This window comes from Schistocerca piceifrons, chromosome X (assembly GCF_021461385.2).
Source record: "Schistocerca piceifrons isolate TAMUIC-IGC-003096 chromosome X, iqSchPice1.1, whole genome shotgun sequence".
NCBI lineage: Eukaryota > Metazoa > Arthropoda > Insecta > Orthoptera > Acrididae > Schistocerca > Schistocerca piceifrons.
Genome location: NC_060149.1, coordinates 87,258,108 through 87,402,286, shown reverse-complemented (window position 1 = coordinate 87,402,286; position 144,179 = coordinate 87,258,108). Strand labels below are relative to the sequence as shown.

At 40.3% G+C, this 144,179-nt stretch overlaps 2 protein-coding genes across 4 annotated transcripts; one reads left to right on the top strand and one right to left on the bottom strand.

Moving 5' to 3' along the window:
- Positions 1-42,284: 42,284 nt before the first annotated feature.
- On the bottom strand, positions 42,285-142,748 carry LOC124722992 (malonyl-CoA decarboxylase, mitochondrial-like). 3 transcript variants are annotated; one of them, XM_047248162.1, is made up of 11 exons: positions 142,602-142,748; positions 142,089-142,356; positions 121,979-122,119; positions 121,749-121,892; positions 115,451-115,606; positions 95,937-96,132; positions 95,179-95,288; positions 92,341-92,485; positions 87,408-87,626; positions 69,426-69,531; positions 42,285-42,590 (listed from the first exon to the last, which is right to left on the bottom strand). In XM_047248162.1, the coding sequence occupies exons 2-11, from the start codon at positions 142,335-142,337 to the stop codon at positions 42,461-42,463; spliced, it is 1,596 nt and encodes a 531-aa protein (XP_047104118.1). In that variant the 5' UTR covers positions 142,338-142,356; positions 142,602-142,748; the 3' UTR covers positions 42,285-42,460. The 3 variants fall into 3 exon arrangements, with proteins under 3 accessions (XP_047104118.1, XP_047104119.1, XP_047104117.1); XM_047248163.1 differs by lacking the exon at positions 142,602-142,748 and adding an exon at positions 142,446-142,591; XM_047248161.1 differs by lacking the exon at positions 142,602-142,748 and having other exon boundaries at positions 142,089-142,588.
- Positions 142,749-142,819: 71 nt separating this feature from the next.
- Positions 142,820-143,314, top strand: LOC124722187 (ankyrin repeat domain-containing protein 7-like). Its single transcript, XM_047247386.1, has one exon. It carries the CDS (start codon positions 142,820-142,822, stop codon positions 143,312-143,314), a length of 495 nt encoding a protein of 164 aa, XP_047103342.1.
- The last annotated feature ends 865 nt before the right edge of the window (positions 143,315-144,179 follow it).

The window sequence follows — 144,179 nt, the reverse complement described above, 5'->3', positions numbered from 1 at the left end:
AGACATACTTCTTCACTTAAAAATTGTCAGTACTATGTAACTGTTCATTATTGAGTTCAATTTTTACTGATTTCAGTTTGCTGTTGGTACAAGGTAGCAATTTGCAAACAATGGTGGAATTATTCCTTTATAAAGAAAAAATTTTATGAAGAGGAATAGTTTTACATACCACAACCATTTCCATGAGCGTCAATACCCCCTTCTAATTTTCATTTTCCATACAACATTCCTCCAAATGTAGTTGCAGCCAACTTTTCTCATAATGAAGCATCATATGCATGCATTTGCTCATTGGCAGCCAGGTGAAGTTGTTTATCTGCTTCATGCCTATTCTCTAAATCTTTATGACTGGTACTGTCATGTGGTTTGCATGCTTCATCTACTGGATTAATTCCTTGAGCTGCTCTAGCTAATCTTTCATCTAGTTTGGTTTACAGGCCACAAAATCTATAGCCTGGGAGAGGCTTTTGGAATGGAAATTTCTTGATTAATGTGTTTACTGAGCCTCTTCCATATTTTTTATTTTTTCTCAAGTTATTCAAAAATGTTATCAGATATGGCATTCCTTTTGCATTATTGATAATGAAATCACTGAATTTATTCATTAACTTTTTGTTATTCCTACATTTTTCATATGATAATTTTTATTTCTGGCTAATTCTTCACCATGAATTACTGCTAAGTTCAGAAAGAGATTGACAGCTACAGTAATGTTGCAGTATCAGGTTTCATTTTTAACTCCAAATTTTACATCGAAAAATAATAAAGTGTATTGTTATGGAGAGAGAATAGAAATACCTGTTGGTCAATATACTTTGAAACGCCAAGAAAAATTTATTCATTCAAAAGAGGCAAATATTCACATTAAGGTAGATGAAGTTTTAAACAGAGTTATCTTGAAAGTGGTCTTCAATTGCATATGGATATAAATGATGGTATTGCAAGTGTGCTTGGATTTAGTGGCCAAACCATTGTCACTAGTAAAAAAAGTGTTGTTAACAATGGTCCTAAAATTATTCCATTCAAATTAATCAGCATAAATTTTAATGAAGTTGATGGAATATTTGTGAACCATCACTTTCATTGACAAAATAATATTATTCCATCATTCAAGCCTAATGCTAATTTTAGTGAATCATTAATTCACAAACCACATTATCCTATATATATTCCAGTTTTTGATACCATTCAGGATTTAGCAATAGCTATAACTGATAAAATGATAACTTAATTAACTTCAGTGATGCTTCTGTGACAGTTGTTTTAGAAATGGCTTAATAAAATTTTGATATGGCAACATTGGGTACTGAGTATACTGTGCAATTCACGACACCACATCTGTGAATGACAGCTTAACAGAAAGAGCGCTATTTTAGTGAGGTACAAGTCATATAATGCTGCATCATCATATCAATGGGTATCTGAAAACTTATATTTGTGTTCTGAGGAATTATGAGTTTAAAGCAGTAATACTGGGATGAAGAACAGTAATTTTGCTGATCAACTGACAACTGTGGTGATAGACTGATGTGAATATTTTGTGATTTTTTGAGAGTTTCATTTTCAGGTTGAATGAGAGTGGTTCTCAGAGTTGAGTGAAGTGGGGCAACGATTTGCTACAACTTACATGCCCTTAATCTTGATTTGAACAGTAATTAATTTATGTGATGGTGACTCTATTTTTTTATAATATAATGATTGGTAAATCTATGCTACTGCACATCTTGAGATTTTGCTATTTTGCAAGTGGGAAAGAAACAAGAATCTTTCACGTTTTTCTAGTCCACACCTTTTGTACTATAGTCCATTTTAGTTTCATATCAGCGCACACTCCGCTGCAGGGTGAAAATATCATTCTGGAAACATCCCTCAGGCTGTGGCTATGCCATGTCTCCTCAATATCCTCTGTTTCAGGAGTGCTGGTTCTGCAAGGTTCGCAGGAGAGCTTCCATAAATTTTGGAAGGTAGGAAACGAGATACTGGCAGAAGTAAAGCTGTGAGGACGGGGCGTGAGCCATGTTTGGGTAGCTCAGTTGGTAGAGCATTTGCCTGCGAAAGGCAAAGGTCCAGAACTCGAGTCTCGGGCTGGCACACAGTTTTAATCTGCCAGGAAGTTTCAATTATTGCAATGTTATGAGAACTATGTAATGTATTTATTTGTGAGGTAGTTACCATTATGTGCCATTAGTGTTAAACATTTTTATTACACTTAAGTTAGAAGTAAAAGTAAGGGTACTAAAGTAGGATATTATGTCTCGTTTTTTCATGTACTGTGGTGGAGGAGAACTACATCCAAGGGAACTGACAGCAGTGCATTTCCTTACTAACTGCCACTTGGGTTCGCTGAAGGCATGGACAACTTGCTGAGAAAATCTGTAAAAGCTCATTACAAGTGTGAAAGCGCTTGTGAAAAATACTAAACATTGAGCAAGTGAAATTTTCTGTCAAAAAAAAGGGAGAGAGAGAGAGAGAGAGAGAGAGAGAGAGAGAGAGAGAGAGAGAGAGAAAATTGCAATTGTAGTGTAACTTAACTTTTTGCAACCCATGACGATTTATTCTTGTGAGCAAGACAGGGCTTGTACAAAGTGACACGGATCTTACAGTGTTTACCCAAAAATGACATCACTTACAATGAAGATGCATAATTTTTATAACATACAACTTGTAGATATTTTGTGCAAATGTACAGTACACTGTATATAGATATTTTGTATGGGGATTTTCATGTGGCCAGTTCATATAAGTATAAATTTGAAAAAACACATGTATTGTAGTTTTAATAAGATTTCTTATGTAATATTTTTTTGTGTGTAGATTGTTAAACCCAATGTCTAGGCTCACTTGTGGTCACTGAATTGCCCAGTTAGCTATTTGCAATATCTGTCTGGTCAATCCAATGAGGAGGTAACGTGACGAAGCAAGCTGGGATATTTTTACTCCTCCTCTTGTTTTGCCAGCTGCCTCCTTAAAATTCATTTTTTCATTTCTAATTAATTCCCATCGACGAACGTGAGTAAAATTGGCATTTTCATAAAAGACAAAGGTTGGCCCTCAGTTTTAAAGAATAAAATAAAAGATATAATTTTGTGCTTAGTTTTATGTATGTAATCGATTTTCTAATTTACTTCAAATATGCCTAGTTAGTATCTTTTGTTATAGGGTGAAATCATTAATTGTTTCGTAACTATTGTTGACCTATAAACAAATATAAATTCTGTACTAATTATAAACATTTGGAAGAACCACTAATAGTATTCTTAATAGATCTATTTGGCTCTGTTTGAAAACATGTTAGCACAACCAACCCTTCATTAATTCCAATGTAATTAACAGTTTCGTCAAAGGTATTGTTTGCAAAAGGATATTTGCTAATTTCATGATTTAAACAAATAATTTTGCCTAACTCTCATAGCAGAAAAAACTGTAAAAGGAATGAATTTTTCGATGTATTCAGTTAATGTATTGAGTTAAGTTTTAATTGTAATTTCTGTACATTTAACTTCGAACAATGTGTAGTTTCAGTACCTATTATTGTGAGGATATATAAGGGCCCAATGTTTGGTCCTGAGACAGTCAGTCCATGGCCGAGTTTCAGACAAGAAACCTGTGTTGGTTAGAACAACAATAATGCTTCAACTTAACTGTGAAATAAGTGTTACACAGTTAGGCCACGTGGTAAAACAATGACAGTGTCTGCTCCATGTGTACCATTCTATTCGTCAAGAATTATGAAAGTTAAAACAATAGTGCACTGGCCATATATAATATATAACTGTGTATTATTGGGAGGGAGGGAGGGGTGAAAAACGCAACTATGCACCTGTCGGCTACATTATTTAAAGTAGTCAGTGTTGTACTTCCACACCCCATTTTTCAGCCAGTGTCACAACGCAGCACGTTGACACCGAGGACAGCAAATGAAGAAATAAAGAAGGCAAACCTTCACAAACTCACCATCACCACACACACCAGTGACACTATGATCGGGGCTTTACTGCAACAAATCTTGGGAGGCAAGACTCAACCCCTGTGCTTCTTTCAAAACACCTCATGGTTTCATAATTGAAGTGGTTTGCCTTTGACTGTGAACTACTGTGCATCTCTGAGATGGTCAAGTACTTCAGAGAACACATTGAGGGTGACACATAATCGTGTTTACAGATCACAAGCTGCTTGTTGATACAGTTCACCACATGTCAGAACCTGTCGATACTGACATCTTGATCTCATTGCACAGTGCATTACAGATGTTCACCACCTACAAAGGACCAAAAGTATAACAGCTGTCACATATCAATATCATTTCTCTCGACATTGGCTACAATGAGTTAGCAGTCAAATAGGGACAAAATGGAAGCATTGCAGACCTATTAAACAATAACTCTAGAGGACTGCACACTGAGTACTCATATCAGAAGTGCTGATATTTTGCAGTGTATCCTGCAACAGAATCTGATGCCTGGTGTCAAAGACAATGTATCACACACACTTATAACAACTTCACAACTTGTCTCATCTGGGCACCAGGTCAGCAGTTCACCTCACTGCAGAGTAGTTCATGTGGCTAAATGTAAAATGAGACTGCCACAGCTCGGCACAAGCATGTGTAGTATGGCAATGCAGCAAAGTCAGCAGGCATGCTTAACTACAGCTAGGACAATTCAAGACTGCATGGGCACACTTCCGCCATCTACACCTCGATGTTGGCAGTCCCCTCCTGGAATCAGAGGAATTGTCAGTAATTGACAGAACATCCCAATGGGTCAAAGTCATACCACTGAAGGACATAACAGTAGCATCAACAGTTTGCACATTCACAGATAATTGTACAGCCTGACTTGGCTCACCCAACACAATAACAACCGATCGAGGTCGACAGTTTGAATTGGTGCTATTCAAAGCTCTATGCAACTTATGCCAAATTAAGCACAACCACTAGACAGCATACCGACCCCAAAGCAACAGGTTGGTTGAGTGGTTGCACAGAACACTTAAAACTGCTCTTATGTACCAAGGGGGTTGTGGACAGAGGTTTTATAGTGGGTACTGTTAGGGGTATTAACCACATTTGAGGAGGATCTGCATGCATTGATAGGCGAAATTCTATGTGGTGCGTCACTAATACTACCCACATATTTTGTCTTACGGGCACAGCCTCCTGAACAGACAGACCCTCCACTCTAGTTCAAAGTGTGAGAGAATCCATTAGACATATGCATGTGCAGCTACTCCCACCCACACACTAAATCCCAATGGTTTTTGTGCACAAAGTGCTGCATTCCTGTGATTATGTCATGTTGCATGATAAAACGTTTATACCGACTCTACAACAGCCCCACACAGGACCATTCGGAGTCCTCAAAAGCGATACTCACAAATTTGACATCCTGCTTGATGGCAAAGCGATGCCTGTCTCAATGATCAACAACTTAGAGCCCACATAGGTCCTACAGAACAATGATCCAGTGAATGTTGATGACATTCCAATGACAGACAATGACAGTGATGACCAACTACTACAAAGTATGCAGTTGGAGACAGAAGAATCTGCCATTATCGATATAAACCTTAAAGAGGTCTACACAGAGAACATAAGTGTCACAATCAGTGATAGTACCCTGCTGGTGGATGTCTGTAGGGACACTGCACCTTCCTCAAATGTAGCCCACACACAGCGAGTTGAATGTGTTTATGAACTACCACACTACACGGACTATGGTTCCATTTCATCTCATTTGTCAACAGATGGTGCCATCATAATCATTTGCCTAAGGATTCTGACACAACTGATGCCACTCAGCACTCCACACACCAATGCAGATGCACCTGCTTATGCACCACCTCCTCTGCCACAGCATCCAGCCCCACATACCCAGTCCAAATCTCAGTACAGCTGAACCAGATACCTCTCATATAGCAACTTCCCTTACATCCAGCAGGGAAATCTTCCATAGTCTTTTCACCTTACACGGGTAGTATTTCCAACAGGACTGGTCATATGCTGTGGAAAAATGGTGTGAAATGTGTTTTCTGACGACTATCTAAGGATGATCTTGGTTTGTCTAAGATAGCTGTCTACCATACCCCATGCAGTTGTGGCAAGTCATACACTGACCACACCAGCACAATCTTGGAGGACCAGTCTGCAGAGCATAAGTGTCACACACACTTATAACAGCAGAGCAAATGTACTGTAATAGGATGACTGGAGCAGGTGACGTGGTCGGGGCTGTAGGGCATGGCTTGGTAGAAGATGGTGGCTGTTTTTAGCAATCTTCCTCATTATTGTTGGTTCTTCCAATACATTTTCTGGTAGCTCAGTCCCACTGCTTGTGTCGTGGTGGGGACGTGCTGATACGTGCAGCCCAGGGAATGCGATGCCGTGCACGGTCAGCAGGTGGTAGAGGGTTAGCAGCACGAGGCCCGGCCTAGCTCGCCTCCTGCAGACGCTGCAACTCGTGATGACGCTGAGAGTCGCCGATGCAGCAGCGGGCAACGCCCTCTTCCCGCCGGTGCTCGGGGACAGCATCACTGATGACGACGACGCAACAGCGACCGAACGCCCAATCGGTCGAACCGATGCCGGCGCCCACCTCTGATGCCCTTAAATAGTGCAGACCGCTGCTGAATCCGCCGGTTACGCGGCGCCGTGTTTATTAGAATGTTCTCGATGAGCTGGCTAACGCAACCGCGCCTGCGTAATTCTGCTAATGCTGCATTCTGGCTGTTGATGGCTGCCGCGCACGTACACACATACTGACGCTCGTTGCAAAACTGTGTCACCTGCATAACGCTCCGGCCAGCCTTCGTCCGCCGTCTGCCGTGAGGCTGGCGTATCGGGCACTGAAACACACTAAATCACAATTTCGCACCATATTTCCTAAAAATAACCCCTTGTCTTCTACAATTCCTCGCTCGTACGAAAAGAATTCGTCCTCGAATTCAACCAAAAAGCCAAATTAACTACAGTTCACTTCACAAACACCACAAAATGCGATTGATTCACTGTGTTCATTCACTTCTATCCCCAGTCTAATCTTTGTTCATAAACATTACTAAGTGTTCTTCTGCAGTGCCTCACAACTGTGCAGTGATTTTGTCTGGACCCATAGGTTAAAGGTTAGAAGGGGTGGGATTTGGGCTACCTTCCTCTTGAGCCGATAGTATGACAAAGATAAAAATACAGGTGGCGGTGGTTGATGATCTAATAACTAGTAAGCATTGCTTATGCTCATTACGGTACTCATGCACTCACTGAAAAAGATGTTGCATAGTTATACATCCATCTTGAGCTGCTAGCATCCGGTCCAAAGAGGCGAGCAAAATCGGATCTAATGTGCTATTCAAAAGAGTGAGATTTTCTTTCATGACGAATTGCACCAGTTGGTCGGCTACATAGATCAATGTGCGTGTTATGTTCATGATTGTAGCTCCAGTAATCACGGCTGGTAAACGGAAAGTTGGCCCTGAAATGTCACACTGTGTGCCGTTAATTAACAGTCCCTGCCCCTGCAATTCTATTCTTTGTGTACTCCCTTGTTTACCCCACTCGAAACAAACGCAAATAACGACTGTGTTTTCCATTACTGAAAATCCCGAATGTGGACCCACTTGCTGAAAGAACTGCACTGTGCCTGCTATAATTTCCTTAGGGCACTCTGCGACTGGTTCTTGAGACCGGTATAGAGAATACTCACAAGATTTGGGAACAGTGTGTAAAAATTTTGCGGGGCAGATGGTAACTGGACCTGTTCAACAACGCAGCAAGTCTTGTGCAATGAGGAACGCATGAGCTTGTCTGTTACATGCCACTTAACAGTATTTCCCGTATGGTTAATTGTACGAATTTCTGCAAAATTTCCCACTTCACTGGATACGTATGCAAGGCGCAACATTCAAATTCACAATCCATACATGTTATTGGTATTATGATATGAATTCTCAGCAGGGTACCCGTCCACATACTGGTAACAGTGGCCACTTTGTAGTACAGAGATAAGTGTTCCTCTGTTAATGTCGTCAGTAGCTCCAGGGATGCAGGCAATTCCAATTGAACTTTCTGTAATCCTTCCCGAAGTTGTTCCGAAGGTAACAGTACCGGGGTTAGGTGCCCGTGCATTGCGTGCAAAAAAGCCTCCTGTAGTTCCGTGGCTTCTATGCGTGCTTCTGTAGTACTATCAGCAAGAAAACGGAGCAGCTTAGCGATTATTAGATGTGAATCGGTGTTATCCAACCGGTACTTGATTATACCCAAGTCGTGATTGGTTGTGTTGGCTGTGACCTTAATGTGGGACATCAACATAAATTGCGCGTATTATTAACTACATCTTTCTGCAAACTCTCTAATTGGGTTGTGTGAAGATCTAGGATTCCCTGGTTGCTATTCACATTATCCTGTACCTGCCATAGCGTTTCATTAATACTTTTAATATCTTCCACGTCAGTGGTCCCAAAAACAGTTTTTAGGATATGGCCACCTGTATCTAAACATCCTCTTTTCCTATGGTCATGCTGGATTAACCCTGCAGTTTGCCGCAAGTGAGCTTGTAAGCATGCAAAACCTGATTGCAGTAGCCGATATTCCCCGTCTGTCATTAAACCTTGATTGATTAGCCACCATGGAATGAAATTAATTAAATGTATCCTCTAATTTACAGATTCCGTCTTCAACCACCCAAATATTACAGTCCCCCCTTAAGGTCCATCGATGTCTGGACATAATTACGTCCGCTTGTCGCGAGAACAAAACACCACTTGATATAGGACATACCTTCAAGGCTTCAGCTAAATTACAACAGCAAAACAGAAAAACTATTCTGAGAGACAGTGCACACCTTCCTTCTTCCCTCTTCAGCGCAACCCATGACGCTGGAACTGCTGGTCTTACCAGAACGTCATGCCTCCTGAGAAACAAAAGAAAAACAACTCACATTAGCTCTTCCTTTTTACACATGGCCTAAGAGCATAATAGCATGTCTGATCGCTTACACAATTAACTTGGTTCTCTTGTTTATCTACTCATTTCTGATTCTTTTTCTTAGATTCATCTTTTTCAGCACTAGACGTTACTGCAGACAATGAAGGAAGTTCCTCAAAATTCCCCTTGAAAGGCCTGATTCGGGTCACATGCACATTAGTAGGGCGAGTTGGAAGCTGTAATTTTACATTCACCAGCGATGTCATCTCGATCACCTGGAAAAGACCTTGATAACGGGATACAATTTTTTTCATTTAGCCTTTTGGCACATACGGATTAGTCATCATCACCCATTGTCCTACATGATATTTAGGTAAAGCCGCCTTTCTATTGTGAACTTTGTCCTGTCTCTCTAGTGCTTTAGTGTTCATTTCTTTCACCTGCTGCCAGATTGTTTTCAACTTTGTGGATAAATCCTTAACAGCCGAAATATCGGTTCCTGGTGGGGTCTTGAGCTATTCAAATGGAGATGGAATCTTCCGACTGAACAGTACTTTATACGGAGACAATCCTGTACTTTCATGCACTTTTGAGTTACATGCTGTGGTTACAAATGCAAATAGGGTATCCCAATTGTTGTGTTGTGAATTTACATAACAACTTAACATCTTAGCTATTGTATGATGAACTCTCTAGGTCTCACCATTAGCCTACGGGTGTAACATGCTCATTCTCAATTTCTTTATATGCAACAACTTGCATAAATGTTTCGTCAAATCGGACATAAAGTTTGTCCCTTGCTCTGTAATTATAGTTTCAGGTGATTCCAATTTCAATATCCATTGATCTACCATGGCGAGAGCCACTGTTTTGGCTTGCTGGTCCGAAATAGCTGTCATAGACACATAGCACGAAAAATGATGTAATATTGTTAAAACATAGGGATTACCCATTAGTTTTTGCACAAACGGTCCCAAGACGTCTAAGCCAATAGATTGAAAAGGTCTATGTGCTTCCGGTAGTCATTGCAACACAATTTTCTGATGACTCAGTTCCACCCATTGAGCACACGGAATGCAATTCTTTGCATACTGATCGACATCTTGCCTATGCGTTGACCACCAATAACTCTGTTCTACCCTCCTTTCTGTTACTCTTCGACCTGAATGACCAGAAAACATTGAATCATGTGCTTGCCTTAAAATTTTGCTTCGCAATTTTTCTGGTACGACTATGCGTGGACCATTCCCAGTTTTACGGTACAATATCCCTTGTTCCATGACGAACTGTCACTGCGAGGTAAATCGTTGACAATCTGTGTCAGCAGTTAGTGCCTCGTCCCATTCGTTCTCATTTATTCCTGTGCATTCCATGGCGCATACTTTACGACTCAGACCATCCGCGTTTCCATGCGATTTACCCGGTCAATGAATCACTTCAAAATCGTACTAACTAAGATGCAAAGCCCACTTAGTTAAACTACTCGTTGGGTCTTTAAGCCCTAACAACCACTTAAGTGCTGCATGGTCAGTAATCACCTTGAAACGTCGTTCAAACAGATAACACTGGAAATATGTTATTCCAAAAATTAATGCCAATTTCTCCTTCTCAGTTGTTGAGTAGTTTTTTTCGGCGTTGTTTAGCTGTCTGGAAGCACATGCTATTGGGTGTTCAAGCCCATCTATTTCCTGAGATAATACAATACCCAAAGCAAAATTGCTAGAGTCACAAGATAATATAAACTGTTTACTAAAATCTGGAAAAGCCAAAACAGGACTAGATGTTAACAAATTTTTTTTAACTTTTGAAAAGCCTCTTCGCATTCTGTTGACCAGTGAAAATTTGCTCCCTTCTTCAACAACTGTGTGAGGGGCCTTGCAAATTCCCACAAATTTTGGTATATACCTCCTGTAGAAATTGGCAAGACCTAAATAAGATTGCAACTCTTTTACTTTTGTAGGTGTCGGAAAATTCATTACCGCCTCTACAAGTTTTGGATCCTGTCCTATAATATGACCTAAATAACGGACTTCATGCAACAAAAAATGACATTTTTCCATATGAAGAGTTAACCGCGCTGCTCTCAGACGATCCAAAACTTCGCCAAACGGCGCACATGTTCTTGCACATTCTTTGAGAAAACAATTATGTCGTAGAAATATACCATACACTGATCAGGTTTCAGCCCTCGTAACACACTATCTAGTAACCATTGGAAGGTTGCTGGAGCATTTTTGAGTCTGAAAGGCATTCGCCAATACTGAAAATGACCTGTAGGTGTTGAAAAAGCTGTTGTCTTTGGTCAGTCTTCCGGGGCAACTTCCAACTGGTGGTATCCGCTTTGAAGATCCAAGGTCGTGAGGTACCGACACTGACCCCTATTATCCAGAGTTTCAGTGATATTAAGCATTGGGTATGCATCCGATACATTTTTTTGATTCAGGAAACGATAATAACAACAAAAACTATATGCCTTGCCCCCATCAGGTAATTTTTTATCCACTATTACGACAGGAGCGGACCAGGGATTACTACTGGTTTCTATTATCCCATCCCTAAGCAGTCGATTAATAAATTCTTCCATGACAGGCTGTAAACTTTTTGGAAAACGATATGGACGTTTATACACCGATGCTTCATTCCCAGTGGGGATTTAATGCTGAACTAATGGTGTGGCGGGCAGTGGACCATGAGAATTAAATAACTCTTTATATTCTGTCAAAACGTTCTCCATGACTTCTCTGTCTGGCCCTTCTAAATGTGCTACTTTACCCCACAGTGCAGACCAGCTGACAGACTCTCCCGGCATTGTGTACTCTGCTGCGAAATCCTTATCCAGTTCCTCTTCCCCTATTATCTCCAGATTCGCTATTACAGTACCCGTGCTAACTGCACCTCTTCAAGGCCAAAATTATCAATACTGACAGGCACTACCCTTTTTCCTTCTATCTCCCGCACATAGGACACGCTACGCCATGTAAAACACTTCATTTTATCCAGCGGCTCATTCTCAGATAAAGGTTCAACGACACACAACGAATTTACCGGCACGCTAGCTCCAACATCTGCCCAGATTATTTTCCCTGTATCCTTCGGTATAGTATCTAGCGAGTTAACCCTAAGGAACCTTGTACGCAGTTTAGGTGGCCCACCTGACGTCTGGGCGGTTCCTTGCGACAGTAATGGCTTTTTGGCCGCAGAACCTAGGCGAAATTGTATTCCATCCAGTTCTACTGTATGCCGTTCCAGGTTAACTTTGGCGTGATGCGCACCCAGGAAATCCAATCTGAGTATGACGTCATAGCTGCTGCCAACAACTGGAAGAACTTCTACCTTCACCTGGAAGTTCCTCATTTCCACTCGAAAGTGGAACGCCACTGATCCGAGTGACTTCACTTGTCCCTCACCCACGCCACTTAACGCCCAGCGTGGTGGTTTTAATTCTACTTGACCCAGTACATTTCTACTCGCCACGGATACCTGAGACTCGATCTCCAATAAAAATTTGCACGATCTGCCCCTCACCAAGCCAGTCAGAAAAAAGTCTGCCACTGATTCTGCACTAGCACTTATCCTTACCACGGGTGTTGCACAGTGGACACACCGCCCCATGCCCCATTTAACTGAGGGGGATGAGGCCCACCTTGCGGTTTCCTATCACGTTTCTGCCAGGACCCATTGCCATTACGCTACTTATGACCCCAAAGTCTGCATTTCCTGCACTGCACTTCCTTGCAATCGCGTCTTATGTGTACCATCCGACCACATCTTAAACATTTTATTTCTGCATTAAACACTGCTTTCCTTTCCCGCGTCTTTGTTACTGCTTAAACTTCCTCTAACGCCATAGCGATTCCGACTGCCTCATTGAGAGTCTTAGGGAATTCCATCCTAATCTTACGGGAGGTTTCGGGTTGTATTCCCCGCAAAAATGCGTCTAGTGCCCTCTGCTCAGCTTCCTGCAGAATGGCTTCATTAACCCTATCGGAATCCGTCAGCTCATAGGTATTAACATTAATTTTTCGAATTCGATCTACAAAAGTTGCTATTGATTCCCCATTCCTTTGATACATTCTATTCAATTGTTCCCGATAATATCTAGACGTATTTTCCCTCCTATACCTTTTCAGCAACCCTTTTCTGAATACTTCAAATGTCTGAGCATCCCTTAATACTTCATGGCATGTGACGTACGCTCTGGCATCCCCAGTTACTTTCAACTTAGCAACATGCAAAAGTGTTTCTGCACCCCAATTTCCCAATTTAGCGGCCGTGCTAAGGTTCTCAAAAAAATCATAACATCCTCCCCAGCTTTTCCCGAGAAAGGGGTGACCAAAGACGCAGCGTTAGTGTCAAGAATTACTGCATTAACAGGAAACCGTTCCTTGCTCGCTTCTTTAGACCAAGTAAGCTCTATCTCTAATTCCGACACTCGTTCAAGTAGCTGCTGAATAGCCACCTAGGCTGACACAGACTGCTCCATCACTACCAGCTATCGAATCAAGACTGCAGTAAGCCCAAAAAGATGAACAGGAAGGGAAGATGGACTATGCTACAGGTTCAGACAAACCACCAAACGAAAAATTGGCACTTACTTGTCATGTTGCAGGAGTTGCTGATCCATTGTTCCTTTTCTCAGGTTCCACATATCCTCGTTGATTACCAGCCACAATTTCCTCCAAATCCAGAAAGACCACTGCTCTCACCAATTGTAACAGGAGTGTGTGATGCGCAGGTTGCTTGACAGACACCACTTGTAATAGGATGACCGGAGCGGGAGACGTGGTCGGGGTTGTAGGGCGTGGCTGGGTAAAAGAAGGTGGCTGTTTTTAGCAATCTTCCTCTTTATTGTTAGGTCTTCCAATACATTTTCCGGTAGCTCAGCCTCACCACTCGTGTCGTGGCGGAGACGTGCTGATGCGCGCAGCCCGGGGAATGCGACGCTGTGCTCGGTCAGTGGCTGCGCAGGTGGTAGGAGGTTAGCAGCACCAGGCCCAGCCTAGCTCGCCTCCTGCAGACGCTGCGGCACGTGACGACACCAGGAATCAGCAGCAGCGGCAGCGGGCAATGTCCTCCGCCCGCCAATCCTTGGGGACAGCGTCACAGATGACGACGACGTAACAGCGACCGAACGCCCAATCGGTCGAACCAATGCTGACACTCACCTCTGATGCCCTTAAATAGTGCAGACCGCTGCTGAATCCGCTGGTTACGCGGCGCCATGTTTATTAGAATGTTCTCGATGAGTTGGCTAACACAACCGCGCCACACATGGCCCATGCCTGCATAATTCTGCTAATGCTGCACTCTGGCTGTTGACGGCTGCAGCGCACATACACACGTACCGACGCTTGTTGCAAAACTGCGTCACCTGCATAATGCGCCAGCCAGCCTTCGTCCGCCATCTGCCATGACGCTGGAGCATCACGCACTGAAATACACTAAATAACAATTTCGCACCATATTTCCTAAAAATAACCCCTTGTCTTCTGCAGTACTATTGCATAACTCTGCCTTGGTATCAGTGATACTACTGAAAATGACAATACAGAGATTCTGGCATCCACGTCCAGTTACTGGAATAATGTCATTAAAGAAGTAGTTGTCACTAAATTAGCAAGTGGCCTTATAAATGGAGAGAGAAGTTTCAGCTTAAATTCTACTTGGAATCCTTCAGTCTACTTCGTCAAATAAAAGACATTGTTAATGTTAGTTGCTCATCCATTGTGTGATTAATATTGACTTTTGATAATTTCTGAAGTTAGTCATCTTTGGTTGTGTTGTAGCACTTGTTGTTTAAGGTGTGTGGGGGGGGGAGGGGATGTGCAGAACTGAATTTGAATTTATTCACCTTTGAACATTTTACATGTTACTGGTGTCATTATTTACAGATAAAGCTAAAGGGACATAAAGTACAGTACATAAAAATTTTATGATATTACATAACTGACACATTGTTACATATAATGTAAGAATGATGTATTTAGGAATCTTCTTACCAGTGATTTATTACAACTTAGCATGACAGTAGTCAAAATTTAAAGTCACAAAATTTAAAGTCACTTAAATCTGATTCCTCATACTCTTTTATGGAGTAGTATGCTTCCTTCTTAAACCACTCTGCTACAACTTTCCTAAATGAATTATTGGGAACATAATGGGCAGTTTTTGGAACCTATTGAAAAATCTGTGGCCTAGATATTTGTGGCTGCCATGAACCTTAGCTAGCCTTCAAGCCAGTAGCTGCCACCACCCGGCACAGAAGAATGGAGTCTTGAAACCATTAGTTCATCTCAGGGCTCGAGCTCTGTCGGATACGGAAAGACTGGCCACAGAGATGGAACATCTACAGCTGGTGTTCAGCAGAAATCGATACTCCTCCACAGATATCCAAAGGGCACTTCGTACTACCAGCCAACCTCAGGGTACACAAGAGGAGCCAGAGGAGGCGAAGAAGGTGGCATACCTGCCATATGCTGGACCTATTACTGCAAAGATCAGCAAAATTCTTCCAAAAAATGGTATAAAGAGTATCTTCTGTCCACCCTCCAAAATTGGGACAATGCTAGGGAGTGTGAAGGACGACCTGGGGCTACGTAAACCAGGCATTTACAACATCCCGTGCCAGTGTGGAAAGTCATACATTGCCCAGGCAACCAGGACGGTGGATGTCAGGTGCAAAGAACACCAGAGGCACACCAGACTCAGACAGGCAACAAAATCTGCCATAGCGGAGCACTGTCTGGAGCTCGGGCACTCAATGGACTTCAACAACATCAAAATTGTGACACAGACGCCAAGATTTTGGGACAGTGTCATTAAGGAGGCCATCGAGATCAAGGTCACAGACAACCTGATAAACCAGGACAGCGGTTACCAGCTCATCTCGGCGTGGAGTCCGGCTCTGGAGCTTATCAGGGCCCAACGAAATGAACCGAGAAACTCCTCAAGAAGTAGTAACACAGCAGGAGCAGCACCAGGTGGGCACGGACCGCAGACGCAACTTTCGACGCAGGACGGGCCTCTGACAGCCGCCACGACTGCAGATGATGGACGAGCCGAGCACGGACGACCGTTGGAGCACCAGGGAAGTGCCAACACCTCAGGAGCAGCGCCAGGCGGGCGCGGACCGCGAATGGAGCACCCAACTAAGGACAGGCCTCAGAGAGCATCCACAGATGGAGACCAAGTCGGGCGCACCGGGGAAGAAACAACACCTTACAAGCAGCGCCAGGCGGGCGCGGACGACGAACAGAGCCCTCGACGCGAGACAGGCCTCGGACAGCTGCCACAACTGCAGATGGTGGACTAGGCAGGCGCGGTCGTCCGTCGGAGCACCAGGGAAGTGCCAACACCTCAGGAGCAGCGCCAAGCGGGCGTGGACCATGAACGGAACACCAAACGTGGGTCTGGCCCCAGACAGCTGCCACGACCACAGATGGTGGACGAGCCGGGCACGGACGTCCGTGGGAGCACCAGGGAGGGGTAAAAACCTCAGGAGCAGCACCTGGCGGGCGCGGACCGCGAACGGAACGCCCGACACAAGACAGGACTCAGAGAGCTGCCACAGATGGCGCAGAAGTCGGGCGCGGACGTCCGAGGGAGCACCGGGGAAGACACAACACATTACAAGCAGCGCCAGGCGGGCGCGGACGGCAAAGAGAGCACCCAGCGCCCTCTGGGCAAAATACTAGACAAGAGCCTCCAACACGGCAGTCTCAGGTAGCACCTGAAGAAGGCAACGAGTTACGTGGCAAAAATATTGTGCCAGAGCGACACAAACATCCAGCAGTAGACCCTATTATTCCGCATGTTATTTAAATTCTCTTTGACACTGAGAAGGCAACTATACTTATAGAGGCTTGGTACTGTTATAATATTATGCTCTTAGATGTGATCTTTACAAGATTCTCTTGGAGTCAGAGCTGCTATATATCTGTTGGCCTTTTTTGGCTCTTTGAGTTCACCGCCATAGCTGAGTGGACAGCAAGCCAGCTTGTCCTGACCTAGGGGACCCGGATTTGATTCCTGGCTGGGATGGAGATTTTCTCCACTCAGGGATTGGATGTCTGTGTCGTCTTCATCATCATCACTTCATCCTCATCGATGTGCAAGTCGCCAAAGTGGCATCACCTCAAAAGACTTGCACCAGGAGATCAGGTCTGCTTGCCGGAAGACCCTCACTACACAACTTTTTTTTTCTATTTGAATACAGTTTTTGAGCTGGGGCAATTATCCCATAGAAGAATTCCATAGGTAAGGTGGGAGTGGAAAAATGCAAAATATTCTTATACTAGTAGGGTTTTACTTACATTATTCCTCAGTTTTTTTACAGCAGATAAATCACTTGAGAAGGCTTTGAGAACAATTTTTCTGTATGGTTCACTCAACTGAGTTTCTGATCTATGTGGAAACCTAATAGTTTGATAATTTTTTGACATTCATTGGAGACACTTAAATTGAAAACAGTTTCTTCAGTTTCATTGTTATTAATTTGGATATAGTTTGCCTGGAACCAAATGGTGCATTGATCCTTTGTACATTGACATGTCGTAGCTCCTCTGGATCATCAACTTGTGTGATCAGAATTGTATCATCTGCATATAGTACTGCCTGACATGGCAAAAATGATGGGAAATCATTTATACATACAATGAACAAGAATGGACTGGTACTGAGCCCTGTGGAACACCTTTTGTAACAGGTAATGAGTCTGGCCAGTGGTTGTTTATAGTTACCATCTGCTTTTTGTTGTTTAGGTATAACTCAACAAGGTGAAGAGCTTTCCCTCCAACTCCAGAGTGGTGGAGCTTTTTGAGAAGTATACTATGTGAGACAGTGTCAAAAGCTTCCCTCAAATCTAGAAGAGTTGCACAGGTTGTTTTCTTAGTCAAAAGAATCATATATTTTCATGATGATAGTCTCAACTGCTTTGACTGTGGAAAGATAAGGTCTGAAACCATACCGAGAAGAGCTAAGTCGATTAATTTGCTTGAAGTGCTGGTTCATCTGTTTGTGCATACAATATTCTATATTTTTTTATATTATTGGTATGAGTGAGATGGGACAGTAGTTATCAGGAGATGCTTTAACATCTTTCTTATGGCTAGATGTTACAATAGTAACTTTTGGGCATTCTGAGAAGATTCCCTCGTGTGGCATTTGGTTGATGATCTTGGTTAGCAGTAGTAGAATTTCTTTCTTTATATTTTCTATTAGATGATTCAAAAGTCCATAGAACTCTTCTGCTTTTAAGTCGCTAAGTTTGGCAATTGCTTCAGTAACCTGCCAGTAGGATACACGAGTCCAGCAGAAGTTGTTCTGTTGCTTATTATCTAGAGCTGGAAGCAAAGCTACACCTTAAGACTGTTTTAGGAATTACTGATTTCTGACATTTTGAGAATGTTCTTTGATTTTTTAATAACTGTCCTTTCTGATTAGCTTTTACAGAAAGCTATTTTCAAATAATTATATGAATTTATCATGGAATAGATTAAAGTTTCACTATAAATTTCATCCAAAGTCATTTCTTGAAAACAGTTCTTAAAACATTTGTCCTTTAATGTTTAATTATTCTGCTTTCCATTTAGGAGTAGCCATGTTGTAAGGCACTATCTTCTATCCTAGCTTACTGTGCATCATGATCAGAGAGCGTTTTTGTTACTGGGTAAACAGTTATTTTCTTGCTTTGAGCTTCACCAAGGAAAACATTACTGATTAGGATCCTACTGTCTTTATCCACCAGTACTGGAAAATTAATTACTGCAATCAAATTGTAGGATCCAAATAAGGTTTCCAAGTCATTTCTCCTATCGGAATCTTTTAAAAAAATGTACATTAAAATCACCATAGACTATTGACTGCTTGCTGTTGACTGACAGACAGCATAGGCAGAAATTCAAATTCCTCATAAACAGTTCAAAATTTTTCAGTTAGGGCCTCTTCATAGTTACAATTAAAAGTGAACCATTTTTCAGTATTACACACTTCTACGTGGTGATCGCTACAAAATCTACTTATATGTAACTTACCTAACTGGGAGTGGTTATGTGGCACTCAGATAGACACAGGACATCTATCATTTAAGAGCTCTCTGAATTTTTCAGACATGAAACGCTGCTACCTTATTACTCAATCCTCTAAGCATTTTGTGGGACTCTTCTGTTATTTTGACATGATGCTGACTCCTGAGTCTAACTAAAAAGGTACCTCTCTCTGCCACCAGCAGGCCTAACCACAGGGTAGGACGAGATCAGCAATGAGCAAGTGAACAATAATTAGTTAAAGATGTTAATGGATTAATAAAAATTGTGCAAGGATTACAGGCTTATTGGAAGAAACAAGGTAAAATGAAAGAAGAAAAGAGTGAACTGGAGGACTTAAGTAAAGAAATAAAAGAATCATAAAATAATAGTAGTAGTTCAAAAGATGAAAGTGAAGAGGAAAATAGCATTGTCATGATATTATTGGAGTAAAGCAAGACACTAAAGACTTCATGCAATATCTCCTTATCCCAGATCAAGAGGCTGAAAAACAGTGGATAATTTGTTTCCATTTCAATACGTTTGTGTTCTGTATGATTACATCAAACAGGTCAACACAGGAACTGAAGAAGGAAGGCATCTGGTGGCATGTGTAAGGTCTTTGCCCAAGATAAAAACTGTAAATTTTATAATGCAAGAACAGACTTTAAAACTACAGATCATATGACCTAGTGTGAATTTTTACTCCTGTGCAATTCAGCTATCGGAAAAAATATTTGTATGCACGGGCTCTTCCTCCCACAGTGGCACATTGGAGTGTGAGTGTATAATGCGAAAGGACACACTGTCCTCCCCTTATTTCCACTCACAGTAACTGGATGGAACAAGTTGCCTGGTATGAGTGTTTATTAGAATAAACCTTACAGCTTGCACAGGCAGCGCACCAACTGCAGCTCCTGGCTTAGCTGGGAGACATACACGCCGCCCATCCACTACGGGGTCTCGAAACTACCTGCTTGGCCGTTACAACCGATAATCTTACCCACACGTGGGAACTCCACTTCTGCACATAGGTTGCAAGGTCTCTCGACAGACAGCAGACTATACTGGAAAGTCTGACCTGCCCAGTTCGAAGCTGCCACTAGATGGCAGTTGGAGTGAGTAGCAGAGTCCAAACAGTATTAAAGCTCTGTTTTTAACCATATCAATTCCTACAACACTTGCCAGATGTTACCATTACCTATGATGTCAAGGAAGATGATCCTGCATTAAGGAGACTGAAACACAGAGATTTCATCCAGGTCTTTCATATTATGCCCTATTATAATCCTGAGATGGAGATCAATGATAAGTGCTTCCGATAATGGAACATGAAAGCCTGACTGATGCCCTTAATGCTGTGACTGGAGGAATTCATTTTAAATGTCATTGTGACAATGAGGACACAACATCACAAGCATAATAGCAGAATGCATCAGTTGCAGCATAAGAGGGACCACACACTAGATCCAAATCTGGCAGCTACATTCTACTCTGAAACAGTGTGTTGCTGTTTTGTGGGAAGGGGGAGCAGTGATGCACGCTGTTACAATGGAACAGCAGCTACAGTCACTGTCTGGCGATGTGCACATTACCAATTTGATTCCACCACTTGCAACTATTTAACATTTGTGATTTCGGAAAGGTTCTGGGATTTACTAATTTAAAGAATATACATGTCTCTCTACAAATCATACTTAAGTACAGGGCAGAAGGTTCTTCGAATCACCTTCAGACTATTTCTCTTATACTCCCCTCTCTAACAGCACTTGAGAAAATTGACCACTTACATCTCTCCATACAAACTCTGATTTCTATTATTTCATTACAATAATCATTTCTCCCTATGTAGGTTGGTGACAATAAAATATTTTCACACTCAGTGGAGAAATTTGGTGATTGAAATTTTGTGAAACAGTCTTATTGTAAAGAAAAAGCCTTTGTTTTAATTATTGCCATCCCAACTTGCTTATCATACAAATGAAACTCTCCCCCCCCCCCCTCTCTCCATTTCATAATAATACAAAACAAACTGCCCTTCTTGTGACTTTTTCAGTGAGCTCTGTCAATCATGTCTGGTAAGGATACCATAACACACAGTAACACTGTAGTAGAAGATTGCCAAGTGGAGTGTAGGCAGTCTTGAGTAGACCTCTTGCGTCTTCTAAGTGTTCTACAAATAAAATGCAGTCATTCATTTGCATTCCCCACAACATTAGCTATGTGATCATTCCAATTTAAGTTGCTCATAAATGTAATTTCTTGGTATTTAGTTGACTTCAGATTTGTATTATTTGTCATGTAACTAAAATATGACAGATTTGTTTTAGTACTCACTTGGATGACCTCACACTTTTCTTTATTCAGAGTCAATTTCCACTTTTCACACCATAAAGGTATCGTGTCCAAGTCAGTTTTCAATTGGTTTGGTCTTCTGATGCCTTTAATACATGGTAAACGACAGAATCATCTGCACACACTCTAGGAGTGTTGCTCAGATTGCCTCTTAAATTGTTTATTTACTCTGGTGTCCAAAATTAAAGCAACAAGTGGACATTTTGCGAGATTGTGTTTAGTTTGTCACAAAACAGTATAAACAGGCAATAGTAAAGTAGAAACAATGTAAAGAACACAGAACATAATCAACTGCAACATGCATAATGATAGACAAAAGTTTTTTTTTTTTGCCCCCACCCCTCCACCGCCTCCAATGGATTTTCACCCACATTCTGACAACTGGTTAATGTGCTCAGTATGGGGTGTGACAACCTCTGGCACCAATACCAGGGTTGAAAATGATAGGACGTGCTGTTAATGACGTCATCAATCTCATGTTGAGGCAATAACATCAATTCTTCCTGAAGAACTGCTTGCAGGCGTTGGAGAGTGACTGATGGATGCTGATGTGATACAACCCATCTCCATAGTGGATCCAAGACATACTCAATGGGATTCAAATTGGGAGAGCAAGCAGACCATGCCATGTCAGCAATACCTTCCATTTCCGAAACAACATCTACCACCAGTGATCTATGAGTTCGAGCAATATCATCCATCAGTATGAAGTTTGGGCCCATAGCACCTCACAACCACCATGCCTGAGATCCCAAGATCTCCTCATGGTACCTTACAACAGTTAAATCTTGCTGATTCACCTGTATAATACCATGAAGAGGTATTCGAGTGGTCAACATAATCCCTGCCCACACCATTAGGGATCCTCCCCGATATTGGTCTCTTTCCACAATGTTTGGGTCCCAAAATCAAGTTTCATGGGCCCTAGATATGTGACTCCATCAAGAATCACTCTCCACACTAAACTGGGACTCATCTGTGAAAAGAACATCGGCCCAACATTCGACCATCTACATGGCATGTTGATAGCTCCATTCTAGACATTCCCCTCTGTGAAGACATGACAGAAGTAAACAGACAGCAGGTCTCCTACAATAAAGGCCACTCTACTGAAGCCTTCTGTTCATCATTTGCCTAGATACAACATGTTCAGGGGATGCTGCGAGGTCAGATGCCAGTTGCAGTGCAGTACTAAGGAGGTACTATCGTGACCTTAGAGCCAAATAATGGTCCACTTTTTCTGCTGTCACACATGGGTGGCCCTGTCCTGGTCTCTGGGATACAGTTTTGGTCTCTATAAACTGTCGCCTCATCCAAGAAACGACAGAACAATTCACATTTAGCCATCAGGTCACATCAGTTTGCGACTCTCCTGCTTCCATTCTTTCTCCACAGCAGTGTGTCTGTACGCATTTCTCCGTGCCATACTGCACCATCTGTGACTCTGTACACAGCAGATGTGGATGTGAGACTACCATGCAAACACTACCCTGCTTGATAGGTGCCCTGACATCATCGCTGGCATTGTCGTCTGTTAATCAGAATGCCATCTTCCATGCAGAACATGATCATAGCAACATGTGTTGACAGTTTGTATGATTATATCGTGAATTAGACAGAGGACAGGAAAATAGCAGTAATTTGGATTCTAGTGTAGATTAGAAACATCAGAGTGTCTATAACACTTCCTTGGGGAAAGCCAGATATCACTTCCATTTCACTTGATGACTTTATGTCTGTTACTACATACTCTGACCTTTCTGACAAAAATCACAAATCCAGTCACACATCTGAAACAATACTGCACAGGCATGCAATTTGATTAGAAGTATCTTATGAGGAACTGTGTACAAAGTCTTCTGGAAACTTAGAAATATAGAAGCAATTTACGATCCTCTATTGATAGCACTCATTAATTCATTAGAATAATGAGCTAGTTGTGCGTCACAAGAACCATATTTTCTGAATCCGTGCTGTGTGTCAGTAGACCATTTCCTTTGAGGTAGTTCATAATGTTCAAACACAGTAAATGCTCCAAACTCCTACTGCAAATTGATGCCAGTGATATGGGTCAGTAATTCATCTGATTAATCCTGTTTCCTTTCTTGAGTATTGATGTGATCTGTGCAATTTTCCTGACTTTAGGTACAGATCTTCTGTTGAGCAAGCAGCTATATATGATTACTAAGTATGGGGCTATTGTATCAGCATAATCTGAAAGGAACCTAACTGGCATACTATCTGGACTGGAAGACTTTCCTTATTAAGTGATATAAGCTGATTTGTTGTGCCACGGATATCTACCTGTAAATTACTCAGGCTTGCAGCTGTTCTTGATTCGAATTCTGGACTATTACTTTGTCTTCTTTTGTCAATAAATTTTGGAAGACTGTGTTTAGTAAGTCTACATTAGCAGTGTTGTCATTGGTAATATTACCATTGGTATCACACAATGAAGGTATTGATTAGGATTTGCTGCTGGTGTACTTTACATATGACCAGAATCTATTCAGATTTTCTGCCGGATTTGGAGACACAGTTTCTTTGTGGAAACTATTAAAAGCATCTCACACTGAAGTCCAGTCTATGTTTCAAGCTTCATCTCTCATTACTTTATTTGGTATAAATCTCTCATTTACCACTGATACTATTTCTTTGGATTTAAGCCACATGTGGTCTACACTCGCACAATTAGTTGGGAAAGAGTACACACTGTCTCTCAGGGAGGCATCAAATATATTTTTATCTGATTTTTATATATATACACACACTCCTGGAAATTGAAATAAGAACACCGTGAATTCATTGGCCCAGGAAGGGGAAACTTTATTGACACATTCCTGGGGTCAGATACATCACATGATCACACTGACAGAACCACAGGCACATAGACACAGGCAACAGAGCATGCACAATGTCGGCACTAGTACAGTGTATATCCACCTTCCGCAGCAATGCAGGCTGCTATTCTCCCATGGAGACGATCGTAGAGATGCTGGATGTAGTCCTGTGGAACGGCTTGCCATGCCATTTCCACCTGGCGCCTCAGTTGGACCAGCGTTCGTGCTGGACGTGCAGACCGCATGAGACGACGCTTCATCCAGTCCCAAACATGCTCAATGGGGGACGGATCCGGAGATCTTGCTGGCCAGGGTAGTTGACTTACACCTTCTAGAGCATGTTGGGTGGCATGGGATACATGCGGACGTGCATTGTCCTGTTGGAACAGCAAGTTCCCTTGCCGGTCTAGGAATGGTAGAACGATGGGTTCGCTGACGGTTTGGATGTACCGTGCACTATTCAGTGTCCCCTCGACGATCACCAGTGGTGTACGGCCAGTGTAGGAGATCGCTCCCCACACCATGATGCCGGGTGTTGGCCCTGTGTGCCTCGGTCGTATGCAGTCCTGATTGTGGCGCTCACCTGCACGGCGCCAAACACGCATACGACCATCATTGGCACCAAGGCAGAAGCGACTCTCATCGCTGAAGACGACACGTCTCCATTCGTCCCTCCATTCACGCCTGTCGCGACACCACTGGAGGCGGGCTGCACGATGTTGGGGCGTGAGCGGAAGACGGCCTAACGGTGTGCGGGACCGTAGCCCAGCTTCATGGAGACGGTTGCGAATGGTCCACGCCGATACCCCAGGAGCAACAGTGTCCCTAATTTGCTGGGAAGTGGCGGTGCGGTCCCCTACGGCACTGCGTAGGATCCTACGGTCTTGGCGTGCATCCGTGCGGTCTGGTCCCAGGTCGACGGGCACGTGCACCTTCCGCCGACCACTGGCGACAACATCGATGTACTGTGGAGACCTCACGCCCCACGTGTTGAGCAATTCGGCGGTACGTCCACCCGGCCTCCCGCATGCCCACTATACGCCCTCGCTCAAAGTCCGTCAACTGCACATACGGTTCACGTCCACGCTGTCGCGGCATGCTACCAGTGTTAAAGACTGCGATGGAGCTCCGTATGCCACGGCAAACTGGCTGACACTGACGGCGGCGGTGCACAAATGCTGCGCAGCTAGCGCCATTCGACGGCCAACACCGCGGTTCCTGGTGTGTCTGCTGTGCCGTGCGTGTGATCATTGCTTGTACAGCCCTCTCGCAGTGTCCGGAGCAAGTATGGTGGGTCTGACACACCGGTGTCAATGTGTTCTTTTTTCCATTTCCAGGAGTGTGTGTATATATATTGTGTTTATTTTTGCTGGATTTGAATGTTGCAGTGGTCAGTCAAGCTATAGGCACCTTGTGGTTACTAATCCCTGTATCCATCATGATACTCCCTATATGCTCAGGCTTATTTGTTGTTAACAGGTCAACTATGTTTTTACAACCATTTACACTTTGAGAGGATTCCCAAACTAATTGCTCAAAATGATTTTCAGAGAAAGCATTTAGCACAATTTCTTATGATGTTTCATACCTACCATCAGCTCTGAAAATGTGTTTTTGGCAACATGTCATCGGCAGACTGAAGTCACCACCATCTATAATCGTACGGGAAAAAGGGGTTGGGGGTTGCTACCTATTTAATATGATTCTCAAGTTGTTTTTTATGTCAGCAACTGAATCATCTAAGTCAGGGGATCAATAAATGAAATCAATTATTAATGAGACTTACCAAACAAAAGTGCTGGCAGGTCGAAAGACACACAAACAAACACAAACATACACACAAAATTCAAGCTTTCACAACAAACTGGTGCCTCATCAGGAAAGAGGGAAGGAGAGGGAAATCCGAAAGGATGTGGGTTTTAAGGGAGAGGGTAAGGAGTCATTGCAATCCCGGGAGCGGGAAGACTTACCTTAGGGGGGAAAAAGGACAGGTATACACTCGCACACACACATATCCATCCGCACATACACAGACACAAGCAGACATTTGTAAAGGCAAAGAGTTTGGGCAGAGATGTCAGTCGAGGCAGAAGTAAAGAGGCAAAGATGTTGTTGAAAGACAGGTGAGGTATGAGCAGCGGATTCATCAGATTCACCTGGTCCTACTCCAAATCCCATGCCACTTTCCTTCACGTTGACCTCCATCTGTCCAATGGCCAGCTTCACACGTCCGTCCACATCAAACCCACCAACAAGCAACAGTACCTCCATTATGACAGCTGCTACCCATTCCACATCAAACGGTCCCTTCCCTACAGCCTAGGTCTTCGTGGCAAACGAAACTGCTCCAGTCTGGAACCCCTGAACCATTACACCAACAACCTGAAAACAGCTTTCGCATCCTGCAACTACCCTCCCGACCTGGTACAGAAGCAAATAACCAGAGCCACTTCCTCATCCCCTCAAACCCAGAACCTCCCACAAAAGAACCACAAAAGTGCCCCACTTGTGACAGGATACTTTCCGGGACTGGATCAGACTCTGAATGTGGCTCTCCAGCAGGGATACGACTTCCTCAAATCCTGCCCTGAAATGAGATCCATCCTTCATGAAATCCTCCCCACTCCACCAAGAGTGTCTTTCCGCCATCCACCTAACCTTCGTAACCTCTTAGTTCACCCCTATGAAATCCCCAAACCACCTTCCCTACCCTCTGGCTCCTACCCTTGTAACCGCCCCCGGTGTGAAACCTGTCCCATGCACCCTCCCACCACCACCTACTCCAGTCCTGTAACCCGGAAGGTGTACACGATCAAAGGCAGAGCCACGTGTGAAAGCACCCACATGATTTACCAACTAACCTGCCTACACTGTGAAGCTTTCTATGTGGGAATGACCAGCAACAAACTGTCCATTCGCATGAATGGACACAGGCAGACAGTGTTTGTTGGTAATGAGGATCACCCTGTGGCTAAACATGCCTTGGTGCATGGCCAGCAAATCTTGGTACAGTGTTACATCGTCCAGGTTATCTGGATACTTCCCACTAACACCAACCTGTCAGAACTCCAGAGATGGGAACTTGCCCTTTAGTATATCCTCTCTTCTCGTTACCCACCAGGCCTCAACCTCCGCTAATTCAAGTTGCCGCCGCTCATACCTCACCTGTCTTTCAACAACATCTTTGCCTCTTTACTTCCGCCTCAACTGACATCTCTGCCCAAACTCTTTGCCTTTACAAATGTCTGCTTGTGTCTATGTATGTGCGGATGGATATGTGTGTGTGTGCGAGTGTATACCTGTCCTTTTTTCCCCCTAAGGTAAGTCTTTCCGCTCCCGGGATTGGAATGACTCCTTACCCTCTCCCTTAAAACCCACATCCTTTCGTCTTTCCCTCTCCTTCCCTCTTTCCTGATGAGGCAACAGTTTGTTGCGAAAGCTTGAATTTTGTGTGTATGTTTGTGTGTCTATCGACCTGCCAGCAGCGTTTTTGTTTGGTAAGTCTCATCATCTTTGTTTTTAGATATATTTTTCCCACATGGAATGTTTCCCTCTATTATATTCAAACCAATTATTAATTTATTCTGGTTGTCAAGTATAACTTCCACCCGTATTAACTCACATGAACTATGTACCTCAGTTTCACTACACAATAAATTACTTCTACCATTAACAAATGTGCTGCCACCAACTGTATTTAATTTATCCTTTCTAGCCATCATTAGGTGCTTTGTAAAAATGTCAGCTGATCTTATCTCCAGCTTTAGGCAGCTTTTAGCCCCTATAATGATTTGTGCTTCAGAGCTTCCTATTAGCACTTGCGGCTCTGTTTTTTGTCCAACACATCTATGACAATTTACAACTACAATACTGATTGCTGGTTTGTCTATACTCTCATCACATGTTTGCCCTGTTGTCCTGTACCCTTTGAGACTGAAGCCCTTTCTGTACTTTCCCCAAGACCTTTTATGTACTTTCCCCGAGACACATTAACCTCAAAAACTGCCCAGTCTATTCTGGTCTATTCTGCACAGTCCCCACTACTTGTGTAGATGCCTCCTGAATAAAGTGGACCATTTGACCTATTAAGTGAAACCCCTAACTCACCAACCTATGGTGCAAGTCAAGGAATCTGCATCCTACACAGTCACAGAAACATCTGAGATTCTGGTTCAGATGCTCCATTTGGCTCTGTACCAAAGGTCCACAATCAGTCCTGTTGAAGATGCTACAGATTGTGAATTTTACTTTCACCTCACAAGCAAGGCTGGCAGTCTTTACCACCTCAGCTAGGAACCCAAAAATAGAAAGAATATCTTCCAATCCAAAGTGGCGTACATTTGTAGTACCAGTATGAGCTACCAACTGCAATTGGTTTCACTCTGTGCTCTTGATGGCCTCTGGAAGCACTTGTTCCACATCTGATATGACTTCTCCCAGTAAGCACACTGAACACACTGGATTTCTTTCCCTCCATGGTAAGCATATCCTTAATGAGCCCCATTATACACCTAACATTGGAGCAGCCTGTAGTTGGTCCTGTTGACAATGCTACAGATGGTGACCTCTGCCTTCATCTGACAACAAGACTGGCAATCTTTAGAACTGCAGATAGCCACCAGAAAACAGAGAGAATCTCTCCTTATCCAAAGTGACACACACCATTAGTACTGACATAAGCCACCTTTACTCTTCATGGCATCTGGACGGACCCGTTCCACATCTGGGATGACTCCTATTGCACACTGCAATTTTTCCCATCCTCAGCAGCTATGTCCCTAATGGTCCCTGTTACATGCCTAATATTGGAGCTCCCAGTGGACCGAGAGGATACTTCTGAAACAGGGCAAGTCGACGCATATGGCTCAGGATCTTTATCAGCCACAGACAGCACCTAACACCTGTTTATCAGACGAATGGGGCAGGCATTTTGATTGGTCTCCTGGAAAGTCTTTTGCTGTCTGTCAGACCTTGAAACAGCCCCACACTTGACTAAGAGTGAGTGGGTCTCTCTCAACACTAGCAGTAACTAGGGCAGAATACTGGACCGATGAGGAGATACATGGGTCCTTTTATTTATTTATTTACACATCAAGTTCCATAGGACCAATTGAGGAGCAAATTGAGGGCAAATCTTTGAAGTCATGGAACATGTCAGTACATGAAATTACAAAATAAAGTTTGAGTAAACGCAATCAAGAATACAACAAGAATCAGCTTAATTTTTCAAGGAACTGCTCGACATAATAGGAGTGACCCATGAGGAAACTCTCCAGTTTTAATATGAAAGTTCGTGGATTACTGCTAAGATTTTTGAATTTGAGCGTTAGCTTATTGAAAAGGGATGCAGCAGTATGCTGCACACTTTTCTGCACAAGAGTTAAGGAAGTTCAATTCAAATGCAAGTTGGATTTTTGCCAAGTATTAACTGAGTGAAAGCTGCTTAATGGGAATAAGCTGACACTGTTAACAAGAAATAACACTAAAGAAAATCTATATTCCGATGTCAATGTCAAAATACTCAGACTCGTGAACAGGGGTCGACAAGAGGTTCATGAATTTTCACTACTTATTGCCCGAACTGCATGTTTCTGAGCCAATAATATCGTTTTAGAATGGGAAGAGTTGCCCCAAAATATAATACCATATGACATAAGTGAATGAAAATAAGCAAAGAGACTAATTTTCAGGTTGAAGGATCACTCACTTCAGATACCATTCGAATAGTAAAAATGACAGCATTAAGTCTTTGAACAAGATCCTGAACGTAGGCTTTCCACAACAGTTAGCTATCTACCTGAATACCTAGGAATTTGAACTGTTCAGTTTCACTAATCATACGCCAATTATGTGAAATTAAAATGTCAGCTTTGTTCAATTCTGTGTTAGAAACTGTAAAAACTGAGTCTTACTGTGATTTTGCTTTAGTTTATTTTTTACAAGCCATGAACTTAGGTCATGAACTGCACTATTCGAAACTGAGCCAATGTTGCACACAACACCCTTTACTACCAAGCTAGTGTCATCGACAAACAGAAATATTTTAGAGCTACCCGTAATACTAGAGGGCATATCATTTACATAGATAATCAACAGGAGTGGCCCCAGCACTGATCCCTGGGTCATCCCCCATTTGACCACACCCCACTCAGACTTCACATCATAGCCATTCTTAACACTGTGAATAACGACCTTTTGCTGTCTGTTACTAAAGTAAGAGGTGAATCAATTGTAAGCTACTCCCCATATTCCATAACGGTCCAAATTCTGGAGCAATCTTTTGTGATCAACACAATCAAATGCCTTAGTTAAATCAAAAAATATGCCTAGCATTTGAAACCTGTTGTTTAACCCATCCAGTACCTCACAGAGAATATAGCATTATCAGTTGTTACATGACTTCTAAAGCCGAACTGTACATTTGAAAGAAAATCGTGTGATATAAAATGATCAATTATCCTTACATACACAGCCTTATCAATAACTTTAGCAAACACTGATGGTATATAAAACGGTCTAAAAGTGTCTAAATTATCCCTTTCTCCCTATTTATAAAGCGGTTTCACTACTGAGTACTTTAATCATTCAGGAGATTGACCATTACTAAAGGAAAAACTACAAATATGGCTAAATACAGGACTAAATTTAACATTCTGCTAGTCACACTCCATCATATCAACGAGAGCCCTTAGTCTTCAGAGATTTAATTATTGACTCAATCTCCCCCTTGTCTGCATCACGGATGTGTATTTCAGACACCAATCTCAAAAAGGCATTTGTCAAGAAAGTTGTATGATTCCCTGTAGAAACTAAATTTGTATTTAATTCACCAGCAATGCTCAGAAAATAATTGTTAAATACTGTACATATACCTGATTTATCAGTAACAGAAATATTTTTACTATGAACTGACTTTACATCGCCGACCTTGTGCTGCTGCTAACCACACACCTCCTTCACAACTCACCACATGGTTTTAATTTTATCCTGTGAATTTGCTATCCTACTTGCATACCACATACTCTTAGCCTTCCTAATAACATTTTTGAGCACCTTACCGCTTTGTTCTACACAATATCCTTATCCCACTACTCAGCCACCTGGGCTGCCTATTACTCCTAGTACACCGTTTACAATATTCTAATGGAAAGCAACTCTCAAAGAGCATGAGAAATGTGATAAGGAAAGCATTATATTTATCATCTATGTTATCGGCACTATAAAAATCCTGTCATTCTTGTTCCTTGACAAGGCTTAAAAAACCTCTCTATTGTTGTTGGATTAACTTTCCTACATACTTTGTAATTATATGTGACCATTGTTTGCGTACAAAAGACTTTTAGTGTTAAAATGTGTGCATCATGGTCTGAGAGGCCATTCATCCTTTTGGTTGGATGTACCTTGGATCCCTTCATCCAGCCCTGCATGGAGCTGTGAGTGAAGGGTCACCAACACAGCTCGCATCTGAACACAGAAATCTCAGTCCCTACTCATATTAAAGGCAGTGGAACTATAGATTAGCCATTTACAGAGACAGGAGCTGCCACCTAACTAACCAGTTCTACAACTGTAATGGGCTGTTCACACAAACGCAGGTGCCTGTTGTGATACATATGGCAGAAATATACACTACACAATTATTAAAATGCGGAACTCTGGCTAACAGACTCACAAACATGGAAGAAATTTAAGAATTTAAACCAAAATGCACATATACACCGAAGAGCCAAACAAACTGATACACCTGCCTAATATTGCGTAGGGCCCCCGCGAGCACACAGAAGTGCTGCAACCACGATGTGGCAAGGAATCGACTAATGCCTGAAGTAGTGCTGGAGGGAATTGACATAAGGAATCCTGCAGGGCTGTCCATAAATTCTTAAGAGTACGAGGGGGTGGAAATCTCTTCTGAGCAGCACATTGCAAGGCATCCCAGATATGCTCAGTAATGTTCACGTTGGGCAAGTTTGGTGGCCAGTGGAAATGTTTAAAACCAGGAGAGTGTTCCTGGAGCCACTCTGCAGCAACTCTGGAAGTGTAGGGTGTCGCATTGTCCTGCTGGAACTCCCCAAGTCCGTCGGAATGCACAATGAACATGAATGGATGCAGGTGATCAGACAGGACGCTTATGTACATGCCACCTGTCAGAGTCATATCTAGATGTATCAGGGGCCCCATAACACTCCAACTGCACATGCCCCACACCATTACAGAGTCTCCACCAGCTTGACCATTTGATGCAATTTGAAATTATACTTGTCCAACCAGGCAAAATGTTTCCAGTCATCAACAGTCCAATGCCAGTGCTGATGGGCCCAGGTGAGACATAAAGCTTTGTGTCGTGCAGTCATCAAGGGTAGATGAGTGGCCTTAGGCTCCGAAAGCCCTTATTGATGATGTTTCATTGACACTTTTTGATGACCCAGCATTGAAGTCTGCAGTAATTTGTGGAAGAGCTCCGCTTCTGTCACATTGAACAATTCTCTTCAGTCATCATTGGTCCTGTTCTCGCAGGATCTTTTTCCAGCTGCAGCGATGTTGGAGATTTGATGTTTCATTTGATTCCTGATATTCATGGTACTCTCGTGAAATGGTCGTACCGGAAAATCCCCACTTCATCGCTAACTCGGAGGTGCTATGGCCCATTGCTCATGCACTGACTATAACACCATGTTCAACCTCACTTAAATCTCAATAACCTGCCCCTGTAGCAGCAGTAGTCGATCTAACAACTGCACCACATACTTGTTGCCTTATATAGGCATTGCCAACTGCTGCGCCATATTCTGCCTGTTTACATCTCTCTGTATTTGAATACGCACGCCTCTACCAGTTTCTTTGGCACTTCAGTGTAGAAACGAGTGCACACTGCTGATACAAGCTGCCAACCTCTGTAAGTACTTACATTTGTCCCCAACAAATGTGCTTCCAGTGAAAAGTGTTAGTTCTTATTGATGACAATGTTCTTTTAACCGGTATTTGATACTGAATTTTATGTGAGAATACATCATATACTTGATTTAAAATAAGATAATTTTCATTCATTGTAAAGTATTGACTTTATATATTCCTGAATTTTTCAAAACATTATTCACTGTGTTTCATGACACTTATTCATTTCTATGAACGTTTAGCCTATGATAACATGTTTATTTAAGACTATGTGAAGTAAATAAGTCATACTTGGTTGTCCATTTTGCTTCCATCTGCAGTCAGTTTCCTCCATTTGCTGTGATCATCAGAGAGTTGCTCCCACATCTCACTGTCAATATTAAATGCACACACATCACACTTGACACAATTCCTAAAGCGTAGTGAAGGTCTTCCATGAGGTCTCTTTGTTCCTGATATTTCACTGAGTAACGTGCACCAGGGTAGACGGGGGTGGTCCACACGATGCAGATGTCCTAACCACCGCAGGTGACATTGCTTGAGCGTGGCAGTGAAACTCTGTTGTTTTGCCATTTTCAGAACAATATCACTTGCACATGATCCTTCCATGATATTCCCAAAATGCTCCATGAGCACTGCAGGTGAAAGGCGTTGAGCTTTCATTCCTGTTTGGCACATACGTCCAAGTCTCAGCTCCATACAGGAGAATACTCAGCACACACGATTGATACACAAGTATTTTTGTTGACAATGTAAGATGTTTGTTGTCCCATGCTTGTGTGTGGAACTTTCAAAAAGTGCTGGCAGCCTCTCCTAATCGTGCATTTATCTCATCAATCAGGGAGAGATCTTCTGTCATTATTGAACCAAGACAGCAGAATTTATTGACTACCTTCAACAAGGATCTGTCCAGTTTGATGACAGGCGGATCTATGTATCCTTGTGCCATGACAACCATCTTCTTAACATTTATAGACATGGAGAAGAGCTTGTATGCAGTAGAGAATTCATTCTTGCATATCACCTTGAGTATGCACTACAGATGCAGCATTGTCAGCAAATAAAAAGCTATTTATAAGCGAGTCTTCTTGGAAGCACTTGGATCTGAGTAGAGAAATGTTGTAGAGCTTCACATCAGCTCTGGTATACAGATGAATGCCCAGGTTAGTTTCACCAAAAGCAACTTTGAGGAGTGCTGAGAAAAAAAAATTGAACAGAGTGGAAGCCAGTGCGCAGCCTTGATGAATCCTCCTCCTTTTCACAGCAAACGGATAAGATGTGATTCTGTCGAAGACCACAGCACCTTCCATATCTTCGTGAAAAGCCATGTTCATCTTTAAGAGCTTTGGAGGACACCCTATCTTAAAAAGTACTGCATGAAGTCCTTCTCTGCTGACTGCGTCAAAAGCCTTGTTTAGGTCGATAAAGGCAATGAACAGAGGGGTTTTCTGCTCATGGCACTTTTCCTGAACTTGCCGAAATGTGAAGATCATATCAACTGTGGATTATTGGGGGTGAAACCCACATTGTTCCTCAGGGCATATGCGCTCAACGAGCTCGTGAAGTCTGCCCAACACAACAGGGGCAAATGTTTTTCCAGGTATACTCAGAAGTGAGATTCGACGGTGACAGTTGCAATTGCTGTGATCACCTTTACTTTTGTATAAAGTAAAGATATTGGCATTGTGCATGTCTTGCGACACAGTACCCTCAGCCCAACATTTCAGTAAGAGGTTGAAAAGCAGTGGAAAACCTAGCTTAAGTTTTACAATTTCTGTGGAGATGTTGTCTTTGCCAGGGCACTTCCCACATTTAAGCTGTACAATTGCTCTTTGAAGCTGATCCATAGTAAGCATGACATCCAAGTCATGGTAAGGTGTCATCTGAGGAATTTCATCCACTGCATTTGGACTAATGTTGATGGGATGTGAGTAAAGGCTGGAGTAATGTTCTTCCAAATAGTGCAATTGACGATTTCGATCTGTGATGACTTTTCCATCTATTCCCTCGAATGGTACGCTCTTCTTTGGAATGGGTCCAATGGCCCATTTGATGCCCAAGTATACACCACCAATGTCACCAGCATTGAAACACTCCTGTATGCCAGTGCACAGTTGCTCCCAATAGGAATTGATGCAGTTGCGAACAGTGCGTTGAACAGCTGCCTTTGCTTTGCTTAGCTCCCTGCATGTAGAATTGCATGGGTTTTTACATCAGCTGACAGTGGCCTGATGCTTAGCCTCAAGGAGAGGTTTCAGGACATCTACATTCTTGATGAACCAATTCTGGGATTTTGCTTCCAGATTACCAAACACATTTCCAGCCGTAATAGTATGAAGCAATTTTATGTTCTGCCAGTCTTTAAAAATAGGAGTACTGGGTCCCCAGGGATCCACGTCTTTTCGTATCTCATCACTAATTACTTCTATTGCAGCAGTGTTTCTTGTTTGGCAAAGATTAATTTTTGTTTTGCAAGGTGTTCTGGCAGAGTGAAACTTTTTAGTCACACAACACACTTTTGTCACTACTAGTGCATGATCCGTGTCACAGTCCGCACTAATTAAAAAACGTGTAGAAAGTAATGCAGATCTTTCCTTTTAGTTAGAATAAGATCTAATTGGTGCCAATGTTTTGAGCATCCAGGAAACCTTGCGGTTCAGTTTGCCTTTAAAGTATGGATTGGTGACGCACAACTGATACTTTTTACAGAATTCAAGCAACCATAGACCATTTTCATTCATCTTGCCCACTCCATGTTTGCCTAGACAGTCAGGCCAAGTGGCAAAATCACTAACAATATGATCATTGAAATCACCAAGGATGCATAGACGGTCCCCAGAGTGCACTCCTTGTACCACATTGCTGAGTTGTTCATAAAAGTGATCCTTGGCATCTGCAGCTGAAGTAAGTGTTGATGCATATACAGATATCAGCGTCACTGGCCTTTATTTGTTGTGAAATGCAGAGTCATAATGTGTTCCGAGATCCCTATCAGATTTTCGGTACAACACAGCAAATCATTGCGAACAGCAAAACCGATTCCGTGCTGTCTGGGGCTACCAACCTCTTTGCCCTTCCAGAAAAAAAGTGTAGTTTTCCCCTTCTTCTGGTAGCCTGGTTTCCTGCAGTACTGTTATAGCGATATTAAGTCTAACTAGCTCTAAGATGATAGCAGCCATTACGCGTAGCTCTTGTGAGCTTCCAAAAGTGTCCAGGAAGCCTTTCAGCATAGAGCGGAAGTTCCACGTACTGATGCATAATGAAATGTCTTTACTTTTCATTTTATTTTTATTTTTTATTTTTCTAGCAGCGAGTGTCAATATTATGGTGACGACTTCTAGCAATGCTAGTGTTCCATACACCCAATGGAACAATTGGCACCAGGGTGGGCCAGTAACCAACTGACTGGGGGCTGCCCAGCTTGAAGCAGAAGGTGACTGGCCAGAGGACCTACAATGGGCCCTCCCACTGTCAATAGCAACCCCTGGTGCCCACTCTTACGCCAATTAGAGTGAGTTTATGACTGGTAACTGCCATTATCCGTGTTGTTTTCACATGGATGGAGTGTCCTCTCCATGGGTGCTACTGCGCCTGGGATGCAGGTTACGGTGATCTTGCCCACTACTAATGCCACCCTCTCGGCCTAGCTGACTAGTTCCACAGGAGCAAAAATACATGACATGTGAAGTCAGGTTGGCTGCAGACAATTGCTGTTCATTTCCAGTTGGACCATGCTTGCGCCTAACGGAAGTGCCGATTCCGGGTTTCAATTTGGAATTGTCTGTCTCCTATACGGATGGCATGCCATTGCTAACAAAGTCTATATCTCTGAAGACAAGAGATGGGAAACAGGATGTGATAAGAGGAAAGAAAGGGTGTTGTGAGAGACAATTTGTCTGGCTCCTCTGCAGAGGCTCGTCCAGCTTGGGAGGCCCTGCTGGTAGCTACGCTATGGCTGGCATGGCCCTCTGCTTCCCTGGAGCACGCAAAACCTGTCACCCACATGGACAGTGCTACTCTAAGGTGGTGTCTCCTGAGAGGAATTGTGGAAAAAAAGTAGAACAATAACTGAAACAAAAGCAGTCTGTTTGAAAGTGCACATCTTTGAAATTAATATCTGCATCCAGGTAACATTCAGTATTGTTTCTCCACCCCCTGCATTGTAACAGGCTTGGATCTTCCACATGTTTGTCCAGATGTTTCTGCTCAAGCCTTCCCCACTCTGAGAGTAGCCCTCCTGAGAAAATGTAGGGCTCGAGAAGAGTTCCTGCAATGATGGACTATGAGTTTTAACTCATTCAAAGCATGGTCAACTGGGTTTATATGAACAGATACCACATACAGTTACATCTGGTTCACTCCTGTCTCCTGGAGGAAGGTGTTCGGAAGATTGGGTTAGTGTGTTCACAAAATTATCATCTTCTGCAAGTGTGAAGCAATTCCTGAAATGTTGACTGTAGAGCTGCACAATAGTTTGGAGGATCCTGTATTCATACTGCATAGCCTTCAACTAACCTTCAATAGCAATGAGAGGTATTTGACATATGTACGTGATACCAGGCCAAAATATAACTTTACCACCCCCCTGCTAAACTCATGGAACGGCATGCCTGAGACATGTACTGGTACCTGGCCATTTACACACTATTCTACAACAACCATAAGGCATTAGATAAATCTTGCAATCATCAGTGAAGAGAATCTGATGACAATGAATGAGGTTCCATTCCAAATACTCTCTTGCCCACTACCCTTGTGCAACACAATAGAAACAGATCCCTATAAGTTAAATTCTATAGCTATGAGGGTTGCCCAGAAAGTAATGTACCACATTTTATTTCTCCACTGAAAACAATGAGTGTAACTTTACATACGTATTATCTAAAGTCACCTGAGTGAGCGCGATAAGTTTCCACCACTTCCAGCAGATAGCATAGCTGCAGGACAGTTTCAAAATGGTGTCTGTAGGTGATGTATGTTACAAGCAATGTGCCGTCATTTAATTTCTCACTGCAAAGAAAGAAACTGTGGGGAATATTCATACATGCTTGTGCAAAGTCTATGGAGCATCTACTGTCGACAGAGTACAGTTAGTTGCTGGGCACGGAGGGTGAGGTCATCAGGTGGTTCACCAGAGCTCCAAGTTTTGAAGCGATCAGAGAGACCATCCACGGCTGTCACACCAGACATGTTGTAGTGAGCTGATGTTGTCATTCACAAGGACAGACACATTACGACTCGGCAGTTGGCACTATACCTGTCAATCAGCAATGGAAGGTCACACAGTGAAGCACTGACTCTGCCACCAGGACAGGGACTGGTACAGACAGGGCATACACACCCTTGTTTCGCACTGGAGGACGGCCACAGAATGGGATGGAGATTACATGGAAAATAGAATGTGTAGATAAAACACCATTCTTTCGTGTGTGTAATTCTCATTATGTTCAATAAGAATTTTTGAAGAAAAAACATGCAGCGCATTACTTTCTGGGCAACCCTCATACCTCTACATCTATACTCCATAACTGGACAATACTCTTTGTGAACCACTGTCACTGCCCGTCTTTACTGTGTAATTCACAAATATTATGAAGACTGACTTTTGGTAAGTGTCAGTGTTTGTGTTACTTTATACCTCATGAATTTTAACTTTGTGGTCTTCTCAAGAGATATATGTAGGAAGAACCAATATATTGGTTGACTCTTCTACAAATGTACACTCTGAGGATTTTAACAGTAAACTACTCCATCATGCACATCTCTCTTGTAGCATTTACCTATGGAGTTAAAAGAGTTTACTAAATGAACCTCTTAACTACTGTGCTGCTCTACTTTGAAACTTCTCTATTTCCTCTATCAGTCTTACCTGGCAGTGGTCCCAGGCTGTAACAATACTCATTTATCAGTCAAATGAGGATTTTTTTAAGCTATTATGTGTGGGCTATGCTTCTTACAGATTCTTCCATTGTTTCTCAATGTGGCATCTGCCATTCCAACAATTAGTTTTATGTGCAAAATATAAGTTCATTCTTGCAGAAAAGGAAACAGCAACCAGCCACTGCTAAAACGCTATTTATTTACACAAGTAACATTGTTTTCAGTTTCAAACTGACAGGTTCATCCACAGACAGCTGTTGTTCACATTTATATTACATTTGTCGTTTAAATTAGTTGTCAGCTGTCCCTCCCCCCCCCCCCCTTCCCCCACACCTACCCCCATGAGGAGGAGAAAAAAAAGAACACAGCTGACAACCAATGTTAAACAACAAATGTAATCTAAATCTGAACAGCCATCTGAAGATGGACCTGTCACTTTGAAACCAGTAATGGAAATATTTGTGTAAATAAACAGCATTATTAACAGTGACTGGTAGCTGTTTCTGATTTGCAAGAATCAGCTTGTACTTCGTACACATTTGCAGGCTAAAAATATCAGTTTTGAACAAAATACCGTCAGTTTTTTGTGGTTGTTCCACTCTGAATCTCTTCGTATGCTGACTTGCAGGTATTTAACAGACACAGCTGTTGCCAACAATTGATTGGCAATTACATAATCAAATAATATAGGGTCCATCCGCTCATCTATGCAGAACTGATCCTGTGGAAATGGTCGAATACTATTTGGATTGACACACACTTCCCAGGTTCTCCTAAAAAATTTTCTTTTTCTTTTTGGGGTGCCTATTACCCATACTTTGTAGGTAGTGGCCATCAGCTTGTGTTGTTCACTACACATAATCAGTATGAGGCAGATGTTCCACATTATATGTCTCACATTAGCAGATAAATATTCTATTGAATACTGTAGACAACTTCTCTTGCTGACAACACCAGTTGCCATAATACAACTATGTGTGCAAAGTCCAAGCTCAAAATGGCCCTTCATGGCAGGCTGAACAGTGTACGTGGGCTCCATTGTCCCATTCACATCTGGAGACACAGCGTACAGAACTGTATTGAGAATGCAGGTTTACTTTTACCTCCACTAAACAAGTGGCTGCATTTTGCTATTTCCTGCGGTCAAAAGAGTATTGGAAAAACAGGTTTCTGATCAAAGAACACAATCTATGTAATTTATGAGCACTGAGGGTACTAAAGTATGGAATACATGAGAAATATTGTGATAACCTACAATATGTCTAAAAAAAACAGGTAATGTATACAAAAATATAAAACTGGTCCTGACTGACAGATGTCCTCTAACAGTAACGCTGTGCTGTTAGGACTGCGTTGTCCTGTAAGCTCATCATACTCGGTGAAACAGCTGCTAAATAACATTAGTCCAATGCATTGTGGTAGCATTAAGTTATACAACTGGAAGAGCAGAAATATCACTCAGCCATCACGAAGTGGCATAACGTTCGAGTTAACCAAAAATTACTTACAGAGTTCTAGTAATTACTATCTGCAAGTAACTTGTACAATTTGATTGCCAGCGATATGCAGAAACTGTGATATCCAGAAACTGGAGAAATGTATTCACAAATTTTGTTTGCAGACAGCTTCTTGACATTGTTGTGTGTGAAAGTTGTAAGAATACCGCAAATGAGAGAGATTTTATAGACAGTGACTGTTTGTGCATGCACATGTGATAATCATTAAATGTTACTATCTCTCCAACATTTAAGAACCTCCAGCATGTTGGAACAGCTGTGGATAAGAAACTTCTGTTACTCCGTACAACAGAAAACCAGTCCAAAGTTGCAAATTTTGATGATTACCTTCGGGCTGGGACTCATTTTCAAATCGTCGTAACATGGTCAAAAATGGTATTTCTGAAAATGTAAAAACGATATAAAAAATGTGCAAATGAAGAGTTACAGTGCATACTGATAACTGTAACTGTTCATTTGTACATTTTTGACACAGTTTTCACATTACTTTAAATACCATTTCTGACTATCTTAGGATGATTTAAAAAGGTTACTTGCCCAAAACTAGTCATCAAGTGAATAAAAAACGTGAAATTTGCAACTTTGGACTGGTTCTTTGTTGTACTCTCCAACATTACCTGAAGAGTAATAATGAAATAAATTTTGGTTTCAGAGCTCCATACGCAGCAACTTCACTGAAGCTGGAATAGAAATTCAGGTTGGGCAAAGGATTTATAAACAAGTTATTTTCATGTTCTGTGGATCATGCAGTCTCTTGCTATGACATGGAATGGGTAGAATACTTCACAATTACAATCTTTCTCAGAGAAACATAAAGCAACATTCTGATGATTTACAGTAATCTTAATCTATTTGATTTATTAAAATTTTATTTTACAAATGGCAATTCATACTTAGCTCTATGTGCAGGATTCTCCATGTCACTAGATGAGCAGTGAAATATTTTTATGGCCGAACACAGCACGTCTTTCTGAGTCACGCTTCTCTTTCTAGTATACATTTATAAATTCTAATGTAGTTCTTTTTATGCCAAATCCCAATCTCTCTTATTTCGTTCTTAGAGTCCTGATGTGAAGTGAATGCTGGTTCTTTAAATTTTCCAATAGTGTTTCATGGAAAGACTGCCTTCTTCCTCTCAAGGATTCCCATCTACGTTCACAAAGCATTTTCATAACATTTTCATACTGAATGAATCAGCTGGTAACAGAGCTTACAACACATCTCTGGACTGCTTCCACGTCTTTCTTTAATCTGATGCGGTGAGGATCCCAAAGAACTGAGCAGTACTCAAGAATGGGCCACACAAGCATTCTGTATGCTGTCTGCTTTTTAGGTGTACTACATTCAGTTTCTAGTCACTGCATTACATCTAGATACTTGATCAATCTGACAGTCAAGCAGAATGGCATTCAACCATTAGAGGAATCCTTCTCCCACCCATCCACAATAACTTACATTTATCCCCATTTAAAAAATAAATAAATAAATAAACTGTCATTCATCACACAAATTAAAAGGTTCTGTCCAAGCCCCTACAGTCATTCAACGATGATATTCCCCTGCACATAATAGCTTCACCTGCAAAACTGTCTTAGACTGTGCCTCGTTCTATCTGATATACCACTTATGTACACAGAGAACAAAAGTGGACCTATCACCTCCCTGGGGCACTCCTGACATTACCTTTCTTTCTGATGAATAGTCACCATCCAGAAAAATGCACAGGGTTCCATCACTCTGAAAGTCTTTTGAGCTAGTCACATATTTGTGACTCTGTTCCATGTGTTCAGACCTTTGTTAACATTCAGCAGAGTGGTACTGCATGGACTACAAGACCAAACATAAGCAGTAAAACAAACTGTAAATAATAGTAACAAAACAATGAACAGTTTAATTTTCACTTGTTTCCAAAACTATTTCAAATCACAACTTTCCATTATTTACACGCTAGTCAAAGACAGAACTGCACAGCCTAGCATATTCGCATGTAATGATAACAAATGGACTGGAAACATTTTAACCATATATCAATGGTAATTATATTTTTGATGGAAGTGAGACTAGTTCCGCAGCTGCTGTTGCGAGTTTGCTAATTTGCTCTGAGGCTGCAATGTATTGCTTTTCTTGGTAGTTTCGATGATTTGTTTCAGTTTCATCTAGAAAATACCTGGAAACCAGAAATGACTGTACTAAAGCCAGGATAACAAAAACAGTTTGTTTTATAACATGGAAATTAACAGAATTACAAAATACTAACTCATGTTCCTCAGATATAAAAAAATATAAAGGTCTTCATTTTCAAGGTAGTCGTGCAATAATTGGTATGAAATTTGAAGTACAAGTGATGTACTGGGCTACAATCAATATTTTAGTGGATTTCAGAACTGCACATTTCCAAATCTACTGCACATGCAGCACCAAATACCTAACAAATAATCAACACAATCTAAAAACTTGTAAAACTCTCATATTTACCATTAGTATTTATTATATTTCTTTAATTCTTACATGCTTCAGCATTTAGCATTTTTAAAGGAACAAAATCCTATAAAAGTATTTTGTCAAAGTTAATCACATGAAGCATAAGTTTGGTTGTATGCTTCACATGATTAATTTTGATGTGATACTTTTTATCAATAAGGTTTTGTTCCTTTGAAAATGGCTTGAGATGTTGAAATGCTTAAGGATTACAGATAGGAGTTTTATTATAAGGGCAGGATATGACAGCCACACCTCACAAAGCTTTTATGCAATATGTATTTACAATTTACAAATTTCTGGTTGGAATATGAATATTTGAAGGAGTGAAGGTAATCACTCATTGTACAGATGTGGCACTGAGTAGCTAACACACACATATACAAAATTTAAGTAGAGGTAGTTCACAAATGTCTGTGCCATGAACATTTCTTTTTGTAGCACTTGTTTCATGAGGGGCAGGTATTGGTATGATCTGAAGAGCTGGAGGATTTTATGATAGAAGATTTGGTATCATGTTTACATGCCTGTTGACCGCCTGAGTGTGTTAACTGTATACTGAGCAGTTACCTTTACTCCATCTACTGTAAAAAAAATCTTAATGGATTATCTTCCAATTTTATAAGTATTTTTGTCATACACAATTTTCAAATAATAATCTAGTTTGTTCATACCATTCACAGTACTTACTTGTCCTTGATATTCATAGTAGAAATGGTATATTGTTTGATAAATGCCAGTAAGCACACTTCTTCAGGTAATTTTGAGGAAGTCACGTGGCGTTAAACCACAATATCTGAGGTTTCATGTAACAAAGGTGTATACAAGACCAGTGAAGCACATAATTTTGGTTTTGCTCTTTTTTTTTCTTTTTTTTTCTTAGCTCTCAGGAAGGGCATTGTTGAATGCTTAGTTACAAGTTGAATCTTGTTTATGTGGATGATTACTTCTACTCTTTACATGGCTGAAATATGAAGAAACACTTTGTCGAAAATCTGTAGAATTTTCTGTCCTGTTTAACACCTTTTGGTGAGTAGGGATCTATCCTCATACACAAAGATTATATTCCATGCTGAATTTTTACATCAATGCATTACTGTTTATGTAAGGTTTTAGAAAATAATATATCTTGGAACCAAATGAGTCATCTATTGTAACCTAGTGTTATGACAGAAAGAAGCAGCATGGCTCAGATGTGTTTAACTTTTTTTATATTAGGTTTTGATTTGTTAAGATGTCAGACTGGCTCATTCAGCATGGCAATGGCTTTCTCCCTCTCCAATACCAGTAAGAATTAAGCTAATACACCAAACAAAAGTATATTACAGTATAACCAGTTTAACAAAAATTACTTTTAGTGAAAGTGTAGTTTATTTCTCAAATATCTACTCAAATAACTAACTAAAGTTGCTTATTATTATTGCAAAGAAAATACAGGGCTTTTCACATAAAACACAGGTGTCACATCATATGTTGCACAAGTATTAATACTGGAGGGAAGCAGGCTCTTATCATCACACATAATTTGGCCCCATTCCTCATACTTTGGTGGGCAGTGTGTTGGTTTTAGCCAAACTAACTGAGTTAAATAGTTGGAAAGAAGTCCAAGAAAACTGTTGTGCCATTTAGCACTTGAGACTGACGTGTCAGTTAGTTAGTTAGTTGGTTGGTTGTGTGTTTCATTGATCAATCACATGGTACAGTAGCCGTTATGATGTGGAACATGTCAAGTGCACAAGAAATGCACATATTAAACAAATTTTTTAAATATATATGTATTACAACACAGAGTTAAAGATTAATATTTCTATTATTTATCCCATTCCATTAAATGGCACAAAACACATATAGTATATTTATAGAGTTATTTATTCCTATTTAAGAATTCATCTATGGTATAGAAGGAGTTGTCAAGGAGATATGATTTCAATTTATTTTTGAAGCTATTACTGCTGTCTGTCAGACACCTTATTTCATCTGGTAATTTGTGGAAAAATTTTATAGCAGCATATTTTACCCCTTTCTGTGCCAAAATAGGTTGAGCAAAGGATAGTGTAAGTCTTTATTTTTTCTGGTATTATAATCATAAATATCACTGTTGTTTTTAAACTGGTCCATGTCGTTGAGAACAAATTTCATTAGTGAGTAGATGTATTGTGAGGCTGTTGTAAGAATTCCCAATCTTTTAAAAAGATGCCTAAAACATCCGCTACTACGAACCCCACATATTATTCTAACCACTTTCTTTTGAGCAGTAAATACCTTTTGCCTAAGTGTTGAGTTGCCCCAGAATATTATTCTGTATGACATCAGAGAGTGGAAGTATGCAAAGTATGTTAGCTTACTAATTTCTACATCCTCAAAATTGGCAATTATTCTGATTGCAAAAGTTGCTGAACCTAGTCACTTTAGGAGATCCAAAATATGAATTTTCCAATTAAGATTCTCATCTATTTGTACACCCAGAAACTTAGTATGCTCTACCCTGGCTACTGACTTCTGTTAATGTGTTATACTTATTGAAGGAACTGTACTTTTTCCAGCAGAAAATTGGATGTACTGTGTTTTTTCAAAGTTTAGAGCAAGCCCATGTGCAGAGAACCAATTAATGACTTTTCCAAAGATCTTATTTGTATCATTTTCAATTGGACTTTCTCTTACTGGATTAATAATGATGCTTGTATCGTCAGCAAACAGTATCAGTTCGGCTTCCTGTTTAAGATAGGAAGGGAGGTTGTTCACACATATCAAGAAGGGGACCCATGAGTGAACCCTGTGGAACACCTAATGTAATTTCACCCCACTTAGATGAAGTGGCAAACATATTTAAATCAGTTGGCCCAAATAAGGAAACTTTTTGCGTCCTGTTCTGTATGTATGTATGACTTAAACCACTCATATGCTATTCCATTTATACCACAGAATTGTAGTTTCTGTAACATAATGTCATGGATCAAACAATCAAATGCTTTGGACAAGTCACAGAAAATTCCTATTGGTGACATTTTACTATTTAAAGACTCTATTATGTGGACAGTGAAATTATATATTGCTGTCTCAGTGGAACAGCATTTTTGAAATCTGACCTGTGATTTACTAAGTATCCCATTACTGTTGAGATGGCTAACCACTCTTGAGTACATTACTTTCTCAAAGATTTTTGAAAATGCTGTAAGCAAGGATACCGGCCAGTAAATATTGACATCTGTGGTTTCCCCCTTTTTGTAGAGAGGCCTGACAATGGCATATTTTAACCTGTCTGGAAAATACCCTGAGTCAGTGATGCATTACATATGTGACTCAAAACATCAGCTGTAATTGCTCCACACTGTTTGAATAACTTGTTAGAGATGTCATCTACTCCAACAGAACATTTATTTTTCAATGATTTAATAATTTTACTTATTACACAAGAGACTGTTAGATGAAACTTAATCTGACTAAAATTTTTCAAAACTGACTCTTCCATGTACTGCCTGGCTTTTTCTTTTGAACTATTCTCACCAATTTTTTCTCCTACACTTAAGAAGTGATTGTTAAATACATTGGCTACCTGTGTACTGTTGGTTAAAATGGTCTCATTCTCTTTAACAGTAACACTACCTACCCCAGTGGTTACTTTTCCTGTCTCCCTTCTAACAACATTCCATATTGATTTGATTTTATTGCTGGAGTTGTTAATTTCTTCTCTAACATACATATTTCTTGATTTCCTTACAACTTTTCTCAGTATGTTACAATAATTTTTATAGTGTAAAACTGCTTCTGGATCTTTACTAGTTCTTGCTGTCTCACACTGTTTTTTCTTTCTTTCTGAAGACACTTTAATACCTGTAGTAATCCAAGGTTTCTTTGAAAAGTTTGTGGTGTTACATTTAGTAATTTTCTTTGGAAAACAATGTTCAAAAAGGGATATAAATTTATCAAGAAATATGCTGCATTTATCATTTTATTTGGCTCATTATATACATTTCCCCAATTAACATTTCTTAAGCTTTCTCTGAAGTGCTGTATAGATACCGGGTTGAGTGACCTCACACTTTCACTTAATGGTTTCCAAACTGTACACCCTGTTAGATTTTGTAAGTTAATCAGTTGTCTGACAATGCATTTACCACAGGGAAAGCACGTGTTTGTTTTACATCCTCTTTCTGTACAAATACATTATCTATTAGCGTGCTACTGCCCCGAGCTATACGTGTAGGGAAATTGATCACTGATTCTAAGTTATATGTTGTTAATAACACTTCTAGTTCACTTTTCCTATCAGAATTACTTTGAAAGTTTACATTAAAATCGCCACAGATTAATAACTTCTTCTTTCTATCTGACAGACAGCATAATATGGAGTCGAACATTTTTTATGAACAGCTCTCAGTCTCCAAATGGGGACCTGTACACTGTTGCTAATATCAATACTACATTATCTAGCTGAAGTTCACACGCACAAACCTCAAAGTGCTGATCAACACTAAATTTGCTTACTTCTACAGTTCTGCATTTATACCTTTGTTTTATGAAAATGGCAACTCCTCCTCCATCCATCCTAGATCTACAAGTGTAAGATGCTAAATTATACCCACTTATACTGACACTATCCATGCCCACAGTTACATGGGGTTCAGACAGACAGATTATATCAATCTCATTCTTATTTTTGAGATCATCTAAACACACTGATAGCTCATCTACTTTATATTTTATTCCCCTGATATTTTGTTGAAGTATGTTGATACTGCCCTTAGCTTTACCCCAATTAACTGTACGTAAAGTTTCTTTTATTCTATTTATCTTGATTGTCATCTGTCTGAACTTTGGCTTTAACCTAAAATCCTGTCTGCCTGGACCCATTAACCACAGGGATCACCCCCTGTGTGACTGTGGAACCCCCTTACAGTTTTTGCTAATAGAGAAGCTAATATACTTTTCCCCAACCTATTCAGGTGCAGGCCATGTGTAGTGTATCCCCACCTAGCAATAGCATTTACTGGAACAACACTTACGTGAGATTTTGCCGGTGTCTGGAGCATCCTGTTCAGCTCAGTGTTAACATGCCTTACAGCAGTGTTTACCCTGGGCTGATCATGGTGCTGAAAGACCACCACAAACCCCACATTCGTGCGCTCAGTTTCTGCTCCTGTTTTATCCAGGTCGCTCCTAACACTGTATCTTGAGATTCATAGCCAGGCTGTTTCCTGCTCCCCCAACTATAATTACCTGATCTTCCTTCTCAAAGTCCCTGCATAGCTGACCTAAGTTTTCTGTCACCTGGCTAAGGCTAGCACTTGGTTTCACAAAACTTGTGACCTGGTACCCAGCACCTAATTTCTCCTGAAGCTGCTGGCCCACACCCGTCCCATGACTGCTGCCTATAAGCAAAATTCTTCTTTTCCTATTCTGGTTTGATCCTGACCCGTCTTTTTCTTTAAACTAATATTCTGCTTCAACCTACTTTCAACTACATCTGGATGAGGCCCTTCCTCCACTTCAGATAGCAACCCAAACTGATTTACTAATTGAATTTCTGGAGTTTTTTCAACTGTTTCCCTTTTTTGCCCTTTGCTTCCTACCTTTCCTCAGTTCCCAGTCTCTTTTTCCTCCCTTAATTTACATAATTCCAAGTTTGCGTTTTCTAATTCAGCCTTAAGGGCACAAATTTTTGCCTCCTGTTCTGCAATTTTTCTGTCCTTTCTACATAACCTACACTGCCATGGAAGAGCCTCATTTTCTACTCTCGTTTCCTCGCCACTACTTCGCCCCAATGAAACCATAACTTACAGTCTACACAGAACACCCCCTCTTTCAAAACTCTACGGCAACCACCACATTTGTCACACATTGTTTGATAGACAAGCTTAACACAAAAGCAGAAAATAAGTTAGCACAAGACCACAGTAGTTTCGTAAACTGTAGCCTACTAATCCGTAAACAAACACTAATGTAAACAAACTTTTAAACTTACTTCCAAAAGTTTTAACTACCTAAACTCTGTATGACCAGCATGAATTAACTCGGCTTTGATGCGATAACTCTAGTCAAAAAGGAAAATCTACACTCGCACGAAATTTACACCTAAAAAACGTAAACAAAACTAGTGACTACCAACCTTTTACAAAATACTTCCTTTTTGATCTAGATATGGTCAGAAAAGCAAAACCTTCAATTCATAGCCTCGAGAAGAAGTATATACACTAGTCTAAAATGTAATATTAACTAGATTAGCTCTTATTTTAATATTAATGACTTAACTTAGCGAGAGCTTCGTATACGCACATCTGAGCAAGTATCTACTTACAAAACTGTGCACAAACACAAACTTAAACATTATAAAGTAATGGTAGGTCACCAACTGAGCAATTCAGATACTGTTGCTCAACATTAGTAGTGTAGTTGCCTATCCTGAAATGCTCTTCTTTTCTGATATTTCATGGCTACATTTATCAGGGTACATAAACTTGCAGGACAGTCAACAATGGAGTTCTGAAAACCCTCATCAGTTGCATCCAATTACATCTGTGACTGTCCTCTGTACTTTGTTACAGCTCCCATTTCCTCCTACACAGTATTTTAATACCATTATTTAATGAAGTGGTACTTAATGGTAGTGCTTTTCTGTTTACATTTAGTTAATGAAAAACAGTTATTAAAGAATGCCTCTAGTTTTATTTCTGTGTTTATGACACATTGTGTGATCTTGAGACAGCAGCAAGGACTTCCAGTCTGAACACTATGTAAAAGCCCACATTAACAGCTAGTACTGCAGCTTGGCTCTCACTTGTTTACAACAATCATTGAAAGCTGAGCAATTATTCATCTGAAGGAATGGCACCACAGAACCTACTTCCCTTTTTGTAAGACTTAAGAGGGTATAGAAATACAGGTTGAAAGATTATCAACAACTTATTGGAGACCCATGTGTCCTTAGAAGATGAAAGTATGACTTCTCTTTATGGGCCCCACAAAGTTTGTGGATGAAGTAATTGGTTGACAGTTGCCTTTGTTAGAGGAAAAGAAACAGAGTGCCAGCACTGCTGCTGTCTTCTAGTACTCAAATGTAGGATTCTGTTTGCAAATGGGAACCACATGCAGAGCCCTGAAGTGTGTGGTCCAAAGACTTGTGCAGCTTGCAGTCCTTGCATTTTGTGACGCCAACAGATGTAGCCATTGCTGCACTAAGTCAGAAAGAAGCAACCTTACAATGCCTGGATGACCAATCTAAAGGTTTTAGTTTACGGTGTAGCTTTCTCTCCTCACAGTGTAAGACTTCCTACTGTGAGTCTTTAATTCGCGATGCAGTTGTGCATCTAGCTCTTAAACAGAACATTTGAGATGTCACTCAGAGAAAATCTGACCGCAGTGTAAGTGAGGTTTTTGATAGCTCAGTCTTTTGACGTTTTGTCAGTTGCACAATGTTCACTTGACACTGACTTAGGCATAGCACAAGTGCAGCATTGGCAACATTGTTTGCAAAGCTCAACTGCTGACTGGAGAATTTCATTGTCACAATGCTCCTCACACAAGAATAGTGAATCAAAAATCATACACTGAGTTTCTCTGTAGTCACAGATGCCATGACTGTTTGGATCACAACATGACATGTTTTGTGTTTGTAACAGTTGTGGGCATGTAGCCACTTCATCTATGTGTATCAATGTACAGCACAGTATCAGGTTGGTGCCAATAGTTTATTACAGCACTCAAATCAAACTGATGATCCCAATGGGTGAAAAGGAATTCCAAGTCATTACAGTAGTCTCTGTACCCTTAATGCTGAAAAGTATTCATGTTCCAACTCACCACATTTGTAGGGGAAAAACTATGGTAACATACAGTATCCAACCTATTGCTTTAAAAGCCCAAATCAAAGTTTAACAAATTATTCATAAGCATGCAGACCTATAACATTATTAACTGTTCTTTCACCAGTAGCATCTAACTTTTTGAGTTGGATACTTTTGTAGACTTTGGTTTACAAATAAAAAGATTAGTTAATATTATTTTTAATGTCATTTCATTTATTGACTTTTGAATGATTGTGAAAGGAATAATTTGATTTATTTCGATGTAAACCGCGGACAGTACAAAATTTCATGTTTCACATTTCTTAATATATATTGCTACTTCTCATTTGTACAAAGGTAAGCCTATGCCTTTCACTATGAAGGAAGTAGTTAATTCTGAACTCAATCACTTACATGTACAGGGTGTATTGACACAGACCTCATCTAGCATGTGCGTCTTACACATGATGGTGATTAATAATCCCAATGTCACAGGGAGAGTCTGTCGTGATTCTAATGCGTACCTGCAGTTAGTTGCATTAAATGCAGAGTCAAAATGTTTCATGGTATTAACAAACCATGTGGGCTATATTAATATATTACACTCCCATTGGCAGTCAACTGCACAACCATAATATTCTAAAAATACTTACAGCAGCTGATGTAGGGAATGCTGCAAGTTGCAAATTATCTTGCTGCCCTTAATGGTCATATGGTCTACCCAGGAGCAACACCTCACTAATATAAAAAAGTTATTTAATAAACTCTACTTCACAGGGCTCAAATGCAAAAGGAGCAAAAGACCATGCCAAACAAACTGGCAATCACTCAATGCCTAAAAACTACAAGTAGGTCCAGTTATTCCTGGGTAAAATGAGCTATTGCAGCAAATTCATTGCGCACACCACACAGATTTTCTTTTCACCAAAATAAAAATCAGTCATCAGCTACACTAAAGTTTTATCACATTCATTTTACTGGTTTCAACAGGTTAATCTGTCATCCTCAGAAGTTTGATACTGGCTTAATTCATAGGTATGCTCATATCAAATAAGGATCAAATGATATATTCATCCTACACATAATAAATAAAAAATATAATAAGTTTGTTAAAAACAAATGAGCATCAGAAAAGTATAACAGACTTGTTAAAACAGATGTACAATACTTAAGGATCAGAAAAACCACATACAGTATAGCCCCGCTTTTACGTTCCCGGAATTAACGTTTTCCCGCCGTTTACAACATTTTTTATCGGTCCCGTCAAATTTCCTATGCCCACAATGTTAATTTGCACCTAATTTTGCGTCAACATATTTATAATTTTCCTGCAATTTACGCATTATGAAAAAATGTTGGGGGAGAAAATATGATGCTGGCATAATGTTGGCCATCCAGTAGTGCTTACAAATATTAAGTGGTTAAGTTTCTTGACACCAGGCACTCTATTCAGTGGATTTGAACGGGTAAACGAGTAAACGTTGTAACAATTCATGCCTATCTCCCGCCACTGCCTAGCTCTATGTGGCGTGGTGGTTGATGGGAGTAACTAGGTTCGTTTGAATGAAGATATCATGAACAATGACAATCATTTTCAAACTGTCTCTACTGCGCAAATGCAGTTTTGTAGTTGTTGTGATCATCACAACACCTTTGTCGAACCATATTTAGCGTGTTTCGGCATATGGCCATGTGGAGGGTGCTAATTGACACCGTCATTCGCTTTGTGTTGCTCAGATGTTTTTAGTGTAAACGCAGCACCGGTTACATAATTTATTCATGATCAGCAAAATGTATTTCAAGAATTTATTCTCGTTGTCAAATGCAGTATTTACATATGTATTTTTTGTGATGTTACACAAACAAACAATGTGAGTGATAGTTTGCATGTGTGTTTGTGGTTTTCTACTTAACTGATGAGGCACAGTACCTGATAACCTCAAAAAGCCGAGTACAGTGCAAGAGACGCAGAATAACACATATTCAAACACTATACAAAATACTTATTTACATATTTGCACTTGACAATGAGAAAAAATTCTTGAAATACGTCATGCTAAGCATGAAAAAATACATAACTAGTGCGGTATTTGATTATTTAAATAATGAATGACAGCTGCAGGCTTTCCAAAAACATCGATGACGATGTTTGAAATTAAACATTCTCGAAACATGTCATTAAGCATGACAAAATAAGTAACTAGTGAAGTATTTCATTATTTGAGTAATGAATTACAGCTGCAGGCTTTTCAAAAACATCGATTATGACGTTTGAAATTAGGTCAAATGTTTCCACTTCCCAGACAGATATCAATTCCAGTTACATCAGCGGTTTTTATTAAATAAGAAACCTTTATCAGATAATAAAAAAGGCCCTGACAAGTCTTTTGATGCCTGTTATGTGCATACATCATACATAAAGTGCAAGGGGGTATCCTATACGTAACTTTTACAGCTTAAAACATTATTTCCCACATTTTACATTTTCCCGCATTTTACACCATCTTTTTGAAGTCCCTTGTAAAGTGTAAAAGCGGGGTTTCACTGTACCTTCATTATAGAAACAGTAGTACCACATCACAAAAAGTAATTAATAAATGCGATGTGTAGCAACCACCTAACTAATAACTTGGAGGGAATTGATCATGCCCATATGCAAGGTAGGAGTGTAATATCCATAGAACCTCTTAAAACTACATAAAATGTTTAACACCACCATTTAAAAAGACAATTAACCCTAGCATTACCAACGTATTTTTTGTTACATGTAATACCAACGGGGGGGGCCTCAAAGGCCCATAAAGAATACCACAATTTATTTTATCATAAATCAAGTTTATTTACTTCTGATACCTCTAATAACAATTCAAAATGCTTAGACATTGTTTTTGTATACTGGATAATAAAAGATGTTATTATAATAGGAATAAAATGAACAAATCACGAGATTCAGTTTATATATTTTTTGGAATAATGTTTCAAAATAGTGTTTTCTTATAAAAACGACTTTTTTAATTCGATACACTACATGAAGCAAACAAAATTTACTGTCTCATTCTGCAACGCATTTTTCACACAACACTGTCTTCCTGCAGTGTTTCCCACAGACGTGTTTGTGGCACTGAGAGCAGGTAACAGTTGACTTTCCCAGCTTGTTGTACTTGATCTTTTCAGATGCAGCTTCTTGGCAGCATAGGTGGCACCGTCCACATGTTCCTGGTTCTGCTGTTGAGGATGATGGTTCTACAGAGCAGCTGAGCTTCCGTTGTGTGATGCTTTCCATTGCCATTATTACTGGCTTCTGAAGTCCATACAAATTTTGTGCCCGTTTATCTACTTGAGATCTTATTAGTTCGAGACCTAAGTTAGTGATAAAAACTCTTCTGCGGTTTAGCAAATTCTTTTTCCAATTCGGAAAGTTGAGGAGGAAGAGTGAATATGCATTTATTGCTGCTATGTCAATGAGTGTGTAGAAGAGGGACAAAGGCCATCTTCTTGTTCCTCTCTTTGTGCTGTAGTGTCTTGCCATCTGGTCTATGGTGTCCACGCCTCCCTTTGTAGAATTATAAAAAAGATTTATGTTAGTCTTTTTTGAGTCTTCATTCAACACCCCTTCTGAGTGATAAGTTGAAAGCATCAACAGCAGTCGTTTTGGCTTCTCGCGGACTAGCGTTGATGCAAGAGTAACTGGTGGCCTCTGTGTCTGAGGGTCAGTATAAGCAAAGATGGAAGAGTGTAAACTGCGGCCAGTTGTAGTCTTCAGCTCTTCAGGTATGTGTCGTCTGTTAGACTGTAGGGTGCCAACAAGTGTGAGGTGAAAATCATTCCATAGAGTCTCAGCAAGCTCCACTGAAGTATAGTACCGATCTGTGGTAACATTACGGCCTGATTTTTCAATAGGTTTTATTAGTCTCTTTACAATTTCCATCGGTCCATTTGAATGCTGTGTATTTCCTGACTTGCCTGTATAGATGTCCATGCTGATCACATATCTAGTCTCAGAATCAGACAGCATTCGAATTAGAATGCCGTATTTTCCAGGTTTTTCTTTTAGAAACACCTTGAATGGACAGCGACCACGGAACAAAGACAACATCTCATCCACTGTTGTATGTAGACCAGGAATGAAATACAATGGAAGTGAAGAATTGAAGCTTTCAAAAATTTCCCTCATTGGAGCAAACTTGTCAGTCTGGCGACGAATTTCTCTTGTGTTCTTATCATCAAACCTCAATATTTTAGTCAATTCGAAAAATCGGGTCCGACTCATTGATCCATAGTACACTTGTCGGCCCTGAAGCAAAGACCATAAATCTTGGACAGGTATCTTATTGTCATGATTTGAACCCATGATTAGCAAGAGTCTTATATAACAAAATAACTCATCTTCATCTGTGTGCTGAATACCTAGTCGAGAAGCCTCCTCATTTGAGTGTAGTTTTATTAGATTCATAATTTGAGGTGTAAAAAAGAGCTCTATAGCCTCTTTCGGAGACGCAATTCTTCCTTGTTGTCCTAGCCCCATTCTTTCTCGCACTATATTTTGTACAGAACGCCGATATTGTCAAGATGGCTTCGTAATATACTCTCGTCCACTTTTTGCAATGAATTTATCACATTCCGTATCATTATCATCTGGTGGATTGGCTTCAACCCCATCTTCATTCTCAGACGATGAATCAGTTCTAATTTCTTCCACATCATCATCCACTTCACTTTCCTCTAAATCTGATTCGTTCAAAACTTCTTCTAGCACTCTTTCAATGGAACTATCACGTAAACGATGTCTACTCATGTTGCTGGTTCAACAGCAGCAGAAACACTGAAAATAACAATGGTCCGCTTCATAATAATATGTCTGAAGGCAACAATGCCAAAATTCGTTTCATGGTAAGAATTTGAAACGAGAGACTCAACCTCGTAAATCTTTCCTTGCTATTACCAACGGGTGGGCTTCTAAGGCCCACAGAGAATTAAATCAAGTAAATGAATTTTAATTACATTTTTATTCTGAAATTCTGTAATGACTCAATAGTACATTCAATAACGAACAATTACCTTTGCTTTCAAGTTCATATATCAAAGGGTGTGGATACAACATAGAAAAACTGAGTCAGTGGGCCTACGAGGCCCCCCCGTTGGTAATGCTAGGGTTAAACATTGGATCAAACGTGCAACAGCAAGCTAAGCAGGTGATATGACATTTAATCGTGTTTCTAAATGCTCACATTAAACATTTTACATGGTTTCATGAAGTACAATGGATGCTAGCTCCCTTTACATGTAATTTGATTTTTATACTTGATTGGTCACTGAGCATTTGAACCAATATTTAACTATCTCTTTAAATGCTTATGTTAAACATTTTATATGGTTTTATAAGGTCCAATAGGTGCTCCCACTCCAAGTTTGTATAATTTTATTAAGGTTCTATGGGTGCTAGCACACCTATTTTGTATATATGTATGATCAATTCCCTTCAAGTTATTAGATTAGATTTACTTTCATTCCAATTGATCCACAGTGAGGAAGTCCTCCAGGATGTAGAACATGTCAGAAAAACAATAATACATGACAAATATTTACAACTGAAACAAATAAACTAATGTACCTTCCACAGGTCCCAACTGGAATGATCGTCATTCTTTTAAATGAACACTATATGAAAGAATTATTTTACAAATATTTATTTACTAAGATCGCATTACTGCACTGAATTTAAAATAAATGCCTTTTTTATTTATAAGATAATAAACATATAATAGAACAACTACAATACTTATTTACAATGGACACATTACTGCACTGAAATGGTGCAGAAGTTATATTGCACTTACACACACACACACACACACACACACACACACACACACACACACACCAGTTGGTTCTACTGAGAAAGTCATCAATGGAGAAGAAGAAGTTGGCCACCAATAAATCCTTTAGGCTTCTCTTAAACTCAATTTCATTGGTTGTTAAGCTTTTTATGGTTGCTGCCAATTTATTGAAAATGCGTGTTCCTTAATAATGCAAACCTTTGTGTACAAGAGTAAGTGACTTTAAATCCTTGCGAAGATTATTCTTATTTCTAGTATTGAGTCCATGAATTGAACTGTTGGTTTGAAAAAGTGATATATCTTTAATGACAAATTTCATTAAGGAATAAATATATTGGGAAGCAGTAGTTAGTATCCCTAGTTCCCTAAACAGGCTTCTGCAGGATGTTCTTGAGTTCACACAACATATAACTCTTATTGCATGTTTTTGTGCCTGGAAAACTTGAGCTTGGTTTGATGAATTACCCCACAAATAATCCCATATGACATTATGGAATGAAAGTAAGCATAGTACACCAGCTTTTTCATTTTTATATCCTCTATGTCTGACACAATTCGCATTGCAAATTGAGATTTGTTACGACACTCAGCAGTTTTGTGGTGTGCTCCTCCCAGTTGAATTTATTATCAAGCTGTAATCCCAAGAATTTAACACTGTCCATGTCTTCTATCTGCTTGTCATCATATGTTAGGCATATACTCGTGGGAAACCCCTTACAAGTTCTGAGCTACATGTAGTGTGTTTCTTCAAAGTTTAGTGACAAAGAACTGGCTAGGAACCATTTTATTAGCCGATATTTCTAAGACCACACTTGATTTGCTATTTATTGCAATGTTTGTATCATCGGCAAACAAAACAAACTTAGCATCTGGTGATGAAAGGTAATTGATATACACAATAAAAAGTAAGGGCCCTAAGATGGAACCTTGTGGGATCCCACATGTAATTAGTTCCCAGTTGGATGATGCCTGATAGCTTAATACATGTCTCTTTTGTAATAACACCCTTCGTTTCCTGCCAGAGATATAAGATTTGAAACATTTTGCAGCATTTCCTGTTACACCATAATATTCTAATTTACTTAAAAGGATATTGTGATTTACACAGTCGAATGCCTTTGACAGATCACAAAATATACCAATTGCCTGCAATCAGTCTGTTGATTGCTATGTGTTGCATATATTATGTATTATATGTGATGTGACAGTCTGTCAGTTGCTACTCATCACAGAAATCATGTATTTTTTACGGTGTGACACTATTCATTGTTTCTTAAACAAATGGGCATGGTTTTTCCGAAGCTCAACTATTGTACATTTGTTTTAGCAAATCTGTTATACTTTTTTGTTGCTAAACCATTGTACATTTGTTTTAATTAAGTTTTTATATTTTTTATTGATTATTTGTATGACACCTTTATCATCTATCCTTATCTGATGATATCAGACTTCTGAAGATGACAGATTACCCTGTTGAAACCAGTGTGCTCCCTGCCGCCGTTGGATAAGCAGCTGAGCAGCAAGTCGTATACTCCTAGCTCACTCATTTGTTACATAGTTTAATTCTTAATTTCTTTGCGTGTTTTTGGTTCTTGCATTGTTTAATTCATAAATTTCGGGCGTATTATAGTATTTGAGAGTGTAGCATCGTGTTTTAGTACCTGAATAGTGTAATTTCGCTTAGTCTCCTTCCGCCGCCGAGCAGTGTCAGCAGTGCGCAAGTAGCAGCATTACTGCATTTACTAGGCAATCTTGTATTTTAATAACCGTTTAAATTTTGTCGATTTGTTTGCGCTCTCTGTAGATTAGTTCGGACGTTCTTAGCAAAACAGTTTTTAGCATGGATAGGGACTGCAACTGCTGTGTTCGGATGCAGGCTGAGTTGGCATCCCTTCGCTCCCAGCTTCAGGCAGTGTTGGCTTCGGTCACACAGCTTGAGGCTGTTGCCAATGGGCATCACTGTGGGGGTCGGGATGGGGGTTTGTCGGGGACGGCCAGCTCGTCCCACGCATCCCCTGATCGGACTACGACTGTGGTTGCACGGGATACTGCCCGCATTGAGGCTGATCCCTCACCTGTGGTAGAGTGGGAGGTCGTTTCAAGGTGTGGCAGGGGGCGAAAGACATTCCGGAGGGCTGAACGGAAAGCCTCTCCAGTTTGTCTGACGAACCGGTTTCAGGCTCTGTCTCAGGCTGATACTGATCTTCGGCCTGACATGGCTGCTTGTCCTGTTCCAGAGGCTGCCCCTCAGTCTGCAAGATCCGGGCAGTCGCAGAGGGTGGGCTTACTGGTAGTTGGGAGCTCCAACGTCAGGCGCGTAATGGGGCCCCTTAGGGAAATGGCAGCAAGAGAGGGGAAGAAAACCAATGTGCACTCCGTGTGCATACCGGGGGGAGTCATTCCAGATGTGGAAAGGGTCCTTCCGGATGCCATGAAGGGTACAGGGTGCACCCATCTGCAGGTGGTCGCTCATGTCGGCACCAATGATGTGTGTCGCTATGGATCGGAGGAAATCCTCTCTGGCTTCCGGCGGCTATCTGATTTGGTGAAGACTGCCAGTCTCGCTAGTGGGATGAAAGCAGAGCTCACCATCTGCAGCACCGTCGACAGGACTGACTGCGGACCTTTGGTACAGAGCCGAGTGGAGGGTCTGAATCAGAGGCTGAGACGGTTCTGCGACCGTGTGGGCTGCAGATTCCTCGACTTGCGCCATAGGGTGGTGGGGTTTCGGGTTCCGCTGGATAGGTCAGGAGTCCACTACACGCAACAAGCGGCTACACGGGTAGCAGGGGTTGTGTGGCGTGGGCTGGGCGGTTTTTTAGGTTAGATGGCCTTGGGCAAGTACAGAAAGGGCAACAGCCTCAACGGGTGCGGGGCAAAGTCAGGACATGCGGGGACCAAGCAGCAATCGGTATTGTAATTGTCAACTGTCGAAGCTGCGTTGGTAAAGTACCGGAACTTCAAGCGCTGATAGAAAGCACCGAAGCTGAAATCGTTATAGGTACAGAAAGCTGGCTTAAGCCAGAGATAAATTCTGCCGAAATTTTTACAAAGGTACAGACGGTGTTTAGAAAGGATAGATTGCATGCAACCGGTGGTGGAGTGTTCATCGCTGTTAGTAGTAGTTTATCCTGTAGTGAAGTAGAAGTGGATAGTTCCTGTGAATTATTATGGGTGGAGGTTACACTAAACAACCGAACTAGGTTAATAATTGGCTCCTTTTACCGACCTCCCGACTCAGTAGCATTAGTGGCAGAACAACTGAGAGAAAATTTGGAATACATTTCACATAAATTTTCTCAGCATGTTATAGTCTTAGGTGGAGATTTCAATTTACCAGATATAGACTGGGACACTCAGATGTTTAGGACGGGTGGTAGGGACAGAGCATCGAGTGACATTATACTGAGTGCACTATCCGAAAATTACCTCGAGCAATTAAACAGAGAACCGACTCGTGGAGATAACATATTGGACCTACTGATAACAAACAGACCCGAACTTTTCGAATCTGTATGTACAGAACAGGGAATCAGTGATCATAAGGCCGTTGCAGCATCCCTGAATATGGAAGTTAATAGGAATATAAAAAAAGGGAGGAAGGTTTATCTGTTTAGCAAGAGTAATAGAAGGCAGATTTCAGACTACCTAACAGATCAAAACGAAAATTTCTGTTCCGACACTGACAATGTTGAGTGTTTATGGAAAAAGTTCAAGGCAATCGTAAAATGCATTTTAGACAGGTACGTGCCGAGTAAAACTGTGAGGGACGGGAAAAACCCACCGTGGTACAACAACAAAGTTAGGAAACTACTGCGAAAGCAAAGAGAGCTCCACTCCAAGTTTAAACGCAGCCAAAACCTCTCAGACAAACAGAAGCTAAACGATGTCAAAGTTAGCGTAAGGAGGGCTATGCGTGAAGCGTTCATTGAATTCGAAAGTAAAATTCTATGTACCGACTTGACAGAAAATCCTAGGAAGTTCTGGTCTTACGTTAAATCAGTAAGTGGCTCGAAACAGCATATCCAGACACTACGGGATGATGATGGTTTTGAAACAGAGGATGACACGCGTAAAGCTGAAATACTAAACACCTTTTTCCAAAGCTGTTTCACAGAGGAAGACCGCACTGCAGTTCCTTCTCTAAATCCTCGCACAAACGAAAAAATGGCTGACATCGAAATAAGTGTCCAAGGAATAGAAAAGCAACTGGAATCACTCAATAGAGGAAAGTCCACTGGACCTGACGGGATACCAATTCGATTCTACACAGAGTACGCGAAAGAACTTGCCCCCCTTCTAACAGCCGTGTACCGCAAGTCTCTAGAGGAACGGAGGGTTCCAAATGATTGGAAAAGAGCACAGATAGTCCCAGTCTTCAAGAAGGGTCGTCGAGCAGATGCGCAAAACTATAGACCTATATCTCTTACGTCGATCTCTTGTAGAATTTTAGAACATGTTTTTTGCTCGCGTATCATGTCATTTCTGGAAACCCAGAATCTACTATGTAGGAATCAACATGGATTCCGGAAACAGCGATCGTGTGAGACCCAACTCGCCTTATTTGTTCATGAGACCCAGAAAATATTAGATACAGGCTCCCAGGTAGATGCTATTTTTCTTGACTTCCGGAAGGCGTTCGATACAGTTCCGCACTGTCGCCTGATAAGCAAAGTAAGAGCCTACGGAATATCAGACCAGCTGTGTGGCTGGATTGAGGAGTTTTTGGCAAACAGAACACAGCATGTTGTTATCAATGGAGAGACGTCTACAGACGTTAAAGTAACCTCTGGCGTGCCACAGGGGAGTGTTATGGGACCATTGCTTTTCACAATATATATAAATGACTTAGTAGATAGTGTCGGAAGTTCCATGCGGCTTTTCGCGGATGATGCTGTAGTATACAGAGAAGTTGCTGCATTAGAAAATTGTAGCGAAATACAGGAAGATCTGCAGCGGATAGGCACTTGGTGCAGGGAGTGGCAACTGACCCTTAACATAGACAAATGTAATGTATTGCGAATACATAGAAAGAAGGATCCTTTATTGTATGATTATATGATAGCGGAACAAACACTGGTAGCAGTTACTGCTGTAAAATATCTGGGAGTATGCGTACGGAACGATTTGAAGTGGAATGATCATATAAAACTAATTGTTGGTAAGGTGGGTACCAGGTTGAGATTCATTGGGAGAGTGCTTAGAAAATATAGTCCATCAACAAAGGAGGTGGCTTACAAAACACTCGTTCGACCTATACTTGAGTATTGCTCATCAGTGTGGGATCCGTACCAGGTCGGGTTGACGGAGGAGATAGAGAAGATCCAAAGAAGAGCGGCGCGTTTCGTCACTGGGTTATTTGGTAACCGTGATAGCGTTACGGAGATGTTTAATAAACTCAAGTGGCAGACTCTGCAAGAGAGGCGCTCTGCATTGCGGTGTAGCTTGCTCGCCAAGTTTCGAGAGGGTGCGTTTCTGGATGAGGTATCGAATATATTGCTTCCCCCTACTTATACTTCCCGAGGAGATCACGAATGTAAAATTAGAGAGATTAGAGCGCGCACGGAGGCTTTCAGACAGTCGTTCTTCCCGCGAACCATACGCGACTGGAACAGGAAAGGGAGGTAATGACAATGGCACGTAAAGTGTCCTCCGCCACACACCGTTGGGTGGCTTGCGGAGTATCAATGTAGATGTAGATGTAGATGTAAAGTGACTTCAATAAAATTTTTGTGCAACTGATGATTGACCTTTTATGAAAATGCATCACACCTGCTGGACAACAGCTATGGACAAATTCAACACACACTCACCCAGCTTCATAAAATGGGGGAGGGGGAGGGATGGAGTCAAATTTCAGTTGTCTACTGTTTATTAAGCAGTTTCTCAACAATTATAGAAGCACTGATATCTACTCCTAGCCATGGCCCATGTTACAATTACCTCTGCCATTTAATTTTTGTTATCAATACCTCACAAAATACATCACAACGGAGGATATGAGCCATGCTGTCACACAAGATGCAAGCCATCGTCCCACCAATTACCACCTGGCAACATATCACATACATGTCCACAACATTACCAATGTCACAAATGAATTACATTCACAATATATGGCATTAAGGGTATTAATTAGTTTCATGTTTTTTCCTCAAGGGACTACACTACATTTTAGTTTACTATGGACCACAAGATATTAATTTCACTTTTTGACACATAGATGAACCTATCCGATAAACAACTGCAACAGTGGGTCTTGCTTTCAGGCAATTGTAGCTATGTGAACACCAGCCTACCACTAAACACACCAATGACAAATCCCTATCATGTCTATCAACAGGTTTCAAGCATCACTTTCACAGGAAGGAAGCACTTCGTCTGCTGTTAGGTGAAGACATCATGACACACTGAACTAATGCTCAGTAATGTCATGGGAAGTTACTAAATTAATTGATCAGGACCTGTCTCTATCGAAAGTACCTCAGTATACCTCTCACAGTTAGTTAAAGAACCTCCACAAAACTATGTAACTGGCACTACATTTCATTGTACCTCAGACTAAATATTAGCCATGGGGCATTTACACTGATCACAAAAGTCTGTGTGCATAAAGATAATCTCATCCAAGCTTTGTCATCACATTTTCCAACTACTCCATCAGGCACACAGACTAATGTATAGAATGAAGGCATTGGCCTGCTATTATCAAACATGCTGTCCAGCCCTGCTAATCTTGTGTACAGACCAATCAGCTTCAAAGTAGCAATTTTCCCTTTGGCCTAATCCTTATCATCTATGAAAAGCTGTCCCAATGCTGCAACGTTAGGCATGAGCACTTGCAACTGTCCCTCATCTTGCTCGCAGGCAGGTGTAGGTGGTATAGGCAACTTTCCAGATGGCCTGATTCCATTAATTCTACGTATATGCAACCTGCTTCACCACAGCTGTCTGCTTGAGCTTGACCAGTAGAGCACACCCATATACACTACGGCCCAGCTGCAAGACTGCCCTCACATCCGCTATTTGCCCATCCCTGTCTGCCCTGTGACCCTGCTTGCCAAGTTGCAATCGGGCAGGCATGCAAGCCACAACACCCTGATCAAGGGGAATGGGTAAAGATTGATTTTGTACACCAATTTCAGAGGTTATGTGGTTATTATTTGAGGTGCTCTTTCAAATGGTCTTTATGTTGCCCAGATATCACCAATGATGACCTAATCTACAATCTGGGCAATGGAAACTATATTTGCTAATAAAGGGAGCACTACTCACTATATAATAAGATAATGAAAAAAGCATATTTGTGACATCAACTGTACAATTGTATATTTATTCTCTACCAGTTTCAGCTACAACTATCTTCATGGAAAACAAACAGTACACATCAATGAATCAAAAATGCATTTTTGTCATTGATGTATACTGTTTTTCTCCTGTGAGGATGGTTGTTGTAAATGAAATGAGTAGAGAATAAATATACAATTGTACAGCTGATGGTGCAAATATGCTTTTTTTTAAATGTTTAACAGTCATAGACAGTCACCTAAGAAAACTTTAAGATAATGGTCCAAAATACATCTACGGCACACTCCACTCCTTTTTTTTTTTCAAAGCAATTAATTAATAAATCTCACTGCCTCTTCTTTCTATACAGTTCCCAATTATGAGGCAGAGCATCTAGCACAAACATTTAAGTCCCAGATGAATTACATGGAACAAAAATTCCTGAGGGCACTCTGACATGCTTCCATGCTTACTAGCACGTCGCCACAGTAAATAGCAGCAGACTGGCAGTGAGTTTACATGGTTGCAAACAACGGATGATCTTCAACTTGGTGCTCCTGACTCTGGGAGCACAGGTACCATGAATACACCTGTAATACTATATATGCACACTGGCCAGGACTCACAAATTTGGCTGTAAACCATGGTGGACCAAAGGGATCATCACAGGTCACAGGGTTGTAGCCAAACAGGAGAAACCTGTGTGGCACTGAAACTAGTTTTGGCCATGAAACCTAAAGAATGAGACACCCTGATAAAACCACGGCAGGACCCAAGTAACTGTGATAGACTGTGGACCACAGCCAACCCTAGCCTACAGTGCGGCCTCTCAGTAACATGCAATACAAGGACAAGTAAAATTCCTCATCTCAGCCCCTCGCAAATCTTAAGTACTTCTTCCTCCTCCACAGTGAGACTGTTATGCTGAGACTATCACTTGCAATGATAGGCACACAACTGCTGGAGGATGAACCACTTTGTGCAACAGAGGAAGCACCAGCCATGGTGACTGCAGAGGCACAAACTCCAAAGCCCTCTTCTCCACCACCTATTGTCCCTGAGACCCAGATTATGATTACTGCCAGCTCTGAGCCACTGGTGACACTGATGGGAATACTCACCATTCTTCCATTCTTCCCTCCCCCGACCCCCACCCCACCCCCCACCCATTCACCACTACCAGTTCCAGTTCTGCCCCAGGAACTATTATTGCTCCTATGAAAAAGTTAAAGGGAGGACAGATTTGTATCTGTCCTGTCATGCAACATTGAAATATGAGTGCACTTTATTGGTGAAGATGGTATTTGCATGCATCCTAGTTCTCATCCATGATGGACACACACAAAGAGGTTGTATGAGGAGCATCAGTAAGTAATGCAACACATCTTTTTATAGGCCAATTTCAGTTGGAAAAAAAATGGAACTTGTGGGATATCATGCAATATTCCCACTTCAGCCCCTATAGTTACATGAAGTTCCAATAGGTGGCAGTGGTATACACAGCCTTCAAAACGGTGTCATAATGGAGGTGTATTCCAAGCAGAAAGTTTTCACTAAGTTTCATTTGGCAGAAAAGCAGAGCATTACAGATATTCATAGTCACATGCAAAATGACTACAGAGACCTATCAGTGAACAAAAGCATAGTGTATCATTGTGTGAGGCATCTGTCATCATTACAACAAGGTTGCACAAACCTGTCCATCCTCCAGCATGTTCACCAGCTGCACACAGTAGAGCCCCGCAATGTCAGAATGTGCAGACACTCTCATTCGAGCTGACTGATGGATCACAATCAAACACTCCACTACACAACTCCACATCTCTGTTGGTAGTGCTGACACTATCATCCGCCAGTTGGGATACTCAACATGTGTGCCCACTGTGTTTCTCACTGCCTAACAGAAGACCATAAGAGCAACAAAGGACCATCTGTGTGGGATTGCTTGCACATTATGAGGCTGATTGTGACAATTTTTTGTCAAAAATCATCAAAGGTGATGAAACACAGGTTCATTGCTTTGAACCGTAAACAAAATTGCAGTCCATGGAGTGGCACCACACCACCTCTCCTCAGAAGAAAAAGTTCAAAGCCATACCCTTAGCTGGCATAGTCATGCCGATGGTCTGTGACTCTGAAAGAGTTATTCCATTTGATGTCCTCCCTCACGGTGCAGAGATCAACTCTGAAGTGTACTGTGCTACCATCAGGAAATTGAAGAAACAACTTCAGCATATTCATCGCCACAAAAATGCAAACAAACTTCTCCTTCTCCGTGACAATGCAGGGCCTCACACAAGTCTGTGCACCCAAGAGGAGCTCACAAAACCTCACTGGACTGTTCTTCATCATCCATCCTATGGCCACGGTCTCGTACCTTCCGACTTCCATTTGTTTGGCCCAATAAAAAATGAACTCTGTGGAAAGCAGTATGTGGATGATGAGGAGGTTATTGGGGGTTGGGTTGGGTTGTTTGGCAGAATAGACCAAACAGCGAGGTCATCAGTCTCATCGGATCAGGGAAGGATGGGGAAGGAAGTCGGCCGTGCCCTTTCTAAGGAACCATCCCGGCATTTGCCTGGAACGATTTAGGGAAATCACGGAAAACCTAAATGAGGATGGCCGGACGCGGGATTGAACCGTCGTCCTCCCGAATGCGAGTCCAGTGTGCTAACCACTGCGCCACCTCGCTCAGTAGGAGGTTATTGATGCAGAAAGACTTTGGCTCTGATGTTGACCAGTATAGTGGTACCATGCATGAATAAGGCCGTTGCACTGAACAGAGATTATGTTGAAAAATAGGGTTTTGTAGTCAAAACAGTTGTGAATAATATGGTTTATTGGAATCCTGAAAAAAATCAAACTACTTTCAGAAAAAGAAAGTGTTGCTTTTACTTACTGAAAGCCCATCATAATAATCTTGTATCATGAGCGGAACAGAAAATAAAATGGACCTATACACCACAACTGTTCACGAAGCATTACACAGCTGACATTCTCTTATCAGCACAAACTGTGCTTGGAGCTGGAGTTAGATTACGTGCATGTGAGGTGATAAGACATTTGTTGTCATTGTACTACGGTGTAGATTAAGTTCATGTTGTTGTTGTTGTTGTTGTTGTCTTCAGTCCTGAGACTGGTTTGATGCAGCTCTCCATGCTACTCCACCCTGCGCAAGCTTCTTCATCTCCCAGTACCTACAGCAGCCTACATCCTTCTGAATCTGCTTAGTGTATTCATCTCTTGGTCTCCCTCTACGATTTTTACCCTCCACGCTGCCCTCCAGTACTAAATTGGTGATCCCTTGATGTCTCAGAACATGTCCTACCAACCTATCCCTTCTTCTAGTCACGTTGTGCCACAAACCCCTCTTCTCCCCAATTCTATTCAAGACCTCCTCATTAGTTATGTGATCCACCCATCTAATCTTCAGCATTCTTCTGTAGCATCACATTTCAAAAGCTTCTATTCTCTTCTTGTCCAAACTATATATCGTCCATGTTTCACTTCCATACATGGCTACACTCCATACAAATACTTTCAGAAACGACTTCCTGACACTTAAATCAATACTCGATGTTAACAAATTTCTCTTCTTCAGAAACATTTTCCTTGCCATTGCCAGTCTACATTTTATATCCTCTCTACTTCGACCATCATCAGTCATTTTGCTTCCCAAATAGCTAAACTCCTTTACTACTTTAAGTGTCTCATTTCATAATCTAATTCCCTCAGCATCACCCGACTTAATTCGACTACATTCCATTATCCTCATTTTGCTTTTATTGATGTTCATCTTACATTATCCTTTCAAGACACTATCCATTCCATTCAACTGCTCTTCCAAGTCCTTTGCTGTCTCCGACAGAATTACAGTGTCATCAGCGAACCTCAAACTTTTTATTTCTTCTTCATGGATTTTAATACCTACCCCGAACTTTTCTTTTGTTTCCTTTACTGCTTGATCAATATACAGATTGAATAGCATCGGGGAGAGGCTACACCCATGTCTCACTCCCTTCCCAACCACTGCTTCCCTTTCATGCCCCTCAACTCTTATAACTGCCATTTGGTTTCTATACAAATTGTAAATAGCCTTTCGCTCCCTGTATTTTACCCCCGCCACCTTCAGAATTTGAAAGAGAGTATTCCAGTCAACATTGTCAAAAGCTTTCTCTAAGTCTACAAATGCTAGAAACATAGGTTTGCCTTTCCTTAATCTTTCTTCTAAGATAAGTCGTAGGGTCAGTATTGCCTCACGTGTTCCAACATTTCTATGGAATCCAAACTGATCTTCCCCGAGGTCAGCTTCTACCAGTTTTTCCATTTGTCTTTAAAGATTTCGCATTAGTATTTTGCAGCTGTGACTTATTAAACTGATAGTTCGGTAATTTTCACATCTGTCAACACCTGCTTTCTTTGGGATTGGAATTATTATATTCTTCTTGAAGTCTGAGGGTATTTCGCCTGTCTCATACATCTTGATCACCAGATGGTAGAGTTTTGTCAGGACTGGCTCTCCCAAGGCTGTCAGTAGTTCAAATGGAATGTTGTCTACTCCCGGTGCCTTGTTTCGACTTAGATCTTTCAGTGCTCTGTCAAACTCTTCACGCATTATCATATCTCCCATCTCATCTTCATCTACATCCTGTTCCATTTCCATAATATTGTCCTCAAGAACATCGCCCCTATATAGACCCTCTATACACTCCTTCCACCTTTCTGCTTTCCCTTCTTTGCTCAGAACTGGATTTCCATCTGAGCTCTTGATATTCATGCAAGTGGTTCTCTTTTCTCCAAAGGTCTTTCTAATTTTCCTGTAGGCAGTATCTATCTTACCCCTAGTGAGATAAGCCTCTACATCCTTACATTTGTCCTCTAGCCATCCCTGCTTAGCCATTTTGCACTTCCTGTCGATCTCATTTTTGAGACGTTTGTATTCCTTTTTGACTGCTTCACTTACTGCATTTTTGTATTTTCTCCTTTCATCAATTAAATTCAGTATCTCTTCTGTTACCCAAGGATTTCTACTAGCCCTCATCTTTTTACCTACTTGATCCTCTGCTGCCTTCACTATTTCATTCCTCAAAGCTACCCATTCTTCTTCTACTGTATTTCTCTCCCCCACTCCTGTCAATTGTTCCCTTATGCTCTCCCTGAAACTCTGTACAACCTCTGGTTCTTTCAGTTTATCCAGGTCCAATCTCCTTAAATTCCCACATTTTTGTAGTTTCTTCAGTTTTAATCTACAAGTTCATGTTACTATAAGTTTTATATTCATCCCCATCTACCTATCCAGCTCTGGACACAGTGTGAACTGGAGTGTTTCCACATATTCCATTGATTTTTATGGTACTCTGCATTTTGTTATGAGACTGGCATTTTTGCTTATGTTAGTTAATAAATTTCACAGAAATTCACGCACTCTGGCATCAATAATCATGCAAGACATAGAACATAAGTTGTCAATCTATGTCGGTTTACAATATATCAAAAATACTTCCATGTGAAAAGTAATAAGCCAACCTCCCACTACTGATATGTAATGAGTGCACTAACACTATTCTTGTGATACTGTCATATTAAACACACAACAAGAGCTCTAAAAGAACACAATACCTGTAATTAACCATCATTCCATAGGAATTATTTAAACCACGAGCAGTTAAGTCAGCTCTCCAATTAAGACGCCACATTACAGCCCCATTTCGGAGATGGAAATTTGCTGGAACAACAAAAAGTCCATTAACACCAAGATTGCTGCAAGGACTGCGTGTACAATGTTATACTACATTAGAGCTTACCACAATCACTTTTTGTGAATCATATTATAAATACACAGCAAGCCTGAATTTTCCATTCACAACAAAATTAAACAATAAACGTCTGGCTCCCCATCCTAGCAAGCAAAGAGCCCCCAAAATTAGCTGATCCCAGTTAGAAACAACATCAGAGAGAAAAATCCTAGACTACACAGAACTCCCTATACACCAAGATGTAGCCCTAGAAACAGACTTAAATCCTGGTCACTTTTATGGAAAATCAGCAAAGACCTGCAGGGTTTGGTTGGTTGATTGGTTAGTTAGTTAGTTACGTGTTCCATTGATCAATAGCATGGAAAAACCGTTATGATGTGTAACGTGTCAAATGGTTAGGTTAGTGTTGGTTAACGTCCCATCGACAACGAGGTCATTAGAGACGGAGCGCTAGCTCGGGTTAGGGAAGGATGGGGAAGGAAATCGGCCGTGCCCTTTGAAAGGAACCATCCCGGCATTTGCCTGAAACGATTTAGGGAAATCACGGAAAACCTAAATCAGGATGGCTGGAGACAGGATTGAACCGTCGTGTCAAGTGCACAAGAAATGTGCAGAGGAAACAAGTTTTTTCCCCCTTTCTTTTACATTATAGTGTTGTACCTAAATATTTCTATTATCTATCCCATTCCCTTAAATGGCACAAAATGCATATTTTATATCTCCAGATTTATTTACTCATATTCAATAATTCATCTATGGTATAGAAGGAGTAGTCAAGGAGGTATGATTTCAATTTGTTTTTGAAACTATTACTGCTGTCTGTCAAACATTTTTTCCATCTGGTAATTTATCAAAAAGTTTTATAGCAGCTTATTGTACCCCCTTCTGTGCCAAAGATAGGTTAAGTAAAGGATAGTGTACGTATTTCTTTTTTCTGGTATTGTAATCATAAATATCACTGTTGTTTTTAAACTGGTCCATGTCGTTGAGAACAAATTTCATTAGTGAGTAGATGTATTGTGAGGCTGTTGTAAGAATTCCCAATCTTTTAAAAAGATGCCTAAAACATCCGCTACTACGAACCCCACACATTATTCTAACCACTTTCTTTTGAGCAGTAAATACCTTTTGCCTAAGTGTTGAGTTGCCCCAGAATATTGTTCTGTATGACATCAGAGAGTGGAAGTATGCAAAGTATGTTAGCTTACTAATTTCTACATCCTCAAAATTGGCAATTATTCTGATTGCAAAAGTTGCTGAACCTAGTCACTTTAGGAGATCCAAAATATGAATTTTCCAATTAAGATTCTCATCTACATTCCTGGAAATTGAAATAAGAACACCGTGAATTCATTGTCCCAGGAAGGGGAAACTTTATTGACACATTCCTGGGGTCAGATACATCACATGATCACACTTACAGAACCACAGGCACATAGACACAGGCAACAGAGCATGCACAATGTCGGCACTAGTACAGTGTATATCCACCTTTCGCAGCAATGCAGGCTGCTATTCTCCCATGGAGATGATCGTAGAGATGCTGGATGTAGTCCTGTGGAACGGCTTGCCATGCCATTTCCATCTGGCGCCTCAGTTGGACCAGCGTTCGTGCTGGACGTGCAGACCGCATGAGACGACGCTTCATCCAGTCCCAAACATGCTCAATGGGGGACAGATCCGGAGATCTTGCTGGCCAGGGTAGTTGACTTACACCTTCTAGAGCACGTTGGGTGGCACGGGATGCATGCGGACGTGCATTGTCCTGTTGGAACAGCAAGTTCCCTTGCCGGTCTAGGAATGGTAGAACGATGGGTTCGATGACGGTTTGGATGTACCGTGCACTATTCAGTGTCCCCTCGACGATCACCAGTGGTGTACAGCCAGTGTAGGAGATCGCTCCCCACACCATGATGCCGGGTGTTGGCCCTGTGTGCCTCGGTCGTATGCAGTCCTGATTGTGGCGCTCACCTGCACGGCGCCAAACACGCATACGACCATCATTGGCACCAAGGCAGAAGCGACTCTCATCGCTGAAGACGACACGTCTCCATTCGTCCCTCCATTCACGCCTCTCGCGACACCACTGGAGGCGGGCTGCACGATGTTGGGGCGTGAGCGTAAGACGGCCTAACGGTGTGCGGGACCGTAGCCCAGCTTCATGGAGACAGTTGCGAATGGTCCTCGCCGATACCCCAGGAGCAACAGTGTCCCTAATTTGCTGGGAAGTGGCGGTGCGGTCCCCTACGGCACTGCGTAGGATCCTACGGTCTTGGCGTGCATCCATGCGTCGCTGCGGTCCGGTCCCAGGTCGACGGGCACGTGCACCTTCCGCCGACCACTGGCGACAACATCGATGTACTGTGGAGACCTCACGCCCCATGTGTTGAGCAATTCGGCGGTACGTCCACCCGGCCTCCCGCATGCCCACAATACGCCCTCGCTGAAAGTCCGTCAACTGCACATACGGTTCACGTCCACGCTGTCGCGGCATGCTACCAGTGTTAAAGACTGCGATGGAGCTCCGTATGCCACGGCAAACTGGCTGACACTGACGGCGGCGGTGCACAAATGCTGCGCAGCTAGCGCCATTCGACGGCCAACACCGCGGTTCCTGGTGTGTCCGCTGTGCCGTGCGTGTGATCATTGCTTGTACAGTCCTCTCGCAGTGTCCGGAGCAAGTATGGTGGGTCTGACACACCGGTGTCAATGTGTTCTTTTTTCCATTTCCAGGAGTGTATTTGTACACCCAGAAACTTAGTATGCTCTACCCTGGCTACTGACTTCTGTTAATGTGTTATACTTATTGAAGGAACTGTACTTTTTCCAGCAGAAAATTGGATGTACTGTGTTTTTTCAAAGTTTAGAGCAAGCCCATGTGCAGAGAACCAATTAATGACTTTTCCAAAGATCTTATTTGTATCATTTTCAATTGGACTTTCTCTTACTGGATTAATAATGATGCTTGTATCGTCAGCAAACAGTGTCAGTTCGGCTTCCTGTTTAAGATAGGAAGGGAGGTTGTTCACACACATCAAGAAGGGGACCCATGAGTGAACCCTGTGGAACACCTAATGTAATTTCACCCCAGTTAGATGAAGTGGCAAACTTATTTAAATCAGTTGACCCATATAAGGAAACTTTTTGCGTCCTGTTCTGTATGTATGTATGACTTAAACCACTCATATGCTATTCCATTTATACCACAGATTTGTAGTTTCTGTAACATAATGTCATGGTTCAAACAATCAAATGCTTTGGACAAGTCACAGAAAATTCCTATTGGTGACATTTTACTATTTAAAGACTCTATTATGTGGACAGTGAAATTATATATTGCTGTCTCAGTGGAACAGCATTTTTGAAATCTGACCTGTGATTTACTAAGTATACCATTACTGTTGAGATGGCTAACCACTCTTGAGTACATTACTTTCTCAAAGATTTTTGAAAATGCTGTAAGCCAGGATACTGGCCAGTAATTATTGACATCTGTGGTTTCCCCCTTTTTGTAGAGAGGCCTGACAATGGCATATTTTAACCTGTCTGGAAAATACCCTGAGTCAGTGATGCATTACATATGTGACTCAAAACATCAGCTGTAATTGCTCCACACTGTTTGAATAACTTGTTAGAGATGTCATCTACTCCAACAGAACATTTATTTTTCAATGATTTAATAATTTTACTTATTACACAAGAGACTGTTAGATGAAACTTAATCTGACTAAAATTTTTCAAAACTGACTCTTCCATGTACTGCCTGGCTTTTTCTTTTGAACTATTCTCACCAATTTTTTCTCCTACACTTAAGAAGTGATTGTTAAATACATTGGCTACCTGTGTACTGTTGGTTAAAATGGTCTCATTCTCTTTAACAGTAACACTACCTACCCCAGTGGTTACTTTTCCTGTCTCCCTTCTAACAACATTCCATATTGATTTGATTTTATTGCTGGAGTTGTTAATTTCTTCTCTAACATACATATTTCTTGATTTCCTTACAACTTTTCTCAGTATGTTACAATAATTTTTATAGTGTAAAACTGCTTCTGGATCTTTACTAGTTCTTGCTGTCTCACACTGTTTTTTCTTTCTTTCTGAAGACACTTTAATACCTGTAGTAATCCAAGGTTTCTTTGAAAAGTTTGTGGTGTTACATTTAGTAATTTTCTTTGGAAAACAATGTTCAAAAAGGGATATAAATTTATCAAGAAATATGCTGCATTTATCATTTTATTTGGCTCATTATATACATTTCCCCAATTAACATTTCTTAAGCTTTCTCTGAAGTGCTGTATAGATACCAGGACGAGTGACCTCAACACTTTCACTTACCGTTTTTACTCGAATCTAAGCCGCACACGAATCTAAGCCGCACCTGAATAATGAGACTCGAAATCAAGGGGGAAAAAATTTCCCGAATCTGGGCTGCTCCTGAAGACTCGAAATTTAAGGTGAGAGAGAAGTTTTAGATCGCCCCTCCAAATCGAAACTAAGTTGGTCCAGTGTAACTTGAAACACAACTGAGGTTGAATGGATGAAGATACAGCTACAGTAGTTTGGTTCGAGTCCTAAGCTTAACAGTTAAGCTTTACCAAGTAGCCATTGCTATGTGCTAGGTGCTCCATCCATAGTTATACTGGTACCCTTCCTTCTTCACGTGCTTCGTCTGGTTTGAATCGATTGCTTATTTTGCTTTGATCTGTGCCGATCTCTTTGTTATAGGTGTTTACGTCACTCTAAGCTGAAAATGCATTATTTTACTGTGTCATGCATTGTTTGTCGCATTCTGATAATGAGTGTTTACGACCTGTCGCCGCTCACGGCATGGCTTACTTTTGTGCGCGCTACTGCCGCTTACAATAAAAAAAAGAGAGGAATTGTCTCATAAGCGAAACAATGGCAAGAGACTGCTATTTGTTGTTACACTGCTGCTTTCTTTGATAATGATCAACAAGAACCAAATAACAGGCTGCGTACGATAGAAGATGTTCTGAACGAGAGTTTAGCGAAAATTTTTCTCCGTTTGAAAACTTTGCAGATGCCTCTTTAGTACATTACATTCTGCACAGAAATTAGAGTCATCTTAGATGTAAAAATCCAGTCAGTTGTCGTGCTTCATTTCTGACTGTATCACTATTCAGCATAAGAATAATACGATTATAAACATGACATGATATGTATATTCTTCTGCATTTGCTGTTGTCAGACTCTAGTTTCGTAGTTTATTAGGCAGACAGGATTTAAATGAGATAGCAGCAAAGACAAAAGAATACATGGCATAATGTTTACATTCTTCCAGCTTTTCTTTTAATTTATCTATTGACGCGGAGGTTTTGGCGCCAGTATTTTTCTTTGTACCTGCAAAGCATGCCTGTGTAGCGCTACATATATTCGATGGCAGAAGTTAGTTGTGGCGGCACCTACCAACATTTTTCAGAACTACTTCTTACTTTGCACTCGATTCCAAGCCGCAGGCAGTTTTATGGATTACAAAAACTGGAAAAAAAGTGCGGCTTAGATTCGAGTAAATCCGGTAATGGTTTCTGAAGTGTACACCCCGTTAGGTTTTGTAAGTTAAATCAGTTGTGCATCATGGTCAGATAATCCATTTGCCACAGGGAAAGCATTTGTTTGTTCTACATCCTCTTGCTGTACAAATACATTATCTATTAGAGTTCTACTGTCCTGAGCTATACGTTTAGGGAAATTGATCACTGAATCTAAGTTATATGCTGTTAACAACACTTCTAGTTCACTTTTCCTATCAGAATTGCTTAGAAAGTTAACAGTGAAGTCATCACAGATTAATAACTACTTCTTTCTGTCTGACAGACAGCATAATAGGGAGTCAAACTTTTTTATGAATAGCTCCCAATCTCCTAGAGGAGACCTGTACACTGTTGCTAATATCAACACAACATTATCTAGCTGACGTTCACATGCACAAACCTCAAAGTGCTGATCTACACAAAATTTGCTTACTTTAACAGTTCCGTATTTATACCCTTGTTTTATGAAAATGGCAAGTCCTCCAATATTCATACTAGATCTACAAGTGTAAGATGCTAAATTATACCCATTTATACTGACACTTTCCATCCCCACAGTTACATGGGGTTCAGACAGACAGATTATATCAATCTCATTCTTAATTTTGAGATCATCTAAACACATTATCAGCTCATCTACTTTATTTTTTGTTCCCCTGATATTTTGGTGAAGTAAGTTGATACCACCCTTAGCTTTATCCCTATTTGCTGTGCATGAACTTTCTTTTCTTCTATTGTCCTCGGTTGTTGTCTGTCTGGAATTTGGCTTTAACTTAAAAAAACCTGTCTGCCTGGTCCCAATAACCACAGGGATCACCCCTTGTGTGACTGTGGCCCCCCTTACAGTATCTGCTAATAGAGAAGCTAACTCATCTTTCCCCTTCCTATTAAGGTGCAGGCCATGTGTAGTGTATCCCCACCTACCAATAGCATCAACTGGAACAACACTCATGTGAGACTTTGTCGGTGTCTGGAGCATCTCGTTCAGTTCAGTGTTAACAAGCCTTACAGCAGTGTTTACCCAGGGCTGATCATGGTGCTGAAAGACCTCCACAAACCCCACATTCGTGTGCTCAGTTTCTGCTCCTGTTTTATCCAGGTCACTCCTAATACTGTATCTTGAAATTCATAGCCAGGCTGTTTCCTGCTCCCCCAACTCTAATTACCTGATCTTCCTTCTCAAAGTCCTTGCATAGCTGACCTAAGTTTTCTGTCACCTGGCTAAGTCTAGCACTTGGTTTCATAAAACTTGTGACCTGATACTCTGTCCCTAATTTCTCCTGAAGCTGTTGGCCCACACCCCTCCCATGACTGCTACCTATAAGCAGAATTTTTCTTTTCCTGTTCTGGTTTGATCCCGACCTGTCTTTTTTTCTTTAAGCTAGTATTCTGCTTCAACCTACATTCAACTACATCTGAATGTGGCCGGCAGTCGCAAGTTTGTTTACATACTTAGGCGTAAATTTTGTACGAACGTAGATATTTGTTTTTGACTAGACTTAGCGCTTCAAAGTTAAATTAATTCATGTATCTCATCCAGAATTTGAGTGGTTTCATTAAAAGTTTCTCAAACAAGTTCATAGGTTTGTTTACATTAGTGTTTAGGTATGTATTAGTACAGGCTACAAAATTATTGTGTTGTTGAAGTTATTTTCTACTTTTGTGTTACGTTTTACTATCAAACTATGTGTGACAAGTTGGTGGTTGCCATAGAAATTTGAAAGAGGGGATGTTCTGTATAGACTATATGTTGTGGTTTCATTGGGGTGAGTGCAGCGGAGAGGAAACGAGGGTAGATAATGAGGCTCTTCCATGGCAATGTAGACTATGTAGAAAGGACATAAAAATCGTGGAACAAGAGGCAAAGATCTGTGCCCTTAAGACTGAATTAGAAATCGCGAATTTGGTATTACGAAAACCGAGGGAGGAAAAGGACTCTGGGCACTGGGAAAAGGTAGCAAGCAAAGGGCGAAAAAGGGAAACAATTGACAAAACCTCTGAAATTCAGTTAGAAAATCAGTTTGGCTTGCTATCTGAAGTTGACTCGAAGACAGCTTGGAATCAACTATGAGCTGTAAGTGGACATAAGAACTGATACTTGGTGGACAACGCCAATACGAAGATCGATGGATTCCACCTCCCAAGCAAATTGTGGACAACTTTGAATTTCCTACCTGACAGTCCTAAACATGAGTGTGGGGAAGTCCAATCAATGGACAAATTACTTATGTGTGACATGCATGATTATGAGGGTGATCTGAAGGACCTAGAGAGACTCTCCGATTCAGCCACAGAGGGACTCAATAATATCTGAAATATTGTATAGTATTACACGAACATAAACTAAAACTAAACTCCATCCGAACAGGCTTTGGAAGGCCCAATGGTATCGACCAGCCGCCATGTCATCCTCAGCCCACAGGCATCACTGGATGTGGATATAGAGGGGCATGCAGTCAGCACACCACTCTCCCTGCCGTATGTCAGTTTACCAGACCGGAGCTGCTACTTCTCAATCAAGTAGCTCCTCAGTTTGTCTCACAAGGGCTGTGTGCATTATACGAAAATAAGTACGTAATATTATAACTCAGTATAGAGCTATCAGAATATTTCAGATAATACATAATGTGATGAATGCCTTTGTAAGCACTGAATGAATGAATGAATGACTGAATAAATAAGTAAATAAAAAAATAAACAAATAAATAAATGGGCCCTATCCCTCCTACTGGTATTAAATTGGTAGAAGGCAGACCTCTGAGTGAGCCTGTGGTGAAGACGGTACACCAGAACGTACTCTCCAGGGGTGTCCACTGTACGCCAATGTTGCTGACATTGATCGGCAGCAACTCAGTCAACACAGATGACTCGATGTCAAGGGAATACTGCACTGTGAGACAGAATAGCAAATCTTGGACAACACTGGTGATGCTATTTCAAGAAAGGCTTGGGTAGTTCATTACCATATCAATCAAGCCCTGTCTACAGTGCTATGAGAGGTTGTGACAGAAATCATGAAGCAATGCAGTGAAAGCAGCTGAGGTCAACAGTTGGCTCAGAAGAACTACCAATTCTGCACGCTTGGTCACCGTAACACCAACAGAGAGATAAACAGCTCTGGGCTGTGTCTCGCCATCTACAAACAGGGTGACATGGGATGGCATGTGGCTGCTCTCCTTACCGGCAACAACAATGTTCCCTCGGAACAGGGGATCATCCCCTGCAACCAGGGAACCTTCAAATAATGGAAGAGGCAGATGCAACCACAACACCATCCACAGTGCCCAAGGAACTAGCAAGGCATGCCTATGAACCAGGGAACAATGGATTATATTGTGAAATGTGACAGACAAGAACTGAAGTTGTTATAATAATAGATTTGGTAGTATGTGTAGTTTTTTTTATAGCAAAAGTAGTTTCTTTAATTGTTTCATTACTTATTCATATTTATATTATTATTATGTTCTTTCCTTTCTCAGACCTTAGGTCTGGTTAAAAATGGAAAGTGACGCGGACCTTCATCAAGCGTGACTTCCTTTTAACTGTACGGTATATGTTACATTGCATTTAGGAACTTTCGGGTAATTGAACAAGTGTCAATAATTACAAATTTCTGTAGTTGTGTATATAAGTTTGGATGTAGCTGTATTGCATTGATGTACTGGTGGATATTGTGTGGTATGACTCCTGTAGTTGATAGTATAATTGGTATAATGTCAACTTTATCCTGATGCCACATGTCCTTGACTTCCTCAGCCAGTTGGATGTATTTTTCAATTTTTTCTCCTGTTTTCGTTTGTATATTTGTTGTATTGGGTATGGATATTTCGATTAGTTGTGTTAATTTCTTCTTTTTATTGGTGAGTATGATGTCAGGTTTGTTATGTGGTGTTGTTTTATCTGTTATAATGGTTCTGTTCCAGTATAATTTGTATTCATCGTTCTCCAGTACATTTTGTGGTGCATACTTGTATGTGAGAACATGTTGTTTTACAAGTTTATGTTGTAAGGCAAGCTGTTGATGTATTATTTTTGCTACATTGTCACGTCTTCTGGGGTATTCTGTATTTGCTAGTATTGTACATCCACTTGTGATGTGATCTACTGTTTCTATTTGTTGTTTGCAAAGTCTGCATTTATCTGTTGTGGTATTGGGATCTTTAATAATATGCTTGCTGTAACATCTGGTGTTTATTGTTTGATCCTGTATTGCAATCATGAATCCTTCCACCTCACTGAATATATTGCCTTTTCTTAGCCATGTGTTGGATGCGTCTTGATCGATGTGTGGCTGTGTTAGATGATACGGGTGCTTGCCATGTAGAGTTTTCTTTTTCCAATTTACTTTCTTCGTATCTGTTGATGTTATGTGATCTAAAGGGTTGTAGAAGTGGTTATGAAATTGCAGAGGTGTAGCCGATGTATTTATATGAGTGATTGCTTTGTGTATTTTGCTAGTTTCTGCTCGTTCTATAAAGAATTTTCTTAAATTGTCTACCTGTCCATAACGTAGGTTTTTTATGTCGATAAATCCACTTCCTCCTTCCTTTCTGCTTAATGTGAATCTTTCAGTTGCTGAATGTATGTGACGTATTCTATATTTGTGGCATTGTGATCGTGTAAGTGTATTGAGTGCTTCTAGGTCTGTGTTACTCCATTTCACTACTCCAAATGAGTAGGTCAATATTGGTATAGCATAAGTATTTATAGCTTTTGTCTTGTTTCTTGCTGTCAATTCTGTTTTCAATATTTTTGTTAGTCTTTGTCTATATTTTTCTTTTAGTTCTTCTTTAATATTTGTATTATCTATTCCTATTTTTTGTCTGTATCCTAGATATTTATAGGCATCTGTTTTTTCCATCACTTCTATGCAGTCGCTGTGGTTATCCAATATGTAATCTTCTTGTTTAGTGTGTTTTCCCTTGACTATGCTATTTTTCTTACATTTGTCTGTTCCAAAAGCCATATTTATGTCATTGCTGAATACTTCTGTTATCTTTAGTAATTGGTTGAGTTGTTGATTTGTTGCTGCCAGTAGTTTTAGATCATCCATGTATAGCAGATGTGTGATTTTGTGTGGGTATGTTCCAGTAATATTGTATCCATAATTTGTATTATTTAGCATGTTGGATAGTGGGTTCAGAGCAAGGCAGAACCAGAAAGGACTTCATGAGTCTCCTTGATATATTCCACGCTTAATCTGTATTGGCTGTGATGTGATATTATTTGAATTTGTTTGGATATTAAGTGTGGTTTTACAATTTTCATTACTATGTTTAGGAACTTATCAATTTAGGATCTACTTTGTATATTTCCAATATTTGTAGTAACCATGAGTGGGGTACACTATCAAAAGCTTTTTGGTAATCAATGTATGCACAGTGTAGCAACCTTTGTTTAGTTTTAGCTTGATATGTCACCTCTGCATCTATTATCAGTTGCTCTTTACATCCTCGTGCTCCTTTGCAACAGCCTTTTTGGTCTTCATTTATAATTTTGTTCTGTGTTGTATGTGTCATTAATTTCTGTGTAATGACTGAAGTTAATATTTTGTATATTGTTGGTAGGCATGTTATGGGGCGATATTTTGCTGGGTTTGCTGTGTCTGCTTGATCTTTAGGTTTCAGATAAGTTATTCCATGTGTAAGTGTATCAGGGAATGTGTATGGGTCTGCAATGTAACTGTTAAATAATTTTGTTAGATGTGAATGTGTTGAGGTGAACTTCTTTAGCCAGAAATTTGCTATTTTATCTTTTCCAGGGGCTTTCCAACTGTGAGTAGAATTAATTGCTTGGGTGACTTCATGTTGCAAAATTATCACTTCAGACATTTGTGGTATCATCTTGTATGTGTCTGTTTCTGCTTGTATCCACCATGCATGCCTGTTATGTTGTACCGGGCTTGACCATATGTTGCTCCAGAAGTGTTCCATGTCTGTTATGTTTGGTGGATTGTCTATTTTAATGTGTGTGTTATCTATTGTCTGGTAAAATTTCTTTTGGTTTGTGTTGAATGTTTGGTTTTGTTTCCTTCTATTTTCACTTTCTTTGTATCTTCTAACTCGTTTGGCCAATGCTTGTAATTTTTGCTTCTTTTCATCTATTTGCTCTATCGCTTCTTGTTGTGAGATTTTACCTAACCTTTTTCGTTTGTTGTCTGATATTTCATTTCTTATATATTGTGTTAGCTGTCTGATGTCTTTTCTGTTTTTCTATTCTGATCTGTAGCCTGTGTTGGCATGCTGGTTTTGCGGGTTTCTTCTGTGTGTTGGTTGGTTCTGATCTCTGCCTAGTGTGTATATTTAGTGTAGTGAGTGCTCCTATATAAACCAGTAGTTGAAACTCTTCCATAGTTGTATTTTCATTTATTTTGTTGTGTATGATTGTGTTGATAATTGTTGTTGTTGTTTCGACTTGTGGGTTATTTGGTGGTCTATGGAAGAATGGTCTAATGTCTGTATTTGTGTCTTTGTATTCTATATATGTCAGCTGAAATTTTTCTTCTACACTCCTGGAAATTGAAATAAGAACACCGTGAATTCATTGTCCCAGGAAGAGGAAACTTTATTGACACATTCCTGGGGTCAGATACATCACATGATCACACTGACAGGACCACAGGCACATAGATACAGGCAACAGAGCATGCACAATGTCGGCACTAGTACAGTGTATATCCACCTTTCGCAGCAATGCAGGCTGCTATTCTCCCATGGAGACGATCGTAGAGATGCTGGATGTAGTCCTGTGGAATGGCTTGCCATGCCATTTCCACCTGGCGCCTCAGTTGGACCAGCGTTCGTGCTGGACGTGCAGACCGCGTGAGACGACGCTTCATCCAGTCCCAAACATGCTCAATGGGGGACAGATCCGGAGATCTTGCTGGCCAGGGTAGTTGACTTACACCTTCTAGAGCACGTTGGGTGGCACAGGATACATGCGGACGTGCATTGTCCTGTTGGAACAGCAAGTTCCCTTGCCGGTCTAGGAATGGTAGAACGATGGGTTCGATGATGGTTTGGATGTACCGTGCACTATTCAGTGTCCCCTCGACGATCACCAGTGGTGTACAGCCAGTGTAGGAGATCGCTCCCCACACCATGATGCCGGGTGTTGGCCCTGTGTGCCTCGGTCGTATGCAGTCCTGATTGTGGCGCTCACCTGCACGGCGCCAAACACGCATACGACCATCATTGGCACCAAGGCAGAAGCGACTCTCATCGCTGAAGACGACACGTCTCCATTCGTCCCTCCATTCACGCCTGTCGCGACACCACTGGAGGCGGGCTGCACGATGTTGGGGCGTGAGCGGAAGACGGCCTAACGGCGTGTGGGACCGTAGCCCAGCTTCATGGAGACGGTTGCGAATGGTCCTCGCCGATACCCCAGGAGCAACAGTGTCCCTAATTTGCTGGGAAGTGGCGGTGCGGTCCCCTACGGCACTGCGTAGGATCCTACGGTCTTGGCGTGCATCCGTGCGTCGCTGCGGTCCGGTCCCAGGTCGACGGGCACGTGCACCTTCCGCCGACCACTGGCGACAACATCGATGTACTGTGGAGACCTCACGCCCCACGTGTTGAGCAATTCGGTGGTACGTCCACCCGGCCTCCCGCATGCCCACTATACGCCCTCGCTCAAAGTCCGTCAACTGCACATACGGTTCACGTCCACGCTGTCGCGGCATGCTACCAGTGTTAAAGACTGCGATGGAGCTCCGTATGCCACGGCAAACTGGCTGACACTGACGGCGGCGGTGCACAAATGCTGCGCAGCTAGCGCCAATAGACGGCCAACACCGCGGTTCCTGGTGTGTCCGCTGTGCCGTGCGTGTGATCATTGCTTGTACAGCCCTCTCGCAGTGTCCGGAGCAAGTATGGTGGGTCTGACACACCGGTGTCGATGTGTTTTTTTTTCCATTTCCAGGAGTGTATATCTAACATGTGTGTCACTTCGTGTTCTATTTGTGCTTGTTCTGGTGGCTGTCTTAAGATTTCGTTTTCCTCTGACAGTTTAATTGATGCATGTTGTTCTTTGTTTGTTTGCTCTGGGATGTTTGAGTCCACTACTGTATTTTCTTCTTCTTCTGATTGCACATTATTTTGTTCCAGTATTTGTTGTACTTGTTGTTTGATGTTTTCTAATTCTGACTGGGGTATCCTGTTATTTTTGATTATTACACGGATCTGATCAGCTAGTCGTTGTTCTGTCAAAAATTTTAATTCTGGGTATCTGGTAATAAATGTGTATACTTGTGATCTGTATCCAGTTGTGTTGGTTCCTAGGTTTGTTGCTTGGTAATAACAGGGACATGAGGTGTAGATTAACTTCATCTGACCATCTCATCCTCTGTCTTTGTTTTCCTTCTAGGGTGGTTGCAGGAAGCATATCCTGCAAAACACCTCTATTTGGATTTGAATCATGTTCCAGTTGGCTAGCAGTGTCGTTACCATTGTGGGCGGGCATAGGGTTCAAGCGTCGTCCCCGACCATGACAGTGCTTGTCCGAGGCTTCTTTAGTTCTGTCCTGAACCAACTAATCACACTAAAAGGGGGGTTAGCCCTATTAGTGGTCTGTTCTTTTCGTCGCCTTTTATGACTGGCAGAACATACCGGAGGCCTATTCTTTTCCCGGGCCTCCATTCATATTTATATTATTATTATTATTATTATTATTATTATTATTATTATTATTATTATTATTATTATCATCCACACCTGCAGTCCCAGTACACAATGAGATCTCTGTACCACAGTATCATAAGATGTTGCTAGAGGAGGAGGAGCCAAAACAAAATGGTGCAAACTGCTGATAAAGATGATTTCTTTAGCCATCTGGAATGGTCCTACACAATTACAACATATCTGCAGTTTCCACAAATGAACTATTGAATGACAGATACTTCACTCTATCAGTGGGCTATGGTACCTCTAGCATCCCACTATTGTACTTTGGTGGAGACACTTAGTGGGTGCCAGGACTGCAGATATTTACTGGCAAACAAACAAAAAATTAAATATGTAACTTTATTTTTTCAATTTTAACTCATCTGTAGAGGCCCAAGGTGGTTAAACTCTACAATGGCAGGGTTGAGGTGGTGGATCATTGTTATGATGATGACTGGAGGTCACTCACAGGAACATCATTATTAGGCATACATTTTACTGAAGAACAAACTGCAACACTCGTAACAATGCTCTGTTGTGGCAACACCACCCTGGGCACGGCTGAGGGCAGTGATTATGGCGGCACTGTTACGGCAGGCGGCCAGCAGCTCATTATGACGCTTCTCACTGGATGGGAATGCTGACACACAGAGGCCACAGCACCACGTATACTGCCTGGGCATGGCTCAAGGCTGAGCCATGCTGGTAGGTGTAGAAATCCACTGTGATTCTCACAGAGAAAGATAGCCTCTCATCAGTGCTGTCCACCTCTGCAAGTGGAGACATACTGCATCAGTATTTCCACCCACACATGGGTGTTCGAGCAGCTGCACCATCCTGAGCTCAAGCATCTACCCTCCAGGGCAGAAGGATGGCTGTGACTGATGTGAGCCCACAGGTGGCTCACCGGCTCGAAGGCATTAAGTCCACAGTGGCAAACTTAGTGTCAGCAGTAGGCTTGCAGCTGTGGATGCCAACTCTCACAGCAGCTGCTTGCCAGAAGATGTTGCCCCGTTGACTGGTGTACATGTACCCTTACAGATGGTGCCGCCAGACAGCGGCCACCTCAGCTAAAAATGATAGGTATTCGTACTAGTTTGGTGTCTACCTGTTTTGCTGAAGCACCACTTCTGACCACATATGCAAAAAAAAAAAAAAAAAAAAAAAAAAAAAAAAAAAAAAAAAAAAAAAAAAAAAAAAAAAAGCTGCTCACAGGTGTAGTAACTGCTCTGCCACAGCTGCAGTGGCCCTGCCTTCCTGCTGTATCAACATTATTATATTGTTGATCACTGGTTTAGACCACCATGTGGATACTGACCAGTGGCACTGATGCATGTGACATAACAATGTTTTGATCTGCTTCACACGCACTCACTACCATAGTGTTTTGCAACAGCTGTAGCAGCATTGCTATTTTAGACAGTAGCGTCAAATTATAGTGCCGGTGCTACAGATTCTTCCATAGCTTCTTGGTAGGGCAAACTCATAATTACAAATGAAAACAACAGTATATGGATGTTCTATAATATTAATCTATTTTGTTAACTGGTTTTCAGCTTACGAGGCCACCATCAGAATTTAACTAGCTATCATCCTCAAAGAGGGTAAGATACTGATTAACAATACTGAAAAAGATGTTGCACATTGAAAGTGAGGTAAAAACAAAGAGTAAATGTTTTTGTACTTCACTGTCAATGTCTGACATCTTTTTCACTATTGTTCACCAGTATTTTACTTTCCTTGATAATGATAGTTAAAGTCCAACAATTGCCTTGTAAGCCAAACATTGGTTAACAGTAGCTTTTGATTAATGTGTCAGTGACAAGTAGCTTGATGAAACTTTGACCACACATAGAAAGAACTGCTCAAGTATTGTACAGGAGGTAACTGACAGCAATATGCAATCAGACAAAAAGAAATGACACTTATGGAAAGACAATAATTACAAAGAAGTCACCACAATGTATGGTGGTCCCCTGGACATTACAAAAGGCAGGACAGGGTTCTTAACAGGGTGTGTGATCGCCACGGACAGCAGTGCTTGCTTTTCAAGGTGCTCCCTTGCTGGATACAAAGTTTGTTAGGAATTCTTGTGAAAGAGCTTTCCATTTCACATCCAGCATGGTTGACAGCTGTTGGGTGGTTGTTGATGCATGTGGACATGCTGCAATACAACTAAACACATTCCACATTTTCTCGATGGGATTTAAGTTTGGAGAATGGGCAGGCCAGTCCATTCTCCAAATATCCTCCCATTCCAAGAGTTCCTCCACCTGCACTGTTTGATGCAGTTGTGCATTGTCATCCATAAAAATGAAGTCTGGAACGAATGCATCCTGGAAAGACACACATGGGGAAGTAGTATAGTGTTATAATAATGTCAACATGTGAGCGTATCATGCTCATTTGAGGTCAGTATGCCCATGGAACATTGTGTGTTCCCACACCATACCACATGGTCCGTCAAACTGATCATGTTGACAGAATTATATAGAATAATTTAAAAGAGCAGATAAGTTAATGAATAAATATTGTTCAGTAACTAACTCCATACTGAATCAACAGCCAAATGGGCAGGTTACAGAAGCATTAACAACTTCTCAGAAGTAAAGTACCTTAAGGCTGCTGAAAGGAGGATATGATATTCGCTGCTACTGCCACTGGTTTCATGGCTGCTGAGATTTATGACATCCAGTAGTACATCGCTCGATTAAATCCACCATCTATGCACTTAACCACCAAAAATACACACCAACATAGTGTCACCGTACTGTCATTCAAACATTATGTGCTACCATGTTTATAACATATTTTAAAGGACAATTTGCCTAACTTGTCGCCAAACCACACCACTATCTGTATGCTTAGATCAAATGTAGTTTGATGCGCTCGTGTACATCTACATTTTGCAAGCAGCAACATGATCTACAGTGGGAGGTCCCAGGCAGCAGTCATGAATTTCTGAATAGCTACAATGGAAAATCTCCACAAGAATATATTTCAACAGAATTCTCAAACAACAGCAATATTCCTGTGTGAGCAAAACACTGATGCATGAATTGCTTCCCTCTGACTGCCCATCTGTTCATTCCCAACAGAACAATGAACTTCATTTATATGGGAGACTTTGACGTAACTGAAATATAATGAATCCTAAAACAGAACACAGAGTTAGCTAACTGTGACATATTACCTGTTCTTATTCATAACTGCTCTTGTATGTTTATGCAACTATTCAGAGCACATTGTTACTAAACATTAAAACTGGCTGTTAAGTTCCACAGTCCTACGAAAATATGCAGAATTTTAGCAATTAAAAACAAAAACTTGCACTGTATCATTTGAATATTTTAGCTCATTCATATTAATACACAGAAATATTAAGCCCACCTTTTAAAACTTGTGTACCCTGGCAAATTTTAAGGAAAAACAGTAATTTTCTGTTTTAGTGAAGTTAGAAAAAGTACAACATATCTATCACAAATTTTAAAAAGCATACATAATGTAAAAAATGAGATACTTTATTTTGACAAAAAGTGTGAGATTCTTAACTGTCTAAAATTCCCATACATGCAATCTAAATTGAAGGCATCAATAACTTTAAGATTTATGCATTGAGAAACTTACCAACACTATCAAATGCATACCCACGTCTTTTTTCCAAATACAGATAACGAGCACAATTACGCATGAGTGGAGCTTCCATCATCTCAACTAATGCGTGATTGTTCATCCATCCACCTGTTTTGCAAATGTTTCTCAGTTCTTCCCATATGTTCTCACACTTCAAATGTGATCGTAGCTCCTCAATTTCAGAAGGTGTGAAAATAGTTGAGGGCCCACTACCTATGTTTGAAAAATTGTAGCCATTATTACTCTAAAGCACACAAGCAATTAATGTATTACATAGTAAACACAGCTATTTAATTTAAACTCTCCACCATATGGATAATTAAGTGAAAAAAATTCCTTAGCTTGCAGTTAAATGCTCATCCTTTATTATAACATGATTGATGTCAAGGCTTCTACCCTCATCATCAGACATATCTGTTTATATACTCCCCTGTCATCACAAATGGTTGCACCAGAAGGTATGTTTTATAATGCTTAACTTATTATACCTACTGTTTAGATTTTGTTTCTGGTGCAAAAACAAGTGACAACATAAAAGTATGACACCCTTCCTCATTTCCAGTTTTTGTTAAGCTATGGTGTAAACAAATTAACATCACCATGAGGTTACTCTCTACATGTTAGACAACATCACTGTATAGCTGTGGCTTGTCAGATACTATACACATTGGTGATCTATTTACAGTCTTGATATTGACATAAGGGCTATTAATTTTACACACATGACAGTAAATTTATTATATCTTAAGTGGAGTGCAGAAGAAAGCAGCTCATCTGGTGACAGAGGGTAATATTTTTAATTATGAGCTACATCGTATCTGCTAGTCAATCAGCAACCCAAAATTTTATGTTTTGTTTGTGATTATTTCATGACTAAGAACAACATGAGAATCCTAGTTATCATAACAGGTGCTTTCATGAAACTTCCTGGGAGATTAAAACTGTGTGCCGGACCGAGACTCGAACTTGGGACCTTTGCCTTTTGCGGGCAAGTGGTAGAGCACTTGCCCAAGAAAGGCAGAGGTCCCAAGTTCGAGTCTCGGTCCGGCACACAGTTTTAATCTGCCACGAAGTTTCATATCAGCGCCCACTCCGCTGCAGAGTGAAAATCTCATTCAGGTGCTTTCATGTTGCTAAAACCACACTCCAGCAGATGTCAGTATTGTACAAACTTCATACTAAATGTCATGAGCAACCCATTGTTGGAATTGCAATTCCAACAATGTAATAAAAACAATTGTATTATCATATACAGACTTTACACTATGCATGGATTCATTGTGACATCTTTAACATCTCTCACATGATGAAGGGGATATTTGCAAAATGGCAAAACTCAATGTTTTCATTCTGCTACTGTGCTGTCACTGCATTCATTGTTAAAGAGGAAAAATCTGCTGCTGACATTCAGCTCAGACTTCTGCATGCACACAGAAATGTGTGCATGGGTCCTGCAACATTATAATATGGATGGAACATTTCAAATCTGGAAACATGATCATCCACAATGGGCCCCGTAGCTGTTTCTCGAAGTTCCTCCATGGTACACACAAAGGAAAGAGTTGAAGAGTTCATTAGAGAAACCTTATGTGTCACTGTGAACGAAATCAGATCAAGACTTGCAATAGGATCTAGTTCAGACCATGAAATGATTCAAAGATTGGTTACTGAAAAGTTTGTGCCTGTTTACTGACCGAAGGCCATGAACTTTAGAGAAGAATCATCATTCAATGCCATTTTCAGAGATTTTGAAATGAAAGAGATAACCTTTTGATGAGCATTATCAGAGGCAATGAAAGCTGGTTCCACCATTATGAGCCTGAAACAAAAAACCAGAATATGGAATGGCACTATTTGTAATTGCTGTCAAAAGATAAAACAAGGGCAGTGCGATCTGGTCAGAAAGTTATGGGTAGTGTCATCTGGAATGCACAGGGTTGCATTCTGGTTGATTTTCTTCAACTTGGACAGACCACAAATGCTGTCATTTACATACATACACATTTGAAGCTATGCCTTGCATGACACAGTAAATGCCCCAGAATGAAGGTCCTCCTACAGCCTATTATACATGGTCTCACTGTGGAGAAAATTAGAACATTTGGTTGGAAAAGTCTTTTGCACCCTCCCTACAGTCCCAACCTTGTAGCCACTACCATCATATTGGCACTGTGAAAGAAAAACTGTAAGGCCAAAACTACATGAAAGTACTGCATCAGTGTCTTTGAGAAGCTAGAATGAGCTTCTACCAGGGGGGAATTATCAGGCTTGCAGAAGGAAAAATGTGTGCAAAAAAAAATGGAGCTATATCAGAAAGTGGCAACAAATCTGCAGACTAAGATGATGTATATGATTTATCTAAAAACTAAAAAAATAATATTCATAAGAATCAGTTGCTCATAACTTTTATTATATATCCCTCATAACAGCTGCATTCTTGTCACAGTTTTTTCCTGTTAAATGTGTATAATGGCTCATTACAATAACTTTTGCGAAACTGTAACACACAAAAGAATGGCCCTGAATAAATTCAAATTTAGATGATTTGCAGACCAGAACAGTGTACTGGCAATAGCTGGTTAAGACTGTAAAAGTCTGACAGGTTATAAAGGAGAGGCAAGCCACTAACACCCTGGGTTGAGAGGGCAATGGGGAAACAAAGATGATAGGGGAGGAGTCAGAAAAGTAGTATGTCTCCCATCATCCTCACAACAGATAGGTCCTGATTTCTTTCGCAAGAAAGAAATTGACAGTTTGGACAGCTAGATACCTGTACCTGGAATTTCACCTACTGAATGCAAGAACTGGACAGCTATCCAGTCTCTCTATAATTTTAGTTTTGCAAAATAAAGTTCATTGCCAGTATTTGGGAAATCTTATGCTTCAGCATATGATAAAGGTAGACAGATAAATAGAAATACTTTTCATTCCATGGAACTATAGTGAGGGAATCCTCAAGAATGTAGAACATGTCATGAAAACAAAAAGAGAGAATACATACTTAAAAAAGAAAATTCATGCTTATGTGCCTTTCACTGATCCTAGGTAAAATGGTCCTCAAGGATATGAATTAAGTAAAAAACATCTGAAAACAATTTTCACTTTTATTTATATACACTGACGTATGAGGCATGTTTAGAAAGGAAGTGTGCTGTGACCATAATGAGTTTTTTTTTTCTATTTTTTTTACTGGCAACAATGAGTGGTGCTCTCACTGAGCATCACAGAAACACTGTAGTACATAAACTCATGTTGTTGTGTCTAACTGCATGAAAGACGAAGGTAAGAAATCTTGCCAAGTGAGAGTCAGATGCTGTTCCCCATTTCTTACTCACAAAAAAATAACAACCTACCAATTTTTTTTTGTGAATCAATACGGTTTAAAGCAAAGGTGATACAAACACAATGAGCATGTTTAAGTGGTATAGAACCGTGTTCAAGATGGGTCCCAACACAGTTAACAGAGCAGCATGAGAAAAATAGGATCAATAGTTCCTGCCAAGTTTCTTGAGCAACTTGATTTGGAAGATGTGGATTTACTGTGTTCTACTAAGACTAGAGATGAAACAAGGGTGGCTCATTACATGTCTGAGACAGAAAGACAGCTGTTACTGTGGCTACACACCAATACCCACCTGTCAAAAAATTCAAAACCTCAATTTCTGGCAAAAAATTATGGCCTTAGTGTTTTAGAACCAAAAAGGCATCATTTTGGATGAATTTCTGACTCAGAGGGAGACCATCAGTTCACAATGATATTGTGAGACCCTACAAAAACTTAAAAGGAGCATTCAAGACAAAAGGAGGGGAATGCTGATGAGAGAAGTCTGCCTGTTCCACAACAAAGCCCGTCCTCACACAGCCTTAGCCACCAAGATGCTCTTGGACGCATTTGGTTGGGATGTTTCGAACCAGCCCCCGTATTCCTCTAACTTGGTGAAGACACACACATTTGGAATTATATTTTCAACCCACGAGCAGGTGCAGAAAGAGATTATGGAGTGGAGGAAAGAGCTGGTGGGAGAGTTCTTTGATGAGGGCATAAAGAAGTTTATGCCACGCCCCACCACATGCACTGGACGGGATGGCAATTATGGGGAAATGTTGTCAGCAACTGTATCAAGAATATCCTGCCTTTTTTTTTAAAGGTATACTTCATATAAAAATTTAGTTAACTTACTTTCTGAACATGTCTTGTCCATAAGATAATTCTTAGGCTATAGTAGCCACACATCATGATATTATCAAACAGGAAGTAGTTTACAACACATACTTACACTAATCGAGCTACTACAATGGAAGTGTTCAGAGATCAAATTTTATGCAAAACTCACATTGTACAATTAACAGTGCATTCAGCAATTTGTTCCACTACAGAACATACTCTATACTACACTGACATTTATTTAACAAATTCTAAGTTTGTGCATGCAAATGACAAGTAACAAAACATGTTATGTGAAACTTTATGAAAACTGTAACCGGAACTAGATGAAATAATTCATACAGGTCACTATGATTATGGGCTCATACCAGGAGCTTATTTCCTTTATTTTTTTAAGTCATGTTTGTCAGAGCTATTTGCAGTAAGGGGGAAATGCATCTCTAACACCAGGACACACTTTACACAGTCTCTCCTACACAGCATCAAATCAACATCTTCACATCGCTCATGCATATACCACATAATAATTTATGCAAAAATTATTGATTTAAAAGCAATATTTTGATAGGTGCAACAAAGAACTGAAAGAAACACAATGAATACTGTAGTGAGGCTTACATTAACTGGATCCTTTTCCTACAATCATGGTACACAGTCAAATGCTGCAGCAGTGCACTGGCTGCTCTTTAGTTTAGAATGTAATGACTGTAACATGCCATTAGTCTTATTATAGATAACTGTAATTAAATACAGTGAAAATACCTTTTTCTTCAGACTTAAGCTTTTCCAAGAACCATAGACGAAATGTTGGAATTGGAGAAAGTGTTGAAAATTTTGTCACCTGTGGAAATTCTGCTTGGACTTCTTGTACAACTCTCTTGATCAAATAATTTCCTAATTCAATACCCTAGAGAAGAAAAAATAGCACAATAAAATTATTTATTGAAAGAAACCTCTCTCAGTATTTAGTAAGATTTCTTTCAAAAGACAACTTTAAGAATCTTCCATATTTTATGCACTGAACCACACAAGAAAAGCTGCTAGTGAGGTTGTACTTATCATCTAGCTAGCAAAATTTTATTTAAGGCTGTTGTACATAATTGCTTGAATTACAAGATCACAATATTATGTTATTCATTAAAATATGTGACTTCAGGTGGTAGAAGCCACAAAGCATCTGCCTGCACCTGATGATGTTTGTGTACGAGGGGATCACAAGCCAACTGGAGTCCCAGACAGGGAAAGTTGAGAGAGGTGCCCCGCCAGTCAATATGGCTGCATGCTTCTTCCAGATATTCAAGGTAAATGCTGCACCACTGAAATCAACCTAAGGCTTGTTGTTGCTCTATACGTCACAGATAACACTACACTGGAAAGAATTTGATAAATTGATAACTCAATAGGTTAATGAATTTTGCAAATTATGGCAAACTAATTAGCACTAAAGATTATAATGGAATGCTCTTCAAGAGGAACATTCTCAGCTAGTGTGTGTTTCTTCAAGCATGGGAAAAAGAGGATGTTTCCCTTCAACAATGATTGCTAACCTAGTGATTGGCAATCCAAGCTGGCCAATCAGATGTACAGATGGGCACCTATAGCAAATTTTGCAGAATTATAGAGGATGGATTCTCCTATTATGTATCACTTCGCTACTGTGCCTGATGTAAGACGCTACAACTGCAGTTCATAAGTTACTCAGTACTTTTTAACACCTGTTCTAGTTAAACCAGTTGACATGCCCAGTCTGGTTATAATCTCATTGAATTTTTGCGAATCTAACACACCACATTCATCACCTGGTAATGCAGTAACGCACTCCAGTAAACGTCCGGCAGTCACCAATTGTTCATGATAGATTGCCAGACAGAGTAGGGAAAATTTTATTGGAAATTGAAATTTTACTTTCTCAATTGTTTGTTTTTGATGCAGTGGCTCTGTGTTCCATTGTAGAGTTGTGATTGGGCTTGGGCTAGTACAATAGTCAATGCCACTAGATATCACAGCCTACCCAGGCTCAGTTCACATAAATAGTATTCTCTCAATGAATTCTGCTGATGGGCTGATGCACTACGAAAGAGTCACTGACTACGGCATGCTTGTGAAGTACCCTCTGGCAGTCGATCAGAGGACTGTGAATGATCACGTGGGGGATGCAGGGCGGACTGGTGAGGTTGCACTGAGAATTCTGGGATGCTCCCTCAGTAACCAACTCTCGACTCAACCAGATGTGTCCTCCTGCTCCTCTGTGGGTGCTATGCCCCTCAGTCTGGTAGTAGGTAGCCTCCCATGTGCCGCAGTCTCGAATCTGTACAACATAGAGTTAGTCATCTAGAAATAAACTCCAATTAATTTGTTTGGAAAGTCTCTCATTCCAATTTATGAATTTTCTTCCTCTCCCAGACACACACATCCCACCTTGTAATCAGGCCTTTGGTAAATCCTGTACACAACATTCTATTTGTCTTAAAAGAATAACCAAACTCTTAAATGTGGCCCTGATATTTTGAGTAACATAATGGGCAATTATTGTAGGGTGTGGCAGAAAAAATTAATTGTTTCAAAATATGATTTGTAAAAGGTAGTTGCAATCTAGCCATGGCCCAAAACAGAATATTCCATGGAAATATAATAATTGCAATACACTCTATTAATTGTAATATACTCTATCCAGTGCATCACATTCCTTTACTTTTATTAACAGCAAATGCCACAGCCAAATGAGAAATTATTTCATAGCTGATACCAGTAATGAACATAAATTAGCTATTCAACATGAGGCTCAGTAAAACATATCACAACATAAATGGCATCCAGGATAGGGCCTTACCAAATCACACACTACATAAGTGGTGTCCAACATGTGGCCTTATTTAAATGCAACAGTATAACCTCTGCCTGGAAATGCCAGTATCTGCAACAGCTACACAGTGTGTCTGTGCATTACAAATAGCCTTTACTATGACCACTGATGCATGATACACCACATTCAGGCAGGCAATGTCTTTAAGATACTGAGATACAACAACGACAGTTAACATGCCTAATTTCATCTCAGAAAGCTTGTAATATAAACTTATAAATTAAGACAACTTTAATTCGAATGTAAGTATTATGTTAGCTACCACACTAAAAGCACTTGGTGGGAAAGTAAACACTGAATCCCGATACACAAAAAGTGTGTGTGTGTGTGTGTGTGTGTGTGTGTGTGTGTGTTTTAGCACTTCACATGCCACAGAAACTTTCTGTGCTGTTTCTGTATGTTTTCATCACACACAGAGCAGCTGCACATCAAAGGCTACCTATCCTGATTCTAGTTTGTTGTTTCCATCAGGTAATTCACCTATAGTAGCAATTATGTCTAAAGCAACTATTTTTGGTTTGGCTTTTTTCATTTACTACTACACACAGTTTTATGCATCAGCTGTATGTCACGGCCAGCTGTGTTGTCACTGGCTAATCAGAACTAACAGTTTAGTTGCAAGTCCATGAGTATGCAGACCACAACATAACCTAAAATCAAGTGGCCTTACTTCAAAATCCTAGCAGTATTCCTAAGTGAGCAGTCAAAAAGTTTTAACAAGTACAATTACAACATACCTGTAATCCTTTTTGAGTTGATGTTATAGAGTAAAATATAGCTGCTTTTATAGATGAAGGATCTTCACATTCTGTATGCCCAATTCCAGTTGCTGAAGCTGAGGCGTCAACTAATTCAGTAAGTTTATTATTAGCCAACTGAACTGCAGTTTCACTATTACTTATTCCTATTTTGTAGTATTATTAAATAACAGACTCTAAACATAAGTCATGGTGGAGAAAGAGGACAGATTGAAAATGGATGAAAAATGTAAAGATTTTATTGCTTCAGTTCATTTTATCATAACTGATACAAAGATGAACATTTTAATATATACAAACAATAGGAACTAACAATTTATTTACACACACACACACACACACACACACACACACACACCACAGTATCCACAGCTTCATAAAACATACTCTTGTTGATGTTTTACAGTGTAACCCACAGTTCTGATCCACTGAAAAAGATAGGGGGCAGGGTGAGCAGAGTGGGGACCTTAGGTGCTTCAGATGTGCATTATTTGTCAGCTGTCAGTAAGTTCTGAAAACATTACTGAAATGAATTTCATTGAAGATTGTGTTTGGCACAGGAAAGTATTGATAATCGCTGGTACTGATGAGAGTAACAGAATGACTGAGAATACTAAATAGATAAATTGTACTGTACAATATGAAGGCAAAAATCATATGAACTTCAGAAGCTTTCATGTTGTTATTAATTTTTTTATTAATTTTAAAAAGTACCAGAACAATTGTGAAATACTCACTTGACATGCGTGCAGCAGCAGACACAATACCGCGCATACTACTTGCTATGTTGTCACTCAGTGCTGTGTGCAGGACAACTATTGGCTCAAATGGCATGCTTGTGTGGGTGTACACAAAACATCTCCTATAAGGGCCAACTCTTCTTTTCAGATCAGTCCAGCTCCTAACTGGATGTACTGCTTCATATTCAGATATCTTAAAACAAAACAGCATAAGTAAAATTGGTGACAGCATTTCTGTTGAGAGATAGTGAAATACACTCCTGGAAATAGAAAAAAGAACAGATTGACACCGGTGTGTCAGACCCACCATACTTGCTCCGGACACTGCGAGAGGGCTGTACAAGCAATGATCACACGCACGGCACAGCGGACACACCAGGAACCGCGGTGTTGGCCGTCGAATGGTGCTAGCTGCGCAGCATTTGTGCACCGCCGCCGTCAGTGTCAGCCAGTTTGCCGTGGCATACGGAGCTCCATCGCAGTCTTTAACACTGGTAGCATGCCGCGACAGCGTGGACGTGAACCGTATGTGCAGTTGACGGACTTTGAGCGAGGGCGTGTAGTGGGCATGCGGGAGGCCGGGTGGACGTACCGCCGAATTGCTCAACACGTGGGGTGTGAGGTCTCCACAGTACATCGATGTTGTCGCCAGTGGTCGGCGGAAGGTGCACGTGCCCGTCGACCTGGGACCGGACCGCAGCGACGCACGGATGCACGCCAAGACCGTAGGATCCTACGCAGTGCCGTAGGGGACCGCACCGCCACTTCCCAGCAAATTAGGGACACTGTTGCTCCTGGGGTATCGGCGAGGACCATTCGCAACCGTCTCCATGAAGCTGGGCTACGGTCCCGCACACCGTTAGGCCGTCTTCCGCTCACGCCCCAACATCGTGCAGCCCGCCTCCAGTGGTGTCGCGACAGGCGTGAATGGAGGGACGAATGGAGACGTGTCGTCTTCAGCGATGAGAGTCGCTTCTGCCTTGGTGCCAATGATGGTCGTATGCGTGTTTGGCGCCGTGCAGGTGAGCGCCACAATCAGGACTGCATACGACCGAGGCACACAGGGCCAACACCCGGCATCATGGTGTGGGGAGCGATCTCCTACACTGGCCGTACACCACTGGTGATCGTCGAGGGGACACTGAATAGTGCACGGTACATCCAAACCGTCATCGAACCCATCGTTCTACCATTCCTAGACCGGCAAGGGAACTTGCTGTTCCAACAGGACAATGCACGTCCGCATGTATCCCGTGCCACCCAACGTGCTCTAGAAGGTGTAAGTCAACTACCCTGGCCAGCAAGATCTCCGGATCTGCCCCCCATTGAGCATGTTTGGGACTGGATGAAGCGTCGTCTCACGCGGTCTGCACGTCCAGCACGAACGCTGGTCCAACTGAGGCGCCAGGTGGAAATGGCATGGCAAGCCGTTCCACAGGACTACATCCAGCATCTCTACGATCGTCTCCATGTGAGAATAGCAGCCTGCATTGCTGCGAAAGATGGATATACACTGTACTGGTGCCGACATTGTGCATGCTCTGTTGCCTGTGTCTATGTGCCTGTGGTTCTGTCAGTGTGATCATGTGATGTATCTGACCCCAGGAATGTGTCAATAAAGTTTCCCCTTCCTGGGACAATGAATTCACGGTGTTCTTATTTCAATTTCCAGGAGTGTACATACAAAAAATCATATTTTCTGCAATTCTATAATTAGTATCTACAGAAGTATCCAATTTCCAAAGCTACATTAGTTTCTTAGAAAATAACCCCCCCCCCCCTCCACACACACACACACACACACACACACACACACACACACACACACAGCATACTTCAGTGACCATTTTTAACCAACTTCTGTGAGAAATTAAGATTAATAGTGACAAACCACACAATTTGGAGACTAATACTTCTCTTCAGGCTCACTGAATCTAATTTTGGAAGAAATATCTACTCACTGTTCAGTTCAACTTACGTTGCGCACTTCATGTAATAAATCAAGGAAAGGAAAAGAAAAGAAAATGTTTTACACATATTAAAGAATATGGAAAGAGGAAAATAATGTAGAACTCTAACATAAATAACAAATGAGAACTGCATTTCACAAACCTGTAGCAAGTAGTGAAACACTATCACTTGTTGTGATTAGTACAACTTCAATTTTGCGGACCTTTCACTCAGAGAATCTAAACAGTGTGTTAGAGTAGTCGTGTAGTGCAGCAGTCATTACCTGACAAAATTTTTCTAATTAACCATGAGGGAAAGCAAACTGAAGACAGTGAGTCAATGAAATAAATCACGTCACTGAAGAGACAGGAATTAATCATTACAAGGATGATGATTGTCAAAGTTCACCAACAACCTAAACACATATTTGGGTTTGGTGGAAATAACAGAAAGGCACTAGCAATCCACATAAAACATGAACTGAGAACATTTAGTTCAAATTCAACAAATGTGTGACAACTGGGGTACAAACATGTCATAAATCACACTCTAGATAAATACATATCAAGTAAAGTAATAAAAGATAGTAAAGACACAACCTGACTCATTATACCACTCTGAGAATGTTCGAACAAAAGAGGATGTAGAAAAACTGATAGAGGAAACTCAATGGCAGCTCATGAATCTGCAAGAGCAATGCAGGAAGCCTACAATAATTTTCACAACCAAATGCTACAATATGGCTACCAGATAGCCCCAGGAAATTTTCAGTATATGTTCTGTCAATTCCATCTCTTTTGCATCATTCGGATGTTGAAGCTGACGACTACAGACAAATGACCAAAATATTAAATTTCACATTAAAAATGCATTCACTCATGAGAATACTAATACAGTGCCAATGTTTTGGTGTTGTCCAAAGAGTGCGGTTGAAAGTTACAGTTGGTACCACAAAACAGCACTACAATCTACAGAAAGTCACTGTCAAAGCTGTTTCACAGAGGAAGACTGCACTGCAGTTCCTTCTCTAAATCCTCGCACAAACGAAAAAATGACTGACATCGAAATAAGTGTCCAAGGAATAGAAAAGCAACTGGAATCACTCAACAGAGGAAAGTCCACTGGACCTGACAGGATACCAATTTGATTCTACACAGAGTACGTGAAAGAACTTGCCCCCCTTCTAACAGCCGTGTACCGCAAGTCTCTAGAGGAACGGAAGTTTCCAAATGATTGGAAAAGAGCACAGGTAGTCCCAGTCTTCAAGAAGGGTCGTTGAGCCGCAAAACTATAGATCTATATCTCTGACGTCGATCTGTTGTAGAATTTTAGAACAAGTTTTTTGCTCGAGTATCATGTCGTTTTTGGAAACCCAGAATCCACTATGTAGGAATCAACATGGATTCCGGAAACAGCGATCGTGTGAGACCCAACTCGCTTTATTTGTTCATGAGACCCAGAAAATATTAGATACAGGCTCCCAGGTAGATGCTATTTTTCTTGACTTCCAGAAGGCGTTCGATACAGTTCCGCACTGTCGCCTGATAAACAAAGTAAGAGCCTACGGAATATCAGACCAGCTGTGTGGCTGGATTGAAGAGTTTTTAGCAAACAGAACACAGCATGTTGTTATCAATGGAGAGACGTCTACAGACATTAAAGTAACCTCTGGCGTGCCACAGGGGAGTGTTATGGGATCGTTGCTTTTCACAATATATATAAATGACCTAGTAGATAGTGTCTGAAGTTCCATGCGGCTTTTTGCGGATGATGCTTTAGTATACAGAGAAGTTGCAGCATTAGAAAATTGTAGCGAAATGCAGGAAGATCTGCAGCGGATAGGCACTTGGTGCAGGGAGTGGCAACTGACCCTTAACATAGACAAATGTAATGTATGGGGAATACATAGAAAGAAGGATCCTTTATTGTATGATTATATGATAGCGGAACAAACACTGGTAGCAGTTACTTCTGTAAAATATCTGGGAGTACGCGTGCGGAACGATTTGAAGTGGAATGATCATATAAAATTAATTGTTGGTAAGGCGGGTGCCAGGTTGAGATTCATTGGGAGAGTCCTTAGAAAATGTAGTCCATTAACAAAGGAGGTGGCTTACAAAACACTCATTCGACCTATACTTGAGTATTGCTCATCAGTGTGGGATCTGTACCAGATCGGGTTGACGGAGGAGATAGAGAAGATCCAAAGAAGAGCGGCACGTTTCGTCACAGGGTTATTTGGTAACCGTGATAGCGTTACGGAGATGTTTAACAAACTCAAGAGGCAGACTCTGCAAGAGAGGCGCTCTGCATCGCGGTGTAGCTTGCTCGCCAGGTTTCGAGAGGGTGCGTTTCTGGATGAGGTATCGAATATATTGCTTCTCCCTACTTATACCTCCCAAGGAGATCACGAATGTAAAATTAGAGAGATTAGAGCACGCACGGAGGCTTTCAGACAGTTCTTCTTCCCGCGAACCATACATGACTGGAACAGGAAAGGGAGGTAATGACAGTGGCACGTAAAGTACCCTCCGCCACACATCGTTGGGTGGCTTGCGGAGTATAAATGTAGATGTAGATGTCAGATGCAGCAATGAATGAGAGATGTCAGCATAGACACACCCTCAAAAGGTATCCATACTCCACTGCTGTTGGAAGCTTGTTTATGTCACGAGAGCAGTGCTGCCCACCTCACTCTGTAATCATTGCCTACGACAAAGGACGCATTGTTAAGTCGTCATTATCAGATTCTTTTCGATGCAGTTAAGCCTTTGTCTTAGCTGTGGTGCATCTTCTTACAGGACTGGAGCTGTGCTCTTCAATAGGATTGGTCCTTCTGATAGGCCCACTGCTTTTGCCTCAAGAACTCTCAACAAAAAGCAGTGTGCAATTATAGTCAACTAGAAAAAGACATGCTTGCCAGTATCTATGATGTTAGCATCTGGCTTCAACATAACAAAACTATTGGTCAGAGCTGTGTTTTGAAGTTTACAGTCAATTGTACATTGAGAGGTGACTATCACTGTGTACTGGACGAAGCAATAACAGTTAAAGCGTACAGCAACAGTACCAAATGCATGGTGACATTCCTGAGGACAAGGATTGTTTCCAAGTAAAGTAATTTAAACTGTTCAGATTTTAATAAAGCCAACAGCCTTGCCGCAGACGTAACACTGGTTCCCGTCAGACCACAAATTAAGTGCTGTCAGGCTTGTCTAGCACTTGGATGAGTCACTGTTGGGTCTGCCGAGTGCTGCTGGCAAGTGGTGTGCACTCAGCCCTTGTGAGGCCAATTGAGGAGCTACGTGATAGAAAACTAGCAGTACCAGTCACGAAAACTGGCAACAGCTGGTAGAGCGATGTGCTGACCCCAGGCCTCTCTCTATCTGTATCTTTACCCAGTGACGCCTAAGGGCTGAGGATGACATGGTGGCCAGTTGGTACCATTGAGCCTTTATGGCCTGTTCAGATGGTGTTTGTTTTTGTTTTTAAATTTTAATAAAATGGTTCAATATTCTGTGTGAGTTGTAGTACCTGTTCAACCACCTCCAGACATAAATCTAGGTTTGCTATGACAAACTACAGTGGCAACAATGATGGTTGCTTTTGTACTCCATTGCGTTATACCATCCACCACATATCTCACATGGTGACAATACAGTTCCCATACTTGTCACGAGTACTTAGTATATTGTTAGAAATGGCAGCAGTAATATTTGTATATTTTTGTGTATCCTATAGAGAGTTTAACCTCTGTTCAATAAATGAAGTTGTTCAGTTTCAGGCGCAGCAGACAGAACAACTGCTGCCCAGTGTACAACAGATTACAGCCTTACTGTTGCAACAAGCAGCTCCACAACCAGCTGCTACTCCCAGGTTTCATCAGCTTAACACTAACCAAAGAGGACTGGTCAGAATACTGCAACTAAATCTATGCACACTTCACAGCATGCAGCATTAAGCGTATGGTGCACATTGCATTTTTTTTTTTTTTTTTTTTTTTTAACAGATGGAACTGATGTGTACAGACTGTGTACAAAATTGTTCCCTGGCTCTAGTCCAGATGATGTTGATTATGAGGAACTCATTTGCAAAATCTGCAAGCACTACGAGGCACTGATTCATGTTTCTGGACCAAGATTAAAATTTTTTAGTCTTAAGAACCACCCAGAACAATATTTGAAACAGTGGATTGCTGAACTCAAACGGCTAAGAGGACATTGCAGGTTTGAGTGTTCTTGCAGATACATACAATAAATTTCCTTTTGTAGTCCCCATGACACCCACCAATATAGAATCGGCTTTGTCTTGTATTTTTTGTCTCAAAGGTCTCCATGAGGTCCTTGTCTTGGACAACATACCACAATTCACATAATTGCTGTACCCTGTTGCACCTTCTGCAGCCGCCATGGAAACAGTTCTTTCCAAGGGGTCAGTCACAGTTTCAGCCACAGGATAGAGTTTTCATTAAATTTTTCAGAAGGAAGCAGTATTGGGAGCATGGGATCATCACACAAGTTTTGGGTCATTCATTTTATGTTGTTCAAGGTTTCCCTGTGCTCCTTCAGGATCACCAGAACCAGTCGCAGCACTCTAATATCAGCGATCCTGCTGCAGAATTTTCGCCCACAGACCCAGCTTGCTGCTGGGGGGAGCAACAGCAGTCATCTCTGTGTTGTCTAGAGCAGTGTTGGTGGAGATTGACATCGCACCACCATTGCCACCGCCACCATCATTGGCATTGCCAACATCAGCACTGGTCCTGCAGCCTGAGCCAATCTGCACAGAGGTGCCATGCCACCAGACAACAGTCAAGACACCCCTAGTGTTTCACCTGTTGTCTGCTCACCACAGCATCTATGCCCCTGGATGCGGGGATGCACTCTGTGGCTGATTTTTCTGCTCGTGTTCCTGGGCACTCGCAAGGTAGATACCAAGGTGTGGACAGGGAACAGCCTCCCTCCTCATCTACGTCCTCATTCCTCATTCAGGCCACTCACCAGTCATCATTACATGACCCAACACTACACGAGGATGGTATGGAGTTTTTTCTTGGGGGGGGGGGGGGGGGTTGTCAAAAAAGTGAGGTCCTACACTACCGTTGGTACCTCAAAACGGCATCACAAGCTGACGATAGTCACTACCACCAGACACAGCAATGAACAAGAGATGTTAGCACGGACATGCTCAATAGTTCCCATGTTCCACTGCTACTGGGAGCTTGCTTACATCAGAGCACAGCGCCACTCACCCCATTCTGTAATAACTGCCTACAATGGTGGCATGGTCTTAGCTCATATCTGGCTGTGTTCTAACAGAACTAGTAGTCAGAACTGTGTATCAACATTTATAGTCAATTGTACATCTAGAGGTGACTAGAATTCTCTATTGTATCAAGTGATAATAGTTATAGTGTTCAGTGACAGTCACGACGACATAGTGGACATGAATTGTTTCTAAGTTAAGTATTTTAAATTGTTAAAATTTTATTAAAGTGATATAATATTTTGTGTGCATTGTAGTAGCCCTCAACCTCATCAAGAAGTAAATCTAGGCTTGCTACACAACACTAAAAATGTTAGACTGCCACACACACTGCCAAATAAAGGATAGTCAAAAGCAAATAAAATGAATCAAAATGAGCAAGACACAAAGTCCTGCAGGAGCTCCTATTACATTTTATAATCAATATGCAACCACAATTATAGAAACAAACTTGGTTACAGTATTATGAAAAGCAAAGAGGAAGTAGATGAAGGTGAGGTGGGAAACATGATACAGTGAGCAGAATTTGACAAAGCATCGAAGACCTACACTGAAAGAAGACCCCTGGAGTAGATGACATTTCTACAGCATTAATGAGATACGTAGGACACTATAACATTACAAAACTACATCAACCTATATGTGACATGTACGAGACAACTGAAATAACATAATATTTCAAGAAAAATGTAATAATTCAAATTCCAAAGAAAGGAAGTGCTAATAATTACCAAATCATCAGTTATGTAAGTTATGGTGACAAAGTACTTACACACTTTATTTGCAGAAGACTGGAATGACTGTCAGAATGACTGACAGAACCCAACCTCAAAGAAGATCAGTTCGGTTTCCAGAGAAAAGTAGAAACTTGAGGTAATAGTGACCATATGACTAATATTAGATGACAGATTGGGGGAAAAAAGTTTATAGTGTTTGTAGATTCAGAGAAACTTTTTGACAATATCAACTGTAATATACTCTTTGAAATCCTAAAGGTATCAAGTTATCTACAACTTGCTGGAATATATTCTTTGAGATCCTAAAGGTAATATGGACCAAACACATGAAGCAAAAGGTTATCTACAACTTCCTGAGAAAATAAACAGCAATTATAAGAGTTGAAACACATGAAAGGAATCAGCAGTTCAGAAGGGAGTGAGGCATGGTTGTAGTCTATATCCAGGGAAGCATACACAGATAGGCCAAGCTTGGGTGGCTTGCGGAGTATAAATGTAGATGTAGATGTAAGAAGATGCTTGCTATAAGCAGGAAATCCAGATTTGAGTCACAGGCTGGTACAAATTTTCATGCCACTATTCTACATTTACATCTACATAGATACTGCACAAGCCACCATATGGTGCGTGGTGGAGGGTACCCTGTACCAGTACTATTCATTTCCTTTACTGTTCCACTCGCAAATAGAGTGAGGCAAAAATGATTGTTTATATGCCTCCACATGAGACCTAATTTCTCGTATCCTATATTCGTGGTCCTTACACACAACGTATGTTGGTGGCAGCAGAATAGTTCGGCAGTCGGCTTCAAATGCTGGTTCTCTCTCAACAGTGTTTCTTGAAAAGAACATCGCCTTTCCCCCAGGGATTCCCATCTGAGTTCCTGAAATGTTTCTGTAACACTTACATGTTGTCAAACCTACCAGTAACATATCTAGCAGCCTGTCTCTGAATTGCTTCAATGTCTTCCTTCAATCCAACCTGGTACAGGTCCGAAACACTCAAGTAGTACTCAAGAATAGGTCACACCAGCAATCCTATATGCGGTCCCCCTTACAGGTGAAACACTCTTTCCTAAAATTCTCCCAGTAAACAAGGTCGACCATTTGCCTTCCCTACCACAGTCCTCACATGCTTTTTCCATCTCATATCGCTTTGCAGTGTTATGTCCAGATATTTAAACGAACTGCCTATGTCACACAGGACACTAGAAATACTGTACCCAAACATTACAGGTTTGGTCTTCCTACTCATCTGCATTAACTTATATCTTTCAACATTTAGCGCTAGCTGTCATTCATCACACCAATGGAAATTTTGTCTCAGTCATTTAGTATCTTCCTACAGTCACTCAACTTCAACACCTCATTGTATACCACGGCATCATCTACAAACAACCACAGATTGCTGCTCATCCTGCCCACCAAATCATTTATGTATATAGAGAACAGCAGCAGTCCTATCACACTTTCCTGGGGCATACCTGACGATACCCTTGTCTCTGGTGAACACTCACCATCAAGGACTGGGTTCTATTATTTAAGAAGTCTTCAAGCCACTCACATATCTGTGAACTTATTCCATATTCTTGTACCTTCATTAACAGGGTGCAATGGGACATTGTGTCAAATGCTTTCCAGAAATCTACAAATGTGGAGTCTACCTGTTGCCCTTCATCCACAGTTCACAGTATATCATGTGAGAAAAGGGCAAGCTGGGTTTCGCATGTGCAATCCTTTCTAATACCATGATGATTAATGGACATACGCTTCACAGTCTCAAGAAAGTTTATTATATTTGAACTGACAATATATTCAGGGATTCTGCAGAAAAAAGAAGTTAGGGATATTGGTCTGTAACTTTGTGGGCACCTTCTTTTACTCTTCTTATATACTGGAATCACACATACTTCTTTCCCAGTTACTTGGGACTCAGTGGTGGGTGATATATTCACGATAAATGCAAGCCAGGTAAGGGGCCAATGCCGTAGAGTACTCCTTGTAAAATCAAACTAGGATTCCATCTGGACCTGATGCTTTATTTGCTTTCAAATCTTTTAGTTGTTTCTCTATTCCAGGGATGCTTATTATTATGTTGTTCATACGAGAGTCTATCCAATGGTCAAATGATGGCATGTTTGTATGGTTCTCATGTGTTAATGATGTTTTGAATGTGAAATTTAAAACTTCAGCTTTTATTTTGCTATCTTCAACTGCCACACCAGACTGCCAGTGATTTTATGTAAGACCAGAATTTTCTCAGGTTCTCGGCCAGATCTTTTGCTAAGGTGTGACAGTGGTAGTTGCTGTATGCTTCATGCATGTATCTTTTCACAGATGTACAAATCTCTATAATACTTCGTTTGTCATCATTTGAACCAAGAGTGCAACAGCCTCTGCTTCCTGGACATCATCCAATTTTTATTATTAAACCGTGGTGGGACTTTTCCACCCTTTATCCACTTCCTAGGAACATAACTCTCCAGACCATGCTTTACGATCTGCTTAAACTTTGCCCATGTCTACATCCATCTTACTGGAACTAAGTGATGCCAATTCACTGTCTAAGTAAGATGCTAATAACTGCTTATCTGCTCTATCTGGCAGAAACATTCTCCTTACCAAATAACCTAAATTGGAACAATGACATAGATAATGTTGTGGGTAGAACAAACCGAAGACTGTGATTCATTGGCAGAACACTTAGAAGGTGCAACAGGTCTACTAAAAGATACTGCTTACACCATGCTTGTCCGCCCTATCCTGGAGTATTGCTGTGCAGTGTGGGATCTGCATCAGGTGGGATGACAGGCGACATCGAAAAAGTTCAAAGAAGGGCAGCTTGTTTTGTATTATCGCGAAACAGGAGAAATAGTGCCTCAGATATGATATGAGAACTGGAGTAGGAATCATTAAAACAAAGGCGTTTTTTGTTATGACGGGACCTTCTCATGAAATTTCAGTCACCTGTTTTCGCTCTCATTGCGAAAACATTCTTTTTGCACCCACCTACAAGGGGAGAAATGATCATCATGGTAAAATAAGATAAATCAGGGCTCACACAGAAAAATTTCAGTACTTGTTTTTTCCATACGCCATTCAAGAGTGCAACAGTAGAGAGACAGCTTGAAGGTGGTTCATTGAACCCTCTGCCAGGGACTTTCTTGTGAATAGCAGAGTAATCATATAGATGTATATAGATGAAGGTGTAGACTTTGTCAAAAAGATCTGGCCTATTTGTAGTTACAAGGTCTAAGATATTTCCATTGTGTGTGGGCTGCTGAGTTAGCTGCTCAAGACAGTTTTTAGAAAAGTGTTCAAAAGTATTTCACAGGGCTGTCCGTCTGTACCCCCAGCAATGACTCCATAGACATCCCAGTCTATACTCGGTAGGTTAAAGTCACCTTGAACTAGTATTGCACGATTTGGGAATTGGAAATTTGTGGTAAGGTCTTATGGGACCACACTGCTGAGGTCATCGGTCCCTAAGCCTACACACTACTTAATCTAACTTTAACTTACACTATGGACAACATACACACACCCATGCCCAAGGGAGGACTCAAACCTCCAATGTGGGGAGCCACACGGACCATGACAAGACGCCTCAGACTGCGCGGCTACCCCGCGCAGCATGATCTGGTTATTTACGCACTACTGACTAGACTTCCTTTGAATGACTCTAGAACTGTTACAGCAGAATCAGGTGACCAGTAAAAACATCCAACAATTATCTTCGTTTTACTTACAACTGTTATACTTGACCAGATAACTTCACTGTCATGGCTCTTTGGTGTGAGATCACGAGTGCTGGAGTGCTGTTGAAACTGCTCATCAATATTTTATAAAGTTTTAATTTTCAGTTACTTATTTTAAAGCTTATTTGTGTAAATATTTGCTGTAAAAGTAACTTATTAGTGGATTTTCATTAATCTCAGTCTTTCTTCTTGTGTTATTGACACGAGTGGTCTGTTATTCACGAGTGTGCTTACGTCGTTCATCCAAGCCTCATGCCTTAGTAGTGTGTTTACATTTTGAGCCGTGTAGTTTGCAGCTGTAGCGGTTATAAAGCTAAGTACTGACAAAGTTATTTGTGCACTGTTATACAGTTACTAAATTTAGTAGTTTTCAGTGGTGTTCATACTGAAACTTCCTGGCAGATTAAAACTGTGTGCCCAACCGAGACTCGAACTCGGGACCTTTGCCTTTTGCGGGCAAGTGCTCTACCATCTGAGCTACCGAAGCACGACTCATGCCCGGTACTCACAGCTTTACTTCTGCGAAGAGCTTCTGTAAAGTTTGGAAGGTAGGAGACGAGATACTGGCAGAAGTAAAGCTGTGAGTACCGGGCGTGAGTCGTGCTTCGGTAGCTCAGATGGTAGAGCACTTGCTCGCGAAAGGCAAAGGTCCAGAGTTCGAGTCTCGGTTGGGCACACAGTTTTAATCTGCCAGGAAGTTTCATATCAGCGCACACTCCGCTGCAGAGTGAAAATCTCATTCTGGTATTTCATACTGTTTGTGATGAAATAATTATTTAATAAACTTTTGGAATCATCCACCGCAGTGTTTTTTAGAGTTTTCTGTGTGTTGAAGTCATTTAGTAAACTTAGTGATTTAGTTTTCAGCTGACATTTCTTATTGTTTCTAGTGAAATATTTCAGTAAAAATTTTAATTCAGTGTTTTAACTTCATTGAGTGTTCCAGTGGCCACTTGAATTTCTAGTTTTAGCTAATAATTTGGTTTTAGCTCTGTCGGAGGTTTGTGAATAGTGGGTTATGGTGTGGGAGTTGTTCAAAGTATTTTCATTGGGGGGAATGCAGTGGGGAAGCCAGTGGGCATTCTAATGAAATCCTCTCCTGGGAATGCAGAATGTGTAGTAGAAATAAGTTGATAGAGGAGCAGAGGTGTAAGATCTGTGTCCTTCAGGTGCAGTTACAATGAACAAAGAAGGAACTAGATAGGTTGAGGAGGGTGAGGGGTGTTGGGGAATGGGAACTGGCAGTTGGCAAGAAGGCAGCTAGGAGGAGGAGGTATTCAGACAGTTATACTTTGCGTATATGCAATAGATTTGGCCAACTGTCAGAGTTGAGTGCAGAGGAGATTCTTGTAGCTGTACATGTAGGTAACATGCAGCAGTCCTCAGCAGTTAGGAGGCCTAGGTCAGTTGCAAAGTCTAACAGAAAGAAGAAGGTTCCGCTGCTAGGTAGTTCGCACAGTAGAGGTGGGGGCCAGCAGTTGCAGGAAACATTGCAGAGTGAGTACCAGGTCACCAGCATTGTGAAGGCTAGTGCAGGGTTGGCTCAGGTGACTGACAGCTTAGGGGAGTTATGTATGAATTTTACAAAGGAGAATCAGGTAGTGATAGTGGGTGGAGCAGGGAACAGTCTTGATGGGGATGGGGAATATGATGTAGGTGGTAACCAGGCAAAGATAGCTACTCAAACTGGTGGCACTAATGTGCATTTCGTGCAACTCTTTCAGCGTCATGATCGGCCTCATCTTAACGCGGCTGTTAGACGCGTTAACATGGGGCTGGAGAGGGTGGTAATGGCAGAGGGCATGGGTCACATTTCAGTGGTGCCAGTTGGGTCCATCAGTAAATCAGGTTTCACTAGGCATGGCCTGCACCTCATTAGGTATGTGAAGGGGAGGCTGTCAAAGCTTACATGTGACAATAGTGGTGGGATCACTCATGGAAAAATTCCTGTAGTAGTTGGTGTTAGAGCTGCATCCTTTTTAGATTGAAGTCAGCTGATAGGTATACTTGCTTAAAGGAAGTCCCTCTAACTAAGGGCTAACCTTCAGAGGATGTCATGTATCCAAGTAGAGAAGAAATTAGCATATTTCATCAAAATATAAGACCTATTAGAGATAAAGTTTGTGAACTGTTTATAAATGTTGACTCTCAAATTATTGGTGTATCAGAGCACCACCTACATAATTTGACAATTCAGAGGCTACCTTTCCCAAGATACAGATTAGCTGGCTGTTTTTCAAGGAGTTCCTTGCGGGGTGGGGGAGTGGCTATGTACATAAAAAACAGTATTCCATTTTAGTTCATAGACGTATCATGACACTGCACTGAATAGATATTTGGATGTTGTGCAGGGGCAGTTGAATTTAGTGAAACTAAACTTCTAATTGTCGTTGTTTATAAGTCCCATAACTCTGATTTCAGAGCATTTCTGCTCAAGCTAGAGAGGGTTCTTGATTCACTTTGTAGGAAGCAGCAGAAATTAGTTACATGTGGTGACTTCAATATAAATTTTATATATGATGGGGGGGGGGGGGGGGGGGGGGAAAGCATGTTGGTAGATCTCCTAAATTCATATGATCTGATGCAGATAGTGTTTTTTCCAACTGCGGTGAAGGGGAACAGTAGCACAGCCATAGACAATATTTTTATTCATTCTTCATTGCTAGATGAGCATTCTGTTAGTAAAAGGGTGAATGGCCTTTCAGACCATGATGCACAAATTATAACACTAAAAGGCTTTTGTACTCAAACAAATGTCACATTTAATTATAAACTATGTAGGAAAGTTAATCCAACAGCAATAAAGAGATTTTTAAACCTTGTCAAGTAACAAGAGTGACAGGATGTTTATAGTGCCGATAACATAGATGATAAATATAATAGTATGAAAGGTTTCACGGTCATCCCGGAAGGTTTACCAGAAGATATAAATATAATACTTTCCTTAACACATTTCTCATGCTCTTTGAGAGTTGCTTTCCATTAGAACATTCTAAACAGCGTACTAGCAGTAATAGGCAGCCCAGGTAGCTGACTAGTGGGATAAGGATATCACGTAGAACAAAGCGGGAATTATATAAAAATGTTAGAAGTAGTCACAATCATGCTACAGTAGCCCATTACAAACAGTATTGTAAGGTGCCCAGAAATGTTACTAGGAAGACAAAAGAGCAGGTGGTATGCAAATAGAATAGCTAATTCACAGGATAAAATTAAAACTATATGGTAGTTGTGAAGGAAGTGTCTGGTCAGCAACAGAAGGTCAATGATATAAAGTCAGTTCGTAGTACAAATATTTCTGTTACTGATAAATCAGACATATGTACAGTATTTAACAATCATTGTCTCAGCATTGCTGCTGAATTAAATACAAATTTAGTTTCTACAGGGAATCATATAACTTTCTTGGCAAATGTCTTTCCGAGACTGACGTCTGAAATACTCCTCTCTGATATAGACAAGGGGTAGATTGAGTCAATAATTAAATCATTGAAGACTAAGGGCTCTCTTGGAGATGATGGAGTGCCTAGCAGAATATTAAAGTACTGTGCTGCACATGTTAGCCCTCTATTTAGCCATATTTGTAATTTTTCCTTTAAGAATGGGCAGTTTCCTGAATTATTAAAATACTCAGTAGTAAAGCCACTTTAGAAAAAGGGAGAAAGGGATAATGTAGGCAATTTTAGACCTATTTCTATGCCATTAGTCTTTGCTAAAATTATTGAAAAGGCTGTGTATGTAAAGATAATTGATCATTTTATATCACATGATTTGCTATCAAATGTACAGTTCGGCTTTAGAAGTCGTTTAACAACTGATAATGCTATATTCTCTTTTCTCTGTGAGGTACTGAATGGGTTAAACAACATGTTTTGAATGCTAGGCATATTTTTTGATGTAACTAAGGCATTTGATTGTGTTGATCACAAAATATAGCTCCATTAGTTGGATCATTACGGAATACGGGTAGTAGCTCACAATTTGTTCACCTCTTACTTTAGCAACAGACAGCAAAAGGTCATTATTCACAATGTTGTGAATGGCTGTGATGAGGGGTCTTAGTGGGGTATGGTCAAGTGGGAGGTGCCCGAGGGATCAGTTTTGGGGCCACTCCTGTTCCTTATTTATACAAATGACCTGCACTCTAGTATTACTGGTAACTCTAAAATATTTCTGCTTGCTGATACCACTAGCTTGGTAGTAAAGGACATTGTGTGCAACACTGGCTCAGTTTCAAATAGTGCAGTTCATGACCTAAGTTCATGGCTTGTATAAAATAAACTGATGCTAAATCACAGTAAGACTCAGTTTTCACAGTTTCTAACCCACAATTCAACAAAACCTGATGTTTTAATTTCACAGAATGGGCATATGATTAGTGAAACTGAACAGTTCAGATTTCTAGGAGTTCAGATGGATAGTAAACTAAAAGGATGTTTTTGGCTCAGAAATGGGCAGTTTGCGCAATAAGTAGTGTAAATTCATGAACCTCTTGTCAAACCCTGTCCACGAGTCCGGGTATTTTCACAATGGCCTCTCAATATATATTTTCTTTACTGTCATTTCTTGTTTACAGTATCAGCTTATTTCCAAGAATAAGCAGCTTTCACTCAGTTAATACTTGGTGGAAATCAAACTTGCATTTGAATTGAACTTCCTTAACTCTTGTGCAGAAAGGTGTGCAGTATACTGCTGCATCCATTTGCAATAAGCTACTGCTGAAATTCAAACATCTTTGCAGTAAACCACACATGTTCAAATTGAAACTGAAGAGCACTTGCCCGCGAAAGGCAAAGGTCCCGAGTTCGAGTCTCGGTCGGGCACACAGTTTTAATCTGCCAGGAAGTTTCATATCAGCGCACACTCCGCTGCAGAGTGAATATCTTATTCTGAAACTGAAGAGTTTCCTCATGGGTCACTCCTCCTATTCTGTCGAGGAAGTCCTTGAAAAATTAAGCTGATTCTTGTTTTATTGTTGATTGTGTTACTTAAACTTGTGGATAGACTTTTTTTGGGTTCATAAACATTTTATTTTTATCTGTTATTACTTTTATGTTGTAATTTCATGTACTGACATATTCCATGACCTTGGAGATTTGCTCCTCAATTTAATCCTACGGAACTTGATGTGTAAATAAAATAAAAATAAAACCTCAACTTCGACCTCATTAGGGATAATATTTTTGTCAACTGCAATGAACATTCCCCTTACAATGGGTAGTACATCTATACCTAATACAACTGATCTCAAGGAATTCACATTCAGTGAAATAATTTCAAATCATTTCATACAGTTGTGGATTGTCAAAAGTGTCTGTTCTTTCAGACATGCATGTGAGTACCCCTATCCCATGTTCTTCAGTCTGTATGTTAAGTAAAACAGGGGAAAGAAGGAGAAATTTGAAAAATGCATGAAGGCAGGGTAAGTAATAAAAACTGTGAGGTTTGCCAATAATATGTCAGGGATAGGAAAGGGTGAACTGAACACAATGATTAGTGCCTTGAAAAGAGGTTATAAGATGAATACCAACCAAAGTCAAGTAAGAGAAGGGGAATGCAGTTAAACTAAATCAGTCAATGTGGATGCGAAATGAGACCTAAAAGTAGTAGATGAGCTTTGCTACAAGAGCAACAAAATAATTGACAATGTCCAAAGTTGAGAGGACACAAAAAGCTCACCAGCAATAATGGCAGTGTGCTGTTGAAGCAGAGAAGTTTGTTAAAACTGTATATAAATTTAAGTGTTAGAAAGTCTTCCATGAAAGTAAGTATCTGAAGTGTAGCCATACATGGAAGTAAAACATGGTCAATAAACAGCTCAGACAAGAAGTGACTACAAACACTTGAAACATGGTGCTACGAAAATTTGATGGGCAGGTTGGATAACTAATGAAGAGTTACCAAATCGAACTGGGGAGAAAATAAATTTAGGGCACAACTTGACTAAAACAAGGGAGAAGTTGATGGACACATCCTGAGATATCAAAGAGTCCTTAGTTTGATAATCCACATCTATGCTGCACAAGCAACCTTAAGGTGTGTGCCAGTGGTTAATTTGTGTACCACTAACTATCTCTTGATATTTCTCTTGTTATTCTTCTTGGTCCTTTGGCTCAGAGCCTAAACTGATGCATCTCCCTTGGTATCCTGTCACACGTCATTCACTTTACACAACTGTTACACTTAGGCCTTACTGAGTCTATCTGCTACTGTAAAGGTACTTCCTTAACCATCTTACTGATCTCTTCACTCCCCCACTCCCCCCCCTCCCCCCCTCCCCCCCCTCCCCCCCCTCCCCCCTCCCCCTCCCCCTCTCCCTCTCCCTCTCTCTCTCTCTCTCTCTCTCTCCCTCTCCCTCTCCCTCTCCCTCTCCCTCCAGCCTTCCCCCTCCCCCTAGCATTTATCCCATCATACGGAGTCCATTGTTTTTCAAGATTTGTCACATTTATGTTATTTTACCTTTGTGGTATCTGTTTAGATGAGTGTATAAAACTGCCTAAAAGCCACACACGGGCTGACAGGCTATCAGACTAACAAACATTAATCTGCCGTAAAGATTCAGTTTGGATCGGGCTCCCCTCTCCGTTCCACACACTACCATGCTGCACTTCAAGCTATGAGTAGCTCTGTTACTCCCACTCTGTGCCTGTGAAATTTCATTTATATACTTGTATCTTGTTTAAATAGCTTTTCTTTATTGCCCAAGTTTCAGAAGCATTTATCAGGATAGACACGTAGTAGGATCAAGCATCTTTATCCCACATCAACCACTTGACACTTCTTAGAAATGCTGCTGCTTTCATCTCTGTCTCACCAATTTATCATTTCTTCCACTTGTTTCCACTGTGCTTCCATGATATTTTAAGATGTCATTATATTTCAGTTGTTCCCCTTCCAATATGAGTTCTGCAGTAGTCCTCTCCCTCTTCCTGGTCATTATTGCTTCATCTTCCTTATTCCCCCAAACCTCCTCTCTATGTCACCCTGTTTATTATGTCATCCACAACAAATGCAAAAAGTAAGGATCAAAGTGCACTTCCTTATTTTAAACCCCTTCTCTGCTTTTCCCAGTCTTTTAACTCATTTTATACTTAACCATAACTTGTATTTCAGTTATATATTTCTGTCAATTGTAGATTTTTGCATGCCCTTGTTCTTCAGACCTTCCCAAGCCTTATTATGGCACACTGCCTTACACCTTCTCAAGATCCAGAAAGAGCATCAGCAAATCTTGCCCATAATCATAATGTCTCTCTTTAAGCTGTCTTAAGGCAGATATAAGGTCTATTACTGACCTCCCTGGCCTGAAGTCACAGAATTACAGACCAATACATCAAACACCATCTGTTGCTAGAATCTGAAAGATGCTCTGTATTTCAATGCATGAAGTTCCCTGGAGGAAAAGAAGGTACTGTCCAGGGATCTCCAGGGATCAGTATGGATTTTACATTGACTCATTATTTACATTCTACCAGGACTTTGAGGTAGTAGAATGTCATCTCATGTTACATATGTAACTGTGATGCTCTTTTCACTGCAGTTTTTTTCCCCCCACTTGGATTTCTGAGGATTGAAATAATTCCAAGATGCATCATGCATACTTTGTGATCAATAAAGTCATTCCTCCCTGCTGTATGACTTTATGACTTTTTATGCAACCTAGCAAGATTAACTACATATTCACACATATTTAGAGCAAAAGTATTCGAAGAAGACTGCTTAACAATTATGCTGTATGTCATAACCAAAATTTATATTCCAGAGTCTTTTAATTTACAAAAGAGCACAGAAATATAACTTACCTTCTGCAACATTTCACATGGTGATCTCCATGTAATTCTCTCAAGTTTGAGAAATCCTACAGAGAACCATAGAGCAAGCATTTCTTTCAGTGTGATGTTCAGCTGTTGGAGTGATGGGAGCAAAGGATTCCCCACTTCGGTCTCAGAAATAAGTGACTGTAATACATAACACAATGGACATCAGAAGTTTTGTATTACAGTAGCTAAACTAAAAGTCTTTAAAATTAGCACATGTAAAACTGAACACTTGAAACAGTTATGATTAACCATGGAATGTTGTTGAATAATATATATACCACAATGAAAGAAGCAAGGAAAAGTACAGAAATATACACACAGGGCATATAACAATAATGGGAGTCTGAAAAAAACAGAAGCTAAAAACTGTTTCCATTAGAAAAACACTATTCAAATTTTGTACTTTAAAACCCTGCTCAGTAACTCATTTTTCACAGTTATCTTTCTTGTCGGACAGCACAAATGATACCTTTGTCCACTGTTACTGAAGACCTTGGCCCTCAAAATTCTCACAAACACACTCACACCATCAAGAAGGGATTGTATGAAAAGAGTGAAAACTTTAAAATAGCCAACTGCAAAAACTTTTAAACCAGCTTAGATTTGCTAGTACAAATGACAGAGGCTCTAAAAGAGAATTACCCATGCTTCCTTAGAGATATGAAGTATACCTCATGCATCCCAAGGGGAGATGTAAGTTAACAGTGCATCACAGATTTGTCTCAGGATGCCAGCAGTCTTTTGGCTATCTATGGGAGAGGTGTCTTTAATGAAGACAGAATATGGACTGGAGAACAGTTCATGTGTGTAACAACATAGGGAAAAAAAGGCTACTTAAGAAACAAAGTATTACAATAAATAGTCAAAACACATGGAAAATAATAAGGAATTTGAGTGGAGACAATATAATGCTCCATATAATCAAATGCAACAACACACAACATAATATATCAGGTGCTGGTGGATGGTGACGCCTCGAGAAAGAAAGACAGTAAAAAAGGAAAACAAAATCAGCAGGCATTGGGAGGGAGTTCACCTTTCTTGCATAAAAAACTTGAAAAAATCTTAAATAAATAAAAAAATGGGAAAGCTACAGCACTGTATGACATCCAAATGGAACAAATTAAGAACACTGGATTTTCAAGGTGATACTGGATCCTTCAACTATTTAATGGCTACAGTGGTGGTTGCAGAGTTTGAAAGTTTTAGAGGAAAGAAAAATAGTGCTGAAACAAAGAAAGGATCCATCTAACTAAAATACGTTATTCTTCTATCTCACACCTGAGCCATCTTTATAAAATATTTGAGACAACTTTGTTAAACAGACTGATACCTATTAGACATCCCTTTCTAAACACAAACAACCAATTTTCACAACAGGTAAATCACACACAGGAAAGGTGCTAAAGCTGATACAGCATATTAAAGAGAGTGACAGGTGTTGTTTTTATGGACCTTTTGGTACACACAGTTAACCATCATAGCTTATATGTGGAATTATATGACTTCAACACAGGATACCATCTGTTAAGAATCATAAGAATTCTGCTGAGAAACAGAAGGTTCTTAGTTTGAGTCCATACCAAGTGAAGTGAAGCTATAAAAAAACTGGCTGCCACAAGGAACTCATGCACATGCACACAAATTACCAATTAAATGATGCAAGATCCTTTGTATATGCTGATATGGTTGGCAGCCCAAGAAAAATATTTCAAGAAGGTTGAGATGAAACTAACTGCTTTGGAAAGAATGACATTTCTGTCAAGCAGGTGATGACAGTGATGCAATGTTTTGAGAGTAATTTAGTTATTCTTAACAAAACTGTTTTTTTTATGAAGGAGTAAATATGAATGTGCTGGGTAACTAAATTATTCTCATAAGTAACAGCAGTCTCTACTTGCTATTAGAAACTTCATCTGAAGCACAAACCATCCAATACTCTATTGCAAGCTTCCAATTTTCAAAACAGAGAAGCTCAAAGGAAACAATGTCATATGGAAAGGAACTGCACTGCAGTACCACAAAGTTGCCATAGATCTGGAAGAGACCTTTTCTTCATGACACAATCAGTAAATACCAAACAAAAGGTTACAAAACTCATCAATTTTCTCTGGAAACATGTCAACCTGAAGCAGGGAAGTATATGACCAACCCTGTATGCAAATGTTTTTGTGCTTTGCTAATCAGCAGGAGGATATGCATGCAAAAAAAGGACAGGAAACCTGCTAAAATATAACTGGGTGCTTAAAAACATAAGTGGTAGACAAACTGTATTAAGTCTCTGGAACAGCACCAACATTTCAGTGATAATACAATACAATTGATGGGTAGGGGTCAACTATCTGCATCTGGGTGGGTGACATTCACTGCACAGTCACTAGCCACACCAAAACAGAAATTACTACCAAAGAGTCCTTCATAAACTATATCATCAGTTGCATGTAAGAATGATGAATAGGCAGCATTAAAGAGAGAAAACTTATCTGAGAAGTTAGCTCTTGGTTCACAACATAAGTGAGCCACATGGAAAGCCCTGAATTGGCTTTGTACTGGAGTGCAAGGGACTAGAGAAGAGCTCTCTATGGAGACTATGCCATGACACATACAATGTTCAAGGCTGCCATTTGTATTTATAATACTCTACTATACATAGGCAACAGACAGCAGTTACAGTTAGAAGACAGGTTCTTTATTACAGTTCTCAAACAGTAATGTACAAAGGGTTGCAAGATCATACATCAACATGATTGCATAGACACCACTTATTTTCAGTATTCTTCTTCACTTTCTCTATTCTGATTTACCTCTATATATTACTCCTTCTTCTACTTTGACAACTTATTTTGAGCGGAAAAAAAAAAAATAGGGTCGCAGGTCCCTCAAGCACATGCCAAAGTCATTGCACAACATGCTCCAATTTTACTTTTTTGCAAACTGTAATTATGGAAATAGTACAATGATTACTCAGAAGAATGAATTATGTAAAAAGAATACAAATGGAAATCATTTTATAAAGGGTGATTTTTAATGTACTGGGTACACATCACAATAGAGAAGTCTGTGTGAACATTAGCTTCCCTGGCTCCTCTTATTATTATTTATATATTTTTAATTATTAGGTAAAAGCTTTCATCAACCCAAGGGTCACTTTGAACACCACAATTCTGCCCTACACATGGTCCCATTAAAGGTTGTATACCATTGCCTGTGAACTGTCTTAACCGCCTGTTGTAGGGGGGACACTTTAACATGGACTCTGAACCATGGTGCAACTCAGCATTTTTCAAACTGATAAGCACTGGCAAGGGTGAAGAGTGACAGATAAAGTTCTAAGAACTGAATGTAGATTGAACTGGAGACCTTCGGATCTGTAGTCTGACACTTAACCAATGAGCCAGCAAGTTATTGGTACTGTAGCAGTAAAGTGTACAAGACCTTGAAAGTGTGCGTGCTCTGATTCACATAGCTGGAACAGATTTTTCTTTCTACAGTTTACCTACAACTAATCAAATAGTTTATCATCAACAGACATTGCACAGAATTGATCCTCCCTGCTCTCAGTTGCAAGACAATGCCAGGCAAAGTGAGACACTTCACTTCTGCAGAGTTAATGATATTTTGTCCTGAAATCACATTTTGATCTCTGTTAACGGCTGAAACTATCTTCCCAACATTATCATCACTAGTATCTACAAAGCAAATAACTTGTATAATTTCTGATGCCTCTATTTTCTGCTAGAGCTTACAAAGGTGTGTTTCTTTCCCCCTCCCCCTCCATCCCCCACACCAATCCCCCAGCCCACCTGCACCTCCCAGATACATATGAATGTCATAGCAGTTCATGTGCAACCTACACAGTCACTCTTATAGGCAACAATACAACTTCTGAGAACCCACAGCATAAAAAAATTACACTCAGTACTTGGAAAACTTAATTATTATTGGAGATTTATCCCAAATGTTTCAATAACAGCTACGCCGTGCAACAAAGTTGGTAATTAGGACATGTCCACCCCTCCAAAGTTGCCTAACCCATTTCACTCCAGCAGACGTTTCTCCCTACGGTCTTGGTGCAGTCTGTACCACTGTGCAACTCGCTAGTCAAAACATACTACAGCCTAAGCTTCAAAGGCCTTACTACAGATATAGAAGAATTAATCACAATCTAAAGAAAAGCTCTCATAATTATTTTTGTTGTACAAGAATTGCAAAAGCATGTTTCTGAGACTATTTTGAGGTGGTCACAAACTGAAAATCATTGCTGGCATTTTTACATCCCTAACTATTGTATTCCCAAATGAACCCTTCAAAGACTGCACCCCTGGCCCCTCTTGTTATCAGCACAACACTTCTTCCACATCAACAGTTTGGTGTGCCAACAATGACACAGTACTGTGACTACCTGTGAGACCTGACAATAGTTCTGACACTTCTGCAAATATGTGCTGCCATACCTCTTCCTACACGTCTCACAGCAGTCTGTGCTGCAAAAGCTGGTTATTCAGGTTTTTGACAAGTGGTCACATTAACATGTCCGGACAGTGTACATTTCCCTGGTTTCTCCACAGTTACACTGGACTGCTACACTTTGGCAGACAACTGGGAACACCTTGTTTCTTCTGCACTGTAACATTTTCTATAAACTGAAATATGTATTTGGAATGATTCCCAGAAGGACTGCATAAATGAGCCGTTTTGTTGGGTTAGATGTTGACGCCCATACCACTGGGTTGTGATTTGGAAAAGTTTAATGGTTCCAGTCCTATAAGCAGCATGAGAAATAGGGGTCCATTCAGCAGAGCCCTGCTTGCCTGGATGAGCTTTATACAAGTGAGCTGCAGCAGGTGCCCCATAAGTTCCACCTCAAAAGCCATGGGCCTCATCAGTGCATAGCACAACTTGAGAATTTTTTTTATGTATAGAAAGTTACAACATCCTCATGATCTGGGCAGTTAAGTCAAGATCCTAATTCCCTGTGACAAACAACGTTCCACTTATGTACCGAAAAGTGGTCAATGAAGCATGCACTGGGCTTCCAATTACGGAGGCCAGGTGGCACTTACCAGTCCACAGCTCACAAAACCCAGGCTCATCTAGCACATACCCAGCTGACAAAGGTTGAGCTCCCAGAGGTGCTCACCATTTAGAATGATCCGGGAGGCACGTGTGGCTTTATCGACAATACCACGAACGCGGTGAGCATTACCCCCCCATGTAGGAACACGTGAGGCAATAATGATCCTATGACTTACGTTAGAAAATATATATTAAAGAAACGTGAACCTACATTTATAGCATCTGTAGATCTAGAGAAAGCTTTTGACAAAGTTGTCTGGAATACATTCTCTGTAATTCAGAAGGTAACAGGGATAAAATACAGGGATTGAAAGGTTATCTACAACCTGTACCAAAACCAGACTGCTATTATGCAAATTGAAGGACATGAAAGAGAAGCAGTGATTGAGAAGGGAGTGAGACAGGGTTGTAGCCTTTCCTTGATGTTATTCAATCTGTACATTGAGCAAGCAGTAAAGATAATGAAAGAAAAATCTGGAGAAGGAATTAAAGTTAAGGAAAAAGAAATAAAAAGTATAAGGTTTGCCAATGACACTGTAATTCTGGTGAAGACCGCAAAGGACTTGGAAGAGCAATTGAATGGAGTGGATAGGGTCTCATCGATAAAAGTAAAACAAGGAAAATAAAATGTAGTCGAATTTAATCATGTGATGCTATGGGAATTAGATAAGAGTAGAGTGAAGAGCTGCATCAAACCAGTCTCTGGAGTGAAGACCACAACACCGCCACAACAACATGCTGCTTACAACTAAAAACAATGTTTAAATGAATTTACACCCCAAGTTGAATACAGGATTCGTCTCATATCCTGTTATGCTTCAGTAAATCATTGTGCACTAGAAAGTGAGTGAGTGGTTTTAGACTTTTCCCTGGATAAATATTTATGGTTTGTGATACTTAAGATGGATAAAAAAATGTTTATGATTTAGGTAAAAATGAAAATGAAGTCTAGTCAGGACAGATGATACATCACTGTCAAAACTGGTGAGATATCACAAGCTTTATGACAAAAGGAGTGTTAGCCACTAGAGGGAAAAACAATGCACAATGGGAGGTCCTTAAAAAAAATGATGGGATGACTCATCACACAATCAATATGCAGCAGTCAGATACCAATAAAATGTTTACTAATGTTGTATACTGCTCTAGTAATGATAATCAAATAAAACAAAAAATCAGAAAGGACTACAGAGTACTTACTTACCAAGATATCGGTACGCAAGTCAACCAAAAATTTGACACCTGTTTCGAGCCGACTCACATGTGTGAAAAGCCAGGAGTAGGGTGGTGTCAAGAAGTTCCTTAATCTTTCCTCTGCCTTCAGAATCTGTGCAGTGTCACATGAAGTCTGGAAAAAAACAAAACAAAGCACTGGAACAATATGTGCACTTCTTTGGTTGAGAAAGTGAAAGTAATAAAAAACTGACATGTTACCTCTGAACTTGGTAAACATTCTGCTGCTTTTCTGACTGCTGTATGATCTACAGAATGCTCGGTAGACAATGCTTTGAGAAAGCCATATCTGTGAGGCTTCAGAAGACATTTGTAGGCTGCACACAAGTTTTTTACTTTACTCTGCAACACATAAAGTGACAACAAGGGACTAATTCTACTGTAATTTAACTTCAAGGAAAACAATTCATTTAAAGTATAACATGTAAAATAAAGAAAGACAACACTCTCCTGCAGTTGATTGATGTGATGCATAGAAACAGGCAATAGAAAACAGTACTTACACTAGCTTTTAAGCTCTCACTCTTGCTCTAGTGAAAGTGCATTCATTGGCTCTGAGCACTATGGGACTCAACTGCTGAGGTCATTAGTCCCCTAGAACTTAGAACTAGTTAAACCTAACTAACCTAAGGACATCACAAACATCCATGCCCGAGGCAGGATTCGAACCTGCGACCATAGCGGTCTTGCGGTTCCAGACTGCAGCGCCTTTAACCGCACGGCCACTTCGGCCGGCGAAAGTGCATTCATTCCTTCACACAAACACACAGATGCACACACCTGCTGTGAGACTGATATATATATTTAAAATATAAACTGTTTACCTAGCAAATAAATAGTAGTGTCATTTTATATCATATTCATGTTACTCACACTTACTGAAATATGCTTTCCATTTTTTAAAAGAAAAACAGTGAAGGCAATTATTCTACCAATTGCTAAGAAATATTATAAACCATATCATATTTCAAATGTGCCCACTACAACATCTGTGGTGCATTTTCTATTTTTGCTGTTTTCAGTTCTTATATTAATACTGAATGAATATTCTGCCCCACTCCTTTCAACATTATTCATTTGCAAGGCAAGTTCAGAAACTGACACAGCAGTTGAGCATAAAATATACACAAGAAATCATTGTGAAATAACACTTGGAGAAATAACTTACTGACATTTATAAAAATGTATGGAGTTAATAAATGACATGTTAGAATACAATCTCAAGCTACTAGTTAAGATACAAACCAGTAAACCCATGATTCTTTAAAGAATCAAACTCTCATGTATAATACAGCTTCAACTGTCTGATAACTTTAAACATGAGTTCATGTGTTATATATCTGACAGGAAGTATGTATGCCATATGTAGTTAGGAAAGGTATGAAATTATGCTTACTGTTTGTCGGAAGTTGGTAGGTGTTTCATTATGAAACACTGGATGAATATAGTGTGCGTAATTTGCACTCCATTTTAAGCAAAATCTAATTTTTCATTCATCACAATGTTTACCACATCATATTTCCTGAATTGTGTCTCATACAACAACATAATTTCGCAGGTTCATTCAGTGGGATATGTGGATACTGTCTGCAAACTACACTGCAAATAGTGTTGGTAAAAAAGAAGTAATAAATTAAAATGCCATACCTGATACTTAAGTTTGACTGTATCATACCTCTTAATAAGTAGATTATGACAGCATTTTAAATTTGGCAATAATTATGCGAAATATTGAAAATCAAATTTTTGTTGCCCTTGGCAGCCATTAGATAGGCAACCTGCAACTGGAAACTGGGTTCCATGGTTACAATTTAGTAATAAAGATAGCAATAAAATGCTGCATAAATAATAACTTAAATTTCCTTCCTTTTATTTAAAAATCACGTAATTACTGTCATCATATTCAGCTAAAGTTAGAAAGGGGGATGGGGAATGCTCTGACAGAAAAAATAAAGACAATTAACATGTTTTTATTCGTTTTCTGCTGCTTACACAAAAAATTTACAGTTACATATTAAAGAGAAATGCAACATAATAAAGCAAGAACAAATTTATACAATTCCTAACTGTAACAGAGCAACCTCCTCTCTCTCTCTCTCTCTCTCTCTCTCTCTCTCTCTCTCTCTCTCCCCCTCCCCCCCTTCTCCCCCCCCTCCCCCTCTGAATTTAATTTTTATCATACGAGGTGGGGGGTACTACTTCAATTTTGAATAACTAATTTTTAAACTCATGCTGAATATTTCAGTATTTTAATTCACCTCAGACAGATTTTCTGGTGCTTATATTATGTGCTGAGGTCTGTGACTGTTCTTGTCTGTCATTTTTTTAATGAGCATGACTATAGGCCCTAGAATCCTTCATGAAATATCTTTGGAAAATCAAGCTTTTAAGACCCTTCCTTTCTCTTCACAATTAAAGGCGAATACCGAGACTGTATTACTATTTCATTTTTGCCTGTAAGAGTGCAGGTAAACTGAATTTATGAATTCTTGTGTTGGATAGCATATTAACAATAGCATTAACCATGCATGTCATAAACTCAGCTTAACTAATGCTCTTAATTAATTTTAGGCAGAGGTTTTCCAATTAAAGTTAGCTTGGAGGAATAACAGAGATTCCACAGCGGTGGGACTGAACCACAGCCTGTATTTTTTATCAGAGGATGATCGATACTGGCCAAAACTGGTAATTTGATTAGAAACAAATGTGACTGTGCCAGGTAATTAAATTATTTTCTAATTCATTATGTTACTTTTGAGCAAAAGGTCTGGTATTACACTTCAGTCCTATACGTGCACATCTGGAATAATAACTAAATTTGCATCTTCTAACAATGCAAATCGAAGATAATTTGCAGTATATTTATCAAAAACAAGCAAGTACCCTCAACAGAATGATCTACATCTACACACATGTACTCTGCAAACCACTGTCAGTTGCATGACAGAGGGTACTTACATTGTATCACGTTAGGATTTCTTCCTATTCTATTCAAATTTGCCTAAATGCCTGTTTGCATGCTGTAACTAGTCTAGCCTTGTCTTCACAGTTCCTATGGGCGTGATACATAGGGGCTGAGTATATTTCTAGATTCTTTATTTAATAATGGTACTGGCAACTTTCTAAATAGGAATTCACATGATAATTCCCATATATCTTCAAGCGACAGTCAATTCAGGTTTTTTAACATTTCCCTGGTGCTCTTCCATGAGACAAACAAAACTGTGACCAATTGTGCCACCTTTCATTGTATACAATCAGTATCCACTGTCAGTCCTATTTTATAATGTCCCCACAGGCTTGCATTTTCCCAGTATTCTGACAACGAACCAAAGCCTGTCATCTGAATTATCTATGACAGCCAATGTGATCATTTCATTTCATATCACCACAAATTATTACATGCCGGTACTTGTATGAGTTGACTCATTCAACCAGTAACTTAAAGATATTTGTGAACCTTTTTTCAGATAACTCCTCCTTGCAGATCATCTTTTTCCTCATCTTATTCCTTGTCTTCTGGGGGTCAGCATATTATTCTGCATTTGGCAGTGTTAGTGGTAGTGGGTGGCCAGATGCCCTTCGTGTCACCACCCATTCTTCCTCTGGGACAGAATTTGTGTACCTCATCTGCCTGCAACTAGTGTTGTCAATGTGAAAGTGTGAAAATGTTTTCAAAATGTTTGAGAGTAATGTAACCGAGGGGTGAAGTGGCTACCAGCCTTGGGTTCACCAAGTCAGATGTGAGAAATAGCCTAAAAACCACATCCAGACCGGCTGGCACACCAGCCCTTGTCTTTAACTGCTAGGCAGATTCGAGCCACGGCCAGCATATCTCCCCGTAGCCCAGATATGGTGTGCTAAAATATGTAGCTGTCCAGGCGGGTCCCTCCCTCTACCATTATATGAAAAACTCTGACTTTACTGTTTACTACTAAGTATCCCAGATCAATAAAATACAACATCGACAACAAGAGCCCCAAAACACTTCTCTGAGTCGCACCTGAATTTACTTCTATACCTATCTATGACTCTCCATCCAAGGCAACATGCTGCATCCTCACTAACAGGAAATTCATAATCCAGTCAAAAACTTTGCTTGACAGCCCATACAATCACGTTTTTCATAAAAAGCATAAGCATGGTACAGAGTCAAATGCTTCTCAAATGTCAAAAAACACTCAAACACTAAATTTCCTTTGATCCATGGCTTTCAGGGTGTCATGCAAGAAAAGTGAGAATTGAACTTTGCAAGGCCAATGTTTTTGGAATCTGTGTGGGTTGGCATTTTGTTCAAGATACCCCATCACACGTGAGTTCAAAATATGATCTAAAATTATACAACAGATGGGCATCAATGAAATTCATTGATAGTTGACAGATTTTTTTCTGTTACTCTTCTTGTAGACATTTGTGACCTGTGCTTTCTTCCAACCACTGGGTATAGCTTTTTGTTTGAGGTATCTACTGTATATTATGGTTAAAATCTAATTCCATGAGGCCATGGAGTGTTGTTAATTTTAGCATTTCCCACTGTTTCTCAAAGGCACTTACACTAATACCTGTATCACTCATTTTTGAAGTGGTGAGAAAATTGAACTGGGCCACTACTACTGCATTTTCCTTTGTAAAGGAGTGTTAAAAACTGAGTTCAGCATTATGGATTACCTCAAAGAAAATGACCTATTGACACATAGTCACTATGGATATGGAAAATATCATTCTTATGAAACACAATTAGGTCTTTATCCACATGAAGTAATGAGAGCTATTGATAGGAGATCTCAAAATGACTTCATATTTCTAGATGGCTTTTGATACAGTTCCTTACAAGTGGCTTCTATTCAAATTGCACTCCAAAGGTGCAACATCTCAATTGTGTGACTGGATTGGCACAGTTTATGGTAACTGATGGCAATTCACTGTGTAAAACATAAGCGATATCTGGTGTTCCCCAAGGAAATGTTATAGGCCCTCTGTTGATCCTAATGTATATGAACAATTTAGGAAACAATCAGAGTAGTACTCTTACATTGTTTGCAGCTGATACTGCCACTTATTCTCTTGTTAACTCATGATCACAACCAATTGCAAAATGATTCACACAAGATATCTGTATGGTTCAAAAAAGTGGCAACTGACGGGGAACAGCGCGGTCATTGGTCGCATCGATCGGATTAGGGAAGGAAGTTGGCCGTGCCCTTTCAAAGGAACCATCCCGGCACTTGCCTGGATTAGGGAAATCACGGAAAACCTAAATCAGGATGGCCGAATGTGGGATCGAACCGTTGTCCTCCCGAATGCAAGTCCAGTGTAGTGGCAACTGACTAAATAATGAAAAGTGCGATGTGATCCACGTGAGTATGAAACTATACTCAAATTTCAATCACCAACTTTCTCCTCCAAATGCAAAAATATTTTGTTAACACCCAACTATATACATCATGAAAGGGTTAACATAATAAAGTAAAAGAAATCAGAGCTCCCATAGAAAGTGCCCATTTTTCTCATGCGCATTTTGAGAGTGGAACAGTAGAGAAATAGCTTGAAGGTGGTTCGGTGAACCCTCTGCCTGGCACTTAATTGTGAACTCCAGAGTAGTCATGCAGATGCAGATTTATATTTCTGTTTTTGGTTTGTTACCCTCAATTTCAGATTCTGTGTCATCCATTAGTTTCTGAACACTAATCTTGGTGCCACCAAAATCTTTTATACATGACCAGAATTTCTTGGGGTTTTGTGAGAGATCTTTTCGTAAGATTTTGTTATGGTAGTCACTGAAGGCTTCACTCATTGCCCTTTTGAGAGCCCAATGCAGTTCATTCAGTATCTCTCTCTATAGGCTTATGTTCTGTTTTACACCTAATATGCAGTAGTCACTGTTCCTTTGGAACTTTTTGTACACTGACTGTATTCCGTGGAGGATACCTTCCATCCTGCACAGTTCTAATTCGCGCATGTCTATCCAGTGCTTGGTCAACTATTCTTTTGAACTTGGAGCACATTTCCTTTACAAGTTCTACCATAGAGGTAAATGGATTGACTTCCTCTTTGATGTATGACACAATTGCCTCCTTATCTAGATTACTAAATATGTGAATCTTTCTGCTTGTTTAGTTTCCATTTGTACATTAATAATCATTGCTGTTACTAATGGGTCATGGTTACTGAAACCATTTTCAATCAGGATATTTTCAAAGAGGACCAGCGTATTTGTTGCCATTAAATCTAATTATTTCCATTATGAGTGAGTTTCTGTTTTCAGGGAAAGCATTTAGTGTTATTTCACAGGATGTCATGTCCTAGGAACCAATTATAAGTTAATGTTGTCTACTACCTCTACTGATACAGAGAGTTGTTCATGCAACTTTGCATGTAGTTTCAATTTCTGTTTTGGTGGATTTGAGTTTCTTCTCTATTAGTACAAATACACCACCTCAATTTCCTATTAGCCTATCCTTTCCACACTCACTTAGATTTACCCCAGAAATCACACTGCTATCAAAGTCAGGTGTTAGCAAACTTTCTGTTCCTAGTATTATATGAGCCCTACTACTCTTCAGGGCTGCTTTAATAACCAATTGCTGTGAGATTAACATGGAAATGATACTCTCTGCTTTTTGTTCTGTAGATAAAAACCATGAACTTGCTGTGTGTACCATTCCATAATATTTTAAATTTCGCATGATGATATCACAGTTCACACACTCAAAAGTCTTAGCCAAGTCACACAATATTCTCAGCAGTAACAATTTTTGAATTATTGATTCTAGTATATCACCTGTCAAAGTAAATATAACCTGTTCAGCTCACCGATCTTTTTGAAATCCAAAGTGTCTGGTATACAGTGTTTTCTTGTACTAACTGTGATCTTCTCAAAAAGTTTTGAAAATTCTGGCAATAATGAGACAGGTGGTAATTCTTTACTAACATTCTATCTCTTTTTTTTGTAAAATGGCTTGGAAAATAGCACGTTTAAGTCTGGACATATAGACTGCACATGGTGGCCTTCCGTGTTGCCTCCCATGGATATGATTCACTTATCTCTGACAGAGGAGCAACAGGGACTGATACCCACATGAGTTACAGGACCTATGTTAAATCCTAGTGTATCAGTGCAACATTGCGTTCTTACACATCCCAATTTGGCACGTACTTCCGTGATGGTTTACGAGGTGACAAATCCATTCTTACCGCTCAGTGGAGCTCGGCTGGCAAGGCCACACCAGAAGATTTCCCAGTTATCTACTCGGGTTCCTAGCGCAGTATGATCCTTTCTAGCATATACCATCTCATATGGTGGAAGCAACTCTGGTCTTTATGGTACGCACTTTAGAATTACACACAGCTATAACCTAAGGTATATAAACATATCAGTCAGTATGATGGCTGTTCACATAATAAATTAACATCTTACTGACAGTATGATGGACACACTCCATTCTTCCGTTTCGCTGGGAGTGGCTAGTTCTGAGCTATTGGATCTGCAATAGATGGCGTAGCTGCTTAAGCAACTCTGACATAATGTTTATGACCTGATCTGTAAATATTGTCAGAAATGCCAAACTCTAGTAATCAGTTATGTACTGTGGCATTTGCCACCATACTCGCTTGTTGATTCGGGATTGTAACATTTGCAACATAGTGTGAAAAGTGATCTATTGAGGTTAACACGTAGTGGTTACCCACCGGTGTTAGGTTGACCAGACCTAAAATGTCCATGCCCATCATTTAGAATGGCTTGCATGCCTCCAGGAACCTTTGAAACAGTACTCACTGGTGACTGAGATTGTCACATTGTGTGCTTGGCATACAATTTGTCACATACTGATTGATATCCTGCCTCCTTGCCCTCCACCAATATTGCTCAGCTATTCAACTAACAATTTTTATTCAGGCCCCAAGACTTGCTAATATGACGTCACATGCTTGCCTCAACAATTCATCCTTCAAAGCAACAGATAACAATATGCATGCCTCGTACTTCATCATACTATACAAGAGCCCCTCATGTGTTGTGAACTGTGGCTGCGTTCTAAATAACTGGCAGACCACTACCCAACAGCATTCTCTCATGCTCTGGGCCCAATGCTGGCTGCAGCCTGCAGCCTATTTATCAGCAGAGTTCACCTGCAGCAGTTCTAGCGCAGCCCAGGATTCCAATTGGACATCAACCCAGTGCAGCCTTGGACACCAACTAGACAACAACCTACACACCAGCCAGACATCACCTAGGATGTCATCACCTGCCTGAGCCCATTGGCATCTGTCCATCCCAGCAGCTGCCGTTGGTTTGAGAACTTGTCTCCCATCAGCTGCCAGCACTCTGCCAACTTCCCAACAGCTAGGTTGCACCCCGAGCCCAACTGGACACTGGTCACCCATCGGTTGCCAGCAATTTGCCAACATCCCATCCACCACACATCAACAAAGCTGGACACCATCTAGGACATCGACCAAATGCTGACCAAGGACCTCAAGCCAGACTAAAGTTGAGAGATTTTATCATTCTACCCAAAGTGGCTATTACTTTACATTTCACACCAGAACTGTGAACTGTTCATTTGTATGTTTACCAATAAATGTGATTCTTTCATTGTACCCCAGGAGCCAACTATATTACATGGTGTTCTTGTACTACATAATGGCAAAAGTTGGTGATGAGATGGCCCAACCCTGCCGCCGTGAACCAGTTGATAAAGCTTCTGTCGAATATGACCCAACACAACTTGTCTCATTCACCACTGCTATCCTGCCTAATGGCTGCCCTCCACCAGCTGTGGCCAATGTTGCACGTGCTTTTGGCTGAAAGCCTGCATCTGTGGCCTGCCTACCTTCTGAGGATGCCTCACCGTCCATTCCACCACATGCCCATTCAGGGCACTTGTCTGGTGTTGTTACCTCAGAGCTTGACTGCTGCCATGTCCTAACCCAGACATTGCTGCCCTGGATTTTCCCATCAGCCGCAAGCATTTTGCCAATGTCCGATCAGCCAGACTGCCTCTGGCTGCACAGATAGCACCACGTTCCACGCTGCACTTCCTGTCACCATTTCCCATGTCTTAATGCACAATCCTACTGCTGGTTTTGCACCAGGACTGTAGGCTCACATTTCTCGCATTTGGAACTGCTCTGCTTCCAGCGTGCCTCACAGTCACCAGCTTGGTTTTTCTTCCACCAGCATCAAGCTGCTCTTATTTACTTATTTGCTATTTTCTTTTAGTCTGTTAACTATATAAAAGAACAGACTGAATGTAGCAGATGAATTGGCATGAATATAGTAAATAATATTTTAATGCAATTTCAAATATGTTGGTAATAACTAAGCATAATGCTGATTAAAAGAAAAATCTACATAGAATACCATAAAAACTGTTCACCCAGAATCCAGAAGAGAGACACTGGTCTATTACATTATGCAGCATTGGCGACCACAGATTATGTAATTTATAATTCTGGGCTAAACCATTATACAACACTACACTACATTACGGTACTTGGTATCAGAAAGAAGTTGGATTTCTCATCTGTCTAGATTGTTAGCCCCTGGCACACTGTGGTGCAACTCAGGATTCACAGGAGCTGGGCTGCACTGCTGTGCCACCCAAGGTGTAGAATGGGAGATGGCTGTCAGGGTCTCAGGAAATCATTCCTGACCCTCCCCATTGCTCATCTCCTCACTGCTTCCAAGAGATTGTTGTAGGTGGATGTTCTGCCGTGGCATATCTTGTTATCATGATGTATGGATTCTTCTTGGTTATCTCTCAGCCACTTAGGCTTGCAGTTCATAAGCTCATATTTTAGCTATCAGCGAGTTCAGCTTATGCCACAGTCCTCATTCCTTATTATATTGTAGGCTGTTGCATTTTCAAATGCATTCCTGGCTTGGTCTGTAACATCTTGTCTAATTGCACATTCCCAGATGATGTGATCCGGGTTGCCGATTGCTCCACATTTACAAGTGTCTGTGATGCACTGTTGTATTTTAGTAAGTAACTGGGATATGGTCCAAGTCCCAACAGGTAGTGTATAGCTCCGTTGGTAGGAAGAAAGTACATCATTCTTGTTCTTTCTTTTATATTAGAAAGGAACTGGTAGGTTCTCTTGCCTGTTTCTGCCCTGTCCCAGATTTCTTGCCATGCAAGCTTTTATTTACTTATTTAATATGGCTCTTGTGCCCAGTATCTCCTCTGCTGGAGCTTTTTGAGGCAGTATCATGCACCTCTCTTTCTTACTGCTAGGTCTAGAGGTAGCAAGCCTAATATCACCAGCAGCACCTCAGTCAGTGTTGTTCTATATGCCCCTGTCAGGTGAAGGGGTACACTTCTCTGTACTCACCATGGAGCCTGTGCTGTTCTTACCTTTCTGGCTCTATGAGCCCAACCACTCAACCCATAGCCCACAACAGCGAGTAAGAGTGAACTGTGGTACATTCTTATAGCAATCAGTGGCAGCTGAAAACCTCTTTGGCCAGTCGTTGCTATTTTATTTAGGATTTTAATACCACTCTGGCAGATGATTTCTACAGCTTTGCTTCAGCTGCTGGCACAATTTGTGTCTGCCACTAGCATGGCTCTCCATTCACCTGCCGTCATGGCTCTCCATTCACCCACCGGCACCGCTCTCCGTCCGTCTACTGACACGGCTCTTCATTCTGCCTCCAACATGGCTCTCCATTCTGCCGCCAGCACGGATTTGCTCCCTGCCAGTGGCATGGCCCCTTACCCAGTCTGACGCCTACTTCTGGACGAGTCTTCAGTTTTCAGTTTTTGTGCCTAATTGTTGCACTTGTTGCACGTTTCCTTTTCTGTGTCTCATCAGTAGACAGGATTTCCACTCTCACTTCAGTGCCAATTTCTGTGCCAGTTTCCAATCCAATTCTTCTTTATGTACTACTGGCACTGCCACCTCCAACAGCTTGTTTTCCTGACGCATTTGCATCATGGACCCATAATTTTTTTGGTACCTATGGTGTGCCCACTATCCAGTGCCCCACCTTCACCTGCCAGGGCATCTCCCTCTTCCCTTCGTCTGAGCCTGTCAGCATTATGGTATAGCTAGTAGTTGCTGTCAATGAACCTCACCTCCTGACAGCCACAGACACCTCACTGATGTCCCACTCGGCCCACCACTCTGGATGAGCCCATGAGTAGTTTGATGGCTCCACCATCATTTTGAGGAGAAGGAGCAGTGTGGCCAGGCTGGTCGCCTCACCACTGTCACCACTGGTACATACATCCGCAGCTGGTGGGTTGCCATACACCTGGTGTCGTCTGCTGCAGCCAGTCACATATGGCAATCCCAATTCTAGCTGAACACACCATGTGCTTACTAATATTGGTGGGCTAATAGTTATAGTGTGCACATTTTCTTCAGAAGATTAACTGAAACCCTGGAAAAAGTCCCAGGGCCCAAAAATAACATAACAATATGTGGAGAAATGAATACACACACCAGTGTTGAGAGTGGAATTATTAATAAGTTCCTGAACATACTGAACACTTCTGACATGTTCCAAATGAATACTGCTACTAAGACATCAAAACCTTCCACATCAATCTTGGACCACGTATGTACAGACAATGACAGAGAAAATTGCCAAGTACTTGCAAAAGATCTAGACCTCTCATTTCTTTACTATCAGACAGTAAAGTTAAATAAAGACTTGGTAAAGCCTGCTAAACTTCAAGCCTACAAAAGGACTTTCTTGAAACCTAAAATGCATCGTTTTTATATGGTACTGGCAAGTTCTGAATATAGTTCTGATTACTTTTTAAGGAGATCATTTCCAAAAGAAGCCACTTCAGTACTAGCAGCTAAAGAAAATAGATGACTGTGGGTATTAGTAAGCCCTCCAGGGCACTTAAATTTCTCTCAGATCTTTACAAAACCATTACACTAATCCACTGTCCCTAAATTACTTTCACAGGTACAAAGAGATACACAGGAGGGTACTGCAAAAAGTCATTCAATGACAAAATAATACATAAAAACAGTGTGGTATGGGATGTCATAAAACATTAAACTGGAAGAGGCAGATACAAGTATAACAACATACAAAAGAAAGATGGCTGTGTGTTATGTTTTAGTCCATTGATTGGCATTATATTACTTTGAAAAATCCTACATCATTGAGAAATGATCTTGGATGAATAAAAAAATAAGTAAATGGCAGTAGAAAAATAAAAAATCCTCACAAATTGGCACATTTTATAAATGATTATTTCTCTCGTGGCAGAAAAGTTGCAAGAAAATTCTTCATAAAACATGTGGTATCCACAATGAATTATATAGCAAGCTCAATGATGATGTTTCTTTCCCACAAGAGTGTGTGAAATCTGGAAGACAATAAAGAAATTACAAAATTACATCAGCATGCATTTATTTATTTATTCATCCTTCGACCATTCAGTACAACCCTGTAGAATATGTCAGATACATCATAAGAATAATATAAAACATTTAGAAAGTAGCACAGGATTAGAAGACAACAGGGCAGGAAGATGAGGTGGGTCAACCCGAGCATTCAATACCTCTCATCTGTTTTGAACCATGATGTAACTGTGTCGTGTTGTTTTGTATGGGTCATGGTGGCATGGCATCTTTGAAATACATCACATTTGAAGAAGGCATGTTTGGCTATGTGGTGGCGCACTCTTATGTGGAATGTTTGTGTTTCCAAATTGTTTGTGAGTGTTGTTAGTAAAATTGGACTCACTGAGTGCTTTTGTAATGATGATGATGATGATGATAATTAATTATTATTATTATTATTATTATTATTATTATTATTATTATTATTATTATTATTTTTCTTTCCCGTCTCAGACGTTATGTCTGGTTAAAAATGGAAAGTGACGCGGACCTTGATCAAGCGTGACTTCCTTTTAACTGTACGAAATACGTTACATTGCATTTAGGAACTTTCGGGTAATTGAACATGTATCAATAATTATAGATTTCTGTAGTTGTATATATACGTTTGGATGTAGCTGTATTGCGTTTATGTACTGGTGGATATTGTGTGGTATGACTCCTGTAGTTGATAGTATAATTGGTATGATGTCAACTTTATCCTGATGCCACATGTCTTTGACTTCCTCAGCCAGATGGATGTATTTTTCAATTTTTTCTCCTGTTTTCTTCTGTATATTTGTTGTATTGGGTATGGATATTTCGATTAGTTGTGTTAATTTCTTCTTTTTATTGGTGAGTATGATGTCAGGTTTGTTATGTGGTGTTGTTTTATCTGTTATAATGGTTCTGTTCCAGTATAATTTGTATTCATCATTCTCCAGTACATTTTGTGGTGCATACTTGTATGTGGGAACGTGCTGTTTTATTAGTTTATGTTGTATGGCAAGATGTTGATGTATTATTTTTGCTACATTGTCACGTCTTCTGGGGTATTCTGTATTTGCTAGTATTGTACATCCGCTTGTGATGTGATCTACTGTTTCTATTTGTTGTTTGCAAAGTCTGCATTTATCTGTTGTGGTACTGGGATCTTTAATAATATGCTTGCTGTAATATCTGGTGTTTATTGTTTGATCCTGTATTGCAATCATGAATCCTTCCGTCTTACTGTATATATTTCCTTTTCTTAGCCATGTGTTGGATGTGTCTTGATCGATGTGTGGCTGTGTTAGATGATGCGGGTGCTTGCCATGTGGTGTTTTCTTTTTCCAATTTACTTTCTTCGTATCTGTGGATGTTATGTGATCTAAAGGGTTGTAGAAGTGGTTATGAAATTGCAGTCGTGTAGCCGATGTATTTATATGAGTGATTGCTTTGTGCATTTTGCTAGTTTCTGCTCGTTCTATAAAGAATTTTCTTAAATTGTCTACCTGTCCATAACGTAGGTTTTTTATGTCGATAAATCCCCTTCCTCCTTCCTTTCTGCTTAATGTGAATCTTTCAGTTGCTGAATGTATGTGATGTATTCTATATTTGTGGCATTGTGATCGTGTAAGTGTATTGAGTGCTTCTAGGTCTGTGTTACTCCATTTCACTACTCCAAATGAGTAGGTCAATATTGGTATAGCATAAGTATTTATAGCTTTTGTCTTGTTTCTTGCTGTCAATTCTGTTTTCAGTATTTTTGTTAGTCTTTGTCTATATTTTTCTTTTAGTTCTTCTTTAATATTTGTATTATCTATTCCTATTTTTTGTCTGTATCCTAGATATTTATAGGCATCTGTTTTTTCCATCGCTTATGTGTAGTCGTTGTGGTTATCCAATATGTAATCTTCTTGTTTAGTGTGTTTTCCCTTGACTATGCTATTTTTCTTACATTTGTCTGTTCCAAAAGCCATATTTATATCATTGCTGAATACTTCTGTTATATTTAGTAATTGGTTGAGTTGTTGATTTGTTGCTGCCAGTAGTTTTAGATCATCCATGTATAGCAAATGTGTGATTTTGTGTTGGTATGTTCCAGTAATATTGTATCCATAATTTGTATTACTTAGCATGTTGGATAGTGGGTTCAGAGCAAGGCAGAACCAGAAAGGACTTAATGAGTCTCCTTGGTATATTCCATGCTTAATCTGTATTGGCTGTGATGTGATATTATTTGAATTTGTTTGGATATTAAGTGTGGTTTTCCAGTTTTTCAGTACTATGTTTAGGAACTGTATCAGTTTAGGATCTACTTTGTATATTTCCAATATTTGTAGTAACCATGAGTGGGGGTACACTATCAAAAGCTTTTCAGTAATCAATGTATGCGTAGTGTAGTGACCTTTGTTTAGTTTTAGCTTAATATGTCGCCTCTGCATCTATTATCAGTTGCTCTTTACATCCTCGTGCTCTTTTGCAACAGCCTTTTTGTTCTTCATTTATAATTTTGTTCTGTGTTGTATGTGTCATTAATTTCTGTGTAATGACTGAAGTTAATATTTTGTATATTGTTGGTAGGCATGTTATGGGGCAATATTTAGCTGGGTTTGCTGTGTCTGCTTGATCTTTAGGTTTCAGATAAGTTATTCCATGTGTAAGTGTATCAGGGGATGTGTATGGGTCTGCAATGTAACTGTTAAATAATTTAGTTAGATGTGAATGTGTTGAGGTGAACTTCTTTAGCCAGAAATTTGCTATTTTATCTTTTCCAGGGGCTTTCCAATTGTGCGTAGAATTAATTGCTCGGGTGACTTCATGTTGCAAAATTATCACTTTGGGCATTTGTGGTATCATCTTGTATGTGTCTGTTTCTGCTTGTATCCACCGTGCATGCCTGTTATGTTGTACCGGGTTTGACCATATGTTGCTCCAGAAGTGTTCCATGTCTGTTATGTTTGGTGGGCTGTCTATTTTAATGTGTGTGTTATCTATTGTCTGGTAAAATCTCTTTTGGTTTATGTTGAATGTTTGGTTTTGTTTCCTTCTATTTTCACTTTTTTTGTATCTTCTAAGTCGTTTGGCCAATGCTTGTAATTTTTGCTTCTTTTCATCTATTTGCTCTATCACTTCTTGTCGTGAGATTTTACCTAACCTTTTTCGTTTTTTGTCTGATATTTCATTTCTTATAAATTGTGTTAGCTGTCCGATGTCTTTTCTCAGTTTTTCTATTCTGATCTGTAGCCTGTGTTGGCATGCTGGTTTTGCGGGTTTCTTCTGTGTGTTAGTTGGTTCTGATCTCTGCCTAGTGTGTATATTTAGTGTAGTGAGTGCTCCTATATAAACCAGTAGTTGAAGCTCTTCCATAGTTGTATTTTCATTTATTTTGTTGTGTATGATTGTGTTGATAGTTGTCATTGTTGTTTCGACTTGTGGGTTATTTGGTGGTCTATGCAAGAATGGTCTAATGTCTGTATTTGTGTCTTTGTATTCTATATATGTCAGCTGAAATTTTTCTTCTATATCTAACATGTGTGTCACTTCGTGTTCTATTTGTGCTTGTTCTGGTGGCTGTCTTAAGATTTCATTTTTCTCTGATTGTTTAATTGATGCGTGTTGTTCTTTGTTTGTTTGCTCTGGGATGTTTGAGTCCATTACTGTATTTTCTTCTTCTTCTGATAGCACATTATTTTGTTACAGTATTTGTTGTACTTGTTGTTTGATGTTTTCTAATTCTGACTGGGGTATCCTGTTATTTTTGATTATTACACGGATCTGATCAGCTAGTCATTGTTCTGTTAAAAATTTTAATTCTGGGTATCTGGTAATAAATTTTGTGTATACTTGTGATCTGTATCCAGTTGTGTTTGTTCCTAAGTTTGTTGCTTGGTAGTAACAGAACATGAGGTGTTTGTGAACTTCAACTGACCATCTCATTCTCTGTCTTTGTTTTCCTTCTAGAGTGGATGCAGGAAGCATATCCTGCAAAACACCTCTATTTGGATTTAAATCATTTTCTGTGTGGCTAGCAGTGTCGTTACCATTGTGGACGGGCATAGGGTTCAAGCGTCGTTCCCGACCATGACAGCGATTGTCCGAGGCTTCATTAGTTCTGCCCTGAACCAACTAATCACACTAAAAGGGGGGGTTAAGCATATTAGTGGTTTTACGACTGGCAGAACATACCGGAGGCCTATTCTTTTCCCGGGCCTCCACGGGATTTATTATTATTATTATTATTATTATTATTACTATTACTATTATAGAGAGTTTGTGAGAATTTGTTAATGAGTTACTTTGAAGTTGACAAATGTGAGTTATTAGATTCATTTCTGAGTTTGGAATTATTACTACGGTATGTCGTTTATCATTTCAATTTTACATTTTGTTTTTTGCTAGAATTCATGTGACAGTGAAGTTCATGAGTAGGTCCCTGCATATTACAATGCAGGACAACATGTTGAGCACGATCAAGTCCTACAGTTGTTCAGTTGACTAGCCATGTACATGAAGTGGTACATTCATGGACAAGGTATGAAACTGACTGAAGTTGCTGCATCTCACAGATGGGCCAATATATAGTCGGTTGGACTATGTATGGTGTTGCATCCAGAGACACTCCCAGTTTGAAAAAGCTATACTTTATATTTGAGAGATTGTGTTTATGATATACTGTTTTTGTTATCACTAGACTGTTAGATTTATGTGTCAGTTGACTTTTTATGATTTTAATGCTGTTATTTCTTTATTGTGGTATGGATGTTCAATGCATAATTGTACTTTTTTTGTATATCGAAATAAGTGTCAGTGTTACTTTTTATGAATTTTTTGTTTGTGCATTAGTTGTTGGTACCCACACACACACACACACACACACACACACACACACACACAGAGCCGGTGAGTTGCCTCCTTTCCTCCTAAAAATATTACCGTCTCTCATGTCTTCTGGCTTTTTTTAATGTAACTCTGTTTAGGATTTTTGTATTGGTATCGGTATATCAAATTGAGCGCTACAGCTCAACTGACATTGTTGATACCAGCTTTTGTTGGTTTTCGCAATTATTCACTATGTGTATCAGTCATGGCTTTCTCTTTCTTTATTTTTTTATTTTTTATTTTTATTTATTTATTTATTTATTTTTTTCTTTGCTTTGCTTAGTGCAGTTTGATTTAGCTTTTTGTTTTGGTACTGATCTTTTGAGTTGGTGTATATTGCTAGAACAATGTTTTCAATATCAGTTATATTTTCTTTGCTTTTGCTGTCCATCTTTTTTTTCCGGAAACTATTGTTTTTATGTTGTCACTATGTTTTGTAATTTATACTATCAATGTGATTTTGTGATTGGTGTGTTAAACTTCAGTTTGTTTCCACTACAACCCCTACTTCCTACAATACACCTGTTAGCTTTTATTATAAATAATTTACGCAATTCTGAACTTGATGTTTACATTTTCATACCCTGTTAATGTTTAAGGTTACTGGTCGTCATCTCGTGTTGGGGACTAGTATGACGTCACTGGTTTATCTGATAAGGTTCCAGTCTGTTCTGATGGCATGCATAAACAGCATACACATGTCATTAACAAACATACTAAATGAGTCCTTTAGTTCTGGTATTTTCCAGGGTGCCAAAACCATGCACGAGTTGCGCCCTTACTAAAGAAATGTAACGCGGAGAGTACAGAAAACTACATACCAGTTCCACTACTGTCAATGTTCCAAAAATTAATTGAATAAATCTTTAAAGACAGACTAACAAGTTACATGAATAAATACAACTGTCTTAATAAAGTACAGTTTGGTTTCTAAAGTGGGAGAAATGCAATATTGGCCATCACAGAGATCGCTAAAATGGTATTTGAAGCTCTTGATATGGATGACCGTGTTACAGACATATTCTTAGATTTGTCCAACACTTTTCACACTGCTGCCCATAAAATACTACTACACAAACTAGAAGCACTAGGTGTAAGAGTAATAGTAACTAAGTGATTCGAGTCTTACTTAGAAAATAGGATACAAAAGTAGACATAGTTCACATCTGCTGATGATAAATATTCAGTATGAAACAATTGTCAGACAACATACGCCTCCAAGTAATGTACTGAGTGTAATACTATTCTTAATATATAGTAATGGCATTCCAAACAGTATAATGCATGGGTACAAAGTTCTCTTTGATGATAACAACAACATCGGAGTCAACTCCTAACAGGGAGAGAAATTAAAACCTCAAGGATGTTGACAGTTCGACATTCTGTAATAAACCAAGACTGAACATAAAGAAAGCAAACAACATGCTGTTCAACCCTACAGAGAAAACAAGTCTGTTGTATTACATATAGATGAAATATATGGAAGGAGAATTTGACAGTGCAGTATACATGTAAGGAATTGAGGAGGAGATTAGTGTTTAACATCCTGTTGGCAATGAGGTCATTAGCAACGGAGCAAAAGCACGGATTAAGGAAGGATGGTAAAGGAAAGTGGCTGTACCCTTTCGAAGGAACCATCCCAGCACTTGCCTTACATGATTTAGGGATATCATGGAAAACCTAAATCAGGATGGTTAGACATGGGTTTGAATCACTGTCCTCTCAATTGCGAGTCCAGTGTGCTACCCACTGTTCTACCCTACTTGGTTGTAAAGAATGAATAATGTTAATATCTGTATGTATGTACTATAATCAGTTGAATATACTGTATGCATAATATGTTTTTGTATGCCTGCTCTGTAGTTAAACAACGTATACAAAATTTTAAGACCTACATATTAATCAAGAGGAAAATGTATGCAATGTTACTGCCGTTACTGCCACTTTCAGGTTTTGTATTGTAAGATGTAGGCTAAATATTTTATAATATGGAATTACGTTGACTTGTCCTATATTGCAAGTATACATTTTGTATATAATGTAATCAAATGGGACCAAACAAAAATCAGTCAATCCATGATAAACCTATCTGCAGATTACATAATTTAGTTTTAACATGTGGTTACTGGGTGTCAACTGACATATAATGAACACAAGCACATACTGGCAAAAAGAATGTCATCAGCATATTATTCTCTTACAGTTCTAACATCAGTCTGTTACAGATGATGTTTTGTGGTGACATAAGATTCCTGAGTATGCACAGTTCTTAGCAAAGGGATTCATTTCTGTGGATCAAAAGGCACTAAATGTGGACACTGCTTTCAAACTGCTGTAAACAGCTACAATAATAATAATTGACAGTAGTAGTTGGGCTCACTGTAAAGAACTTCTTTTTTTTTTAAATTAAAAACTGAGTATTCTTACTGCACCAAGTGAGTACTACATCTAGTACCAATCTGTTGTGAATATCAGGGAAGACCCTGGTACATATTTCACTAATAGATTCCTTAGAGGACTCTGTGAACGGGTTGAAAACCAAAGGGGACGACTACTCCACTATTGTCATATTGCAACAAAAGATCGCAATGTAATGCCTTTACGAGAATTTATCTGGTGCAAATTGTGTGTGGTCAAAAGAACATTATAGAATTGCTACCAATCGAATGAGATGGTGCAACTGTTAATAAACTGACCTCACATTTGGGGGGGGGGGGGGCTATACTAAGTTGTGGTTTTTCTATATCATTTCAGCCAAATGCCTGGCTAATACCTTTAGAAAGGATACAGGCGGCCACCTATTCTATCCTCGTAAAATATAGTAATATATTCCATGTGTATGCAATTTGAGTTATTAATTTTCATTGTGTTTATTTATTTTGTCATCCTTTGATCACTGTTTTGAGAGATAATGGATACGTCAGTATACATTTACAATCTCACCTACACTGTAAATTACAATTTATATGATGACAGTTCCTTATGTTACATTCACACACACAGATGTATTCTCCACTACTGCACTATGAACATTAAAACTATAATGGTGATGAGAGCAAAAAAACAGTAGACGCATTAGAAAAACTTTATTTACCTCAATAATCCAGCTACTGATATTGGTGTTACGCAAAGTTAAAATTTCATTAAGCAACGCTTTCACACGATATTCGTCCTCTTCTGTGCTCGGTAGTTTCGATAAACCTTCTGTAATAGAAAAAAATGAATCCGGGTCGTCACTGTCTTCGATATTTCTACGTTTCGTATCATCCGTTGCCCCACTAGTGATTCTCATAGCTCGCAGAGCACTATATTTCACGGTATTTCCATCTTCACCATCCGCCATTCGATTTAATCTGTTCTCTCTGTGGAAATACCGAAAATGTGGTCTGAAACAGGCACCAGTTATTTCGTACTCAAGTTTAGGTGCACGTATTTCAAATAGTAACATAACCTTTCTGCTTAAAATAAGTTTCTTTGCGCAATTCATGTCACGTATCGTAAGCGGAAAAGTTTGATACTTTTATATGAGGATCTGATAATACACACAAGTTTGAATGTACAGTATAGTATCACTACATAATTGAGGTGGAGGTGGAATGGAACTTACAATATCAGATTATACAAGATAAGTGCTTAATAATCTACGCTTCGAGCCAGGAGTCACATGGCTTTGTTTGTAAACAAACGAAACTGTCACGGAAAGAAACAATACATTTCTTTGCAGTTATTTTAAAAGTAATTGTTTCTGACAATGCTGTCATGCACCAAGCTATCTTTTTGCACCAATACAAAAGCAGGAACACTTACGGTGGTCGTATTTGTGAGATGAGGTTTAGGGGAGTATTGATTTTCTTTGTGGGCAGTGTAGTATGTTACCTGCGCATCTCCGAACTTGACAAGTTTGACCGTATGATGAAGAAAGTGTTGAAGTTTGTTAAAGGCAAAAAAGATGAAAGAAAAGATTACGCACCTTCTAATATCGGCTTCAGTACCGGTGACCAATACGCCAAACTACCGGTTTCCAGACCCACAGAAGAAGCGTCAACAACAATAGAGCATGCATGCGGATATAGTGTAGATATAAACGGAAAGGACAAAAGCCTTACAAAATTGCATAAGGTAACATGGCAAGGAAACCTGGAGAAAGTCAAAGCAGCAGTTAAAAAAACAGACATTGACATCCGTGACCGTTCAAACAGAACAGCATTGCATTTGGCTGCAGCAAGAGGTCATGCAAATGTTGTGTACTTTCTCGTAAATAACAAAGCAAACGTTAACATTCGAGACAGTGATGGAAAAGTTCCTTTGTTGAAGGTATGAAGCGCGATTTTAAAACTAAATACACCTTTTACTTTTTTTGTGATTAGCATTTTGGAAGTAACATTGTTTTACCATAGAATGACAACAGTGTACATCTACCAAACACAAAAAACGCTGCATAGTACAGAACCTCTACTGCATGAGTTAAAACTGTAATGTTTCAACAGTTCTAAATGTATTGATAATCTTATGTGTAATCTATACTATACCATATAAATTTCTGTCGGCACATTCTGCATGTTATTGAATATTTTGCTGCACTCTTAATGTTCCCTCTATTTGTTACCAGTTACTCAGTCAGATGATGCATACATATGACAGAGTAGAACTACAAATGATACCAAACAGGATAGTGCAAAAACAAAATGCTGTACTGTTATAGATAAATTTTCACTACAATTCAAATCGTAACTAACAATAACTGACAAATCCTATATCACAAATGTGATCATTAGGATGATAAGAAATAAATAAATAAATAACATGAGTTAGGTTCTCTGTAGTTTCTCTCACTCACCTATGATCTAATTAGGATGCTCACCAGGGAAAGTCCAGAAAAAGCTGCTTATGTACAACACTGATTACATGTTCCTCATGCAGATAAATCCCTTGTACATGAACAGAGGTACACCAGAGTAATTAACTGTTTGACAGTAGAGAAAAAAATGCATAGTACATCAGTTTGAATGTGTGGCTCAGCTGTGAGTGTGATGCAGTTCTGACTGTACAGTTAGCAACATTCACTGTCTGCAACAGATTATCTATACTCTCTATGTAATTTTAAAATGTATGCCGAAATCTAAAAATCAAATAACCTGTACTTTAGTGAGAGTCTTCCATTATATGGAGGTATAAGTTCATTTCT

Coding starts and splice junctions, on each gene's coding strand:
- LOC124722992 (XM_047248161.1), bottom strand. CDS start 142,481: ATGAATTGCGCAAAGAAACTTATTTTAAGCAGAAAGGTTATGTTACTA. Junction 92,486..95,178: donor CAACTCAAAAAGGATTACAG/GTATGTTGTAAT, acceptor TTTCTTCTCTAG/GGTATTGAATTAGGAAATTA. Junction 69,532..87,407: donor GTATGCATTTGATAGTGTTG/GTAAGTTTCTCA, acceptor TTGTTGTTCCAG/CAAATTTCCATCTCCGAAAT.
- LOC124722187 (XM_047247386.1), top strand. CDS start 142,820: ATGAGGTTTAGGGGAGTATTGATTTTCTTTGTGGGCAGTGTAGTATGT.